The 106,373-nt window shown below is 42.4% G+C and overlaps 2 protein-coding genes across 2 annotated transcripts in view; both read right to left on the bottom strand.

The window, feature by feature from the left end:
* Window positions 1-7,462, bottom strand: part of LOC115376732 (bactericidal permeability-increasing protein-like) — a 9,951-nt gene extending 2,489 nt beyond the window's left edge. The window contains exons 1-11 of the mRNA XM_030076510.1: window positions 7,406-7,462; window positions 4,378-4,488; window positions 4,155-4,251; window positions 3,582-3,710; window positions 3,297-3,452; window positions 1,600-1,663; window positions 1,298-1,358; window positions 1,106-1,197; window positions 791-964; window positions 343-402; window positions 89-256 (exon numbers count right to left, since the gene is read on the bottom strand). Of these exons, the coding sequence (XP_029932370.1) occupies window positions 89-256; window positions 343-402; window positions 791-964; window positions 1,106-1,197; window positions 1,298-1,358; window positions 1,600-1,663; window positions 3,297-3,452; window positions 3,582-3,710; window positions 4,155-4,251; window positions 4,378-4,483 (1,107 nt within the window). The 5' untranslated portion in view covers window positions 4,484-4,488; window positions 7,406-7,462. The remainder of the gene's footprint in view (window positions 1-88; window positions 257-342; window positions 403-790; window positions 965-1,105; window positions 1,198-1,297; window positions 1,359-1,599; window positions 1,664-3,296; window positions 3,453-3,581; window positions 3,711-4,154; window positions 4,252-4,377; window positions 4,489-7,405) is intronic.
* A 12,383-nt stretch (window positions 7,463-19,845) lies between these two features.
* On the bottom strand, window positions 19,846-88,407 carry LOC115357255 (mucin-5AC-like). Its single transcript, XM_030048674.1, has 48 exons — window positions 88,266-88,407; window positions 87,126-87,251; window positions 86,340-86,457; window positions 85,978-86,116; window positions 84,911-85,021; window positions 84,088-84,157; window positions 82,913-83,050; window positions 82,085-82,249; window positions 80,921-81,015; window positions 79,455-79,581; window positions 78,802-79,057; window positions 75,880-75,929; window positions 74,536-74,645; window positions 73,176-73,327; window positions 71,940-72,078; window positions 71,727-71,837; window positions 69,354-69,530; window positions 66,966-67,205; window positions 65,443-65,599; window positions 65,152-65,280; window positions 64,466-64,613; window positions 62,040-62,083; window positions 61,740-61,937; window positions 58,088-60,114; window positions 52,466-52,510; window positions 51,506-51,574; window positions 45,677-45,868; window positions 39,488-39,529; window positions 39,299-39,308; window positions 38,989-39,201; window positions 37,491-37,774; window positions 36,989-37,160; window positions 35,555-35,802; window positions 33,791-33,974; window positions 32,382-32,592; window positions 30,731-30,894; window positions 30,169-30,238; window positions 29,175-29,296; window positions 29,043-29,074; window positions 28,275-28,443; window positions 25,248-25,349; window positions 25,048-25,088; window positions 24,199-24,327; window positions 23,250-23,348; window positions 22,948-23,076; window positions 22,101-22,140; window positions 21,876-21,996; window positions 19,846-20,217 (listed from the first exon to the last, which is right to left on the bottom strand). The coding sequence occupies exons 1-48, from the start codon at window positions 88,390-88,392 to the stop codon at window positions 20,010-20,012; spliced, it is 8,250 nt and encodes a 2,749-aa protein (XP_029904534.1). The 5' UTR covers window positions 88,393-88,407; the 3' UTR covers window positions 19,846-20,009.
* Between the last annotated feature and the right edge of the window lie 17,966 nt (window positions 88,408-106,373).

The raw sequence follows: 106,373 nt of genomic DNA on the forward strand, positions 1-106,373 counted from the left end.
ACGACCTTTTTACAGTTTTTCTGACCTTGGCTTCAGTAAGCCAATTTTTGATTCAGCACACTTTATTGCTCAAGTCGGTGTAACTTACCAATTTTAGGACAAAAAGAGGGGAAAGTGTAGAGTTGGGCTGGATGGCGAAGGCCGTCACCGTGGCTACAGCCACAATGGTCATGTTGTTGCGCTTAAAGATCACCATTGGGTCCCTCGCTGCGCTCAAGGTCAATATCATCTTCAGACCTGGGAAACGTCTGGAAATCTGAAAACACACACACCGAGATGAGTCTCAAAGAGCTGGTGAGGAGGTTTGAACCTGTGACTGAAGCAGGACGGGCGGTACGTCACCTCTGGGATGATGACTCCAAAAGAGCTGGTGCTCAGGCGGATGGGAGAAACCGATGGGATCTGTCGAGACAAAGCCGAGAAGTCTCTTTAACTGAGTGTGTCGCTGTGACATTACAGTTATTACAGATCAGCAGAATAAACTTTTACATGCACAGGATAAAATATGGCAACTTGTCAGAGTTGATGCCACCGGGCCATTTGTTTTTCCTAGGACAGTGATGGATTGTTTAACATTTTGGGCAGTCATGTCATTCTGTCACTATCCCAGGAAATGTAAAAAAAATATATAGGAGTTTTTTCTGGCAAAATTTATGACTTTAATCCTTCAATCGCAAAAACTCTGAGTTTTTTCCTTGGTATATTACCCCTCATCATATGCCGCTGAACATTCCTGGCTAAATAAAGGATAAATAAATAAATTATAAAAATTCTGAAAGATGTAGCTCACCATATCATCGGTAATGGACACGCTGAGAATTCCAGCTCTGTTGTAGACGAAGCCGGCAGAGTTGGCGGTGAAGGCAGACATGCCCATGTACACCATGTGCTGCTGGGTTGGCATGGAAAATGGTTGCGGGGAGAATGGAGGCTCCTGGTGGCGCCCAATGTTGTAAAATTGTCCCTGTGGAGCACAGAAAGTTTGATAAAGAGGAAAGAGAGACTGGGATACAAGTTTGATTTGTTGTAGTCCAATCACTGCTGCTTTGATTTGACCTATATATAAGTATAAATGCACAGAGCCTGACCAAGCCTGCCTCCTCACCTTCAAGTTCAAAGCAATGGAGGATTGTGTAACAACTGGCGACGACACCATGGAGTACTCGATCTCTGCGTGCTTGTCCACCCTGGCTAGAACTGCAGCACAATGGAAATTGATTAACATGTATTCAAGCATCAGTGAAACATCTTCAGCATATATCTTCAGACATGTCTGCAAGACACCGTTACGTTTTACCATTGAGAGTTTGCAGACGAGGGTTTAGATCGGACACAGTGTCAGACACCCGAGGGCAGATCTGGAACGCAAGAAGAACAGAGATGCACCATATGAGGGCTTTTTCTCTCAAATGGACCTTATCAGAGAACCCATTTTCATTCACACATCTGGAGGTCAGAGGTCAAGGGACCCTGCTGGAAATGGCCGTCCCAGATTTCCCTCAACAGATTTTAGCCCAAATCTGGAGCAATATTTAGTCTGCTTACCAACAACCTCAATTAACAAAGAGTGATCACCTAAAAAGTACTGTTCTCTCTCACCTGTTCCTCCATTTTTTTGCGCATGGGCCGTTCAATCAATTTTCTGAAGATGTTGTACAGCCAGCTGAAAAAAACACACACACACACACACACAGAGAGAGAGAGAGAGAGAGAGAGAGAGAGAGAGAAACCACAACCCATCACATTAAAGTGTGCCAGTGGCTTGGAAATATGGGAAATTCACATTGTATGCTGCCTGAGTCAATTTCCCAATACACTCCTGATCAAAATTTAAAGACCAGTTGAAAAATTGCAAGTATTTACATTTTGCACTGTTGGATCTTAAGAGGGTTCTAAGGAGAGCTTCAAAATGCAAAAAGAAGAAATGGGAGTGAGACAAAAAAAATTTTTTGAGTAAGCAATTTATTGCAAACAACCATTAAACTGAAATAGGCTGTTCATCAGCTGATCAAAAGTTTAAGACCACTGCCTTTAAAAGCCCAAATCTTCGCAAAAATGTGGATTCAGTGTCATTTTCTGTCAGGTATCCACACTGTCATGACCTCCTGATGGCAAGGGCAAAAAAGCTTTCTGTCTTTGAACGCGGTCGGATTGTTGAGCTGCATAAGGAAGGCCCAACAACAAGGCCCTCACAGCGTGACATTGCTGCTGAGGTTGGACGCAGTAAGACAGTCATTTTTAACTTCCTAAAAGATCCTGAGGGTTATGGAACAAAAAAGTCAAGTGGTAGACCCAAAAAATTTCACCGGGCCTGAGCCGGAGGATCCAATTGGCTGTCCATCAAGACACGGGACGATCCTCGGCCCAAATTAAGCTTGTTACTGGTGCCAACTGCAGTCCCATAACCATCAGACGGCATCTGCGAGAGAAGGGTTTTAAGAACAAAAGAAGTCTTCAAAGGCCTCATCTCCTTCAACGGCACAAAATTGCCCGTTTGGAGTTTGCACAAGAGCACCAAACATGGGACACTGAAAGGTGGAAGAAAGTTTTATTCTCTGATGAGAAAAAATTTAACCTTGACAATCCTGAAGGCTTCCAACATTACTGGCATGACAAGGTTGTGCAGAGGCGTCAAACGGCAGCTGGCTATGTGGAGATGTTGCAGGGGGGCATCCCTAATGACTGAAGGCCATCGTCTGTGTGATAATGACTGGGTTTTTCAACAGGACAACGCTGCAGTTCACAATGCCCGCCTGACAAAGGACTTCTTCCAGAGATCACTAAATCCAACTGAGAACATTTGGGATTGGATGGCAAGGCAAGTTTACAAAAATGGACACCAGTTCCAGACAGTGGATGCCCTCCGTGAAGCCATCTTCACCACTTGGAGCAACATTCCCACTAGCCTCCTGGAAACACTAGTATCAAGCATGCCGAAACGAATTTTTGAGGTGATTACCAAGAATGGCGCAGCTACTCATTACTGAGTCCTTTTTTGAAAATTTGATTTCTATTTTAGGGTGTTTTGGGTTTTTTTTTGAGATATGGTCTTAAACTTTTGATCAGCTGATGAACAGCCTATTTTAGTTTAATGGCTGTTTGCAATAAATTGCTTACTCAATTTTTTTTTTTTTTTTTTTGTCTCACTCCCATTTCTTCTTTTTGCATTTTGAAGCTCTCCTTAGAACCTTCTTAAGATCCAACAGTGCAAAATGTAAATTCTTGCAATTTTTCAGCTGGTCTTTAAATTTTGATCAGGAGTGTATGAATTCAGTGTCAACAGGGCTGATTTATACCTGGCTCTGCCATGGAATTTGATCCTTGTACGGCCAATACTAGCCCTGCAGTTGACACTGCTGACCACCGGCCGGCCTCCCGCACCACTCGTGACAGAAATGGTCGTACCGATCGTGAGCCCGCTCACATTCAAATCAAAAGAGCCGCTGGTCCGTCTGTTGAGAGACAGAGAAGTCAGTGCAGCTGCAGGTATATCCCACTGGTGCTCATTTCTTAATGAATGTGTAAAAGCAGAGACTGTCTTCAGTCTGTCCCTGCATGACACCGGCTCAAATCATACTCACATGAACTTGTATCTGACCCTCCAGTTTCCACGCACATTGATGAAGGCGTCTCTGATAGACATTCTGACTCCAGTTCCCGGTGCCAGGGTCAGTGCAGAGTTTGGTATTCCCATAGCCACGATTCGCACGCTGTAATTTACAAAATGAGATTAAAAAAACATGCTTGTGTAAAAGGAATACCCCATTTTTACCATCACAAATCTAACTTCATCTAAGACTCATTTAAAAAAAAAAAAAAAAAAAAAAAATCCCAAGACGCGCATTTCAAATCCACAGGATCCACTGTGTAAGTCAGACAGCTTCAGAGTTGCTGCCCGGATTATTTATTTATTTATTTATTTTTCACTTTGATGGAGCCAGGCTACCGACTCCCATAGACTTCAAGTCTTTATGCTAAGCTAACATGAAATGCTATCGAACCACTGGATGTACAGAGGTGAAAATGGTTTTGAACATCTTGTCTCCGAGAAGGGGGATTTTGCCCAAAACGTCATTTAACTTTGACAAGTCTTTACAGGTGACAAACAGATTTCCAAAGGATTCGTAACAGCAGTGAACAAGCGGTGGACTTACTTTGTCAAACTGTACTTGACCCTGCGTTTCCCAGAAAAATTTGGAATCTGGATGGTTTGGAGTTTCTGCTTGAGTTTCTCCATCCCCACCTGTCTGGCTGATAAAAGGCAAGCAACAAAATCTAGCGTAAATAATCCTGTGTCTAATATATTTTTGATCAGATTGGAGAGATTTGAGGTTTTTTTTTTTTTTTAACCCTTTTTTATCAGAATGGAAGCCTTACCATAATCAAGGCCTTTCTGGGTCAGCTTGACCTGCACACCGGGGTTCCTGCCGGAGGCCACAGAGATGAAGGCCACCAGAGCGAGCCAAACCCATGGGTGCATCATGGCTGCTGTGAGACAAAGAGGAGAAAATCATCACTGAGGCTCTGATCAGCGCTGCAAACATCACATCGTCATAAAGCAGACGCAGGGGCGGAGCTAGAGAAATATTCATGGGGGCTAGAGGGTGGCATGGACGTTTTACAGGGTGGCAGAAAGTAATATTGTTACCATATTGTTATCTAGATATAAGCATGCGCAATATTAATATCTCGAAATATGCACAATATCAAATTTAGGGATAGGGTTAATTTAACACAGTGATTGATCTGTTCTGATCAATAAATTATTTTGTGGTGAAACTGAATTTTCTCATCCATTTGGTATCATGATTGCTGTTTTTTCAAGAATGCATCATTTTTGGTTGCAGAGGTTGATTTTTGATTATTTTAATGCAGCCTAATACAGTGATTGGTCTGTTCTAATCAATAAAATACATTTTGGCGGGTCTTTTTAACCTTGTTACAAAGCGCAGAGGTTCAAAATCAATCAAACATTCCCACAACATTATGGAGACCAAGACAGTAAGATTTTTTTTCTTTTAAGCAAACTCAAGACCTACTTTGAATGGGTTAGATGAATCACCTCCTTCAGTGGCCTCTCCTCAGCACATTCTGCCTCTTATTTTTAATTAACGTCCTCCTTCAAGTATTCTCAATGATGGAGACGATGTAGAGAGGAGAGCTCTGCATGCAGTTTAGCAGTGTGTTTTTTTAAATTTTTGTTTCTATTTTTATAACAACTTATACAGTGGAAGTCCCAAGTGAAATCCTTGCGGTTTACTGTCCTGACTCACTTTCAGCCTGTGGAACAGCTGACTGACCGCACTGCAGATATAGTCACATGACCTATGATTAAGCCAGCAGAGTTTTATTCACTTAAAAATTTAATTCCAATCGGGAAATTATGTCTCCATGTTGAACAGGGAAATGTTTCTCAACTCTAAGACTGCTGTAGCACAGGCCAAAAGAGCAGGGTCAGGGTCAGAGCAGGGTCAGCGGAATATGACAATAAAAATAGCTGTTATAATATTTAGAAAATGGTAATAAAACATTAAAACGTTAAGTGTTTTTGCTGTTGCAGTTGGCTGTACTGAAACAAACAACTGCATGAGATTAGCAAGACAAGAAGAAGACCATAGCTGCTGCGCAGCAATGGTCGGGGCTGGGCAATTTTAGGCAATTCTGAGCAACAAGTGGAGAATAGGAAGATGGCATTCTAATGTGCATTTTGCATCAGTTGAGGATTGAGCTCACTGTTTCTGGCATGAAGGACAGTGCTCTATCTCACTGAGCCAATTGGCAAGTGTCATTTCATGTGAGGCTTCACAAATTGACTAAGCCAGTCACATGACAGCAGCTGCCTATGCACGGAAAGGCAGATTTCAAACCACTGTAAAAAAAAAAAAAAAAAAAAAAAAAAAGCAGTCATCAAGACAAAAATCTGAAAATACACATATTGCATCAAGACAGCATGGAGATGTTGGTAATTAGTTTTTAACAATGACTGATTTGCTCCATAAGTGGAAAAAACTGGTGTTTAAGTGTGAAGTGTACAAAGGTTTCTTCGGTATCAGGGCTACATTTTGAGGCTTGCTGTAGCGCCACCATCAGGGCTATTGGCTTGTGTTTGCAGCTGAGGAAATCTGGCATGGGACTGGAGCTTTGTGCAAAGTTTGGTGAGTTGGCAACGTTGCATAAGCTAAGGCTTGAACTCACAATCTTCAACACCAAGGAGTGGCCTCTATCTCGCTGAGCTAATTGACAAGAAGAAGCTTCACATGTAGCTTCACAAATGGATTGAGCCACTGATGTGTAGGACAGCAGCCATCCATGCATGGAAAGGCAGATTTTAAACAGCTGTCAAAAATTCAGTTATTAAGACAAAAATCTGAAAATACACATATTGCATTTAGACAGCATGGAGTTGTTGATCATTTGTTTTTAATAATGATTGATTTGCTCCATAAGTGAAAAACTGATGTTTAAAAATGCCATTTTTACATTGACTCCAATTGTTCACATGAGAGCAAAATTCAAAATGCTGTCAAAAATTGAGTTTATGAGATACAGTTCTGAAATTTACCACACATCATCTACCATGACTCCAAAATTTTGTCAATTTTTTTTCATGAACATTGAAGATTTATTTACCAAGAATTTGCAAGTGTATGTTTACAGTACCGTTTACAGTCAAACATTTTGATGCACTGTAGGCTCAATTTTTGATCAATCAGGAATCTGTGTGGATCATTTGTGTAGGACAGTCTGAAGATGCTCTGTAGCAAGTTTGGTGACATTTGAGCAAAAATTGTGGGAGGAGATAGGTTTAATAAGTTTTACAGTTTTTAAAAAGAAACAGTGATGGACTTCATAATTTGCAATAGGTTTAAGTGTACAAAAGTTTCTTCAGTATTGGGGCTACATTTTGGTGAAAGTTGCAGTTTTGAACTTTAAAGGCTTGCTATAGCGCCACCATCATGACTGTTGGCTTGTGTTTGCATCTGAGGTAGTCTGGCATGGGACTGGACCTTTGTGCAAAATTTGGTGATTTTTCGCGCATGGGAAGTAGGACTCGGAAGAAAGAAAGAAAGAAAGAAGAAGAAGAAGAAGAAGAAGAAGAAGAAGAACACAGGAATACAAGAGGGACCTGGCATCTTAAACTGCCCGGTTAATCCCAACATTAATCTCAGTCACACATTAGAATTCAGTATTTTCCTAATAGAGAATCACTCATATACATGCACTTTTTTTTATTTTTTTTTTTATTAACCATGTTGTCATTAATCCATGGCTGCACATAAATTGAAGTGTCTTTGAATATTTGTACCAGCATTAACAAGACAGATTGGCAGATTATAGTGAAACTTCTGAGAACAAATCGGATTAAAAAATGTTGAGGATGTTTTTTCAATCCGCTGACTCTTACCTTCCGCGGTGGTGACAACAAGTTCAGACGGTTTCTCCTCTCCTGCAGTGCCAGGCGTGTTGAGGCGAGGTGGAGTGACGGGGAGAGAAACGGGGCCTTTAAATACACCGTCAGACTGGGAACTAAGCATGCAACCGTTAAAAGTTGTGGTGCTAATCAGGGACGTTGGTGGGCTCTGAGGACACAACCCGCTGGATCTCTGGCTATTGCCAAAATCCCTGTGATGCAACAACCACCCAGAGGCAGTGATACGACACACCAGCCTCCTGTCAGCCAAAAATACAGCTTCTGCTTCTCTTTAGTGTCCTGATGAGTTCTAATTAACCCTCCTATTATGTTTGGGGTCAATTTGACCCCAGCCAATGTCTCTAAATAAATGATTAACATCATTCTTACATTAGGAGTTTTCCTATTGTAATGGGTACTACCGGGTAAACATGATGATATGTTTTCAGTGTTCTGTACACACTTTATACACATCGGTTATAAATAACAAAAATGTGTACTTAAAACACCAAAAATGTCTCAGTTGCTAAAATACTAAACTCCTTTCTCTGAACCAAATTCTCAGTGGCCTAAACTCATTTTTCTGATCAAACACTCTTTGGGCCAAACCTTAAACACTGTTCAGGTACTTGGACACAATTTGGAAAACTCATCCGCTCTTTTTTGCTAAACCTTAAACACATTCTCAGTCACTAAACACATTTCACACTGTCATACACTCGTGTTGCAAAACTATGAACACTGACAGCTAAATGTGAGCACAACTCCAACACAGCCGTCACCTTTTACACACAACAACTCAAAACTGAACACACATCATTCTAATGATGTGATCAGACCGACTGGGCAGGATAAAGGTCAGTTCAGAGTGCACAGGTGGCACATGTGCATCCATCTACAATGGACAGAAACACACAGAGAGGCAGAGGAGGAAGAGTACATATTATGAGTACGGATATGCTCAAAGCCGGGATAAGCCTCAAAACCGGGACACTAAAGACCTTGTAAACACAGTCACTGGGAAGCAGGGCAAAGAGTCCAACCCAGATGGAGTAAATATTGCCTGTGATGTGGATGAAGTCCTTTGGTTTGTTATGAAAGTGCTGAATGTAGTCTAGATACTGCTTTGAATATGATATTATTTTTGTTAAATGCATTTACAATAAACATTTTCTGTTAACTACATGCCCTGAATGCTGTGTCCTAAATTATTTGATGTAGTGTCTGACCAGTCATGTATAAAGTATTTGAAAAGCGATACTTGAGTAAAAGTACAAGTATCTCACCAGAAAAGGACTTTGGTAGAAGTTAAAGTCACCTTTTAGAATATTACTTGAGTAAAAGTCTTAAAGTACCTGACATTTATTGTACTTAAGTATCAAAAGTAATTTTCTGATATTTTCTGTACTTAAGTATTAGAAGTAAAAGTAAAAGTATTTAAACAAAGTGAGCGGTTAGAATTTTGATAATGAATTTATTGTGGCTTCCTTACAGTAAAAGCAACCCGGGTACAGGAGAAAAAAGCTTCAACTTTTTAACATTACTGTTAAATTCTGTCACCATCAGCAGCTCTCTGTCTCTCAGCCTCCCTGTTTGGACAAACTGAACTTGGCAACTGGCAACAACACAGCTGTCACGAGCGCGAGTTATTATTTGAAATTATTAAACGGCTGCTTCCCATCCTTAAATGTGATTGGCTGAGCCGCGTTCCATGCCGTTGTAAAATCAGGGTAACCCTCTGGCAGACCGCAGCACAAAATATCCCTGTGCCAGTGTAAACGGACAGAGCGTTGCCTAGCAACCAACTACTCTGCACTCCACTTATTAGGTCACATTTATTTCAAGACTTTTGTGAACAAAATGTCAGACTTTGTGGTGAATTTTGATTTGCTGGGTGGCCTGAGCCTGGATGAGTGGTTGGAGGAGCTGCTTGGTGTCTGTTAAAAGACGCTGAATTCACCACCAGCAACAATGTTTTCACCGGTGTGGTAAAGAAACTCCGCCGAGAAGGACGTGACAAATCTTCCCTCCACCAAGCCATAACCGAGGCAGACTGCCAGAAGATGAAGCACTTTCAGGCACCAAGTTCAAACACACCTTGGGGGCTTGACTGTAAAGTCTGGTTTGACGTGCAGCTACATATGGGACGCAGGGCGAACGAGGGCAACCGCAAATTAAAGACCGACTCCTTCAGCACTCACGAACGAATGCACAAAGATGCTGCCGAAAAAACATAGAAAGCCTGCGGCGATTCATATATGGGCAGCCGGTTACCCACTGTGTCCGGTGGCGGAGCTTCCTCTTCGCACTTGGCGGCCGCGGTTGAAACGATAACAAACAGGAATTACGTCACCAACTCAACTTTTATTTTGAATTAACGAGTAACGAAGGTGGTTAAGAGAAATGTATCGGAGTAAAAGTACACATTTTATTTCGGAAATGTAGTGGAGTAAAAGTAAAAGTTGTCAGAAATATAAATAACGAAGTAAAGTACAGATATGTGAAAGTTCTACTTAAGTACGGTAACGAAGTATTTGTACTTCGTTACATTACAACACTGTGTCTGACCAATGCTCTGAGGTGACTGTATTTGTACTTGCTGTGTGTATGATCTGAACACAGTGTTTTGTTTTGAACACAGGGTTACTGGTTTTGAGGTGAAAAGTTTGGGGTTTTGTGAATGTAGTTTGAGTTTTTGGATTTGTGTTTAAGGTTTTGAGAACATGGGTGGAGGTTTCAAGAAATGTGTTTTAGCAATTGGGAAAAACTGTAATATTTCTTTCCAGTTTTAGGTCAATCAGTGAGATTTTATTGTAATTTGCATATTTTTCTATAATGGCGTAATAGGAATACTGGATGTATAAGTGGGGGTTGGGAGGAGTTATGTTTTATTTAAAGGGCTATTTAGGTCGTCAACAAAGAAACATAAAGTACCTAACACATAAACTTTGGTAACAATTTTAATTATAATAATTTTGTGGAGGTTTAAACTGCTGGGGTCAAACTGATCCCAAACATAAAAGATGTTTGTACATTTGAACATGATAGCAGGGTTAAGACGCAGTGTGTACGATCACTCCTGTAACTTCCTGCCCTGACAAACATTTCCACACACACACACACACACACACACACACACACACACACACACACACACACACTTCATTTAGAGATGGATTGAGCTAAAAAAAAAAAAAAAAGAAAGAAAAAAGAAAAAGAGTCTGGAGTCTCTACACTTCAGACCAGACTGGCCCAGTGCAGTCGGCCAGATATTGCCTTGTTATGTGTATGAAAAATTATATTGGGCCTATATATTCATTCAACTCAATAATAACTGCTAGGCCTATGGATTTCCTTTTTTAAATTAAATCATTCCATCTTATTTACAATATTCTTCATCATGCAGAAATTTAATTTAATTTAATTTAATTTAATTAAACAAGATGTGTGGAAACTGATCAGAGATCAAAGGAGCTATTGCCAAATTGATGAGAGGAGGTGTGTATCTGTAAAGACAGCCATTTGTCGTCGTGTTTTAGGGAGCTTATGATACAAATATTGAATGTCGCAGCGGTTAATATATAAACACCACTTTATCAACTCCACCTGTACAGTCTAATCCAGGGGTCTTCAACATTTTTAAGCCAGGCACCCCCCTCAATATATATTGTATAAACTTGTGTTTTATATTAAGCTGGGCCTAGTGACATGTAGAAATGCACCTTGTTATTGTGCATTCAATACTAAGCTATTCAAATAATACACAGGTTTATTTATTCAAGTTTTTATTTTAAATGTGCAAGGTAAAGTGACAGCAAAAGGTAAAGTGGAAACAAAAATAAGTGATGGCCTATTAGTGCCACTGCCAGGAATAAACATATCTGTAGCATTGCAAACAATACTGAACTATTAAAACAATTAAGAGATTCAAGTTTTTAGTTTAAAACTACATGTAGTAGGGACATCCTCAAGCCATCTGTGGATGGCGCACACACTCCCACATCAGTGAGATGTCTGACCCTGATGAGTGGCTCACAACTTATATCACCTTGGAGGGATGGAGGCTGTCAGGCAGAGGCTCATATCAGCCTCAGGCTGCAGGCTTGACCTGTATTTGTTTTTCAGGTAGGTGAGTGAGGAAAATCCACTTTCACAACGATATGTTGTTGTAAAGGACAAAAGGCTCATCATAGCTGGGCACCCTGTAACAATCACGAGGCCGCCGCGTGTCAGCTTCCCCTTGACTGAACCTTTATTTATTCTCAGAAGACAGTTGAGGTTTCCCTCTTTTACAATGCCGCCAAGAGTACACTTTAAAATGCATCAACAACAAATATACCTCATACATTATAATGACAGGAAATACACATAATAAACAGAAAGTAAAGGAAATACACATAATACACCGTTAATAAAGTTATAAAACTGGCATATGCAGAATAAGGAATGCGCTTTGGAGAGCATTCCAGGATTTTGGGCCATCATGAGAAAAAGCAGTCTTCCCCAGTTCTGAGCTAGCCCCGGGGGACTCTAAGAAAAATTAAGTGATTGGAAAGGGTCAGGTGAGGACCTGTCTTCCATTCTAGTAAGGATGTGATGTAGAAAGGTTGCTTACCAATTAAGGCTTTAAAAATAAAGTGAAACCAATGTTTGTTGTGCCTTTCATCAAGCGACGGCCAACTGACTGCATCATAAAGAATGCAGTGGTGAGTATCATATTTTGCACCAGTGATAAATCTAAGAGCAGAGTGGTAGACTGCATTTAAAGGCTTAAGGGTGGAAGGAGAAGCACCTCTGTAGACCACATCTCCATAATTTAAAACGAACAGAAAGACTGCCTCCACCACCCTCTTTCTGCTAATCACTGGGAAGCTGGTTTTGTTCCTATATAAGAACCCAAGTTTTTGCCTCAGTTTACTCACTAGATTTTCTATATGAAATTTAAAAGTGAATTTGTCATTGAGCCAGATTCCAAGATATTTGTATTCTGTGACTCTTTCGATGCTAAATACATTTTAGTTGATAAACAAAGGTTGTTGTGAGCTATACCTCTGGCCCGAGAGAACAACATAAATTTTGTTTTGTTAGCATTTAGTACCAATTTAAGATCAATAAGTGCATTCTGTAGGATGTTAAATGAGAGCTGTAGGTTCTCAACAGCTAGCTGTGTGGAATCTGCAATGCTGTAGATAATAGTATCATCTGCATAGAGATGAGCTTGACAATCACTCAGAGATAAAACAATGTCATTAATAAAAATTGTAAATAAAATAGGGCCCAAGATAGATCCTTGTGGAACACCTTTAGTTAGATGTAGTAACTCTGAGCGAGCTCTCCCAACTTTCACACACTGCTGTCTTCCCGACAAGTAGCTCATGAACCATCTGCATGCATTTCCATCAAGACCAATGCTGTGTAATCTGTTCAATAGTAGGGAGTGGTCAACTGTATCAAATGCTTTGGAAAGATCAACAAAGAGAGCAGCACGGTGTTTTTTTCTATCCAGGGCAGATATGATGTTATTTACAACTAGAGTGGTGGCTGTGATTGTACTATGCTTTGATCTAAAACCAGATTGAAGTGGGCTCAGTATAGAGTATTCTGCTAGAAATGCTTTGAGTTGATTATTTACCAGTGTCTCCATAATTTTTGCTAGGCAGGATAGCTTGGAGATTGGGCGATAGTTATTAAGGTCACTTCTGTCCCCCCCTTTGAATAGAGGAGAGATATGGGCCGTTTTCCAGATGCTAGGGACTATGCATGTTGACCTGGAGAGATTAAGTATATAAGTCAACGGTTCTGTTATTAGTGGTGCTGCTAATTTAATAAATAATGGATCCAAGTTATCCTCTCCATTCGATTTCCTGGTATCAATGGATTGTAACAATTCATAAACAGCGTCACAGGAAAACACAGGGGGGTGCTCTCTACTATGTGCAACAAAGGAGGGTCTGTTTTCAGCAATATCATCATCACCATCATCATCAGCACCAGCGTCGGCACCATCATCAGTATCATCATCATCATCATAACCACCATCATCATCACCATCACCATCATCTTCACCATCATCATCATCATCATCATCATCATCACCATCATGGGCCTCACTGATACAGCAGCGGTGCCCAGCTTGAGATCACGAGGCCGCCGCATGTCACTGAATGTGTGCACTGCTGACTGTCTCCATTTATTCATTCGGGTCAAAAAAATCGGGTAAAAAAAAAAAAAAATTGTCTAATCAGCCAAAAAATTTAACAACCCCCATGCAGTACCTCTGCGGAGCCCCTAGGGGTCGCGGACCACCTGTTGAAGACCTCTGGTCTAATCTAATCCAGTCCAGCTGTCGTACCCTAAAGTTTCCTCTCCTGCTGCCTGTAATGCTCAGCTTGTCTTGTTGTCACGGTAACAGAGGTGTTCATTCACTTCTATGTTTGGCATTGAGCTCATAGTTAGTGCTGCTGTTGGACTGGACTGCACTTTACTGACAGCTGTTTCCACTATTCTGTCCCCCTCATGTATATAAATAGAGAGGACAAAAAATTAGAAACCCCTTTCAGTATAATGCAGTCCAATAGCAGACCTCTGCAAACTACAACCTCAGTAATAAACACAGAATTAAAGTGACACATTCTGCACAGTGTCTGTGTGTATGTACATACAGTATATGTATGTATAAATACAAAGCCTTGCTATAGAACAGTGGCTTAAATTGCTCACTGGAAGAATGTTACATGTTTTTATCAGACATGTTGTGTCAGATTCAAATAACAGAGGCCATGGTATGAATAACTTTATCGTCACAGATGCGCGGACACACTCGTGCAGACACTTTCTCAGTACGCAACTGGTCCATGCAGGTTCTGCAAACTGAACTTAGATGAAGCAAGAGTTGTATTTTGCATTTTTTTTCTCTTGAGGTTAAAAGGGTAAAATGTGAGGTTAAAAGGGTAAAATGTGAGGTTAAAAGAGTGAAACTTGAGGTTAAAAGGGTAAAACGTGAGGTTAAAAGGGTAAAACCTGAGGATAAAAGAGTAAAATGTGAGGTTAAAAGAGTGAAACTTGATGTTAAAAGGGTAAAACGTGAAGTTAAAAGGGTAAAATGTGAGGTTAAAAGGGTAAAACTTGAGGTTAAAAGGGTAAAACATGAGGTTGAAAGAGTAAAATGTGAGGTTAAAAGGGTAAAACGTGAGGTTAAAAGAGTGAAACTTGAGGTTAAAAGGGTAAATCGTGAGGTTAAAAGGGTAAAACATGAGTTTAGTTGAGTGTGAGTGTGTGAGCAGAGAGTCAGAGGAGTCAGATCGGAGTGTGTGTGACAGCCTAAATGAGGTCTGAGAGCCTTTACATGGAAGTGGACATGGGGACAAATAGGTAGAACTTTAATCATCCCATTGATTGATTATTCTGCTCTACCTTGTTTTGGTCCTTGATTTGATTCCTTATTACTGACTATATCAATAGTAATAACCCAAACTGCTTAAAATTTGAAGAACATCAAAAGAAAAAAGCAAGGACTTGAGGGCCTTCACAGCAAAATATTAGAAGTAACACTGCATATACATGAGCTTACGCTTATTATACTGCTGGTAAGGGTTAAGGTTAGGGTAAGTCTCCATAAAATGATTGGAGGTCAATGCAATAGTTCATTTTGTTTATCAGTATCTACCATTTCATGTAATGATGTAACTGATGAAATTTTCCCTTTGGCAACTTTCTGTTGTAACTTTCCCTTAGCCAACTAAACGCCCTGTGTGGAAATCTGGCCTGGTTGTAATAGGACAAGGGGGCGGTTGGGATTATATCTTGAATTATCAAGTGTGCATTTTACATCACAAATATTTGGAAAAATAAATCATAGAAATCAGACTCTGAGTACCTCAAACACCAGGCCTGAGGTTATTACCACAGATTAAAATCAAAACAACATTACATGTTAAAATACACAACTGTGCTTTTTTACAGTTTTTTTCGATTGCTAAAACACAAAAAGCAAAAATTAGGCACAATTTTCACAACCTTTACTTCTGTCCCCAGTCGCTTGACTCAATTTGTTACTACTTTAGATTTCCTTATCATATTACACTCTGATGTCAATTTCACATCACCTTGTTGTCAAAACACAACACACAATTTTTCAGGTTTGCACACACTTCTCACATAAAATCTCAAAGCGTCAATCAACAACACACAAATATTCAAATCTCTAAACTTTTGGGTCTGGCGAGCAATTTGCAATCAAGGACTGCAGCATAAAAGGAGGTTTGACCCTCTGTTTTGTTTGATGAGCAATGGAGAACAGAGACAACAGTCAGAGAAGGAGAGGGGTACGAATGAGAGGAGGAGGATGACGAGGAGGAAGAGGAAGAGGAGGAAGAGGTGGAAGAGGAGGAGGGGGGCGAGGAGGAATAGGAAGAGGAGGAAGAGGAGGAGGAGGAAGAGGTGGAAGAGGAGGAAGAGGAGGAGGAGGGGGAAGAGGAAGAGGAGGAAGAGGAGGAGCAGGACAACAAGGAGAAGCAAGAGAAAGAAGAAGGAGAATCCGAATCTCCAATGAGATTTGTGCTACTGTATTGGACCATGTGCTCAACCATGGGAAACGTTTAAAAATAAAATGTTTTGTCTGAAAATTTGTGTGATGTTTTATGTTTGTCTATGATATGATTTCTATAATTGTGTTTTCAATTTTGCACTTCAGTGTTCTGTACATGCCAAAAGCTTAGTTGTGTTCATTCAATGAATGGTATGTGTGTGTCATGTGAAAATATGGCTGTGTTTACCAAATGAAAACACGAGTTCCATTTTGTGAACATGTTAAGAGATTTGATGGCAAAGAGTTGTTTTGCAAAGGGATGCCAGGGTTTAGCAATTTGTGTGTGATGTTTGGAGTTTTGTGTGTGCAGTTTTGAAAAAAACGTACAGTTTTGAAAAACGGGTTTTAGCAATCGAAAAAAACTGTAACAGGCTAACATCATGTTTAACCAGCTCAGTTTTAAAGCCAGAGTAAAGTTCGGCTAAATTTTGGTGAGGGAAAATCTGGGACGGCCATTTCCAGCAGCGTCCCTTGACCTCTGACCTCCAGCTGTGTGAATGAAAATGGGTTCTCTCCCCTTTGCAGACACGCCCACCTTCTGCTAATCCCATGCAGTTTGGGCCCCAAAGCCTGCAGTCCACATGTGTTCTTGTGGCCTGTTGTAAAATGGTGTGTGTGTGCAGACTGGGGCCTAAACAGTCTTGGAGCTGCATCAGTTGCTTTGACTGGAAAGCTGAGACTCTTGTGGATTCAAGGAGCCACATTTGATTCCTGTGTGATGATGTTGGCCCCCATAGCAGCCATTTCACTGCAGGCACAGACTTTTGTCAAACTGGACGTCGCTGTAGAAAATGACCTGTAGTGACCTCTAGGAGAATCACAGCCTCATCAAACTTTACAGACACAAACTAGAGAGCGAGGCCGTTCAGAGGAACTCTGCTTCTCCAGCTGGACTGACAGTGAAGGAGAGTTTCTGACACATTTCCACAAGAGAACGCTCAACACGACCCCTCTGCAGTGCCTCTGCGGACTCCCTGACATCCATTCGCCTCAAGGTCTTGGTGTCCTAATGTGGTATTTTGGAGGGACTGACCATTTTTATTATTCTCAAATGGTCAAAAATTATTACATTTTGCACCAAAGCTGTGAAACAAATGATGTCAAGCCCAGAAAGTATATTTATTACATAAGTTGGGGAAGTTGGGCGAGGCCCGGTTCAAATGACTAATGAAACACGAGCCTCGTGCACTTCCCCTCGGCAATTTCCATGAGGGGATTGGCCAAATTATCAAACAATTCAGGAATTATGAAAATTATGAAAACCATCTGAAACCCCTCTGCTTATTCATATGAGGATGTTAAGTGATGCAATTATCTTAGTTCCTGCTCTGCGCAACTTTATCTGTTTGTGGTGAGGTTTAGGCAACCGAGCTCTACAGCAGCGCACTGACATGTTGCTGTTTATTCCAGGTCACATAACTGATTAAAGTGATGAAACCGACAAAGACAGGAAGAGGATGATTATTTGGTAATTATAGGCAAGGCAAGTTCATTTGTACAGCACATTTCATGCACAACAGCAATTCAATGTGCTTTACAAAAGGCATAAAAGGGCATTTAACAGCACAGAGACAAAGGAAAAGAAAGAAAAATTAAAAATGCAGCAATTAAAATGAACAAAATGGAAAAATAAGAAAAAGTACAAACTGCACAGGAGAAATATAAAGTGTCTAATTAAAAGTATTCAATAATCCACAACCTAACATTCAGCGATCCACAGGTCGCATCAGTTTAAGAGAAAGATTTAAGCCTGGATTTGAAAGTAGTTGAAGGTCGGCACATTTCTCAGATTCTCAGGAAGTTTGCTCCAACTGTGAGCAAGACAGTAAAAAAAAAGTTTTATTTGAAGTTTCTTATTATAATTTATTTCTTATTTCTTATTTATGATAAGAAACGTTAGTTGGTTCCTTACCCATGTGTCTTTCAAGCAAAAGATAATTAAAATTGTAGCGTCAGTACTGCCACTGCGGTAACTCCCACTAATATTAACACTACTACGACTGACTGACCTCATTTGTTTATAGAAAAAAACCTTGTGAATTAAATCTCCTGCAGTCTAAAACTAAAGTTCTCAGTCTGCAGGGCTCCTGTCTCTTCACCCGCATTCGTGTGACTGGTTCCACTGCAGTTTTGGCCAAGATACAAGCTGCTTCCCCACCAGACACAAGCTCTGTGCTCTGTGTGCCGTCGACCCTGCATCGTCTTCAACCGGAGAAACCTGCTCTCCCGTTCCTGCCTCGCTCTGCCTCGGCCTTTAATAAGTTATGTTTTATTTAAAGGGCTATTTAGGTCGTCAACAAAGAAACATAAAGTACCTGACACATAAACTTTGGTAACAATTTTAGTTCTAATAATTTTGTGGAGGTTTAAACTGCTGGGATCAAACTGATCCCAAACATAAAAGATGTTTGTAAATTTGAACATAACAGGAGGATTAAATGACGGGAAAAACCTCAAACTGAGCTCAAAGGCTGTCAGACACAAGTACCACAGACATGCCTTTATGTGATGTGATCTTTTCATGTATGTTATCTTTTATCTTTTTATTTTCCTTTGTTTTCTTATTTATTATTGCTTTTATTCTTGCAGTTGTGGTGTGTGTGTGTGTGTGTGTGTGTGTGTGTGTGTGTGTGTGGATATATATATTTATATACAATAGCACTAATACACGGTTGTAAGAAACACTGTAGGAAAAGACAAAACATAGGAAACGCAACTTATTTTGTATGTGCATGTACATATAAACATGTACACATGTATGTACATGTACACAAAGTCTCTTTACAATTTAAAAAATCTATTGCAAAAGCAATTGATGAGATATGTTAATCAGATTTGTTCTTTGTACTTAGTGGTTATCAAAGTCTTTAATCACATCGGACATCAGCGACCTGAAGCTAAAGATCACTGATGCCGTTGTCACCATCGATGAGGCTCTGCTGCAGCGAACACGGCAAGAAATCAAGTCCTGTCTTGATGTGGTTCATGCAGCTAATGGTGCCCATATAGAGGTGGATTAAATGAGGCAAAAAAAAACTTCAATATCTACTCTTCATTATGGAATAATTTCCACAGATTTGTCTATTCATTTGCTTTTGTAATAAATTTGTTAAATTGTAAAGAGACTTCATGGACACCCTGTATATTGGCACTAATACGCCTTCGGAGGAGGGACTTGGTCTTTGTCTGCTGCTGTTGTGAACAAAACCAAAAAACACCAAAAAACTCAGCTGTGGTGTCTGTCACCAGTTCCAGAATTTCCCTGGTTGGGATCAATAAAGTATATCTATCTATCTATCTATCTATCTATCTATCTATCTATCTATCTATCTATCTATCTATCTATCTATCTATCTATCTATCTATCTATCCATCCATCCATCTATCTATCTATCTATCTATCTATCTACCAGGCTGTCTGAGGCTGCAGCGGTGAGGCCATCAAAGTGTCACCGGCTGCAATTTGTTCTGTTCAAACTCAAGAGCAAACTAATTAAAATTACATGACGTGGCATTTATTTATTTTCTTTAGATATCCTGCAGAGCTGCTCCAAACTCATCAGTGTGTCATCAGAGAGCCTGTGTGTGTGTGTGTGTGTGTGTGTGTGAACGTGGCCTGCTCACATGTTGCAGTTTGACTTTCTGCTTCATCACGTTTAGTCTCTGCTCTTGTTGTCTTTGTTCATGCCAGCTTGCAGACGATAAGACATCCTGCTGCCTGCTGCTTCGTGCTGATGGACTCGTGTGTTTTGCAGTAAGAATGAAGACACAAGGATTAAGTGCGCAGAAATATATTTTAATAAAGACTACAAGACAGGTTAAACTACAGTGCAGAACATTATAATAATTAAGTGTGACGTTGACAAAGTGCTGTAAGGTCACAATTTAGAAGTACATATGTTATAAATAATTACACTGATACACATTACATTCTGTTGCATAGTGTTTGTAGAGCTTCAGTTAAGTGGGCGTCAGGGGTCAGTGTGTGTGTGTGTGTGTGTGTGTGTGTGTTCAGCGCCTCCTGCGGCGCTGCGGGGCCGGTGTTGGTGACGAGCCGGGCACACACTTGCTGGTGACGCAGCTGCAGGCCTCGATGATGATGTAGGTGTGTTTGCGGGTGGAGCCGTCGGCGCAGGTGAGCTCCACCTGCTCCTGCCGGCTGCTGGTCTCCTGGCAACACTCGCAGTCGTGCTGCAGCTTGTTCGCTTCCGCCGAGTATCTGCAGGACAACGACAAAACAGCCTGATTATCATCAGCTCGCCTGCTGCTGATGAAGAGCGTTATGACAAGCGAGGCAGCAGCTGAACATGAGGTCCTGGGCCGGGCAGTGTGTTCATATTAACCCTTGTACCCTGTTTAAAATTACATCCACTTATCCTGTGAAGGACTCACTGAGTCCTCATGACGGCTGAAGGTACAACTTCTAAATGAATTTATCTTTTCAGATTTCTTTTTTTTTTTTTTTTTGTATGTTATTGAAGTTCAGTCCAACCATTACTGTTATAATTCAATCAGTAAAATTAAATAATTAACCCTTTACAGACCAGTTTCTATGATGTACCACTCATTTTTAGACAAAAAAAACACTCAAAAATCCAAGTTAGAATGGGCTGGAGGGAATTTTCTTTAACTGACTATCACTGCCTGGGGTCCGGCAGTGTTTGTGGAGAATATTCGTTTTTATGCATTTTTACTTTTTACGTAGTTTAAGATTGAAGTAAAAAATAACTTTCACCCTGTTAAGGACTCACTGAGTCCTCATGATGGCTGACGGTATAACTTATAAAAGGATTATTCTTTTCAGATTTTTCTTTTTTGGGGGGGCATGTTATTGAGGTTCAGTCCAACCATTACTGTTAAAATTCAATCAATAAAATTGAATATTTAACCCTTTACAGACCAGTTTTTATGATGTACCACTCATTTTTATATCAAAAAAAAAAAAAAAAAAAAAAAAAAAAAAAACACCCCAAATTTTAAATATTCTCAATTTACATGAGGCTGCAGGGATTTTTTTTAATGACCATGTCTGTTCCTGGTGTTAAAGGCAGCGTTCCAGTGAAGGGACGCATTTTTCTGCTGCAGCTCCTCTGATATTTGCCTCGACTTGTTGGTTCATCCTGTCGACATGACTAATGACTGTCGATCAAAAATCTCTTGTGTGTAAATAATCTAATGAAAGCACCAACAGTCATCCATGCAATATCAATATCAGGTGATATTTCTGATATTTTGATTTTGTCCATATCACCCAGCCTGCATATGAAAAGGATTTGTAAATCTCACTATTGCACCCACATGGCTTAACATTCCACTTCTGTATAAACTGAAATACACAGTAATATAACCCTATAAACTATAATATAACTGCATACACTGTGATGTAACTGTATAAACTATAACTGCATACACTGTGATATAACTGTATAAACAGTAATATGACTATATAAACTATAACTGTATAAACTATAACTGCATACACTGTGATATAACTGTATAAACTATAACAGTTTACACTTTGATATAACTGTAATATAACTGTAAACTATAATATGACTGTATAAACAATAACAAACAGTGATATAACTCTATCAACAGTAATAAATCTGTATAAACTGTAATAAACTGTAATTTAAGGTCCCAATAATTTGGACAGCAGTTTGCCTGCTGTGTTTTTCGACAGATTCCGATAATAATAATAATAATAATAATAACAATAATAATGATAACCAGGCTGATTGTACATCTTCAACATATGTTCTTTTTTTCACTTCTGCTTTACAAGTTGAGCACACCCCAAATCAAATGTATGAATTTTGAGTATTGGGCAGTTTGGTCTGCAGGTGGCGCCGAGGAGGCGGCGGGCGCTGCACTCACATGGAGGAGCTCTCACACTGTCCCACGCAGGACGAGATGTTGACGGGGTTGGGGCTGACACATCCGTCCACCTCGATGACGGCGGGCTTGCTCTGGACGTCACACACATTCTTCGGCTTACCTGCAACACACACACTCAGAGTTAGTTACACTGCAGCTCAGGAAACACACACACAGCTGAGAGAGTGTGTGGCGTCACATCTCTAACAGGACTCATCCACTCACAGGTCATGCAGCAGCCGGCGGCGTCACTCGTCTCTGTGCCCTGGAAGAACAAAAGCACATTTCATCGTCGATCATCATTCCATCCATCATTTAGTCTATAAACCCAGTTAAAACCCCAAAGTGACGCTGCAGAGGGAAACGCGTCAAACTTGGTGAAGCTCCTCAAAGACATGAGGAGTTTGGAGCGGCTGGGGAAATCTCCCGCTTCAACCTCACTGAAGCATCAAACGTTTTCTAACAAATGTGTATTAAATTATTAAAACGCAAACAGTGACTTCAGATTCCTGAGATCAGGCAGTCTGGTGACATAACTTTCTGTTTAAGCCGACTGTAATGATTTTTATTGTGTTTGTGAAGCGCGTTGGTGCAAATGAGGTGATACATAAATATATGACGGCGTTCGAGGGTCACTGTGGAGAGAAAAAAAATACGCAGCGGGGGAAGGAGGTAATGTTCTGAGAAAAAACTCAGACTTTTCAAGATTAAAGTCATAAATTTACAAGAAAAAAAAAACTTGGATAATCTCTCAGTGTAAGAAAACCGAGTTTTCACAGTTTTTTCCTTGTAAATTTGTGACTTAATCTTAGAATTTTCAAGTTTTTTCTCATAAATTTGTGATTTTTTTTCTCAGATCTATGACTTTAATCTCGAAAACTCAGAGTTTTTATTATTTATTTTTTTTTTTTCTGCCAACAGCGACCCCAGTACACTGTCATATAAATGAAATAAACTAGAAACTTGAAACTTAACAGGAGGGGAAAAAATCTTGTGTCTGAAAGGTCCTAGTTCACCCCCTGGTGGCACTAAAAAGGTACAGCATGTGATGTGATTGTCTGAGCAGACTCACGGGCACACAGAGCTGCGGGTCGTAGGGCGGACACACGGTCTCTGACTTCTCCAGGATCGGCGGCCCGCTGCTGTTGGTGCAGGTGTACCTCACACACTTCTCACCTGGGGGCGACCAGGTCTGGTTCACCTGCAGAGGAACAACAAACGACTGAGCTTCCTGTTTCTGGGTCTTTACTGCGTGGCAGAGACATCAGAGTGTGTTTGAGATGTGCTGCTTGTCCGACACACACACGCACACACACACGCACACACACACACACACACACACACACAGACACACACACAGACACACACACTGACCTGGATGACGGCTGTGGTGTTGTCCGGCAGTGTGATGATGCAGGCGGTCTGAACACATTTCCCACAGCACTCACCCGCCACCGGCTGGTACTCAAAACCCTGCACAGGACACAGAGTGTGTTAAAGGTCAAGAGCAGTTCAAATTTCCTGTGCGCACACACACACACACACACACACACACTATTGGCACAGAATGTAATTCCTATGCTGAAATAGGACGTGTCTTACTGAGGTTTCGTCTTATATTTGTGTTTTATTGTAATTGTACAAAATATTTCCTCTGCTCTACTTTGTTTTGGTCTTTGATTTGATTCCTTATTACTGACTACAGTGGTCCCTCGTTTATCGTGGGAGTTACGTTCTAAAAATAACCCGCAATAGGCGAAATCCGCGAAGTAGTCAGCTTTATTTTTTTACAATTATTCTAGATGTTTTAAGGCTGTAAAACCCCTCACTACACACTTTATACACTTTTCTCAGACAGGCATTAACATTTTCTCACTTTTCTCTCTTGTTTATACACTCTCAAAGTTCAAACCTTCGTAGAAAAATAAGTCCAGTATTATAGAATGAACGCATTCTGTACTGTACAGGAGACACGGCACGGAGGAGATTGATTGACAATGGTCGACACAGTCCCTTAGCCAATCAGGACGCAGAACACAATGCCCTGTTTTTAAAAAAAAAAAAAAAAGCATGCAAAATTACACTAAAAAAAATCCGCGAAAGGTGAACCACGTTATAGCGAGGGACAGCTGTCTATCAATAATAATAACCCAAACTGCTTAAAATTTGAAGAACATCAAAAGAAAAAAGCAAGGACTTGAGGGCCTTCACAGCAAAATATTAGAAGTAACACTGTATATACATGAGCTTACGCTTATTATACTGCTGCACCTGGGTAAGTAAAATGTGATGTGTGTGTGTGCGTGTGTGTGTGTGAGCGTACTTTGGAGCAGGTCTTGTCACAGACGATGGGTTTGCAGGTGACGATGTGCAGCTGGGTGCTCGAGTTCTTGCTGCTGCTGCACTGACACTCCTTACAGGAGTCCGGATCTGTGGGCACCTTGGAGCCCGGCTGCATGAAACACACACACACACACACACACACACACACACACACACACACACTGATGAAATCTTCACACTCAAATTGCCTCCTCAGGGCTGATCTATTCACATTTCAGCAGCTCTCTGTCATGTTCTTTAGTTTTCCTGCAGTACAAACACACACAGGCTGGAAACTGTTTGCATGGCGTCGGTTTTGTCTCTTACATACAAAATAAAGATCCCTGTAAATAAAGAAGTAAATAAATAAAAATTATAAACTATAAATCACATGAACAGAAGACACTGCAAATAAGGGCATCAGCGATATGGTTAAAAAATCATATTGTGGTTAATTTTACAGATATTGTGATTGTCATTTGAGTCATGCTTTTAGCAGGAGTGATAATGGTTGCGTTGTAATTGTCATTATCACTGAAAAAGCTGTTAAAATGAAGATGATGATGATGATTGATGATGTCATTTTTGCTGGCATCTGTACCCAACAAATACGCTGTCCTAGATCCTGAAAATACAGTTTGCAGCACCACAAAACTTTATTAACAACAGTGTTTTGTCACACATTTTACTTTTATATAAAAACGGCTCCTGTGATTTGGATGCCGCGCTTGGCCACGCTGCAAATTTCAGATTACAATTTGACTAATTAATTGTTCAGCCCTACTGCAAATCATATTTCATGGGCGCAGAGTATGATGAACCTCTGATGGATCCTGAGTGTTTTTCTCACCTGGTACTCCGTGTTGTTGTGGACACACACGTCTTTAGGAACTGCAGACAAGCAGAGGAGAGGAGCAGGTTAACATTGATGCAGGTGAGGACAGTCGATGGACAGGGAAAGCACTTTAAAGACAGTCCCTAAGAGTTTTAGAGACAGACAGGGCTTTATGTTGCACGCTCTGTCCCCTGGGCGGGTGCAGGGCGACGTACCGCAGTGATACGCCCGGCAGCAGTCGCCGTCCGTCTTGCTGCTGTTGAGCTGGAAGCCCGGCTGGCAGGTGATGGGGTCAGGACACAGATCCACGTCACACTCTGTGGGAGGGGAGAACATCATGACATCATACTGAAGTCAGGCCTGGGCTCGCATTTTGATTGGCTCAGAGGCATCCTGATGAGCACCGGTACCTCTGACCGCACTTCTGTATCCCTCCGCCTTGCTCACCTACCATACCTGTAAGCAGGGTGGGAGCTACAGGGCAGCCTGGGGGGTGGGGGGTTAAATTCTGGAGGGTGTCTAAAATATTAATTGACAATATAAAAGGTTTTACAAGGTCCATACAGAACTCAGAGGTGGCCACCTTTCTCAGATTTTGTACCTGTAAGGTGCTCCAGTGGCTCACCTGGTGGAGCGCGTACTACTTGTTAAGGCTGAGTCCTGGGTTCAAATCTCCCCCCTCTCTCTCTCTCTCTCTCTCTCTCTCTCTCTCTCGCCTTTCCTGTCTCTCTTTATTGTGGCTATCAAATAAAAAACAAAAAATCCATAAGATAAGATAAGATAAGATAAGATAAGATAAGATATTCCTTTATTAGTCCCACGGTGGGGAAATTTCATGTATTACAGCAAAAACATTATAAACAAGGAATGTAGAAAAATACTATATGAACAAATTAAACAATAGAGGAAAATAACCTAAAACCTGGGGGACAACACACTCCGCCGGAGGTTCAAAAAAAATTGAACACATTCTTTTGGTGCTCAGTCATGACCATCGTTCTGCACAGTCGTGTTCTCTTTAGTTTACTGCCATCAGCACAATGCGCTCAGAAAGGTGCGACCACAGAAGAAGAGGAGCTCTGGGTTTGTGTTTACCTGCACCAGAGGCTGGAGGCCTGGCCAACCACACAGCTGACGGGTCTTTTGCACCAAAGCAACTTCATACATTTGTCTCCTCAGTTTTCTAACTCACAAAGAGGCTGCTTTAAACTTTGCAAATATGGAGGATAAAGACGAGAGGCGAAACCCCATGAAACAACCTTTCTTTAGATAACAAGCCAAGCGTCAGCTCCTAGTGTGTGTGTGCGTGTGTGTGTGTGTGTGTGTGTGTGTGTGTGTGTGTGTGTGAGGTAGCAAGCTTTACAGAAGAGGATATACAGGAGGGAGATATAGCTGTACCTTATTATAGTATTATTAATGTTACAATTGTTATTACTTTAATTTATGGGCCTGAATCGTCACAGTTAGGGCCTACAAATCCCCCCCACACTATTTTTTTTTTTTTTTTTTTTTTGCAGAAACTTTTTCACAGCAGCTAATCACAAAAAACAAAACAAAACAAAACAAATGAACAACAAAACCGGTATAACTGCAGTAACACAGTCATGGAGGTGTTATATTGTGAGATAAATTGTGGATTATTGCTTCTCTCAGTGTTGATTTTACCAACTTGTCAGTGAACTCATCAGCTTAAAGCTGCTGGTTCACTTTAACTGCTTTGCTCGAGGATTTTTCAACCTTTCCCAATAACGGGCGTGCGCCTCCAGGTTTATATCAGCCCGTGCACGGGGAGTTTCCAAATTTGTTGCTGCAGTCGTCCATGAACACGTTTAAACAGTGATGACCTGGGAGCAAAAGTTCAGGGTTGAGTAAGAAGTGATTTGCCAGAACAATTTGTCAACTAGTTGATGTTATGAAAGGCCTGAGTTTAAACACAGGCTGTGCTGGGGGAGGGATTAGGAACAACGAAATGAAAAAAAAAGACTGTCTTAACTTGTTATCTGATTTTCTATGCCAGAATACGGACCTATTTAAGAAGTTACGCTAAATAATTTACTAAATTTACTCTGTTGCTTTGTCTTGAATGTACAAAGTCAACCTGTTTTCTGCATCAACAGGCCTGAGACATAATCCACAGGAAAACACTGCGCTCCGATTAATCTCAGTGTTTAGGGAGAGAGAGAGAGAGAGAAATTAATGCATTAAATAATCTGTCGTTGACTGACTTGTCCAGTGGTTTTCAATGTGGGGTTTGGGGACTCCCAGAGGCCCTTGAAGGACTCCCAGGGGGTCCCTAACAAAATGAGTTTAATTTCCCTTTAACTGCATTTACACAGAAGATATCTCATCTAACATCACCAGTCTGACATTTAGATATAGCATTTACAATAACTATAAATTATAAATACAATTTTATTTTTTGGGTTTTATTTTGTTTTTTTTACAAATTGGCCTTTAAGTTTTTCTAATTTTCTGATCATTTTCTGGGAGCATATTTGCAAATTTTATGGTGTTTTTCCCTTCCTGATTTTTTTTTTTTTTTTACTATATTATGTTCTGGTAACTGTTTTGGAAATTTGCCTATCACCTCTTTCCCTGCCTGTTTTTAAAGAAATTTAGTGACTTTTACCCAGGTTTCGAATGATTAATTCAATGAACCCAAAAATATGTACGAGTGTACTTTAAAAATGTTCTTTTTTCTGCGTCTGCAATTTTGCAAAAGGCCGACGCCCAGAAGAGTCCCGAGCTCAGCAGAACAAGAAAAAGCAGGCAGAGGGCAGGGTCTCTGCAGACACACACACACACACACACACACACACACACACACACACACACACACACAGGGGTGCCGTATATGAGGGAAAAGTTAGGACAATTCCAAGGGCCCTTGCCTGACAGGGGCCCCAAAAAATAGGTAAAAACTAATATAAAATTATTAAACCATCATCGAGTAAATATATATATATATATATTTTTTTTTTTTTTTTTCATGGGGCCCAAAATTCCTGGTGGCGCCCCTGCACACACACACACACACACACACACACTCTATACGTTGTTTTGGAGGAAAATCCCACTCATTCTACCTTTAATCTCACCGCTTTGAACTAGTATGACTCCTAGAGAGCTAAACTACTAAATATCTTTTCATATCATTAATTGAGAGTCTCGAGGGTAAAGTCACTGGCAGCGGGGGTCGTCGGTGAGTGAGTGTGTTGGGGGGGCAGGGGTGTGTGGCGTACCGCAGGTCAGCTTGGGGCAGCAGCCGTCGGTGTTGTTGACGAGCCGCTGGCCGGGCTTGCTGCAGTTCAGGCTGGGCGTCGACGGGCACTGCACAGGCTCGCACTGGATGCTCATGGAGTCTCTGTCACACACACACTGATGGCAGCCGCTCGTCCACGTGTCACCAGGCTGGGAGGAGAGAGAGAGAGAGAGAGAGAGAGAGAGAGAGAGAGAGACAGCTCAGAAAACAAGGTTATCAGAGTTCACCAAAACCAAACTAAAAACTAAAACTGGGTGTGGGAAAAACATTTTTGCTGATGGAAATAAAAATCAAAAACTAGATTTTAGAAGATAAAAATGAAAATAAATTGAAATGATACTGTTGTTAGTAAAACTAAAATAAAATAAAGCTGTGTATAAAGTGTGTTCAGTGCTGCTGCTGCTCAGTGTGAGTGTGTGTGTGTGTGTGTGTGTGTGTGTGATGTTTATTGAGACTGGGACATGGACATGACTGGGAGTCTCTGCCTTCACAAAGTGAAGAGCTAATCTGACAAACAGCGGCCAGATTAGAATTAAACCACTGACTCCCACTGACACTGACAGCAACAACAACTCAACTCCAACTCAACATTTTCACACAACAACAACTGAACTGGGACCAGAGAACCCAGTCTGGAGACTCAACTGGAAATAAAAATGAAAAACTAAATTTAAAAAAACTTTAAGAAAATATGAACCTCAGTCAGAAACAAAGATTACACTCTGTTAGTGTCGGGCCGAGCTCTCACCTGTTTGGGTTTGCCGTCCGGGCCGACGCAGTCTGAAATCCAAACAGAGACAAAGAGTTTTAGGTTAGTAGCTGCGGTTTAAACGTCTCACATGGACTGAGTTCCTCTGCGCCTGCAGGGATCGCTCCTTACCGCAGGAGACGACACACACGCCGTAGACGGTGTTGAACAGCGTGGTGTCGTCGGGACAGAAGCAGCCCTCCCTGGTGATGTTGCCGGACGGCACCTTCTCTGCCCCGAACTTCTCGTTGTACCTGAAGTGGACATGACATCAGATCAGGAGACAAACCTCCAGCAGCACTGAGACATTCTCCAGCCTGATGAACCAAAACACACCTACCGCTTGGATTTCAAGTGAAACTGATTTCTTGACCCTGCAAACACACTTTAGGATGTCGACTCAAGTGTCTACTTCACACTGTTTCTCAGTTATGGATAAAAATGGTAATCATCTGATGGATTAAATCCCAGATTTAGATCATCACTAAAATCTAACTGTCCTCGCTCGGCACCTGAATCACTTCCATTATTGGTGCTTTCACCGAATAAAAACCTGGTTCTGAACAAACAGCCTTCCTGAACAGCCCTCTCTTTTAAATGAGCTGGATTTGGAGAACTTTGAACAGAGAAGACAAAAACAAAAATGTCAGCAGCTTCTGACTTGTCCTGCTGAGTGCAGTGTTACCCTGCACCTTCACTTCACTGGTAAAATATATTTTCATGACTTACTGTCAAATGGCTAGTGACTGTTAAGGGATTTTAAGAAAGGATTCCTCCGAGCAAAAAAAGGGCATCTAACCATCCTAAAGGCATTTCCAGAGGAGCCAGAACTTCCTGGTGTTTGTTCAAATGTTGATTATTACGACACCTCCCATGAACTAGAGATACTCGACATTTAATGGACATTAACTTTAATGTTGTTTAGTGTATCATTTTAACAACATCAGCGGCTGGAGTAGATTAAAGTTTGATCGAGACGAGTCCAAGGCCCGTGTCCGGGTCCTGACCACGATTTGGACCACATCCTCCGAACGTGCAAAACTGAAAATCTGGACTAAACATCCAAATCTGCACCTCCTGAAGCTGTTTGTCTGTGAACGTCACACTGCTGACATATTTTTTTTACCTCTCATTGCATGTGGGCTCCACAGTAGTGCCACAGGGCTTGTACACCTTGTCAACTGGACACTTGGGCTCTGTTAGAGGAAAATATGTTGGAATTTAAAAAAAAAAAAAAAAAAATCTACTGGAAACAACACAATACTCATTTGTCATGCATGTTGTAGTACGGAGTCTGGCTGACTTTATATGATTAAAACAAGAATGTAAAAAATCTCAATCTTAAGTCATTCTAATGTTAAGTGTTAAAATCTTCTTTTAATTCAAACAAGGTAAAAAAATAAATCTGCTGGTGGGATGAGATAATCCTTGTTTCCAATGCTAATCAATTTATTTCCAGAATTTTCTTGAATCGAGCGTGACTTTCTTGATCCTGGTGGCTCATCTGCCTCATCCTACCTTGTTTCAACACATTTCCACTGGAAACTAGTGGGATTATCTCAATCCCACTGGTAGATTTTGTTTTACCTCGTCTGAAGAAAAACAAGATTTGGACACTGAATATGAGACTGTATGATTTGTTGAGATGGAGATGGGTTTTTTTTGTTTTTTTTCACGGTGAGTCTCACCACAGTGTCCGCTGGTGGCGTTCCTCCAGTTGATGCAGACCCCCTTGTTGGAGCACTCGAGAGCGTAGGCCTCCAGGCTGACGCAGGTCTCATTGCACTTGTCTGACCTGCAGGCCTCCTCAAACGGAGCCACGGGCACGACGGAGTGGCACTGCTCAAACACGCTGGAGGAGGACACACGGAGCAGGACAAAACTTTACCAAACCGTCCAAAACACTTCACATCAGCAGCGTGGGACAGCGGGACAGCATCCAAATTCAGTTTTCAAACAGAATCTGACAGGTTTGGTTTCCCATTAACACGAGGAAAACAGGCCAAGACTCAACACATCTTCAACGATATCATTTGTGTGATGAGTTGACATTAGAAAAACTCTGTGTTTAGACTGGCATCACATGATAAGGTTTAATTGAACAGTGTGCGAACTCTCTGAAACCTGAAGATAATCCCTGTTTTCTTTAAACAGTATTTAAAAAAAATGCTACTTTGGCCCATGACAACAAAATTTGCTTTGTGTGGAAGAACATTTTACAGCATATTTACTGTGGAGTTAAGTGTTTAAAAGGAGTGTGTGGGGAGCTGTAGGCTGCTGGCTGTTGCATGAATTGTGTGTCTGTATCTTTGAGAACAAACAAATTAACCATCACTGGTTGTTGAGATCATCTTTGTGTATCTGTGAGGTGTGATGGTAATCCAATGACAATTTCACCATGATTTAGAATGACCTTTACTGATCCTCCAAAGGGGGAATTCAAAATGACTCAGCAGCAGTACCGAGTTAGCGTCAAAGCCACAAGTACAACGAAAGGTAATAATAGGGAATAAAATACGAAAGGAAACAACAGATCTATATACATGTGCAGTGTCAGTGTGTGTATCCACTCAGTGTTCACTTCATCAGCTCCACCTGTATAATCTAATCCAATCCAATCCAACAACTGTAGCATAAAGTTTCCTCTCCTGCTGCCTATAATGCTCAGCTTGTCTTGTTGTCACGGTAACAGAGGTGTTCATTCACTTCTGTGTTTGGCATTGAGCTCATAGTTAGTGCTGCACTTTACTGACAGCTGTTTCCACTATTCTGTCCCCCCTCATGTGTATAAATTGGCGAGGACAAAAAATTAGAAACACCTCTCAGTATAATGCAGTCCAGTAGCAGACCTCTGCAAACTACAACCTCAGTAATAAACACAGAATTAAAGTGACACATTCTGCACAACGTCAACACAAACTGAACATTATCACAGTTAACAGTCTCAAAGGGCTTGACATGCCCACATGCTTACAGCAAACAGGTCAACGCCCCCTGACTTCATCCTCCTAGCGGGCAAATAAAAACTCCTCCCCAAAAAACTCTGCGTCTCAGCCTAACAAGCTGTGACCCTGCCACTGCTGGTTATATGTCTACATTACACCAAACATGCCACCATATTAACCGCATGCATGATGTTAAGTTATCTTACAGGTTATGTGTTCAGTCAAGTACTTATGTCTCTGGCTCATTTCACTGACAACGATTTAATTTCAAATGGTGGTGGAAGTTTCAAGTGCTCATATCTGGGCAGAGACCAGCGTCCCTGCTGGCTGTTCTGGAGCGTTCTCCGTCAAAAAATGAAATTACATGTGGCCGTGTTGAGCTCGTTCTCCTCACCTGCTGGTCAGGAGGCCACAGACATCAGGACTGCAGGGTGCTTTGGTAGGGGTGGTTGGTTGGGGCGTCGTGGGTGCAAAGGTGATGAGGGGCGGCGGGGTGGTGCCGCAGGATGTGCCCGGGACGCGCCACTGGCCCGCCGACACCGAGCAGCTCTCCAGCTGGCCGTTGGGCGAGCGGCAGTCGTTCTGCTGCGAGTTGTCGCAGGTTCCTGGGAAGAGAGACGCAAGAGAGACGGGCGAGGTGACGTCAGGGTGTGTCTGGTCACACGGTGAGGAGGTTTGGGTTTGGATGTCAGGACAGTGTACTTGTATGTTGTTGTTTTTTTTTCTGTTTTGTGTGTGTGTATTCATCATCATGTCACTCATGTATCTTAACCCTCCTATCATCTTTGGGGTCAATTTGACCTCATTCAATGTTGAACGTCTCTAAATCTCTCATGATTAACATTGTGATTTTTTTGCTTCATATTTTATGACTTTTCCTAATTTAATGGGGACATTAAATAGGAAAACATGAAATTAAATGATGATTTTTTCAATGTCCTGGATACATTTGGCACGCATTGGTGTTTACAGTACAGTGCATTTACAGTACAGTAAGAGTAACATAACCATACTTCTGGTTCAAATTTCAGGGTCAAACTGACCCCAGTTGATGAAAAAAATATAGCAGGAGGGTTAAATTAATCTTATTTTTTCTACCTGGCAGTGTCTCTGAAATATTTCATAACCAGGCCTAATGCTGCCATTTGTGATGTTATAACAATGGCCATTTACAAAATCTTTTTTTTTTTTTTTTTTTTTTTTTTTGCAAATTTGAAGAAAACATTAAATAAACTTTAAACTTTCTGAATACACTGCGCCTGCGACATGCATCCTGGTACATGTCACTTTACATTTGTACATGTTGTGGTACATGTTGTGGTTTGTTATCAGAATCACAATCAGAAATATCATATTGATTACTCCTGAGGGGAAAGTTGGATCAGTTGCTCAAATTCTCCAGTGAGGAATTAAATGATAGGAAATAGAAAGAGAAATAAGAAATATAAAAATATGTGCCTTAGAAATTTCTCCAAATAAAGGATATGCATTATGTGCATTAAGTCTCAATATGTGCATTAATCCTACAAAATATTACAATAATAAATACAGAAATAAGAAACTCAGCATGTGTAAAAATAAAATATATCTATATACACCATATGTACGCACGGTGTTAGCTAATCCATTTTTGTCTTTGCTTCTTGCTGGTTTCTGTGGTTTGTTTGTTTTGAGCGAGCACGATGCAAATGAACAAAGAAACTGGACAGGGACTGTCGGCAGGTGTGGTGTGAATCTCCCCGTCTTGGGACTAATACAGGCTTTTCTTTTTTCATCTTAGGAGGAAAGGCAGGAGGTGCTCACCACACTGTCCCTCGGTGTTGCTGCTGAAGAGCGACTGGGGCAGGTCGATGCTGAAAGACGAGCCCCTGTAAACCACCATGGTCTCGATGTCTGGGATCTCCAGCGTGACCACCATGTCCGTGCTGGTGATGATGAAGGTACCATTGCTGTAGGCGGGATAGACCCGCCTTCCGTTCACGTACACCTGGAGGACAGGGAGCACATCAGACAAGACTTCAAACCTCTAAACTAACAAACACATTATTAAATCAACTTTTTCAATCTAAATATTTGCATCCAATTATTATCAACTCTGTGTAATAAGGAAAATAAGAGGTTTCGATGCTGAATTGACAAATTAATGATAAATTATGATAAATTAAGTCGAATCAGCCAGCAGTATAGAAGTAGTAAAGTGGGTTAGCTGCTGCCTTCTGTTCGTTTATTAAACCTGCATTCTACTTATGAGTTATTTTCATGAGACAACACACAGTTTCTCATTGATAATCCAGCCCCTGTGAAGGTCTCATTTGAACAAATGTGGCCTACTATACTAACTGATATGTATGGACGCCCATTTCCATCAGGGAAAATAAATAAAACATAATCATCATTATGAGATAAAAAGTAGAAATTATGAGGCAGTAGAGCTGAAATTATGAAATAAAAAGTCGAAATTATGAAATAAAAAGATAAAAAGTTTGTATTATGAGATTAAAATGACAAAATTATGATATAAAAAGTTGAAATTATGAGATACTTTCATGATATAAAAAGTTGAAATTATGAGATACTTTCACTCAGCTCTTTGGCCTGAGTTCTCTTGTGGTGCTTTTCCACTAGTACCTACTCGGCTTGTCTTGGTTTTGGTGGTTTTCCATTACAATTGAGTACCACCCCGCCGTCAGTGGAGTCGTCATAGCAACGCAGCCACACCACCAAGCACAGAAAAGTCTCCACCTCTTCATTTGACCACGGTACCGGTTTGCTTGCCATTTTCCAACTTTGTCAACTTCAGCGATGATCAATGCGCACGATCGCTGTTGCTGTTTTCTTTTAAAAATGCCGGGTTTGGTTTTCGTGAAGGAGTCGCTCTCATGTGTCGTCACTCCCTGTCCAATCAGTGGCCTGCACGGTGTTTACGTCACATTTCGGCTTGACTCAGCTCGACTGAGCTCGCTTGGAACACCGGCCGAGTAGGTACTAAAATATCTGGTACCACCTAATTGGAAAAGCTTACAAACCGAGTAGAGTCGAGCCGAGTAGGTACTAGTGGAAAAGCGCCATCGGTGTGAGTTGTGTGTGAGGACTATTTTAGACGAGGCTTTACACCACATGAAAAACTTCATTTGCTGCCGACTCACGTGATTTTACCGAGCAAACACACATTTGAAAGAATTTGAGGGGAGAAACAGAAAAAAATATGAAGAGAAAGAACCAAAGCGATGTGGCTGAGGTGGCAGCTGGAAACATCTGGGCAGTGTCACGGTACACATGGATGCACCACGCACACTTGTCATCTCATCATCTCCACTTTTTATCTCATAATTTTGACTTTTTTTTCATCATTTCAATTTTTTGTCTTGTAATTATGACTTACCATGGGGATTTTTTTACATTTTTTCCCCTGGCAGAAATGGGCTTCTATAGATATGAGTCTGATTTAAAGTCCAGCAGCATTTCTAACCTTCACTGCACAACATATTTAGACACACAAACCACCACAAAGACAAATATTTTCCTCAGTGCTCTTCAAACCATTAAGGAAGTGAAGAGATTTCTCACCACGTTGATTATCGTTTCTTGATCCTTCAGCTGAGTCAAGACGACCTCGTCGGACTCGTAGTTGACAATGAGCGCCTGGGGGCAGAAGGAGCTGCCTGACGGGTTACAGTAGTGGTTGTCAACAATAATAGTCAGGTTGTATTTAGGAACGATCTCTTTGACCAGGTAATAGGAGCAGTTCTCCTTGAAAGTGTAATTTTTTCCGTCAAATGTCAAATAGTGGGATTTGCTCCAGCCACTGCACACACCTGTAAGATGACAAGAAACAGGGAGCATGATTACCACTCAGCTCATAAATAGGCTTTATTAATCACCAAAGGGGCAATATGAAGCAAAACAACAAAACAGCACACATTCATCATACACATCCAAAACAGATAAATGAGTGACATTAACAGCCACACTAAAATCTAAAACATCCCGTTCTGAACCACTTGAAAGGGCCTGAAAGGGAATAGTGATGGTCTATGATTGAGTCACAATGTCATTCCTGGTTTTGTATGGGTTGATTTATTTCTATTGAATATTCATCTGAGCTATGCTTCTGGTCTTTTGCTTTTGTTCTTTTTTCTTTTTTTTTCCTCCCTAGCAAGAAAATTTTTTCTTTAACTGCATTATAATGTTTATTTCATATCGACCAGCTACTTATTTATTTGTTTTTGTTTTCTGAGTTGTGTATGTTTGTGTTTGTTTATCACATGCCGCTATAAAAATGTCACTACAAATGTAATAAAAATGCAACAAATGCAAATGCAAATGCAAATGCAAAAAAAAAAAAAAAATAAAACATGCAGGTAAAATCCCTAAGAATTACACACAGGTGTATGTTGCATAAATAGGCCTAAATACTGACTCAGGTAAACATTTCTTTAACAATACAAAGTGGTGAATGAGGAAACCATCTTTTTTAAATTCACTGTTTACCTATGTTATTTCTTAAGGGATAAAACCAAATTTTCTCCTGTTTGTACTGCAAGTGGGGCTGAAACATGTTCCCAACAGCATCAATACAAAGGATTCATGTAAGACACGTAACTGATCATTAATAAAAGCATATGCCTTCTTTGGCATCTACAGTTTAATTTCTGCAAGAGATCCCTGTGTGTCAATAATAATCTTTGATCTAATATTCAAAAATTCAGCTCATTTCAGCTGCTTTGTGTGTTTTCCATCTAAGGAATGAAAACCAACCAATAAAAAGAAAATGTTACAACACTTTGAATAATTGATGTATAATATGTTTTCAGTATTGGCAACCACCAAAGAGTTAAGTTTGCATCCATTTTTTAAATAATTGCATCTGTATTTTCATTAAATGTCAAACCGTTATCACCATAAGCATGTTCGGTGGAAATTTGATTCTGTGCATCGTTGTGGAAAGAGGAAATGGTTGGCACTTTACAGGGCACTCTGCGGTATAACTGAACAACTTACATTCGCATTCATAGTGGAAGCAGCATCCAGTAGAGTCAGGAACTTTGACGAGCTTGCGTCCGTTGGCGCAGATGGGCTGTGGAGCTGTGGGACAGGCAGCAGGGGTCTTGATAACCTTGCCATTGACGCATATGGCTGTGGTGCAGTTGTCCATCTGCCAGGACTCTCCATTCTAGGCGAGGAGGGAAGCAGTTACTCAAATACACAACCATTGGCGTGTGGGAAAGAAATGCAGTTTGACTTACTTAGTTGCAAACAAACTTGACTCTATTAGATCGTAACGGGCAGCCCTAAAGTATATTTGAACAGTAATGCAAATGGTGCTTTGAGGGATAATGAGCTTGCTTATCGTCAAGTCTAACAACAGGATTAACTGTAATGGCCAAGATAAACACAAATGTGTGAACAGGTACTTAGTGAAATATTTACAAATTTCACAAACGGGAAAAATAAGATGTTGAGAACGTTCTTGGAAAGTAACCTTGCTCTATGTCTATTGTACCTTTCTTGGTGGATCCTCGTCACTACAGTCTTGAGCAGTTGTAGATGGTGGTGTTGTTGGCGTTGGAGCAGCCGTCGTGGAGGACACTGTGGGACTAACTGAGGTTGACGAAACTGTACTCTTAGCTGACGTGGTGCTGAACTGTGTTGTAGTAGAGCCGACGGTCGTGCTGGGCGGTGATGTTGTTGGACATGGGACAGACTCTGTCTCGACTTTACAAGACGCTCCACAATATCCCACGTAACACCAGCCCAAACGATCAGTGACATTATACACCCTATCCCCTGTGTAAATGAAAGAAATGAGGACAATGTTCGGGCATATTGGAGAAAAATGAAAATCTGCATGACACATGAAGAAAACTGGTGGAAAAAAAACACTGCATTTAACCCTTGGGCCTTACCAGGGACATAAGAGAGCTTTTTGGTTTACTCTCTGTGTTCTTTGTGTTAAAAATGGATATTTGGATTTTTATATTCTGTTTCTTCTGTGTCATACATTAACACGGTTGACATTGACACAGATGTCTGGAATTTCCAATAAGAGAAGCAGTTTTTATATGAATTTGTATTTTTAATCCCGCATATACAGTTTACTTTGACATACAACCATTAAATGTGTGTATAACTTTCATACAATTGAAGCGTCACCCAAAATGCTGCCTTTCTGATTGCCTTAGAGGAACAGCATGTTGGTATTGCGGGGGATAGTCAATGTTTCTGTCAAAAGAAAAGATTTAATGTTTATATGGGCTAAAGGGGCATCCAGAGTGTATATCGGGCAAATCCCTCTCCTGCTGGAAAAAACTTTTTCCAGCTTTTTCAGCGTAGTTAGCCTGGGGTTAATCAGATTAACAGATCCTACTGATAATTTTGTTGTTATTGTTAATTGTGTGGCTTAGGTTATGTAGATTTGATTGATATGCAATAATATACCAAAAAAAAAAAAAAAAGTCAGGATGAGCAGCGTTACCAGTGCAGAAAATGTCAGAATATTGTGTAAATTCCTCATAAAACCAATCATCACATTAAAAACATGAGTTTAAGGCATTAGATTGACTGACTTTGCAATTCTGAAGACAACTCTATACATTTCAAGAGTTATATGTTTCAATGCCTAAATCATTGATAAACTTATGTCTTTCAATGGAAGATCTCTTTAATGCAAAAGAAAGGAAAAATGTATCAAAATAAATGTTGCTATTCAATGACATATCCCAGACTCTGATAATAAGGAAAGGAAAATTATTCATTTTTTGTGTTTTTCCTATTGAAAAAAGTGGAATTATTCAAATATACTAGCATTTAAAGGAAAAAATTCTGACAGTGGATAAATATATGATGGTGGTGATCAAAACTGAAGACTGCACTTGTTTATTATGTTTTTAACTTTTTTTTTTTTTAATTGTGTAATTTTCAATCCGTGAATTAATGAACTGAGAAATATAATGATTTCAGGAGAAAATATGTAACAAATATGAAATTACAGTAATTCTTACCAGGATGATACGTTGTCCCATTGACTACGCAGACACATGGCGTGGTTGAGTAGAGTGTTGAAGGGCTAACACTAACAGTGGTAAATGGTGATAGTGTTGTGTTTACGACAGGAGAAAGTGTTTCTTTTGTAGTTCCGGTAGTCGATCCAGAGATGACGACTTGTGAAGTGGTAGCAGCAGTTGTGACAATAATTGTAGTACCGGGAAGTGTTTCTGTAATTGGTTCAATTGAAGTAAATCCTGTTGTTGATGTTGGAATGAGGGTGGAGGAAGTTGCTGTTGATGATGGCACACGAATTGTAGTGGTAACCACAGTGGGTCTGGAAGATACAACTGTCGTTTCAGGACTGGCTGTTGAAGTCGGAGCAGCTGTTGTGGTAGTTTCAACAATAGTTGTGGTGGAAGCAGTTGTTGGGCCAGTGGATTCAACTGTGGTTGGCTGTGTTGTCCCTGTCTCAGCTGTTGTTGGCTTCGTTGTGCCTGTTTCTACAGTTGTGGCTGTAGTTGCTGTTGCAGTTGATGATGGCACACTAGTTGTTGTGGTAACCACTGTGGGTCTGGAAGATACAACTGTTGTTTCAGGACTGGCTGTTGATGTCGGAGCAGCTGTAGTGGTAGTTTCAACAATAGTTGTGGTGGAAGCAGTTGATGGGCCAGTGGTTCCAACTGTGGTTGGCTGTGTTGTCCTTGTCTCAGCTGTTGTTGGCTTCGTTGTGCCTGTTTCTACAGTTGTGGCTGTAGTTGCTGTTGCAGATGTTGATGGCACACTAGTTGTTGTGGTAACCACTGTGGGTCTGGAAGATACAACTGTTGTTTCAGGACTGGCTCTTGAAGTCGGAGCAGCTGTAGTGGTAGTTTCAACAATAGTTGTGGTGGAAGCAGTTGTTGGGCCAGTGGTTCCAACTGTGGTTGGCTGTGTTGTCCTTGTCTCAGCTGTTGTTGGCTTCGTTGTGCCTGTTTCTACAGTTGTGGCTGTAGTTGCTGTTGCAGTTGTTGATGGCACACTAGTTGTTGTGGTAACCACTGTGGGTCTGGAAGATACAACTGTCGTTTCAGGACTGGCTGTTGATGTCGGAGCAGCTGTAGTGGTAGTTTCAACAATAGTTGTGGTGGAAGCAGTTGTTGGGCCAGTGGTTTCAACTGTGGTTGGCTGTGTTGTCCCTGTCTCAGCTGTTGTTGGCTTCGTTGTGCCTGTTTCTACAGTTGTGGCTGTAGTTGCTGTTGCAGTTGATGATGGCACACTAGTTGTTGTGGTAACCACTGTGGGTCTGGAAGATACAACTGTTGTTTCAGGACTGGCTGTTGATGTCGGAGCAGCTGTAGTGGTAGTTTCAACAATAGTTGTGGTGGAAGCAGTTGATGGGCCAGTGGTTCCAACTGTGGTTGGCTGTGTTGTCCTTGTCTCAGCTGTTGTTGGCTTCGTTGTGCCTGTTTCTACAGTTGTGGCTGTAGTTGCTGTTGCAGATGTTGATGGCACACTAGTTGTTGTGGTAACCACTGTGGGTCTGGAAGATACAACTGTTGTTTCAGGACTGGCTCTTGAAGTCGGAGCAGCTGTAGTGGTAGTTTCAACAATAGTTGTGGTGGAAGCAGTTGTTGGGCCAGTGGTTCCAACTGTGGTTGGCTGTGTTGTCCTTGTCTCAGCTGTTGTTGGCTTCGTTGTGCCTGTTTCTACAGTTGTGGCTGTAGTTGCTGTTGCAGTTGTTGATGGCACACTAGTTGTTGTGGTAACCACTGTGGGTCTGGAAGATACAACTGTCGTTTCAGGACTGGCTGTTGATGTCGGAGCAGCTGTAGTGGTAGTTTCAACAATAGTTGTGGTGGAAGCAGTTGTTGGGCCAGTGGTTTCAACTGTGGTTGGCTGTGTTGTCCTTGTCTCAGCTGTTGTTGGCTTCGTTGTGCCTGTTTCTACAGTTGTGGCTGTAGTTGCTGTTGCAGTTGTTGATGGCACACTAGTTGTTGTGGTAACCACTGTGGGTCTGGAAGATACAACTGTTGTTTCAGGACTGGCTCTTGAAGTCGGAGCAGCTGTTGTGGTAGTTTTAACAATAGTTGTGGTGGAAGCAGTTGTTGGGCCAGTGGTTTCAACTGTGGTTGGCTGTGTTGTCCTTGTCTCAGCTGTTGTTGGCTTCGTTGTGCCTGTTTCTACAGTTGTGGCTGTAGTTGCTGTTGCAGTTGTTGATGGCACACTAGTTGTTGTGGTAACCACTGTGGGTCTGGAAGATACAACTGTTGTTTCAGGACTGGCTGTTGATGTCGGAGCAGCTGTAGTGGTAGTTTCAACAATAGTTGTGGTGGAAGCAGTTGTTGGGCCAGTGGTTTCAACTGTGGTTGGCTGTGTTGTCCTTGTCTCAGCTGTTGTTGGCTTCGTTGTGCCTGTTTCTACAGTTGTGGCTGTAGTTGCTGTTGCAGTTGTTGATGGCACACTAGTTGTTGTGGTAACCACTGTGGGTCTGGAAGATACAACTGTTGTTTCAGGACTGGCTGTTGAAGTCGGAGCAGCTGTAGTGGTAGTTTCAACAATAGTTGTGGTGGAAGCAGTTGTTGGGCCAGTGGTTTCAACTGTGGTTGGCTGTGTTGTCCTTGTCTCAGCTGTTGTTGGCTTCGTTGTGCCTGTTTCTACAGTTGTGGCTGTAGTTGCTGTTGCAGTTGTTGATGGCACACTAGTTGTTGTGGTAACCACTGTGGGTCTGGAAGATACAACTGTTGTTTCAGGACTGGCTGTTGAAGTCGGAGCAGCTGTAGTGGTAGTTTCAACAATAGTTGTGGTGGAAGCAGTTGTTGGGCCAGTGGTTTCAACTGTGGTTGGCTGTGTTGTCCCTGTCTCAGCTGTTGTTGGCTTCGTTGTGCCTGTTTCTACAGTTGTGGCTGTAGTTGCTGTTGCAGTTGATGATGGCACACTAGTTGTTGTGGTAACCACTGTGGGTCTGGAAGATACAACTGTTGTTTCAGGACTGGCTGTTGATGTCGGAGCAGCTGTAGTGGTAGTTTCAACAATAGTTGTAGTGGAAGCAGTTGATGGGCCAGTGGTTCCAACTGTGGTAGGCTGTGTTGTCCTTGTCTCAGCTGTTGTTGGCTTCGTTGTGCCTGTTTCTACAGTTGTGGCTGTAGTTGCTGTTGCAGTTGTTGATGGCACACTAGTTGTTGTGGTAACCACTGTGGGTCTGGAAGATACAACTGTCGTTTCAGGACTGGCTGTTGATGTCGGAGCAGCTGTAGTGGTAGTTTCAACAATAGTTGTGGTGGAAGCAGTTGTTGGGCCAGTGGTTCCAACTGTGGTTGGCTGTGTTGTCCTTCTCTCAGCTGTTGTTGGCTTCGTTGTGCCTGTTTCTACAGTTGTGGCTGTAGTTGCTGTTGCAGTTGTTGGTGGCACACTAGTTGTTGTGGTAACCACTGTGGGTCTGGAAGATACAACTGTTGTTTCAGGACTGGCTCTTGAAGTCGGAGCAGCTGTTGTGGTAGTTTTAACAATAGTTGTGGTGGAAGCAGTTGTTGGGCCAGTGGTTTCAACTGTGGTTGGCTGTGTTGTCCTTGTCTCAGCTGTTGTTGGCTTCGTTGTGCCTGTTTCTACAGTTGTGGCTGTAGTTGCTGTTGCAGTTGTTGATGGCACACTAGTTGTTGTGGTAACCACTGTGGGTCTGGAAGATACAACTGTTGTTTCAGGACTGGCTGTTGATGTCGGAGCAGCTGTAGTGGTAGTTTCAACAATAGTTGTGGTGGAAGCAGTTGTTGGGCCAGTGGTTCCAACTGTGGTTGGCTGTGTTGTCCTTGTCTCAGCTGTTGTTGGCTTCGTTGTGCCTGTTTCTACAGTTGTGGCTGTAGTTGCTGTTGCAGTTGTTGATGGCACACTAGTTGTTGTGGTAACCACTGTGGGTCTGGAAGATACAACTGTTGTTTCAGGACTGGCTGTTGAAGTCGGAGCAGCTGTAGTGGTAGTTTCAACAATAGTTGTGGTGGAAGCAGTTGTTGGGCCAGTGGTTTCAACTGTGGTTGGCTGTGTTGTCCTTGTCTCAGCTGTTGTTGGCTTCGTTGTGCCTGTTTCTACAGTTGTGGCTGTAGTTGCTGTTGCAGTTGTTGATGGCACACTAGTTGTTGTGGTAACCACTGTGGGTCTGGAAGATACAACTGTCGTTTCTGGACTGGCTGTTGAAGTCGGAGCAGCTGTAGTGGTAGTTTCAACAATAGTTGTGGTGGAAGCAGTTGTTGGGCCAGTGGTTTCAACTGTGGTTGGCTGTGTTGTCCTTGTCTCAGCTGTTGTTGGCTTCGTTGTGCCTGTTTCTACAGTTGTGGCTGTAGTTGCTGTTGCAGTTGTTGATGGCACACTAGTTGTTGTGGTAACCACTGTGGGTCTGGAAGATACAACTGTTGTTTCAGGACTGGCTCTTGAAGTCGGAGCAGCTGTTGTGGTAGTTTCAACAATAGTTGTGGTGGAAGCAGTTGTTGGGCCAGTGGTTTCAACTGTGGTTGGCTGTGTTGTCCTTGTTTCAGCTGTTGTTGGCTTCGTTGTGCCTGTTTCTACAGTTGTGGCTGTAGTTGCTGTTGCAGTTGTTGATGGCACACTAGTTGTTGTGGTAACCACTGTGGGTCTGGAAGATACAACTGTCGTTTCTGGACTGGCTGTTGATGTTGGAGCAGCTGTCGTGGTAGTTTCAACAATAGTTGTGGTGGAAGCAGTTGTTGGGCCAGTGGATTCAACTGTGGTTGGCTGTGTTGTCCTTGTCTCAGCTGTTGTTGGCTTCGTTGTGCCTGTTTCTACAGTTGTGGCTGTAGTTGCTGTTGCAGTTGTTGATGGCACACTAGTTGTTGTGGTAACCACTGTGGGTCTGGAAGATACAACTGTTGTTTCAGGACTGGCTCTTGAAGTCGGAGCAGCTGTTGTGGTAGTTTTAACAATAGTTGTGGTGGAAGCAGTTGTTGGGCCAGTGGTTTCAACTGTGGTTGGCTGTGTTGTCCTTGTCTCAGCTGTTGTTGGCTTCGTTGTGCCTGTTTCTACAGTTGTGGCTGTAGTTGCTGTTGCAGTTGTTGATGGCACACTAGTTGTTGTGGTAACCACTGTGGGTCTGGAAGATACAACTGTTGTTTCAGGACTGGCTGTTGATGTCGGAGCAGCTGTAGTGGTAGTTTCAACAATAGTTGTGGTGGAAGCAGTTGTTGGGCCAGTGGTTTCAACTGTGGTTGGCTGTGTTGTCCTTGTCTCAGCTGTTGTTGGCTTCGTTGTGCCTGTTTCTACAGTTGTGGCTGTAGTTGCTGTTGCAGTTGTTGATGGCACACTAGTTGTTGTGGTAACCACTGTGGGTCTGGAAGATACAACTGTTGTTTCAGGACTGGCTGTTGAAGTCGGAGCAGCTGTAGTGGTAGTTTCAACAATAGTTGTGGTGGAAGCAGTTGTTGGGCCAGTGGTTTCAACTGTGGTTGGCTGTGTTGTCCTTGTCTCAGCTGTTGTTGGCTTCGTTGTGCCTGTTTCTACAGTTGTGGCTGTAGTTGCTGTTGCAGTTGTTGATGGCACACTAGTTGTTGTGGTAACCACTGTGGGTCTGGAAGATACAACTGTTGTTTCAGGACTGGCTGTTGAAGTCGGAGCAGCTGTAGTGGTAGTTTCAACAATAGTTGTGGTGGAAGCAGTTGTTGGGCCAGTGGTTTCAACTGTGGTTGGCTGTGTTGTCCCTGTCTCAGCTGTTGTTGGCTTCGTTGTGCCTGTTTCTACAGTTGTGGCTGTAGTTGCTGTTGCAGTTGATGATGGCACACTAGTTGTTGTGGTAACCACTGTGGGTCTGGAAGATACAACTGTTGTTTCAGGACTGGCTGTTGATGTCGGAGCAGCTGTAGTGGTAGTTTCAACAATAGTTGTGGTGGAAGCAGTTGATGGGCCAGTGGTTCCAACTGTGGTTGGCTGTGTTGTCCTTGTCTCAGCTGTTGTTGGCTTCGTTGTGCCTGTTTCTACAGTTGTGGCTGTAGTTGCTGTTGCAGATGTTGATGGCACACTAGTTGTTGTGGTAACCACTGTGGGTCTGGAAGATACAACTGTTGTTTCAGGACTGGCTCTTGAAGTCGGAGCAGCTGTAGTGGTAGTTTCAACAATAGTTGTGGTGGAAGCAGTTGTTGGGCCAGTGGTTCCAACTGTGGTTGGCTGTGTTGTCCTTGTCTCAGCTGTTGTTGGCTTCGTTGTGCCTGTTTCTACAGTTGTGGCTGTAGTTGCTGTTGCAGTTGTTGATGGCACACTAGTTGTTGTGGTAACCACTGTGGGTCTGGAAGATACAACTGTTGTTTCAGGACTGGCTGTTGATGTCGGAGCAGCTGTAGTGGTAGTTTCAACAATAGTTGTGGTGGAAGCAGTTGTTGGGCCAGTGGTTTCAACTGTGGTTGGCTGTGTTGTCCTTGTCTCAGCTGTTGTTGGCTTCGTTGTGCCTGTTTCAACAGTTGTGGCTGTAGTTGCTGTTGCAGTTGTTGATGGCACACTAGTTGTTGTGGTAACCACTGTGGGTCTGGAAGATACAACTGTCGTTTCAGGACTGGCTGTTGATGTCGGAGCAGCTGTAGTGGTACTTTCAACAATAGTTGTGGTGGAAGCAGTTGTTGGGCCAGTGGTTTCAACTGTGGTTGGCTGTGTTGTCCTTGTCTCAGCTGTTGTTGGCTTCGTTGTGCCTGTTTCTACAGTTGTGGCTGTAGTTGCTGTTGCAGTTGTTGATGGCACACTAGTTGTTGTGGTAACCACTGTGGGTCTGGAAGATACAACTGTTGTTTCAGGACTGGCTCTTGAAGTCGGAGCAGCTGTTGTGGTAGTTTTAACAATAGTTGTGGTGGAAGCAGTTGTTGGGCCAGTGGTTTCAACTGTGGTTGGCTGTGTTGTCCTTGTCTCAGCTGTTGTTGGCTTCGTTGTGCCTGTTTCTACAGTTGTGGCTGTAGTTGCTGTTGCAGTTGTTGATGGCACACTAGTTGTTGTGGTAACCACTGTGGGTCTGGAAGATACAACTGTTGTTTCAGGACTGGCTGTTGATGTCGGAGCAGCTGTAGTGGTAGTTTCAACAATAGTTGTGGTGGAAGCAGTTGTTGGGCCAGTGGTTTCAACTGTGGTTGGCTGTGTTGTCCTTGTCTCAGCTGTTGTTGGCTTCGTTGTGCCTGTTTCTACAGTTGTGGCTGTAGTTGCTGTTGCAGTTGTTGATGGCACACTAGTTGTTGTGGTAACCACTGTGGGTCTGGAAGATACAACTGTTGTTTCAGGACTGGCTGTTGAAGTCGGAGCAGCTGTAGTGGTAGTTTCAACAATAGTTGTGGTGGAAGCAGTTGTTGGGCCAGTGGTTTCAACTGTGGTTGGCTGTGTTGTCCTTGTCTCAGCTGTTGTTGGCTTCGTTGTGCCTGTTTCTACAGTTGTGGCTGTAGTTGCTGTTGCAGTTGTTGATGGCACACTAGTTGTTGTGGTAACCACTGTGGGTCTGGAAGATACAACTGTTGTTTCAGGACTGGCTCTTGAAGTCGGAGCAGCTGTTGTGGTAGTTTCAACAATAGTTGTGGTGGAAGCAGTTGTTGGGCCAGTGGTTTCAACTGTGGTTGGCTGTGTTGTCCTTGTCTCAGCTGTTGTTGGCTTCGTTGTGCCTGTTTCTACAGATGTGGCTGTAGTTGCTGTTGCAGTTGTTGATGGCACACTAGTTGTTGTGGTAACCACTGTGGGTCTGGAAGATACAACTGTTGTTTCAGGACTGGCTCTTGAAGTCGGAGCAGCTGTAGTGGTAGTTTCAACAGTAGTTTTGGTGGAAGCAGTTGTTTGACCTGTGGTTTCTTTTATCTGTGGCTGTGTTGTCACCCCCTTAACTGTTGTTGACTTTATTGTGGCTGTTTCAACTATTAAGGGTGTAGTTTCCGTGGCAGTTGTTGATGGCACACTAGTTGTTGTGGTAACCACTGTGGGTCTGGAAGATACAACTGTTGTTTCAGGACTGGCTGTTGAAGTCGGAGCAGCTGTAGTGGTAGTTTCAACAATAGTTGTGGTGGAAGCAGTTGTTGGGCCAGTGGTTCCAACTGTGGTTGGCTGTGTTGTCCTTGTCTCAGCTGTTGTTGGCTTCGTTGTGCCTGTTTCTACAGTTGTGGCTGTAGTTGCTGTTGCAGTTGTTGATGGCACACTAGTTGTTGTGGTAACCACTGTGGGTCTGGAAGATACAACTGTCGTTTCAGGACTGGCTGTTGAAGTCGGAGCAGCTGTAGTGGTAGTTTCAACAATAGTTGTGGTGGAAGCAGTTGTTGGGCCAGTGGTTTCAACTGTGGTTGGCTGTGTTGTCCTTGTCTCAGCTGTTGTTGGCTTCGTTGTGCCTGTTTCTACAGTTGTGGCTGTAGTTGCTGTTGCAGTTGTTGATGGCACACTAGTTGTTGTGGTAACCACTGTGGGTCTGGAAGATACAACTGTTGTTTCAGGACTGGCTCTTGAAGTCGGAGCAGCTGTTGTGGTAGTTTCAACAATAGTTGTGGTGGAAGCAGTTGTTGGGCCAGTGGTTTCAACTGTGGTTGGCTGTGTTGTCCTTGTTTCAGCTGTTGTTGGCTTCGTTGTGCCTGTTTCTACAGTTGTGGCTGTAGTTGCTGTTGCAGTTGTTGATGGCACACTAGTTGTTGTGGTAACCACTGTGGGTCTGGAAGATACAACTGTCGTTTCTGGACTGGCTGTTGATGTTGGAGCAGCTGTCGTGGTAGTTTCAACAATAGTTGTGGTGGAAGCAGTTGTTGGGCCAGTGGATTCAACTGTGGTTGGCTGTGTTGTCCTTGTCTCAGCTGTTGTTGGCTTCGTTGTGCCTGTTTCTACAGTTGTGGCTGTAGTTGCTGTTGCAGTTGTTGATGGCACACTAGTTGTTGTGGTAACCACTGTGGGTCTGGAAGATACAACTGTTGTTTCAGGACTGGCTCTTGAAGTCGGAGCAGCTGTTGTGGTAGTTTCAACAATAGTTGTGGTGGAAGCAGTTGTTGGGCCAGTGGTTTCAACTGTGGTTGGCTGTGTTGTCCTTGTCTCAGCTGTTGTTGGCTTCGTTGTGCCTGTTTCTACAGTTGTGGCTGTAGTTGCTGTTGCAGTTGTTGATGGCACACTAGTTGTTGTGGTAACCACTGTGGGTCTGGAAGATACAACTGTCGTTTCTGGACTGGCTGTTGATGTTGGAGCAGCTGTCGTGGTAGTTTCAACAATAGTTGTGGTGGAAGCAGTTGTTGGGCCAGTGGTTTCAACTGTGGTTGGCTGTGTTGTCCTTGTCTCAGCTGTTGTTGGCTTCGTTGTGCCTGTTTCTACAGTTGTGGCTGTAGTTGCTGTTGCAGTTGTTGATGGCACACTAGTTGTTGTGGTAACCACTGTGGGTCTGGAAGATACAACTGTCGTTTCTGGACTGGCTGTTGATGTTGGAGCAGCTGTCGTGGTAGTTTCAACAATAGTTGTGGTGGAAGCAGTTGTTGGGCCAGTGGATTCAACTGTGGTTGGCTGTGTTGTCCTTGTCTCAGCTGTTGTTGGCTTCGTTGTGCCTGTTTCTACAGTTGTGGCTGTAGTTGCTGTTGCAGTTGTTGATGGCACACTAGTTGTTGTGGTAACCACTGTGGGTCTGGAAGATACAACTGTTGTTTCAGGACTGGCTCTTGAAGTCGGAGCAGCTGTTGTGGTAGTTTCAACAATAGTTGTGGTGGAAGCAGTTGTTGGGCCAGTGGTTTCAACTGTGGTTGGCTGTGTTGTCCTTGTCTCAGCTGTTGTTGGCTTCGTTGTGCCTGTTTCTACAGTTGTGGCTGTAGTTGCTGTTGCAGTGGTTGATGGCACACTAGTTGTTGTGGTAACCACTGTGGGTCTGGAAGATACAACTGTCGTTTCTGGACTGGCTGTTGATGTTGGAGCAGCTGTCGTGGTAGTTTCAACAATAGTTGTGGTGGAAGCAGTTGTTGGGCCAGTGGTTTCAACTGTGGTTGGCTGTGTTGTCCTTGTCTCAGCTGTTGTTGGCTTCGTTGTGCCTGTTTCTACAGTTGTGGCTGTAGTTGCTGTTGCAGTTGTTGATGGCACACTAGTTGTTGTGGTAACCACTGTGGGTCTGGAAGATACAACTGTCGTTTCTGGACTGGCTGTTGATGTTGGAGCAGCTGTCGTGGTAGTTTCAACAATAGTTGTGGTGGAAGCAGTTGTTGGGCCAGTGGTTTCAACTGTGGTTGGCTGTGTTGTCCTTGTCTCAGCTGTTGTTGGCTTCGTTGTGCCTGTTTCTACAGTTGTGGCTGTAGTTGCTGTTGCAGTTGTTGATGGCACACTAGTTGTTGTGGTACCCACTGTGGGCCTGGAAGATACAACTGTTGTTTCAGGACTGGCTCTTGAAGTCGGAGCAGCTGTAGTGGTAGTTTCAACAATAGTTGTGGTGGAAGCAGTTGTTGGGCCAGTGGTTTCAACTGTGGTTGGCTGTGTTGTCCTTGTCTCAGCTGTTGTTGGCTTCGTTGTGCCTGTTTCTACAGTTGTGGCTGTAGTTGCTGTTGCAGTTGTTGATGGCACACTAGTTGTTGTGGTAACCACTGTGGGCCTGGAAGATACAACTGTTGTTTCAGGACTGGCTCTTGAAGTCGGAGCAGCTGTAGTGGTAGTTTCAACAAATGAAGTGGTGGAAGCAGTTGTTGGGCCAGTGGTTTCAACTGTGGTTGGCTGTGTTGTCCTTGTCTCAGCTGTTGTTGGCTTCGTTGTGCCTGTTTCAACAGTTGTGGCTGTAGTTGCTGTTGCAGTTGTTGATGGCACACTAGTTGTTGTGGTAACCACTGTGGGTCTGGAAGATACAACTGTTGTTTCAGGACTGGCTGTTGATGTCGGAGCAGCTGTAGTGGTAGTTTCAACAATAGTTGTGGTGGAAGCAGTTGTTGGGCCAGTGGTTTCAACTGTGGTTGGCTGTGTTGTCCTTGTCTCAGCTGTTGTTGGCTTTGTTGTGCCTGTTTCTACAGTTGTGGCTGTAGTTGCTGTTGCAGTTGTTGATGGCACACTAGTTGTTGTGGTAACCACTGTGGGTCTGGAAGATACAACTGTTGTTTCAGGACTGGCTGTTGATATCGGAGCAGCTGTAGTGGTAGTTTCAACAATAGTTGTGGTGGAAGCAGTTGTTGGGCCAGTGGTTTCAACTGTGGTTGGCTGTGTTGTCCTTGTCTCAGCTGTTGTTGGCTTCGTTGTGCCTGTTTCTACAGTTGTGGCTGTAGTTGCTGTTGCAGTTGTTGATGGCACACTAGTTGTTGTGGTAACCACTGTGGGTCTGGAAGATACAACTGTTGTTTCAGGACTGGCTCTTGAAGTCGGAGCAGCTGTAGTGGTAGTTTCAACAATAGTTGTGGTGGAAGCAGTTGTTGGGCCAGTGGTTTCAACTGTGGTTGGCTGTGTTGTCCTTGTCTCAGCTGTTGTTGGCTTCGTTGTGCCTGTTTCTACAGTTGTGGCTGTAGTTGCTGTTGCAGTGGTTGATGGCACACTAGTTGTTGTGGTAACCACTGTGGGTCTGGAAGATACAACTGTCGTTTCTGGACTGGCTGTTGATGTTGGAGCAGCTGTCGTGGTAGTTTCAACAATAGTTGTGGTGGAAGCAGTTGTTGGGCCAGTGGTTTCAACTGTGGTTGGCTGTGTTGTCCTTGTCTCAGCTGTTGTTGGCTTCGTTGTGCCTGTTTCTACAGTTGTGGCTGTAGTTGCTGTTGCAGTTGTTGATGGCACACTAGTTGTTGTGGTAACCACTGTGGGTCTGGAAGAAACAACTGTCGTTTCAGGACTGGCTGTAGAAGTCGGAGCAGCTGTCGTGGTAGTTTCAACAATAGTTGTGGTGGAAGCAGTTGTTGGGCCAGTGGTTTCAACTGTGGTTGGCTGTGTTGTCCTTGTCTCAGCTGTTGTTGGCTTCGTTGTGCCTGTTTCTACAGTTGTGGCTGTAGTTGCTGTTGCAGTTGTTGATGGCACACTAGTTGTTGTGGTAACCACTGTGGGCCTGGAAGATACAACTGTTGTTTCAGGACTGGCTCTTGAAGTCGGAGCAGCTGTAGTGGTAGTTTCAACAATAGTTGTGGTGGAAGCAGTTGTTGGGCCAGTGGTTTCAACTGTGGTTGGCTGTGTTGTCCTTGTCTCAGCTGTTGTTGGCTTCGTTGTGCCTGTTTCTACAGTTGTGGCTGTAGTTGCTGTTGCAGTTGTTGATGGCACACTAGTTGTTGTGGTAACCACTGTGGGTCTGGAAGATACAACTGTTGTTTCAGGACTGGCTGTTGAAGTCGGAGCAGCTGTAGTGGTAGTTTCAACAATAGTTGTGGTGGAAGCAGTTGTTGGGCCAGTGGTTTCAACTGTGGTTGGCTGTGTTGTCCTTGTCTCAGCTGTTGTTGGCTTCGTTGTGCCTGTTTCTACAGTTGTGGCTGTAGTTGCTGTTGCAGTTGTTGATGGCACACTAGTTGTTGTGGTAACCACTGTGGGTCTGGAAGATACAACTGTTGTTTCAGGACTGGCTGTTGAAGTCGGAGCAGCTGTAGTGGTAGTTTCAACAATAGTTGTGGTGGAAGCAGTTGTTGGGCCAGTGGTTTCAACTGTGGTTGGCTGTGTTGTCCTTGTCTCAGCTGTTGTTGGCTTCGTTGTGCCTGTTTCTACAGTTGTGGCTGTAGTTGCTGTTGCAGTTGTTGATGGCACACTAGTTGTTGTGGTAACCACTGTGGGTCTGGAAGATACAACTGTCGTTTCAGGACTGGCTGTTGAAGTCGGAGCAGCTGTAGTGGTAGTTTCAACAATAGTTGTGGTGGAAGCAGTTGTTGGGCCAGTGGTTTCAACTGTGGTTGGCTGTGTTGTCCTTGTCTCAGCTGTTGTTGGCTTCGTTGTGCCTGTTTCTACAGTTGTGGCTGTAGTTGCTGTTGCAGTTGTTGATGGCACACTAGTTGTTGTGGTAACCACTGTGGGTCTGGAAGATACAACTGTCGTTTCTGGACTGGCTGTTGATGTTGGAGCAGCTGTCGTGGTAGTTTCAACAATAGTTGTGGTGGAAGCAGTTGTTGGGCCAGTGGTTTCAACTGTGGTTGGCTGTGTTGTCCTTGTCTCAGCTGTTGTTGGCTTCGTTGTGCCTGTTTCTACAGTTGTGGCTGTAGTTGCTGTTGCAGTTGTTGATGGCACACTAGTTGTTGTGGTAACCACTGTGGGTCTGGAAGAAACAACTGTCGTTTCAGGACTGGCTGTAGAAGTCGGAGCAGCTGTAGTGGTAGTTTCAACAATAGTTGTGGTGGAAGCAGTTGTTGGGCCAGTGGTTTCAACTGTGGTTGGCTGTGTTGTCCTTGTCTCAGCTGTTGTTGGCTTCGTTGTGCCTGTTTCTACAGTTGTGGCTGTAGTTGCTGTTGCAGTTGTTGATGGCACACTAGTTGTTGTGGTACCCACTGTGGGCCTGGAAGATACAACTGTTGTTTCAGGACTGGCTCTTGAAGTCGGAGCAGCTGTAGTGGTAGTTTCAACAATAGTTGTGGTGGAAGCAGTTGTTGGGCCAGTGGTTTCAACTGTGGTTGGCTGTGTTGTCCTTGTCTCAGCTGTTGTTGGCTTCGTTGTGCCTGTTTCTACAGTTGTGGCTGTAGTTGCTGTTGCAGTTGTTGATGGCACACTAGTTGTTGTGGTAACCACTGTGGGTCTGGAAGATACAACTGTCGTTTCAGGACTGGCTGTTGAAGTCGGAGCAGCTGTAGTGGTAGTTTCAACAATAGTTGTGGTGGAAGCAGTTGTTGGGCCAGTGGTTTCAACTGTGGTTGGCTGTGTTGTCCTTGTCTCAGCTGTTGTTGGCTTCGTTGTGCCTGTTTCTACAGTTGTGGCTGTAGTTGCTGTTGCAGTTGTTGATGGCACACTAGTTGTTGTGGTAACCACTGTGGGTCTGGAAGATACAACTGTCGTTTCTGGACTGGCTGTTGATGTTGGAGCAGCTGTCGTGGTAGTTTCAACAATAGTTGTGGTGGAAGCAGTTGTTGGGCCAGTGGTTTCAACTGTGGTTGGCTGTGTTGTCCTTGTCTCAGCTGTTGTTGGCTTCGTTGTGCCTGTTTCTACAGTTGTGGCTGTAGTTGCTGTTGCAGTTGTTGATGGCACACTAGTTGTTGTGGTAACCACTGTGGGTCTGGAAGAAACAACTGTCGTTTCAGGACTGGCTGTAGAAGTCGGAGCAGCTGTAGTGGTAGTTTCAACAATAGTTGTGGTGGAAGCAGTTGTTGGGCCAGTGGTTTCAACTGTGGTTGGCTGTGTTGTCCTTGTCTCAGCTGTTGTTGGCTTCGTTGTGCCTGTTTCTACAGTTGTGGCTGTAGTTGCTGTTGCAGTTGTTGATGGCACACTAGTTGTTGTGGTACCCACTGTGGGCCTGGAAGATACAACTGTTGTTTCAGGACTGGCTCTTGAAGTCGGAGCAGCTGTAGTGGTAGTTTCAACAATAGTTGTGGTGGAAGCAGTTGTTGGGCCAGTGGTTTCAACTGTGGTTGGCTGTGTTGTCCTTGTCTCAGCTGTTGTTGGCTTCGTTGTGCCTGTTTCTACAGTTGTGGCTGTAGTTGCTGTTGCAGTTGTTGATGGCACACTAGTTGTTGTGGTAACCACTGTGGGTCTGGAAGATACAACTGTTGTTTCAGGACTGGCTGTTGAAGTCGGAGCAGCTGTAGTGGTAGTTTCAACAATAGTTGTGGTGGAAGCAGTTGTTGGGCCAGTGGTTTCAACTGTGGTTGGCTGTGTTGTCCTTGTCTCAGCTGTTGTTGGCTTCGTTGTGCCTGTTTCTACAGTTGTGGCTGTAGTTGCTGTTGCAGTTGTTGATGGCACACTAGTTGTTGTGGTAACCACTGTGGGTCTGGAAGATACAACTGTCGTTTCAGGACTGGCTGTTGAAGTCGGAGCAGCTGTAGTGGTAGTTTCAACAATAGTTGTGGTGGAAGCAGTTGTTGGGCCAGTGGTTTCAACTGTGGTTGGCTGTGTTGTCCTTGTCTCAGCTGTTGTTGGCTTCGTTGTGCCTGTTTCTACAGTTGTGGCTGTAGTTGCTGTTGCAGTTGTTGATGGCACACTAGTTGTTGTGGTAACCACTGTGGGTCTGGAAGATACAACTGTTGTTTCAGGACTGGCTCTTGAAGTCGGAGCAGCTGTAGTGGTAGTTTCAACAATAGTTGTAGTGGAAGCAGTTGTTGGGCCAGTGGTTTCAACTGTGGTTGGCTGTGTTGTCCTTGTCTCAGCTGTTGTTGGCTTCGTTGTGCCTGTTTCTACAGTTGTGGCTGTAGTTGCTGTTGCAGTTGTTGATGGCACACTAGTTGTTGTGGTAACCACTGTGGGTCTGGAAGATACAACTGTTGTTTCAGGACTGGCTGTTGAAGTCGGAGCAGCTGTAGTGGTAGTTTCAACAATAGTTGTGGTGGAAGCAGTTGTTGGGCCAGTGGTTTCAACTGTGGTTGGCTGTGTTGTCCTTGTCTCAGCTGTTGTTGGCTTCGTTGTGCCTGTTTCTACAGTTGTGGCTGTAGTTGCTGTTGCAGTTGTTGATGGCACACTAGTTGTTGTGGTAACCACTGTGGGTCTGGAAGATACAACTGTCGTTTCAGGACTGGCTGTTGAAGTCGGAGCAGCTGTAGTGGTAGTTTCAACAATAGTTGTGGTGGAAGCAGTTGTTGGGCCAGTGGTTTCAACTGTGGTTGGCTGTGTTGTCCTTGTCTCAGCTGTTGTTGGCTTCGTTGTGCCTGTTTCTACAGTTGTGGCTGTAGTTGCTGTTGCAGTTGTTGATGGCACACTAGTTGTTGTGGTAACCACTGTGGGTCTGGAAGATACAACTGTTGTTTCAGGACTGGCTCTTGAAGTCGGAGCAGCTGTAGTGGTAGTTTCAACAATAGTTGTAGTGGAAGCAGTTGTTGGGCCAGTGGTTTCAACTGTGGTTGGCTGTGTTGTCCTTGTCTCAGCTGTTGTTGGCTTCGTTGTGCCTGTTTCTACAGTTGTGGCTGTAGTTGCTGTTGCAGTTGTTGATGGCACACTAGTTGTTGTGGTAACCACTGTGGGTCTGGAAGATACAACTGTCGTTTCTGGACTGGCTGTTGATGTTGGAGCAGCTGTCGTGGTAGTTTCAACAATAGTTGTGGTGGAAGCAGTTGTTGGGCCAGTGGTTTCAACTGTGGTTGGCTGTGTTGTCCTTGTCTCAGCTGTTGTTGGCTTCGTTGTGCCTGTTTCTACAGTTGTGGCTGTAGTTGCTGTTGCAGTTGTTGATGGCACACTAGTTGTTGTGGTAACCACTGTGGGTCTGGAAGAAACAACTGTCGTTTCAGGACTGGCTGTAGAAGTCGGAGCAGCTGTAGTGGTAGTTTCAACAATAGTTGTGGTGGAAGCAGTTGTTGGGCCAGTGGTTTCAACTGTGGTTGGCTGTGTTGTCCTTGTCTCAGCTGTTGTTGGCTTCGTTGTGCCTGTTTCTACAGTTGTGGCTGTAGTTGCTGTTGCAGTTGTTGATGGCACACTAGTTGTTGTGGTACCCACTGTGGGCCTGGAAGATACAACTGTTGTTTCAGGACTGGCTCTTGAAGTCGGAGCAGCTGTAGTGGTAGTTTCAACAATAGTTGTGGTGGAAGCAGTTGTTGGGCCAGTGGTTTCAACTGTGGTTGGCTGTGTTGTCCTTGTCTCAGCTGTTGTTGGCTTCGTTGTGCCTGTTTCTACAGTTGTGGCTGTAGTTGCTGTTGCAGTTGTTGATGGCACACTAGTTGTTGTGGTAACCACTGTGGGTCTGGAAGATACAACTGTTGTTTCAGGACTGGCTGTTGAAGTCGGAGCAGCTGTAGTGGTAGTTTCAACAATAGTTGTGGTGGAAGCAGTTGTTGGGCCAGTGGTTTCAACTGTGGTTGGCTGTGTTGTCCTTGTCTCAGCTGTTGTTGGCTTCGTTGTGCCTGTTTCTACAGTTGTGGCTGTAGTTGCTGTTGCAGTTGTTGATGGCACACTAGTTGTTGTGGTAACCACTGTGGGTCTGGAAGATACAACTGTCGTTTCAGGACTGGCTGTTGAAGTCGGAGCAGCTGTAGTGGTAGTTTCAACAATAGTTGTGGTGGAAGCAGTTGTTGGGCCAGTGGTTTCAACTGTGGTTGGCTGTGTTGTCCTTGTCTCAGCTGTTGTTGGCTTCGTTGTGCCTGTTTCTACAGTTGTGGCTGTAGTTGCTGTTGCAGTTGTTGATGGCACACTAGTTGTTGTGGTAACCACTGTGGGTCTGGAAGATACAACTGTTGTTTCAGGACTGGCTCTTGAAGTCGGAGCAGCTGTAGTGGTAGTTTCAACAATAGTTGTAGTGGAAGCAGTTGTTGGGCCAGTGGTTTCAACTGTGGTTGGCTGTGTTGTCCTTGTCTCAGCTGTTGTTGGCTTCGTTGTGCCTGTTTCTACAGTTGTGGCTGTAGTTGCTGTTGCAGTTGTTGATGGCACACTAGTTGTTGTGGTAACCACTGTGGGTCTGGAAGATACAACTGTTGTTTCAGGACTGGCTGTTGAAGTCGGAGCAGCTGTAGTGGTAGTTTCAACAATAGTTGTGGTGGAAGCAGTTGTTGGGCCAGTGGTTTCAACTGTGGTTGGCTGTGTTGTCCTTGTCTCAGCTGTTGTTGGCTTCGTTGTGCCTGTTTCTACAGTTGTGGCTGTAGTTGCTGTTGCAGTTGTTGATGGCACACTAGTTGTTGTGGTAACCACTGTGGGTCTGGAAGATACAACTGTCGTTTCAGGACTGGCTGTTGAAGTCGGAGCAGCTGTAGTGGTAGTTTCAACAATAGTTGTGGTGGAAGCAGTTGTTGGGCCAGTGGTTTCAACTGTGGTTGGCTGTGTTGTCCTTGTCTCAGCTGTTGTTGGCTTCGTTGTGCCTGTTTCTACAGTTGTGGCTGTAGTTGCTGTTGCAGTTGTTGATGGCACACTAGTTGTTGTGGTAACCACTGTGGGTCTGGAAGATACAACTGTTGTTTCAGGACTGGCTCTTGAAGTCGGAGCAGCTGTAGTGGTAGTTTCAACAATAGTTGTAGTGGAAGCAGTTGTTGGGCCAGTGGTTTCAACTGTGGTTGGCTGTGTTGTCCTTGTCTCAGCTGTTGTTGGCTTCGTTGTGCCTGTTTCTACAGTTGTGGCTGTAGTTGCTGTTGCAGTTGTTGATGGCACACTAGTTGTTGTGGTAACCACTGTGGGTCTGGAAGATACAACTGTTGTTTCAGGACTGGCTGTTGAAGTCGGAGCAGCTGTAGTGGTAGTTTCAACAATAGTTGTGGTGGAAGCAGTTGTTGGGCCAGTGGTTTCAACTGTGGTTGGCTGTGTTGTCCTTGTCTCAGCTGTTGTTGGCTTCGTTGTGCCTGTTTCTACAGTTGTGGCTGTAGTTGCTGTTGCAGTTGTTGATGGCACACTAGTTGTTGTGGTAACCACTGTGGGTCTGGAAGATACAACTGTCGTTTCAGGACTGGCTGTTGAAGTCGGAGCAGCTGTAGTGGTAGTTTCAACAATAGTTGTGGTGGAAGCAGTTGTTGGGCCAGTGGTTTCAACTGTGGTTGGCTGTGTTGTCCTTGTCTCAGCTGTTGTTGGCTTCGTTGTGCCTGTTTCTACAGTTGTGGCTGTAGTTGCTGTTGCAGTTGTTGATGGCACACTAGTTGTTGTGGTAACCACTGTGGGTCTGGAAGATACAACTGTTGTTTCAGGACTGGCTGTTGATGTCGGAGCAGCTGTAGTGGTAGTTTCAACAATAGTTGTGGTGGAAGCAGTTGTTGGGCCAGTGGTTTCAACTGTGGTTGGCTGTGTTGTCCTTGTCTCAGCTGTTGTTGGCTTTGTTGTGCCTGTTTCTACAGTTGTGGCTGTAGTTGCTGTTGCAGTTGTTGATGGCACACTAGTTGTTGTGGTAACCACTGTGGGTCTGGAAGATACAACTGTTGTTTCAGGACTTGCTGTTGATATCGGAGCAGCTGTAGTGGTAGTTTCAACAATAGTTGTGGTGGAAGCAGTTGTTGGGCCAGTGGTTTCAACTGTGGTTGGCTGTGTTGTCCTTGTCTCAGCTGTTGTTGGCTTCGTTGTGCCTGTTTCTACAGTTGTGGCTGTAGTTGCTGTTGCAGTTGTTGATGGCACACTAGTTGTTGTGGTAACCACTGTGGGTCTGGAAGATACAACTGTTGTTTCAGGACTGGCTCTTGAAGTCGGAGCAGCTGTAGTGGTAGTTTCAACAATAGTTGTGGTGGAAGCAGTTGTTGGGCCAGTGGTTTCAACTGTGGTTGGCTGTGTTGTCCTTGTCTCAGCTGTTGTTGGCTTCGTTGTGCCTGTTTCAACAGTTGTGGCTGTAGTTGCTGTTGCAGTTGTTGATGGCACACTAGTTGTTGTGGTAACCACTGTGGGTCTGGAAGATACAACTGTTGTTTCAGGACTAGCTGTTGAAGTCGGAGCAGCTGTAGTGGTAGTTTCAACAATAGTTGTGGTGGAAGCAGTTGTTGGGCCAGTGGTTTCAACTGTGGTTGGCTGTGTTGTCCTTGTCTCAGCTGTTGTTGGCTTCGTTGTGCCTGTTTCTACAGTTGTGGCTGTAGTTGCTGTTGCAGTTGTTGATGGCACACTAGTTGTTGTGGTAACCACTGTGGGTCTGGAAGATACAACTGTTGTTTCAGGACTGGCTCTTGAAGTCGGAGCAGCTGTAGTGGTAGTTTCAACAATAGTTGTGGTGGAAGCAGTTGTTGGGCCAGTGGTTTCAACTGTGGTTGGCTGTGTTGTCCTTGTCTCAGCTGTTGTTGGCTTCGTTGTGCCTGTTTCTACAGTTGTGGCTGTAGTTGCTGTTGCAGTTGTTGATGGCACACTAGTTGTTGTGGTAACCACTGTGGGTCTGGAAGATACAACTGTTGTTTCAGGACTGGCTCTTGAAGTCGGAGCAGCTGTAGTGGTAGTTTCAACAATAGTTGTGGTGGAAGCAGTTGTTGGGCCAGTGGTTTCAACTGTGGTTGGCTGTGTTGTCCTTGTCTCAGCTGTTGTTGGCTTCGTTGTGCCTGTTTCAACAGTTGTGGCTGTAGTTGCTGTTCCAGTTGTTGATGGCACACTAGTTGTTGTGGTAACCACTGTGGGTCTGGAAGATACAACTGTTGTTTCAGGACTAGCTGTTGAAGTCGGAGCAGCTGTAGTGGTAGTTTCAACAATAGTTGTGGTGGAAGCAGTTGTTGGGCCAGTGGTTTCAACTGTGGTTGGCTGTGTTGTCCTTGTCTCAGCTGTTGTTGGCTTCGTTGTGCCTGTTTCTACAGTTGTGGCTGTAGTTGCTGTTGCAGTTGTTGATGGCACACTAGTTGTTGTGGTAACCACTGTGGGTCTGGAAGATACAACTGTTGTTTCAGGACTGGCTGTTGAAGTCGGAGCAGCTGTAGTGGTAGTTTCAACAATAGTTGTGGTGGAAGCAGTTGTTGGGCCAGTGGTTTCAACTGTGGTTGGCTGTGTTGTCCTTGTCTCAGCTGTTGTTGGCTTCGTTGTGCCTGTTTCTACAGTTGTGGCTGTAGTTGCTGTTGCAGTTGTTGATGGCACACTAGTTGTTGTGGTAACCACTGTGGGTCTGGAAGATACAACTGTTGTTTCAGGACTGGCTGTTGAAGTCGGAGCAGCTGTAGTGGTAGTTTCAACAATAGTTGTGGTGGAAGCAGTTGTTGGGCCAGTGGTTTCAGCTGTGGTTGGCTGTGTTGTCCTTGTCTCAGCTGTTGTTGGCTTCGTTGTGCCTGTTTCTACAGTTGTGGCTGTAGTTGCTGTTGCAGTTGTTGATGGCACACTAGTTGTTGTGGTAACCACTGTGGGTCTGGAAGATACAACTGTTGTTTCAGGACTGGCTGTTGATGTCGGAGCAGCTGTAGTGGTAGTTTCAACAATAGTTGTGGTGGAAGCAGTTGTTGGGCCAGTGGTTTCAACTGTGGTTGGCTGTGTTGTCCTTGTCTCAGCTGTTGTTGGCTTCGTTGTGCCTGTTTCTACAGTTGTGGCTGTAGTTGCTGTTGCAGTTGTTGATGGCACACTAGTTGTTGTGGTAACCACTGTGGGTCTGGAAGATACAACTGTTGTTTCAGGACTGGCTGTTGATGTCGGAGCAGCTGTAGTGGTAGTTTCAACAATAGTTGTGGTGGAAGCAGTTGTTGGGCCAGTGGTTTCAACTGTGGTTGGCTGTGTTGTCCTTGTCTCAGCTGTTGTTGGCTTCGTTGTGCCTGTTTCTACAGTTGTGGCTGTAGTTGCTGTTGCAGTTGTTGATGGCACACTAGTTGTTGTGGTAACCACTGTGGGTCTGGAAGATACAACTGTTGTTTCAGGACTGGCTCTTGAAGTCGGAGCAGCTGTAGTGGTAGTTTCAACAATAGTTATGGTGGAAGCAGTTGTTGGGCCAGTGGTTTCAACTGTGGTTGGCTGTGTTGTCCTTGTCTCAGCTGTTGTTGGCTTCGTTGTGCCTGTTTCTACAGTTGTGGCTGTAGTTGCTGTTGCAGTTGTTGATGGCACACTAGTTGTTGGGGTAACCACTGTGGGTCTGGAAGATACAACTGTTGTTTCAGGACTGGCTGTTGATGTCGGAGCAGCTGTAGTGGTAGTTTCAACAATAGTTGTGGTGGAAGCAGTTGTTGGGCCAGTGGTTTCAACTGTGGTTGGCTGTGTTGTCCTTGTCTCAGCTGTTGTTGGCTTCGTTGTGCCTGTTTCTACAGTTGTGGCTGTAGTTGCTGTTGCAGTTGTTGATGGCACACTAGTTGTTGTGGTAACCACTGTGGGCCTGGAAGATACAACTGTTGTTTCAGGACTGGCTCTTGAAGTCGGAGCAGCTGTAGTGGTAGTTTCAACAATAGTTGTGGTGGAAGCAGTTGTTGGGCCAGTGGTTTCAACTGTGGTTGGCTGTGTTGTCCTTGTCTCAGCTGTTGTTGGCTTCGTTGTGCCTGTTTCTACAGTTGTGGCTGTAGTTGCTGTTGCAGTTGTTGATGGCACACTAGGTGTTGTGGTAACCACTGTGGGTCTGGAAGATACAACTGTTGTTTCAGGACTGGCTGTTGATGTCGGAGCAGCTGTAGTGGTAGTTTCAACAATAGTTGTGGTGGAAGCAGTTGTTGGGCCAGTGGTTTCAACTGTGGTTGGCTGTGTTGTCACTGTCTCAACTGTTGTTGGCTTTGTTGTGCCTGTTTCTACAGTTGTGGCTGTAGTTGCTGTTGCGGTTGTTGATGGCACACTAGTTGTTATAGTAACCACAGTGGGTCTGGAAGATACAACTGTTGTTTCAGGACTTGCTGTTGGAGTCGGAGCAGCTGTAGTAGTAGTTTCAACAATAGTTGTGGTGGAAGCAGTTGTTGGGCCAGTGGTTTCAACTGTGGTTGGCTGTGTTGTCCTTGTCTCAGCTGTTGTTGGCTTCGTAGTGCCTGTTTCTACAGTTGTGGCTGTAGTTGCTGTTGCAGTTGTTGATGGCACACTAATTGTTGTGGTAACCTCAGTTGGTCTGGTAGATAAAAGTGTTGTTTCAGGAGTTGATGTTTTAGGTGCTGTTGTTGTCTCAGGAACTGTGAATAAAGACAGGACAGAGGTCATGACTGAGCCATATTTTTCCAGTATCATCATGATTCCAAGATATTACATCACCCTTTTATTTGATGCTATAATTGCTGCCAGCTACAACTCCCCTGAAGTCCGTTGTGTCAAATACTTCGGGGACAGAACTCAAAACTCTGACAATCTGTGGTTTTGTTTCGTATTAGCTTCAAGAATTTTACCTCACTATTGGTTAATCTCCCATTAACTTTTGCCTTAAATAAAATTTGTTTATTACCCGGTGTGGAAAAGGTGAAGATAGTGGTCTGCCTTGATGTTGTGAAGATTTCTGTTACTGTACTGCTCTTGCCAACTGTAGTGACCTGGGAGGTAGTTGTTGTAGGACCAGGGGTGGTAGTGGTTTTGCATGGGTATATGTCCCTGGTTATGGTTCCATTGGGCCCACACTGAGCCGTGATGCAGTTTCCAAGCCCATCCGTAGTGTTGTAGATCGTCGCTCCATACGGATAGATTTTACCATTAATGTAGCATGTACAGCCTGGAGAGTAAGAGAATTATGTGTTTAATCTTTTGCAAATAACATATATAGATGTATGGAGATGACATATGGATATAGTTTTGAAATGAATGTTATTCTTACTGTTCACATTGTAGGTGCACCTCAATCCAGTCATTGTACAGGAGCTTTGAAATAAAAAAGAAAATGTTACTGTCATCTTGTTATGGGATTATACCTTATTTTCTTAGATAACAAGAAGAGGAATGAGATTTGTATATAATATTATATAATATAATATTATGATGAACATTTGTTTTCAAAATGTCTTCAGAATTGGATTCTTTGGATCTTAATGAATAGCAGCACATTCATATCAATTAGAATAAGCACAATTTTACCCATAACGGCAGGAAAATCTGCAACTGAATCCTTATTCCACCACAAAGTTTGATACCACAGGCAAGTTTTTAACCGCATCTACTAGCTGGGCAGAAATGTTGCTGAAAGCTGGCTTGCCAACTGATTTTGTAGTTCAGTGGTTTAATTTCAGATTGAAAAAAGCATTCAGAAACTTAGTGCTTTCATCAAGGTGATTTTTGCTTTTTAATGTTAGGCTTAGGGCTGGGAGATTGATCAAATTTAATTTTCAATAACATTTGGCTTCTAACCATTTTGAATCAAGATAAAAATGATTATTGTGCTACACTCTGTTTCAAAATGATGCTCTCCTTTGATCATGTGTTGTAAATCCAGTGCACCCCTTTCCTTCGCAGTGCTGTGCTTTTGCCCTTCATGGAAAGCCAAAGTCAGTCTCAGCCAGGCTGTGGCATGTTTATATTTAAGGTTCAGGAAAATCCACTGTTAAAAAATACTTTTTTTTTTTTTTAATTCAATAAATGCATGATGTTTCCAAAGTCAGTGAGGAAATGTATTGATCTCAATATTGACCAAAACAATCATGATTATGTTTTTTGCCATAATATTAGACTATAACCTTTTGGGTAATTTCCCTATGAGGACATTTTCAATCAAGGACAATTCACAATCAGTGAAGTGAATGAATTCATTTATGAGGCGAGCCTTAGTATAGTTGCTGTATGGATAAGCTAAAAGAGTAAAGGATGATAAACAACTCACAACTTATCCTTGAAATATCCTCTTTAACTCACACTGACAAAACCTTTCCTACACACAAACACATTATAACCAATGAAACATTACTTTGTTGACTAATGCCTGGATTCAGCCACTTCTTCCTGTGAACCGTTGGGAATGCACTGACTGCGACCATGAGCATGACTATGGTCACTACTATGAAACTGGTAAGACAATTACAAAATCAGCCTAATACCATCTTAAAAAATATGGTGAGGACTTATGTCTCAGCAGGACTTAGAAAAACTTGTCCATGTATTTATTTTTTATAGGCTTGACTACTGTAACTGTGTCAAACAATCAGTCAGACAGCTGCAGCTCATTCAGAATGTTGGAACGAGAGTGGAAAACATCACTCCAGTTCTCAGATCACCGCACTGGCCTCCTGTGAGGATCAGAGGACTGATTTTAAAATCCTGCTGCTGGTTTAAAAAGCACTGAACACACTTCCGATCTGCTGCTACGCTACGTCCCGTCCAGAGCCCTCAGGTGGTCTGGGACAGGTCTGCCAAAACAAAACATGGTGAAGCAGCTTTTAGCTTCTATGCACCGCACATCCAGAACAGCTACCTCTAGACCTGATTTTTGCTCCAACTCTCAGCTATTTTAAGTCGAAGCTCAAAGCTTTACTGTTTGCCACTGCCTTTTACTAAATTATGCACTGCAACTGTAATGCACTATTGCCCCCTCCCCTTATTGTATCTAATTCAATTCATTCTTGTTTCTGTTCAGTTGAATAGAAACAATCCTGTTTTTATCTTCTTAAATCTTATCTAAAGCACTATGACTTGCCTATACAAATAAACTTGCTTTGCCTCACCTTGCCTAAACTATTGCTATTTGTACATTAAATTATTGTCTTGATTAAATTAGTTCAGAGAGCATTCATGTAAGGTTATTGCCAAAATTCTGTGCACAGTAGTTCCACAACTATAGTGGAATGTAAGTGAGGAGGAGAGTGAAATTCTTTTGAAGGTATAATTTTGGGTTACTGGAATTTTAATTTGAGTTTTGTTGAAAACTTGTGGATCATGAACCACTGAGACGGTTGTTTCAAGTCAACCGGGTGAGCTGCTCCATTAACGTTTTGTTGCTGAAACTCTGTGTGAAGGTGACAGTTGAGTGAGATGAGGACTGCAACTTATTATTATTTCTGACCAACTATTATTCACCTTGTATTATATTGTAATATTACATTGTATTACATATGTTATACTCTCCCATCTCTCTGGGAATTGATTGCTGTTTTTGGATTGTGTTTATTAAATATTGGTCTAAATCATGTGCTTTCTAACTTTGCTAAAGAAAGGTGAGATATAAATAAACGTCATTATTATTGTTAGTAATATTATTATAATTATTATTATTAGTTGTAGTAGTAGTAGTAGTAGTAGCATTATTATGAGACTTACCAGATGTAACAGTTTTCTGATGGAGTCTTGGCGCCGACACTGTATTGGTTGCCTTGGTCATCGTAGCAGCCACACTGCTCCCTTGAGACACAGTTCATGTCGTCTTCATTGAAGTACGGCTGCTCGGGTGGGCACTGTGGGTAGCAGCCTGCAACACCACCAGCACATCATCAGCAACCTCACCAAGAGCACAGCCGCAGCTTCTTCCCAGTCAAAATTTAGCCTCAGCAGCCTCAAAAACAGAACTCTGATTCTGTAATGACCTCGTCAAATTCTTCTTTGCGATCAAATTTAGTAACAAGGGAATCCTGGTGATTTTAGCCCAGAATCACAAAAGTGACAGATCTTGATAGACATTGCCACGACTCAGGCCAATTCAGAAGAGAACAACACACTAATTTTTTAAAAGTTTTTTCGCATATATTTACAGTTGTAATCTCAGAGTTTGGTTGTATTTTTTTGTGACTTAACAATATCAGAATTATATCGTCGCATAAATAAAACATTAAAAAAAAAAAAAAAAAAATCAAAGCTCTCACTTCATTAACAATGTTTGTGCAAACACCATGATAAATCCAATTGAAGATCTGCCCGGTTTGAGCTCGCACAGCTATTTCTGAACAATTCTTACTTAACAACATAAGGCATTAGTCAGGGCAGCAGGTCAAAGTGTTTGGCTGTCGTACCTTCCAGTGCCGTGATGAGGCTGGAGCAGTTTCCTGTTGGGTTCCTGCATGTCTTCATACAGGGAGCTCCACAGGGCTTGTAGTGCCACTCACACTCATCGGGAGAGTTGTAGTAGTCACAGAAAATAGCTGCAAGACACAAAATTTAGTTCTTGTTAGTGACCCATTGCTGAAGTTATGGGACTCCTAATGATTCAAGGCCTCTGTTACTCTAATGTTAGTCTAATGTGTCTGTTCTGAACTCTCTCCTCTCCTTTTCATGCACGTGTGGCTCAGATTCGTTAAACTCACGGCAGATCTTGGGGGTTCTCCACTTGATGCAGGCTCCGGCTTCGTTGCAGGCTTTGGCGTAGGAAGCCACGGCGGTGCAGAAACACTCGCAGTCGCCCCCGCTGTCACACGCACAGGAGTCTCTCACACACGAGTCAAAGAACGGACCGGGGTCGATCTTCAACACACAACAACAATGTACTGGTTAGTTAACTAATTAAAGACCGGAGCAATTAAGATGCTGAGCCTAAAACTGCAACAGCGAGGCAAATCCAAGGCCCACCCACACTGTTTGAGTGACAGGTGAAGTGCTGTGTGTGTGTGTGTGTGTGTGTGTGTGTGTGTGTGTGTGTGTCATGCACACACACATGCAAAATGTGTGCATATGTAACAACGTGATACTTTGACACAAACCATTCATTTTAAAATGGTTTTCTTACTCTTCAAGTCTCTGCTTAAACAAGTAGTACATTGATTCTAGGTCGGGTGGGAGGGGAGAGAAAAAAGAAAAGAAAAAACAAATATAGGAAAGACAGTTTTGATCTATTTTACTCCATTTCTTTGGAATAATTTACACAGTAGACTTGACACGTTGCTCTCAGCAGGTCAATACAAAACTGTGATTTTACTGGGTTTTTATTGATTTTAGGTGTGACTGTTTTACTTGATACACTTGTATTTTTATTCCTTGTTTATATATTCCCTGGATATTTTAGACTGTATTTATTTTTATGCTGTTGCTTATATGAGTGTATCTGTAAATATTTGCTATTTTTCTTTTCTTTACATTTTGATCGACAGGTCTAACTTGCAAATGAAATCTCGATCTCAAAGTGACTTCCAAATTAAATAAAGGTGGAAAAAAAAAACACATTAGCCCACTACATTATATTCTACTCTGTGTTATTAAATCATCTTATTCTATTATTGTTAAATTTAATTAATTTGTTTTGTCCAATTATTTGACTTTCTTGGACAAAAGTTAGTACTTATTATTTAATTAGCAATAATAATTGTCTGTTTGGCCTGGAGGGGGCATCCCTCTCTCTGTGCACCTCCCCAAGAGCCCCTCCATTATTTCCCCCGCTCACTTCTGGGTTTTTATATGTGCAGGGTTGTTTTTTTGTCGACTTTGAGGGTTCAGATCTGAGGATGTTGTTTAGTTTTCTAAATCCCTGTGAGACTGAAACGGTGACTACAGGCTGAACTTCAGTCTGCTCCTCGTGTTACTTGTGATTTGTGATATCCATATTGTAATGACTTTCTGACTCCAGCAGGTGTCACTGTTACCAAGCTTGATTAGGAGTAGTTACATCAAACCACAGAAGTCGGTGTGGGCCTTCAGTTCACCACAAATCACTTTCACACAGTCGTCTGTAATGTCTCTGTAATATTTCTGTAATATTCCCATAGTTACTCAGTTGTGTCTGGGTCTAACATCAGTCACTACTGACCAATCAGATGTGGGTATTTTGTGCGTGCTGTCGTGTGTGTTTTAGTGTGGGCCCTCCTGCCCTCCAGAGGTGTGATGCTGCCGCCGGTACCTTTGAGTGACAGGCCTGGAAGGTGACGCTGTTGATGATGCTGCACTGTTTCTGGGACCAGGAGGCGCGGTAGGGGTTGGAGGCGCAGGGGTCGCTGGTGAGCTCGGCGTCGGGGCAGCTCGCCGAAACCTTCCAGCTGTTCCCGAAGGTCAGAACATCCACCACCTTCTCGTTGGAGCGTGTGGTGAAGTCGTTCTTACTGTCGCCGTCGTAGTTCCCACACAGACCACACACTTGACCCTGATGAGGAAGGCAAAATGAAATTGACCGCTCTCTGGATTTGGTGATGAACTTGTTTACTGTCATCAAAATGTATTTCATTCTTTTGTTTTTGTTTTTTTCATGTACTAATGCCTTTATTGTTAACTCTTTCCTTTACCATAAAGCCTTTTTTATAATACACCTTAGTCATCTTTGCTGTGCACTTCTTGCATTTTTAATTTTACATATTTCACTCTGATAGGCTCTAATACTCACACACCGCGCTCAGGCTGGGGAACTTAAATTCTCTAATCAAAATTCTCTAATTTTCTAATCACGAATCCTACCTCAGCACAATGCACTATATACTTACAAGAGTTCAGTTCTTACCATCAAGCTCTTGGTGCTATTTAATGTTGCTCTATTATGATTCATGTAACTTTTTTTAACGTGTCTTGTGATGTACTTAGTATGTTTATGTAAATGTGTTTTTAATGTGTGCAAGTCGAAGACAAATTTCTGCCTTCTGCACGCAAAAGGTAGACAATAAAGTATTTCTATTCTATTCTATGTTGTAGTGCTATGCTGCAAGTTGTGTTTTTGGAAATATGGTAATCTTTCCACTTCCCAATTGATTAGAAACTAAGAAAACAACAGACAGTAAAAATGCAGAGGCACTTCAGGCCATATTTCAGGGTAAAACAACAGATTTGATCAGCCGTTAGCTACTGTTAGACAACAGCTAACGTTAGAATTCAACGACTCCCTAGCTAACGTTACCGCTTGATAGCGTCACATGATGCGATAAAGAGTACATCATTATGAAGTATGAAATATTAATGTTTAATATTTAAGTCCACTTGTTAGAGCTTGAAATTAAACTCTGTGTTCCAGTGAACGTTCCTGAGTTCAGCAGAACATTTCTGAGGTGGAAACACAGCAGGACGGCTAACGTTACACAGCTAACATTACACTGCTAACGTTACACGTAGGGTGGCCATACGTCCGGATTTAGGCCGGACAGTCCGGAATTTGAATGCCTTGTCCGGCGTCCGGCGCAGTGTCAAGCCAGAAGCTTATTTGTCCTCCTTTTTGGAATTGCACATGAATGCAACGCTGCATATCGTCCAATGGATGATATGCAGACAGGCCCGGACTGTACGTCGGGAGAACCGGGAGATTTTTCTTTTTCGTCATAGACTTTTAAAATCCAAAAAGTGCATTCATTGGATGCACGAAGAGTTGCCACTCCGCTCTATTTTCACTGGCTAACAGCAGCACACTGGCTTAGCTTGTCTATTCATGAAAGAGGTATCACTTCGGCTTATTTTTCAATCTATGTTATCCCATGCATACTACTGCTCATTCATTGGTAGCTGAATTGTTAGGTCTGTTTGATAAGCAATTTACATTTTAAAATAATAATAATAATTTAACATATTGTTAAATTAAAAAAAAGCCAACATGATGCAGGTCAAAGACTAAAAAAGACTATTGACTAAAACTATTGACTAAAACTAGACTAAAATACTTTGGATTTTCTTTGACTAAAACTAGACTAAAATGCCAAGACTTTTCATCGACTAAAATGTGACTAAACAAAAAAGAATACAAGTTGACTAAATATGACTAAAACTAGTCATTTGACACAAGACTAAGACTAAAACTAAATTGAATTTAACACTGGTTACTCAGCCAGTGGGTTTAACCTCTATGCTTTAGCTGGTGGACTTAAAAAGAAATGAGTCCAAGGTGTTCACTGATATTTCATAATTAATTTACGTCTTTCCTATTGTATCATGTAACACAAATAAACAGTAACGTTAGCCAAATCGTAGCTGAATGCTAACGTTAGTGGTTGTCTAACAGTAGCTAACAGGTGATCAAACATGTTGTTGTTTTACCCTGAAATTTGGCCCAAAGTCCGTCTGGATTTTCACTGTTCAGTGTTTTCTCTGTTACTGATCATTTCCTTATGTTTATGAATACAGCCAATTTTCTTCACATCTCTTACTGTATTTTATGATGCTATTATCCAGTTTGAAAGTGCTGTTGTTGTTATTGTGTGTGTGTGTGTGTGTGTGTGTGTGTGTGTGTGTGTGTGTGTGTGAGAGAGAGAGAGAGAGAGAGAGAGAGAGAGAGAGAGAGAGAGAGAGAGAGACCCCTGCTGCTGTATTTGTTCTGTACCTGGTAGTCGGGGCTGAGTTTGATGAAGAGGCTGGTCTTCTGGTCCCATGTGAGCACGAGTCCCTGCTTCACCACCACCACCAGGTAGTTGCCCATCTTGCGCACCTGGCTGGGTAACACCGTGATGCTGCCCTTCACCACGTGGAAGTCATCATCTTTCAGCTGGAACTCGTTCGCCTGGGGAAACCAAACGTATGAGCACTTTAATCTTATATACGCTGCTTCATGAAAACATTAACCTCATAGGCGTGCGTTGTTTTTCCTCTTATCATCACCATGAATTTGCAGATATTTTATGGCATCATTTTCCCCCAGGTATCGCTAGTTAAATTCACCTCCAACTATAGTATTGTTGGTGGAATTTTTGAGCATATTTGAGTCTACATGAAAAAATATTGTCCTAATAGGTTTGCTTGTTCTTACAATGGGTTACCTGAATTTAGAGACATTTTATGGTGCCATTTTTTACACTTCAGCTAGTAGGGAGACTGGGGTAAGCTGAGCCATTTTTCATATTTAGGATCACTACATCAAGGCAATCATAGTTTTGTCGCTAACTAATATATCTGCATATATTTCAGGATGTTGTGCATCTCTTCAAACAAACAGAATGAGTGTAAACATAACTGTTTCCATAATATAGCATGTCCAAAAAAAGTGGTCTTGTGGCACAACTTACCCCGTTTATGGGGTAAGTTGAGCATAGGGGCGGGGTAAGTTGAGCCACCCCTCCCTCACCTTCTCCCTCCCTAAATAACAGTCACTTCTTCACATTCATGTGTATTTTTATGTATTAAGCACAGTTCAACAGGTACAATAAACAGCTGTTTTAACATGCCTTAAAGTGCGCTTGGGAAGAGAACATTAACAGCTGTGTTTTTGGAAAGAAAACACTAGAACACTAGTTTCTTGGTGTCCTTGCTGACAGTAAGGTCAGTTATGAACATATGAACGTAACACATTTGAACACTGAACCAAATTACCCCTACCCCATACACTTAATATGTAATTAATATTTATTTTATTTTTATTAATTAATTAATTACTTTATTTATTTATTTTTATTTTTTATTAATTCATTCATTCATTCAATATTTCATATTTATTTAATATTTAAGACATTTAGGCTACAGCCAAAATACACTAAGCCCCATAATGGGGCTCTGGCTCAACTTACCCCTGGCCAAATGGCTCAACTTACCCCAGAGCTACCATTTTGACTTTTTTAGTCCCCACAGCTAAAATGGTGCACTTTTATGCTAGGTTTATGACCTCATGTTGTATCTCATAGATACCACAACTGATGTATAAAACAAATTTAAAATGATCTATTTTGGTCATAACACAATTCTCATGAAACTTATGATAGACTGAATTCACTTTCAAGAGTAAAAAATGTTTTTTTGGAAATAAATGTCTAACCACTTTACCCATGTGGTTCTTACCTTCACAGACTCCATGAAATGATGCCTTCCTCCTAAATATTTGGTCAACTGATCAATGTTTTTTACCGTTTCCTAGCAACAGGGGGTGGCTCAACTTACCCATTGGCTCAACTTACCCCAGTCTCCCTACCGATGTAAACTTCTTAGAGAGCAAATGTGCATCTTACAGTGTATTTGCCTTGTTTGGGCTGACATGTGGAGTGTTGTATTTGTAGATGTAATTTTGCTGCTTTGATGCTGATTTTTTGTGTTCTTGAAATGTTTTTTCATAGTGCCGAAGTCGTCCAGAAATGTATGAATTAGCACTAAATGCAGTGATGCCTCCCTTCCCGATGCCCGAGATCAACTCAGCCGCCCAAATTCATTCTTATTCCATTATTATCACACAAATTGAGCCTGGTTTTGAAACCGTGTTGCTGGGTTCTGGTGGTTTTGGGTCTTTTTGGGCTTCTAAATGACAGTTAACCCTGAAACAACATTTGACCTTTTAAAACACAGACCGTAAGAGATGTAGGTCATGCAGACAGATTTTGACCACTAAGATCCATATAAAAAGTATGAAATCCAAGGAGTGGAATCCCAGGAACCCCCAAATCCAAGGATTTCACCGAGGTGTGTAGCGCAAGGCATGATGGGCATTTGAGCGTGTCCAATTCTGCAACCCTAAAACCCGGATGTACGAGTGTGGCCACTGTGTTTCTGACTGTTTATTGGTTGACCCTCTACCATCACCTGGGCCATTGTGCTACAACACGAAAGACGGTGTGAGCTGATTGGTCGGGGTCAAACGTGTTGGCGTGGCCTCTCTCTGGGCTGAGACTGAATGGCAAGAATTACTGCGAGTATGAGTGAAAATCTTCCACGTGGACCATCGAGACAGACACTAACATCACGTCGTCTGATCACAGCTTTAGTTTTCTTTTGTTACCCCGAGGAAGATCTTGATGGTCTTGGAGCAGGTGGTTCCTAAGCTGCCACAGGGAACGTTCTCCGTGATCACTCTGAAGGTGCCGTTGCCCTGGTCGTTGCCGCAGTAGTCCTGGAGAAGGACACACAAAATATTTATTGGACACCATCTCAACCCTGCCATCTACCTGTCCATATTTCACACAGAGATCCGTGGGCGGAGCGAGCAGTTTACCTGGAGGAGGGTGTATTCACACACGCCGCTGAAGTCGTACCTCTTGTCGTCAAATGTCATGTAGTGGCCGTCACCGTAGATGCCACAAACGCCATCACACACGTTGTCGGTACATATGAACTTCCTGCCTCTGCAAACGCTGGGTGGACACACAACACACACTAACTGTCACGCACTTTCAGCTGCTTTGGAAAGTCTTTCTAACACTTTAATGAGTTCAGAATGTTTTTATTAAAGATTATTTTTTTGTGTTACGCCCCTCTGCACCCCCACCGGCCCTCCAGTGGCAGAGCAAGAGTCTTTGGGAGTTATATGGCCTAATTTGGCTTAATTGTCCACACCTGAGAAGGCATGGCTTTTCTTTTTAAACTCCTCCCCGAGATTTTGACTAAAGTCATCTGTTAATTGAAATAAAATTGTTACTTACTATATCTTCTATATTATCTAATCTTCTGTATTATCTAATCTTACTATATGCACATTCTTCCTTCTTCTCAGCACCTTAACTACCGCCCCTCTGCTGTTTAAATTGTTCATATTTCTATTTTTTATATATTCCTTGTTTATAGTGTATATATTGCTTGCTGCTATTTATCATCTGTTTATACTGTAAATTTGCACATTACCCACATCTATGCACATTGTATACATCTATGCAAACGTTTTTTTTGCACATTGGGTACTTAGATCTCTAGTGTCATCTTTTATTCTTTATTTTTTATTTATTTAATCTTGCAATCTGTGGATACTGTTGAATTTCCTTCGGGATGAATAAAGTATCTATCTATCTATTTATTTATCTATGTCTGTCTCCACTTCATGTAGCAGCCCTCGAAAGCAAAGGCAGGAGAGAGAGATGAGATGCAGCAAGTTGTCCAGGCCGGATTCAAACCCAGGTCACTGCGGTGAGGACTCTTGACACGAGGTACGCACTCCACTAAATGGGCCCCCACGATTTCAGAATGTATTTCATAGATAATGGACGGATGGTTTTGGTGAGGTCTGGTTAAAGGACTCAGTTAGAGCCAGCCAAACATGTGACGTCTGCATATCTAAGTAGAGATAACTTGAATTCAGTCAGTTCGTTTTTTCCTCAAGCCAAACTGTGACCAAAAAAAAAACAAACAAACTGTGGCTTAACAACTGAGGAACAAGCCAAACCAGCCCCATGAGCAGAGTGAACTGTGACACCCCTGCTGTTTGTGTGTTCTGTGCTGTGTGAGGCGCTGCACAAACCAGGTGTTGCACTCCACAGTCAGCGTCTGTCCAGGCTGGTAGACCAATCCGTTGTGCGTGCAGGGACAGTCGGTCTCGTTGATGCAGCCTCCTCTGCCGTCTGACAGCAGGCCGTCAGGACACACGCAGCCCGACATGCAGCCCGTGCTGATCTGCATCACAACACACAGCGAGTGAATCTACAGCGTCTGTGCCTGTTTCTCTGTCTGGTGTGACTGTGGCCCTGTTTCAACCTCCATTTCTATTGCCTAGAAATATGGGGGAATGCATATCCTACCCATACTAGACCTATTTTCATCCTTCAAAAAAGAGCTGTAAGGATTATCACAAAATCAAACTACAGAGAACCATCAAATGGATTATTTATTAAATTAAGGGCTTTCAAATTCATGGACCTAGTGGACTATAAAATAGCATTGACAGTGTACAAGGCATATAACAATTTATTACCTTGTGAAATATTGAGCATGTTTAAAAAAAGGGAATGTAGATACGAGCTCCGAGGGAAACATATGATGGAGAAAATAAAATCCAGGACCAAAATAAAAGATCAATGTATTTCTGTGAGGGGTGTGGATGTATGCAATGGTCTAGACGATGAATTGAAGATGTGCCAGTCAGTCCTCAAATTTAAACGTTTGTTCAAAAGTAAGGTATTTGAAAAATATGAGAAAAGTATTTGATGATTCAGTTACCATTCTGAAGTTATATTTGGGATCTTTTGTGTAAAATGCTATAATATTTTGTTTAATGTTTTGAAAAATTTTGATCTGATCAAGCTGATCTGATAAGAAGGGTAGGCGAAAATAAGCGCTAGCTTCAGCCTATGCCATTTTCATTTATACTGACAGAATGAGTATTTATTTGTTTATTTATTTATTCATTTTTCCTGTTAAACAGTGTAAATTTAAATGACCTGACCGAAATAAATTTTTTTTCATTCATTCATGTTAACATCCATCCTGACTGATCCGACCGCCAGCTGACAGCTCTCAGTTCAGGTGTAAAGCTCAGGAAGCAGAGAGCCTCTCCTGTGTGACTCTGGCCAGCAGCTGGACTGTCAGCTGATGGATCAAATCAAAGTGAAGTGCAGCTCGGCTGTAATGCAGCTGCTTCATGAAGAAAAACACAAACTGTCTGCCTGCAGGGGGCGCTACAGGGGAGCAGGAGGAGCTCAGCTGCCCTTAATAAGACATGAGCGCTCCCCTAAAAACATGAGGCAAGACATTTTGGGGGGTCTCTAAGATATGTACTGACAACACAACAACATGAAGGGTTCTGCACCGTTCTTAAATTTGGTGCCCCGGAGTTACCGTGTGTGTGTGTGTGTGTGTGTGTGTGTGTGTCACGTTGTGCTTACACAGGCCATGTCCATTGTGTTGCAGCTCTTCAGGCACTCTGTCCCGGTGGCTCCAGGCTGAGCGGTGGAGCAGTCAAAGTAAATCATGGGAGGAGTGCAGGACGGCGAGGCTGCATGAGCAGGGAGCAGAGGGAGGGTGAGCAGCAGGACAGAGAAGCCTACACAGCAAGGTTATTATAGTAAACTAAAACTACACTAAAAATAAAACTAGGTAGGTATTTTAGCTAACTGAAATAAAAATAAAAACTAGATATTAGAGAAAAATATAACTGATATGATATTGTGTACTTACAAAACTCAAAAAAAAAAGAAAAGAAAAGAAAAGAAAAGAAATAAGAAAATGTCTTTAGTTTAAGTGTTTGTCAGTTTGGTCAAATTTATCAGCTCAGTCAGCTGGAGTTTGCGTTGGTGCTGATTTTTATTGAGACTGGGATGTCGTCAACTAGCTTCAGGATGCCTATTCTGAATTTCTTAAATTTAGACCCTTACAAACACCCCCTATATTACAATAAAAACCCAAACTAACACTGAAATAAATTTAAAAAAACAAAAAAACAACTAATTAAAACTAAACATTTTGAAATAATAAAAACTAAACTGAAACCAGCAGCAAACCCACTCTGGAGATAAACTTAAACTAAAAACAAAATAAACCCTAACCCTAACCTATCCCAGCTTCCTAGATATTCTTCACTTTGTTTAAATGAAAGGTAATTGATGATATCATACATAACCATATTACCTACATATCTATCATAGCCATACTAAGTAATTACTATTTTCTACATATAAATATGTGATGTCAAGTAGTATACAATATATATTTCTGCCTTATAAACACATCCACAAACCCATATCCAACTACAGTTATTTACACCAGAAATACAATAATCCCTGAGAACACCTGGTGACAGTCAAAGCCCTTCTTATTCCTCCTGTACCTGGTGGATATCATGTGTTTGTACGTCTTTTTACACCGGCCCTCAATCTATCGCTAATCTGTCCCATAATTTCACACCACACACTGACACACAAAACCCTCTCCTGTGAGTCTTTAAATTAAATTCACCCTTCAGATTATGACCCCCTTCTTCATCCCAGAAAAGTCTGTTAATATTTCCTGGCAGTGTGTTATCTCTGGCTTTGTGCTCTATTTGTGCTGTTTGAAATTCAACAATATCCATACAGTTTAATCATTTTGTTTTTTAGAAATAATGTGTTGGTGTGGTCCAGACTTTGTGATGATACAGTACTCCATGTGTACTCCATGTGTATACTGATGTATTGTACATGAGTGTATAAGTCTTGTTATGTGTGTGTGTGTGTGTGTGTGTGTAAACCCACCGTGCACTTTGTTTTTGCCCGAGCAGCTCAGCACTCCCTGCTTGCACATGCTGTGAGAAAACGAATGAAGCAGAGAAACATCATCAAGCTTCATGGACCGACCTGCAGCTCTCGTGCTCCGTCTGACTGTTCACACTCAGCATGAGCTTTTCCCACACAGGCAATAAGGGTGTTTTCACACATATTTGGGTCGACCCAATATACAATGTATCAGTTTTCAACTGGAGCGGCTCAGTTTCACATATGCTTTTTATCGCCGCACCAAGTCCACCGCTCTACAGAATGGAGCGTCATGTATCCATGGCAACCAGACAAAAATGACATGTGTAGCACCATCCCACCCGGAAAAGAAGGTTGGAATGAAGCCTCAAGATGTAAACAAAACACACGTGAACGATGGAGACTCAACAGCAACGCCGTCTGACGTGCCTAACGTCAGGGACGGTTTTTGCTATGGGCAGTGTGGGCAACCGCCCGGGGTGCTATCTACTTGGGGGCGCACGAGAGGAAAAAAAAATATCGCCAGTTTTCTAGAAAACCGTATTGACCCGCACATGCCGCGGCACCATCAGTCGGCATCAGGCGGGCCGGCCGCGGCCCACCCGGTCAGGCCGACCGGTGCCGCGGGGGCGGGGGGGTTGGAGTAGTAACATGAAAGGGCGCAAGCCAGTAATTTCGCCTAGGGCGGCAACATAGGCAGAAAGTACTGTAAGGTATAAGGTAAACATATATATACATACAAACAGTGCAAGCCGCTAGCGCTGCGAGTCGTTCCCTCCGACACTTCCGTTTTCTGTCAAAATAAGAGTTAATCGGTCATTTAAGATTACGGTACACCCTTTTTCTAACGTTAGCTAGCTCTTATTTTGACAGTAAACGGAAGTGCTGCACAGTTATTGTGCGGCTAACCGTTTACCTCTGAAAAAATAAGGTGAATCGCCTTATTTTGGGTTTACCTCAATATAATGCAAATAATCGCCCTGGCGGTTATTCGGGTTGGCGTTTAATACGCAAACTGGGTGCAGACCCCAGGCGTTTAAAAGAACCAGGCGGCTATTTGCGGCCGGGCAATTAATTGGGGAAATAGGGTAACAATGTTGTCCTCTACCCCGGCCCAGCCTACGTAGCCCAAACTTGTGGAGTACACCAGGCTTGGGCCGACCCCGGGTTCGCTGCGCGTTCACACCACTGGTTTGGTGCGCCGCACCGCACTAAAGGCCTTGGTGCGTCGCTCCGAGACCACCCCTTCCAGCCGCTCTCGGTATGGCTGTTTAGGTCGACCTCGGGTGCGGCTCCTTGCGTTCACACTACCCGCACCGCACCAATTAGCCTGGCCTAGACAGTTAGGTCGACCTAAACAAAGTATGTGTGAAAACACCCTAAATGTCCCTGTTGCACCATGACTTCCCATGACCTCCATTATAAATGTAACATCAATTAATCAAATTTTTACTGGAGTAAAATTTTAATCACACTTCAGATGTTAAGTTAATTATTCTATTTTATTATGTGGTGGAAGTGAACACAATGGAAAATAAATGTACTTGGGGAATAATTAATTAACTGATTTTTTTTTTAAAATTCAGGCTAGTATAGACTTTCCAAAATTTCATAAATTTCCAGAAGTGACCCATGACACTTAGCAACCCTGAAAGTATTGCCGAGTTTAATTTCTCTGTGTTTTTATCTCCATGTTTCTGTTTTTTTTTTTTTTCTTCACTGTTTGTGTGATTTTCGTGAAACAAAATGTGTTGCCATTCTTGGCCATGGCACGACGGCACTTTCAGGTCTACACACTTTGGAGACTTTTCTGAAAAGCTCCATTTTCATGGGTGGAAAACACTGGCTTGGTGTGGATGGAAGGCTAAAACAGAGGGGGAAAAATGCATTTTCAAATTTACCCAGCTTAGTGTGGACCCAGTTAGCCTTAGTTTGTCTTTAATAAATGAAAACCTGCAATTTGATCTCATCATTTTGATAATTCTTGAGGCTTTTTAGTCTGTTCATTTTTTTTATTTTGCAGGTTGTTTTCCATATCTTTAGATAATTGTCTTGCTCTCCAGCATTGCACCCACAGACACACTCAATTGATGAATTTTGTGAAGGGCAATTTTTGTTCAACGGTGAAAGGAATGTTTCTATTCATAATTTAATATTTTCCCAGTTTGGGATCAATAAAGTAAATCTAACTATTGTTACGCCCCTCTGCACAACCATTGGCTCTGCAGTGCAGTGCAAGAGTCTTGGGTGGTGCCTGGGCTAAATTGGCTTAATTGTCCACACCTGAGAAGGTGGAGTGGATAAAAGGAAGGGAAACTGCCTCCTGAGGGGAGCGGCACACTCACCACAAGCGGTTGTGTAATTTGAACTGCTCCCCAGATTTTAATTTATATTATTAATTGAAATAAAATTATGTATAATCTGACATCTGTCTCCACTTTATGTTGCGGCCCACGAGCCAGGGTCGTAACACTATCTATCTATGACTACGGCCAAGCCGGCATGCAGCATGGCGGGTTCAGACAGAGCAGCTGTGTGAAGCCTGTCCATATGAATATTTGAATGAGTTTTTATGAAGAAATCGGTACAAAAAAATCTCACATTACTGTACAAATTGTCAGTCAGGACGTCAGCCACATCAGCATCAAATTTGAAAAGACACATAGTGTTGAAGCACCGGTCTTGGGAAATATTTAGGAGTAAATGATGATCACAAAAAATCATTTACAAAGATTAAGACCATGAGCCAGCAGCCGAAAAGATCCTGCAGCCAGCGTACTCACGTTGTTTTTTCTTGGCTTTTAGAAAGTAATCTCTGCGTGTGATCTTATAGTAGTGTGCAGTAACTCATACAGTGATGTGTTCAGTTTGTCAGGTGTTCAGTGTCAGCGGTTTGGGGCTTCATGGTCTGTGGTGTTTTACCATGAGGAGCCGTCGTTGCTGACGGCCTGTCCCGCGGGGATGATGGTGTCCTTGTCGTAGCAGGGGCAGCTGCTGCTGTTGACGCAGTGGCCGTCCTCGTTCATGTAGGTTCCCTGTTGGCAGCCGCAGCCGTCCACGGCGGTGACGTTCACCTGGCACGAGTAGTCGGTCTGGCTGAGGGAGCGGCAGGTGCGCTCGCAGGTGGTCATGCTGTAGCCGTACACCGTCTCAGGTGGACAGTTGCTGGAGTATTTGCCTGGTGGAGGGGGGTGGGGGTGGGGGTGGGAGGGGTTGAGTGTGTCCGCCTGCTGAGTCGGCTCTTTCTTTTATGTATAAATAAATTGTTTGTTGGGGTGTGGGAGTGAAGGTGTGTGTCTGTGTGTGCTGATTTTTATGATGTTTATTTCAGTTCAGCAGTCACCCTAAGCTTCTCACTGCCTCACACACACACACACACACACACACACGCACACACACACACACACACACACACACACACACACACACACACTCCAGCTCACTAACCAGTTTACCTGCTACAATACGATGCCAAAAATTCCTGGTGTGTGGAGCTGTATGTCAGCGTGCTTACTGATCGGTGTGTGTGTGCAGCTGTATGTCAGTGTGCTTGCTGATCGTTGTGTGTTACTCACTGCAGATGGTGGTCCTCCAGCCGCTGAGCTGCACTCCTGCCGCTGAGCAGGCGTAGACATACGAGGAGACGGCAGCACACATGCAGGCCTCGCTGTTGTCACAGTTGCAGCTGTCGTACATGCAGTTCTGTCAGGGGACACGGCGAGCGGCGTGACATCAGCAGCGGGATTTTAGTTGAACAAGTCAGCTACTATCAGTGCTAGGACAACATGTTTTTCTCTGATTCAATACTATCACAATATATACAGGGTGACCCAAAAAAACGGGAATCTTTGAAGTGCGTATTGGCAGACATGAGCAAGTGGCAGCACAATTTTTAAAAAATGAATATTCCATCATTGTTTCTTAAATGGCATGTTTTCAGGTTTCAATTACTATGAATAAAATATTTTTCTTCCATCACTCTTGGTTTTATTGGATTGTTAAAAAGTTCCCGTTTTTTTGTGTCACCCTGTATATGTATTGCATTTTCCAATTCGATATTACGATTGATTGTAATTTTTTCTTTAATTTTTTCTTTAATTTTTTCTCCTCTAGTTTGTCGCTGTAAAGTTTCATGAGGCTGCGATTCCTGGAGGTCATTTTAGACAGTGATGTCAAGTTTCTAAAAATGCAGGCTTTGTGGCCCAAACTGCATGGGATTAGCAGAAGGTGGGCGTGTCTGCAAAGGGGAGAGCCGTGGCTGCCCAGAGAGAGCCCATTTTCATTCACACATCTGGAGGTCAGAGGTCAAGGGACCCCGCTGGAAATATTTAGTCCTCTTGTTGACAACCGAGCATGACACGCTCGGTACCAGTGGATTAGTAGGTTTTAGCTCATCTAGTTTCATATATCAGTACCTTTACTTTAAATCAACTCAGTGATAAAAAAAAACATTGATTAAGAAAATCATTTAAAAAAAAGAATCATGATACTTAAGTGAGATGATTTTACCCCACCTCTGGCTAGTATCTACCCGATCATAATATATTTCATCATAGTATATTTCATTTTTCATATTTATTATTTTCATCGGTATATCTTACATTTCTTACATTTCTACACTTAAACATCTCATATTCTTAGGCTACTTTATTGTATATACTTAGCCCTTATTGTCTTTAGTGTATATATTTCGCATATTTAGTCTCTATTGTACATACTTTTAATTTTAATTTTAATTTTATTTTATGTTTTTATTGATGATGCTGCTGTAACGTGTGAATTTCCCAGTCTGGGATCAATAAAGTATACCTATCTATTTATCTATCTATCAATCTATCTATCTATCTATCTAAAAACATCTGGAATTAACTCTAATTAACAACAAATTGTGACACTTTAATGATTGTTGGTGATGTGTAACTTCCTATGTTATGACTTAGTTATTCTTGTCTTTTTGTATGTGCAAATAAATAACTAAGAAACTAACTAACTAAGTTGCATAAGCTGAAGTGTGTGTGCTGATGAGTGTGTGTAGACATACGTCCTTGTAGGTCTCAGGGCTGATGATGCTGTGGCAGGAGGAGAACACCCCCATCGGGTCGGTCAGCATGGAGCACCAGTACTGGGCATAGCGCTCTGACGCACGCACGCACACACACACACACACACACACACACACACACACACACACACACACAGAAACAGCTGTTAGAAAACCTGTTATGATACGGTCTTTACAGGGAGATGTTCCACCTGTGTTTCCACCACCAGGGGGCGATGTAGAGCTCTAAAAGTGGTCAAATGAACTGCAGTCAATGGCACTTTTCCAGAAAATCTGCTCTCCAAATGATAATTTCATGGAAATCTGCTGAAACTGACATCATTTTACAGCCAGGGATTTCACCTCAGCGCAGAATTCTCTTGGCATTATAAATAACACTAACTCTGAGAGTAACAGACCAGTTACTGATCAATATCTGGAATCAGATGGACTGATCAGTTTATAGCATTTAGCCCCACTGACCGCCACATATTCTACTCTGGTTAGCTCAGCGCTGCCCCTGATGGAAACAAGACTGAACTACACTCAGTTTTTTCCATCTCTGGTATGGTACTGGATGATGTGGCGTTGTATTATGTGATGGTGTGGTGAGTGATGGCAATACCGTGATGGCAAAACACCATGAAAAGTAAAATTAATGCACTCAAAAGGAATAGTGTAGAAAAGTGTCATAGTTAAATGTATTAGAGTATGAAAGTAAAAGTCACTAAATGGAGTGTGGTGCTTGAGTAAAGGCACTTTGTTCCGTTACTCCCCTGGGCGTGGCCAGCTGTGGTGCGGTGTATTGCATGGTGCAGTGTGACAACAGGGTACTGTATCTGTCCTGTACACACACTGTAAAAATGAAAAAGTTGAGAAAAAACTCTGAGCTTTAAGTCTCAACTCAAACTAAGTTTTGAAGAAAATCACCAGCAGTTGTGCCAACTAATTATCTTTTGTTCAGATCATCTCTTAGCTCAGTGAGGTTGTCTTAGGTTATGTATTTAGGCCAACTTTAACATGAAACTTATGAAATTTAGCTGTAGCAATTACTTTGATGTAGTTACAGTACAATTAAATATTTTTTTGTTCATGTTATGGCCAGCAGTTTCATGTTTTTGTTTTGACAGTGTGTGTGTGTGAGAGCGGAGGGTGAGGTGTTACCGTTGCTGACCCCCTGGCTGCAGGGGTGGCCGAAGCGAGCCTTGATCTCGGGGCAGCTGGCTCGGGTTTTCCAGGTGTTGGCAAACGCCACAGCCGTGCCCTCCACCAGCCCGCTCATCACTCTGAAGTCGTCAGACATCTTGTTGTTGAAGTTTCCACACAGACCTGCGATGTAAAGACAAGTTCAGGTGTGAATTAAGACAGACGATCTTTTTGGTCCACAGATGCGGAGATTTGCCTTCAGCTTCACAAGTTAAAACGCATCTCAGTAAATCACAATAAAAACTCAACATGCAGATGACAGTTACTGCATTTGGTATGAAAGACTTTTTGTAAATGTTGCTGGTGGCTGCAGCAGCTCTATAGCGCCCTCCTGAGGGTAGTTTGATGAATTCTTTAAAGACAGGATGAACAGGATCAGACACAGTTTGTCCAGATTTTCTTTCACCTGCATTTTACACATAAATCCCACTTGTCTCTGCTCTTTTCATTTAGCCATGGTTATCGCTCTGTGTCATCTGTTTTTATTCTTAAACCCCAGGTGCCACATATTAAAAGTTAAAACGCTTTGAACAAGACTTCAATGAGAAGTTCCATGTTCAGTAATTGATTGCTCCGTCATTCTCGAGGGGTTAGACATATTGTCAGATTAGACAGGATTAAAATATACAAACAAACAAACCACCGACATGAAGCACAGGGTCAGCCGTGGCATCCCATGCAGAAAGTCGTGTTTTTGTACATAATGGTGGGAGCATATCTAAGCAGCTTGGAAAAATGCATCAGAAACATCCTCCAGACACAGAGGTGAAGGTGGTGGATGCGTACCACAGGTGGTCCCTTGAAGTGAGGTGGTGGCTGTGACGAAGACCTGCATGATGGGAGACAGCTGCACCATCAGCTGCAGGCCCACCTTGGTGTCGATGACGATGTAGAAGGAAGACGGGCGGAAGACGCTGATCTCGGCTGCACGGGTCAGAAAACACAGTCAGATTAACAGGCGTCCTCAGTGCAGCGGTGAAGTGAACAGACGTCACTGATGTAACGATGCAGAAAGCCAACAATCTGTCCCATTAACTGTGCACAGTTATCGGGATTTCCTAATGTATGCATTGTTTTGCATGTAACCAAATAAATGACTCATTCAACAAACTGACAAGTTGCAAGAAAGTTTCAGCTTTTTGCAACAGGGTTCATATAACAGCCAATCAGAGCATACATTTTATGTCATGTGACTCCAGAGGTCAGCCCTCTGAACTGTCTGGAAGTCTGTGAAAACTGGTGCTACTGAATACGTTGAAGGTTAGTCAGTTTCCTGTAATCAATCCTTCAGTTTTGGTAGAAGAATATGCCCGCTGTGTTTATTACTATGTCAGGTTAATAATGATAATTATGGACAGTTAAGCTAGTATCACATCAGTAACGGTATGTATACGGTTTATCTGAGACTCAGTTTAATCTCAAATAAATGAAAATGTAAAGACAGTGAACAAATAAGCAGCTGCAGCTTTTGCCTTCAAACCAGCATTTAAGCATCCAGCTCTATGCAGAAAACAGATTTTCTTTATAAATTATATGCCCATGGTATTAAAGATCATAAGGCCGACATTACACATGAAACAATGGATTGCCAGGATTTCAGTGGGAATGATCATTTTAGTGGGAATGATCATTTTTGCTGCATTTTTTCCACTGAAAACCAATTAAAATGAGTGTGATTAATTGTAGAGTACCCCATCTATAACTATATTTTCTTATACATTTTACCTTTATCAAAAAAAGAAAAAGCATCTCCAGTGATTAGGAAATTGCACCTGGTCATATTGCGATGCTGATCATACTTTGATTAGTTGTTCATCAATATGGCTCAGTGATTTATGTTAAAATCTGTGTCTTGTTCAGTTCAACAAAATGGACGGGGGGAAAAAAATCAGTGAATTTTGCAGGGGTCATTTCTCGAGTGTTCTCTGTGTGGAGTGTGATTCTGTGGCAGCGTCGCTCACGTGTGAAGAGTGGGAGCTGGGAGAGGATGTGGTTCACGTGGACTTGTCCTCCTGCCTGGACTTTGACAAGCTGTCGATGTGTGGAGAGAAAACTTTTAGATCACAGCAAATCTGGTCTCATACACTGAACTTCAATTTAAAACTGCCCAAATTATGAGTTATAGGTAATAAATAATGTAATGCAAGGCAACGTTCAGAGAGGGAGGGTTGTGACTGAAGAGGGAAATTTAATTTAAAACAACCTGCTGTCCATACAACTCATAAAAATGTAAAGTAACATTAAAAAACTCAAATGCAGCTACAAACAGTTATTAATAAACAAGTATAAAACAGAGGAGCTTTAAATGTAGGGGAAAAAAGTGTGAATATGTATTTTTTTCCCTTCTATTTTTGTTGTCCCTAGTATTTATGTTGTATATATTTGCTGAGAGATTTTATTTGATTTCATTATTTATTTTTGATCTAGAGTGATTCGATATTGTGAGGAAGAGACTTTGCTTCCTTCTCCAACGCATCGTGTGTGTTTTCTACATGTCGACTGTTTGATGAGACTTTTTGTATCTTACATTTGCTGAGCTGTTTGTTGAAAAATAAAGATCAATCAATCAATCAATCAATCAATCAATGGAGCGCCAGATATTTGTTTACATCAGGACTGGTGTGAGTCTGACATGAAGTAAATCATCATTCACAAAAATCTGATACCACAAACGGATTAAAATAAAACATAACAGGTGGTAAATGGCCCAGATCTGCACACAGTGGGTTGTATGTGAGTGTGTGTGTATGTGTGTGTGTGTGTGTGAGTGTGTGTGTAGCTTACCACAGACTGGCTGTACAAGGACAGGGTGACGGCTCGGAGGCAGCTCTCGCTGTCCGACAGGCCGCACTTCACCAGATCCACCAGCACGGTGAACAGGAAGCTGTCACATTGCTGCAGAACACAGCAGTGATGTGTAAGTCACGATAGAGTTAAATCAATTAGTCATTTGACAGAAAAGTATTCAGTTATCAGTTATTTTGATAATCAATGCAAACATGTTTTGCTGTAAAACTGCCAACCCCTGTCTGACTGGAGACTCACTAAGATCACTAAAATACTCAGATTGTCTTCCTTTTACGACGGCGTGTTTGGGCCACTGTGGGCATAAAAAAAAAAAAAAATACAGAGCCTAGGGAGGGGGTGATATTCCTAAAAAAAAAAAAAACTCAGAATTTTCAAGATTAAAGTTGTAAATTTACGAGGAAAAAACTTGAATATTAAAGTAAAGTGGCAAATTTACAAGAAGAAAACTTGCAAATTTATGAGAAAAAAACTTGGTCTGAGTCCAGAATCCCAGTCTCCTCCTCAGCATCTGGACTCTGAAGAGACGTTGCTGTGACTTGGGCCGATTCAGAAGAAAACAATCTGCTGATTCTGGGCTCAGATCAGCAGGATCTCCTTGTTCCTGAATCCCATGTCAGAGTAGAATCTGCTGAGGGGATCAGCTGCAGGCCTGAGACACGGCCAGCAGGGGGCAGCAGAGACAGCTCAGGTGAGTTTTTCTCTGGTAAATTTGTGACCATATAATCTCAGAATTCTCTTTTTTTTTTTTGTCTCACAAATCTGTGATTTTTTTCTCAGAAATTTACCACTTCAGTCTTGGAAAATTCTGGGTTTTTTTTCTCAGTCACTCTCCACCACTGTAATTTTTTCCCTCCCTACAGTGACCCCAACAGGCCGTCCTGTCCTTTTCTCTGCTCAGATCTTTATTAAATTAATATGTTGGGTTTTTTGGCTGCTGGTCAAACAAAGGAAGACATTTGAAGACGTCACTTTGGACAATGGACGATGACTTGGCGGTGAAAATAATAATTAGAAGCAGCTCTAGTGTGTGTGTGGTTCAGTACCGTGGTCAGTACGTAGGAGCAGTCTCCATGGAAGGTGTAGACTTTGCCGTCGAAGGTGTTGATGTGGGCTCCGCCCTCCACAGAGCAGGTAACTGGACAGTCCTTCTCTGTGCAGGTCCACTGGCCGCCATCACACACACTGTCAGGACACACACACACACACACACACACACGTCAGTAATGAAACTATTTAGATCAGGTTTTGGTTATATCCTATATAAAAAAAAAAAAAAGATGAAATGGAAACGGGACAACAAAGTTCTTCTCGACAGTGTAGATTTGTAGATTTCTAACACTGGATGTTTGAGCAGTTGTAATTAGTTGATCTATAGCTACAAGCCCACCACAACCTCCATCCTTACCAGGTCCTGCAGTTGGTGGAGTACGATTCCCCCGAGCTGTACACCCTGCCGTTGTGCGCACAGGGACACTCTTTGACTTTAACACAGCCGCTCTTGCTGATGTCATCATAGACGGTCCCTGAAGGCGAGAGGAAAGACCTGAGATCAGGATTACAGTAATGGACGACCTTTTCTGAGTCTGTGATGAATAAATCTATAATTTCTCAGCTGTGGGAAGCCAGGTCGCTGTCAAAAACCGAGCCTATCTCACCCTGAAATTTCCAGAAGTGTCTAAAAAAGCATATATGTACCTCTCAGCATGTATGCTCAACATTACTACTAACCATTGTCCCAAAAAACATCCCAGGCTACGTGATCATAATTTTCCTCCCAGAGGCCCTTTCATTTCCATTTATTTAGTTACAGAAATGCATAGACATGAAGTTTGCTTGAGAGATGTGATCCTGGAGGGCTCAAAGACATTATGCAGGAAGTACAAAGGCAAAAGCAGCAAGACGATGTGTGTGTATGTGTCGCCTAGAAACATACCGTGGGAATCATGGCAGACGCTTGAAAAACCTGCTAAATCTTTTTCCGCAGTGCTCTTGTGTAGCTGGCAGGCCCATCAAACATCTGCATATTCAGTGTTAGTGCCTTTGGGACCTTTTTATGGATGTGTACATGTCTTATTCTAACACAACTCATGCTTATGTATTTGTTATTTGCATGTCAGTGTGTGCTTGCTTACATGCAATAGTACTGTAAGTGGGATTTGAGTAATTTTGGCTTGTGTGTGTGTGTGTGTACCAGGGGGGCAGGTGCAGCTGTCGATGCAGTGGCTGTCGCAGGTTTGGCTGGCCTCAGGATTGGAGCAGGTGTCAGGACAGGCGCTGCTGCACTCCAAGAACTCCATGTTGTAGGGACAGCTTTGGGCTGTGGAGACAAACGTTTGGATCGGTCGGTGTGACCATGAGACAAACCGTCCTGCTTCACCAGGTGTTTCAGTTTCTCCACAAGAAGGAGTGGCACCTGAACAATCTGCTACCTCTGGTGTCCAAATCAGAGAAACGGGGCGTTCGTGCGGTGTCAGTTTATCGCATATTCCAGTTCCCAACGCCCTGCCAATTCGTACGATCACGACGAGGAAATCAAGATTGTAAATTAACTGGACACAGCCGCGTTAAAATGGGTTTTCTTTGAATGATAACAAATTTGATCTGGTAATACCTCAGTCAGCCACAGCCAAAAAGTCATGTTTGACATGCATGTAATTCCAAACACTTTCGGCTGTAGCTGTTTTTGTAAAACAGTGAAAAACTCGCACCTGCTGGCCAGCGTTAGCCTGGCTGTCACCGGCATTTCTGCCTCTGGGCTGTGAAGCACGTGAATGCGATCAAGTTTTTTTTTTTTTTTTTTTTTTTTTTTTTTTAATCTAACTTGCAAACCCAGACGTGGGAGCGTCTGTGGACGTTACACAAATTGCCAGTCATAGTCTCTCCAACATGGTCAAAGTCAAGTCAAGTCAAGTCAAGTTTATTTCATCCATAAAAATGGAAATTACATTAGTCTTGGCCTAAAATTATGATCACTGAATATGCAAAATAAAGTACTGTTCCTTTCCTCTTCATGACGTCAGAATCGTAAAGAGCTTCGCTGGTGAAGAAAGTAAAGAAATGAACAGCAGACAAACCCCAAAGCTAGCAGATTTTTTGTTACTTGGGAAATTGATCGACTTTTGTCCAGTTTTCTGGCTGTCATTAAATACTCCAAGGGCTGAGTTGTGACTTTGCAAACTTGAGAAATCCAACGCCTCCTCAATGCAGTGTAATAGTGCAGCAAAATCTACAGCAAAGTATCCAAAAACTGTGACACGTGTGCCACAGTCCGAGAAATGTTCAATAACTGTATCGAGATAAGACTCATTTTCGAAACTGTTAAAAGGCTTACGGCAGAAATTTTCGCTCCTCCACTGCTGGGGCATGCCGCCGGCGTGCACACACTGTCTGGAGAACTCAGAGATGGTTTTGCAGAGGCAGGAGGAATCGTTGTTTGCGCAGTAGCACATATCAGCCATGCAGGCCTCACTGAAGCCCACGACATCCAGACGGGGTGCACAGTCACTGAATGCTGAAAAGGCGAAGATGTCTTCAAATATTTGCTGTGGGAAAAAAATCAGTCAGTCAGTTAAAGAAGTATATTTGAGATTGTTGAGTCTCAATGTTTTGGGATATAATAATGTGAAGGAGTCACCTTGTCTGCACAGTCTTTGAGAGGCTGGATCTCCGGCTCCTCGCAGTACTCTGTCGGTCCATCCACCTTGTAGGTCTCAGCAAAGTTGTCCACAGTGATCTGCTCGTCTGCAACACAGGACACACCTCACTGCCACCTCAACACACTTGCTTTTTCCAGAGAGTAAAATTACAGAAGCTACAGAGTCTTTCTCAGCAGAGTTTGTAAAGTTCCTGCCTCACACTATGAAATACCATCAACAGTGAAAAAATCTACATCTTCACAGTCTCCTCCTCATTGTTCAGATCATATAATATAATATAATATAATAATAATAATAATAGTAGTAGTAGTAGTAGTAATAATACCTTTATTTATACAGCACTTTTCAAAACAACTTAAAAAGAGCTTTACAGACAATTAAAAGGTTATCTTGAATCAGCTAAAGTTTATTGAGGTTAATTGGGCCACAGAATTAATAAGCTGTTCGAAGATGAGTTGGCTATCCAAAATAAAAACAAGATTTCTGCAAGAATTATTCATGTTAGATGAGAGAACACCAAGGTGAGAGGAAATATAATAGATGTATGACTAACAACACTGAAGAGGAGTCTGAGGTTACATCTATGTTCCTTAATAAGAAGTCATTGTAATATTTTTTTTCTGGTCGTTTTCACCGCTGGAATAAAAGTCTTCCTTAGAACCCCTAAAGTCTGCCAGTCAACAGGCTGACTGGAACCCCTCCATTTTCATTCAAACCTGCAACAACAGCTGCTTTAGAGCTCTGATCTCGTTTGTTAGCCAGGGCTATGATGTGATGTTGTGTTGTAACTAGGGTTGGGTATCGGCTGGGCTTTATCCGATACTGGTGCCTACTCCAGTAGGCACCACCTCCAAACGGTTCCGGTGCTTAAACAGTTCTTGAACCGGCCCCGAACCGGTCTGCGGACCAGTGGTTGGGGACCGCTGAAGTAGATTATCAAACACAGTGCACTGTTCGGCTTTTAAATAAACTGCATGTGTACCATATGTTTAATTAAATTCGACGTGTTACCTCCCTTGCATGACATTGCTTTAAGCCATCTGTTACATGTCACAGAGTCTGCATCCTCCTTTGATGTGATATGTAACCAAACCTTGGAGTGTTTTGCCTCCGGCATCTTTATTGATCCTCTCACTATCATTTCTAATCAACAAGTGTGCTGAGTAGTGGCTCTGACGTCACGTTGAACAACCGCAAGTTGACGCTGGAACACCAGGGGGCGGCACCGAAATGAGGCACCAAAATTTTCGTTCTTATTCGGTCTCGTTACTACCGTTTATGTCGGAACCGGTGCCCTATTGGCACCGCGTTTCGGTACCCAACCCTAGTTGTAACTCTTGATGGAGCCACAGTGTCCAGAATAGTAGTAAAATTTGAACTCAAAATAGTAGCTGTGTCATTAATAATACTGAATGGTAAAAACGTATGTCAGAGAAAGCAAAAGCATCACAGAATTTAGCAGCTGAAGTGGATTAATAATGCGGGAATGGAACAGGTCTGGATTATTATTGACTGCATTATGGACGCTTAAAATTTCATCTAAATCACCAAGAAATTACTTAAAATTAGGATAGTTTTGTATTTTGGGTGATCATGGAGAATAGTTTGGAAAACTCATTTGTAAAACCAAATGATTTTGGTGATCTGTATACAATATACTAATATATACTATAAACAAACAGCTTCCTGGGAACCATTTAACAGAAACACTTTCACATCACTTTCACTTTTTCATTTTTACCATGAAACTGAAAATACTGCAGTAGCAGCTTTAGCAGAGTCATATGACTCTACAGAGTTCATCAGTGACACAAACCTGACGGCAGCGCCCGAGGTCAGACAGCTCCAGTGTCGTATGAAATGTAAAACTTTCAACTGCAAACAGTGTCGATCAGTTTTTTAATCCGCTCTGCCTATTTCCCACATGTGAATATTTACATGGGAACATTGCTGCAAGCGACACAGAGACTGATCTCACCATTTTCCATGAACTCGTCGTATAAAGGCGACCTGTTGAAGTCTCCGCAGAGTCCGCACGTCTGGTTCCTGTACTTGTCGTCTATTTCAATCTGTCAACGAGGCCCAAACGAGAAATTTCAATATTTCAAAAAAACTAAATCTTTCCTGTAGCAGCAGACGGTTCATCTCAAAACATGTACATCGCCTGTGAGATGTGTGATGTCATGATTCCTATGATGTGACCTGATATGTATTTTGTGATTTTATGAGCTGGCTTTGAGCTGGGATTTTTTTTTTTTTTTTGAATTGATGTTTTTAAATGAACCACAAGCTGCTGGACAATAAAGTCATTCACCTGGGAAACTCAGAGCTCCGTTCAGCTTCCTGTTTCTGAGCTTGAATTTGGTAAACACTGTTATGTTTACATTAAGTCTAATATCGAGATCATATCAATCTCTATTCACACAGTCCTTTAATCATGTCAATCTTAATGAAGCATTGTAGTCAGTACTATGTTAACTTAAAGCGGCTGAAGTTTGCTTTGTGGTTTTCAGGCTTGGTTTTGATATTTTGATTGTTTGCTTATCTCTCCCAGGCGTAGAAAACACACTCAGCCAGTGACTCACTCCCATGATGAAGTGGACCGTGTACCAATATACTCACAGAGGTATTTAAACCTCTCAAGACTCACTGATACCAGTGGGATCATAATGCACGTGTACACAGTAAACACACACATTTTTTACACAAAGTAAAGGTTCTAGATGGCTTTGTGTGTCCGCATGCAAGTGTATGCACGTGTTGGTGTGTGTGTTTGTGTGTGTGTGTGTGTGTGTGTGTTTCATACATCAAGGGAGTCATCTAGGTTCCAGATAGCTCTGAGTCCCAGGTTCGCCTCCACAGTGATACTGGATCTGGTTCCTTTGACAGTCACTGCAGCAGTGACTGATGGCAGAGAGACACTGTAACACACACACACACACACACACACACACACACACACACACAGAAAGAGAGAGGGGGGAGAGAGAGAGAGAGTCATGTTTAAAAAGGTTCAAAAGAAAAGACAAGGAGTGTTGTTTTAATTGAGAAATCTTCAACAGACACTGATGCCTGCTGAGGACTTCTAGACCTCATCCTCGTCTTTAGTCCTAAGACTAAAATCCCGAATTACAGTAAAATAGCAGTGTAGTGAAGTGTCACGCATTTCCACCCCTCTGTTTCTGCACAGTTGCACCTTTTCTTTTAGAGATGGTAACACCAAGACACTTTCCGTGTTGGTTTTGATTTTGGTTGCTTTGGCTGCTTGCAAAAAATGTCCATCTGAAAAAAAGTCTCATCTTCAGAGTGAAAATCTTGTTTATTGTTCAAACAAGTTAAACAAGTCTGCCAGTGAGAAGAGATAATCCCACTTGCCGGTGTTTATTTAGAGCCCGTATACACCGTCAAGCAACAGCCCTGGACCTCAACCTGAACCTGTTGGAAGTTCACTGAAGATGAGTCTAAATGTTAATGTGGAGATTGTGGATAAAAAGAAAAGGACTGTGTTACAAGGAATACAAGGAATACAAGGAATACAAGGAAGTTTATTCATGATTATACAACAGGTTGTATAACAAAATTAAAATGTGGTTCCCTCTTAATTGATTCATTAAACATGGCATTTCTCACATCATCAGCATATTTGTGTAGTCTACAAGGTCGATGTGGTTCTCCTTGGGGTTATGGGTCTGTGGTCAGTGTTTTGTGCTGTGCAGTGAACTCACTTCTTGCCGTTGAGGAGCACTAAACCCCGGAGGAGCTCCACCACGTTCCCCTCCAGCTTCATGACGATTTTGCTGATGGTGGGAACGTTGTTCACCAACTTCCGCCTCATCTGGATGTTGAAGTTCTCGTAACTGCCTTTGCAGTCTGAGGCCAGGACGTGGTTACAGATGGACGGCAGCTGGAAGAACTCGCCATCGAACGTCTTAAAGTGAAAGTTTCCCCAAGTCGTGCACACTCGGTCGATGTGAGACACGTTACCTGCGACGAGACAGTCAGGAATTTAGCCAAACCCTACCTGGACTGACCGGAAAAGCTGATGGGGGTCGTTTCAGGTTGGAGTTTGCTTACCTGAGTTCAGCTGCAGCGTGCTTGCAGAGGGAATGATATTTACCGCTGCAAAGAGAAGAGTCATTAGTCACATCGTTAAAAAAACTGGTAATGGTAATGAAGCTGAAAGAATTACCCAATTAGCCTATAAATGTCTTACAAGTGTGAACACACAATTGCTACGCAGTTATTTTATTTGCACTTTATTTTTATTGTTTTTTTTATTGTTACTCTGAACCCTTTCAGTGACTCGTTGATTGATTCAGTGGTTGATTGACAGCATACTTTAATTCATATCTTAATTTCTTTGATTCTTCCAAAACTTTGTCAGTCAGTTTGTCTCCATTAAGTTCTGCCTTCATCTGGAGTGATGGGATTTTTGTTTTGACATATCATCTGGCGTCATGCATGAGCCCTGTCAAAAAGCAACAAATTCTGCCGATGTTCCTTGATCAAATTAATCTTTAGAAGAGACCCTCGGGACAAGATATCAAGTGACACACACCCACAGAGGGGGGAGCGTCAGCAGACAGGTGTGTGTGAAGTTTTTTTTTTTTTCCCCATTCCATTTTTAATCATTACTTAATACACCATAATTGTAATAAAATAGATATCTATATATTTTTACATTTTTATACATCTATGTCCTATATCTATGCACGTTGTATACATCTATGCACACTGATTTTTGCACATTGTGTACTTAGATCTCTAGTGTCATCTTTTATTCTTTATTTTTTTATTTATTTAATCTTATCTTGTAATTTGTGAATACTGCTGAAAACTGTGAATTTCCTTCGGGATGAATAAAGTATCTATCTATCTATCTATCTATCTATTTCATTTTTTATAAAAATTAAATGTTTGTTACATGTCTAATGACATTAAAAAAGAGAGATGTCAGTTTTTTAAATCAAGTGGGGGCTCTCATTCATTTGTGGGGTCAAAATATAGTTAATCCGGAGGAAAAAAAAACAACAACTATTATTCATTCATGAAAATAGTGATTTATTGCAGCCCTGCATGGTAGAATGCCTTCATTCACTGATGACAGTACACACCATTTTTTGTGCACTTTTCTGTCCCATTTTGTGTCCAATAATCAAACATATAGTTAATGATTATTTTGTATTGCAGAATATAAACGTGGCCCACAGATTTGTTAAAGAACGGAATCTGACGTGTCTTTCATCACAGTCCACACATTTTCTTTAAAATTCAGACTTTTGTTAAACAAAGCCATCAGCATATTACAACATGACATAAATTATGCATTCCCATGATAACCATGTTATGTCATTTACAGAGCCTCCTCTAATTTGCAAAACTACCAAAGGATTTCCTCTAGGGAAAAAAAAAGTCTGCAGTATTTGCTTTTACAAACCAAATGAAATTTGCTTAGAAATGAGCAAACAAAATGACAAAATCCGCTCAGCAGCTCCTAAAGAATTTAAAAATCAGCAGCATCTTCTCTTCAGTGTCTTTAAAGTGCTCAGAGTTGTGAAGCGGCTCGGTCCTCGGTCCAGGTCCGAGTCCTGCCCCTGTCCTCCACTGTCTCCATCCTGTCACTCTGCTTCTCAGAGGAAACCTTCAACTCGTTCCTGCTCCACATTCATCTGATGGCTGAAGTTACTAGTTGCTCCCCCAAACTTTTTCTTTTAGTCTAATGAAGAGCATGAACTGATGACGCCACTTGGATGAGGGGCAAAATGTCCTCTAGACAGATAACTAAGTCCGGTTGACCTGATTCAATTTCTATGAGATTTCTATCTATCGGTCTATCTATCTGTCTTATAGAAGCATCTTTTCCCATGCAGCACATCAGGTGTGCTGCATGTTAGAGTGTAAGCTATTCAACAGGACTTGGAGCAGTCAGAGCTCCAGCATTAAAATATTTCCTACAGGTTAATGCAAGAATTTAACTCTGTGAAAGGAGCCGTTCTTCACAGTGACTTTCACTTTTAACACTGAACTACATTTTTCTGACAGTACTGCTGTACTTTCACTGAAGGAATGCAGGACTTTTCCAATGTGGTATTGATACCTCACTGCAAAAACACAAAATCTTACCAAGATTATATGTCTTATTTCAAGTCAAAAATGCCTTGTTTCTAGTCAAAATATCTCATTTCACTTAAAATAAAACATGATCACCTCAGAAGTAAATTGTTTTTAGACAATTTTCACTTGTTTCAAGTGAAAATTCACTTGAAACAAGTGAACATTTGCTTGTTTCATTGGAAAAAATTTGCCAGTGGAAAAAAAGTCACTTCTGAGGTGATCATGTCTTATTTTAAGTGTAATGAGATATTTTGACTAGGAATAAGACATTTTTGACTTGAAATAAGACAAATAATCTTGGTAAGATTTTGAGTTTTTGCAGTGCTCAGAAATCATACATTAAACCTATATAATATAGGTTGTATGGTTGATTCTTGCATAGGACTTGAGTAGTTTTCCACTTCTCAAAGTGTGAAAAATCAAGCCAAAGTGCCATGTGAAGCCATTAGAGTCCAAATATCTTCAGATGTCTTCCTCAGTCAGACCAGCAGCCAAAAACACCCCAAAGTATTAATTTGATAATGACATGCACAGAGAAAAGGAGGACAGTCTTAGCATCTAGGTGATCTCAGCAAAGCTGGAATTAGAATTTGTACTTAATACATAACTAAAGCATTTCAATGCATTCACCGCCATAACTGTGATCAGCTGACTACTAATCGATTAATCGACTACTCCTGTCAGAGGCTGTAATCGGTAGTTGTTAATGAATCCACTGACCGTTCTGGGCGTGAGCTGAGCCAAGCAGCAGCGTCAGGTAGATCAGCCTCAGTGTGGACTCGAGTCCTGACGTCCCCATGTTGCTGTGAGGAGACTGACCCAGGTGACACACACACCTGTCTCACAGCTGCCTTTATAACCTGTCAGTCAAGGAGGGGCCATGCTGCCTCTGTCAGGAGGTTTACCTGACAGCAAAGAAACACCTGTTGAACCACAAGACAGTCTCATCTTCAACATTCAAGTCTCTCTCTCTCTCTCTTTTCTCTTCAAAAAAAATGAAAATAAAATCCACCAGAGGGACGAGATAACAACAATAATCAACTATTTTCCAGAATTTTATTGACTCAAGTGTCATTTTCTTGATCATAGTGGCTTATCTGCCTTATTCTGCCTTGTTTCAACACATTTATACTTATATAAATTAAAAAAAATTAAAAATCAATAAAATTAAATAAAATTAAAAAAATAAAAAGTCATTCATTTTCATTTTTAGTGCTCAAATTGTGTTTTTCCTCAAAAAAGATAAAAAAAAAAAAAAAAAAAAGTCTGCCAGTGGGATGAGGTAACCTGACTAACCCAACACTAACCAAGTTGTTTGCAATGCGGTTTCACTGGCAGATTGTTTACTTTGTTTAAAAAAAAAAAAAAACAATAGGGTATGTGTGTGTGTGTGTGTGCGTGTGTATGTGCATCACGTCTCCTTCACTCTGCCTGCCACACATTATGGCCGGCCTGCGCTTGGCGAGCTGACAGCCTGACATTTACATGTTCAGATATGAGGTTACTGATCATTTGTTCAGCAAACACGCCTGTCATCACTTTCGTTACAGCTGACAAGACAGAAGAGAGAAAAGCCTTTTGATTCGCGTCAGCCGGGTTTCTCAGAAGGCATCGCTGAGGTCGATTCAACACGTGAAACTCCACATTTTGACTTCCAGAGCCTGGAGTTGTCAGTTTGGAGCTACAATCAATCAATCAATCAATCAATCAATCAATCAATCAGTGAAAGGCTTCACAGTGAGAAAAAAAAAAAAAAAACATATGCATATGCAACTGTATAACAATTGTGGGTTCACATGTAAACGACATTTATTATAAAATTATACTGTTATAATATGATTATATTATTATATAATTGTCTGTTTTTTTTTAAATTTTATTCTCTTTTCTTTTCACTTAATTGTAAAGCAGTTTGAACTGCACCCGCTATATGAAAGGTTATATATAAAGAAAGTATTATCATCATTACTATTGTTATCGTTAATTATATTCCATATTAAATTTAAACATGTTAAACCATGAAAATCACCAGAACTGGAGTTAGGAGGTTTTCACAGGACAGATCATTTTTGGTGGAGAAATGTCACTCTAGAGGCTGCTTTCGGCTTTCTCAGTCATTGTAGAAACAAGTGTGTGTGTGTGTGTGTGTGTGTGTGTGTGTGTGTGTGTGTGTGTGTGTGTGCTTGCGCTTGTTTTTCTGTACTTGTGAGGACCAACTGTTGAGAAACGTCTGTTCTTGTGAGGACATTTTGGTTAGGGTTAGGGTTAGGGTTAGGTTCGGCCCACGTCCGTGATTATGAAGACCCTGAAGAACAACACACCACGACACGTTAACGGTTCCCTCTGAAGGTGAACCCATGTGGCGCCCCCTGCTGGCCAGGACCAGGTGGCAGGAGCTGTCAGACTGCGTCCAGGTTCATGGAGTCACCTGGTCCCCTCAGTGTTTACCTGCTGCAGCAGATCAGGGTCTCAGTTCTCTCAGATAGCCCACCTGTATTGTTGGTATTTACTGTGGGGTTAGAGTTAGGGTTAGTAGTTAATTTAGGAAGTAATAAAGAGATGGATTAGTGGGAGGTGCTCTTCCAAATGCTAAATATGCAATGTTGGGAATCCGTTATTGCAGGTGTATTCTGCTCTGGGCTCAGGGGCGTTGTAGCATCTCTTTTTGGGAAGGCCCTGGGGCTAGGGTGTGGGTTTATTCTGTGGATGTAGGGGTTAGGGCAAGGGTCAGGTTAAGGGTCGGGGTTAGGGTTAGGGTTACATTCAGGGTTCGGTTAAGGTTAAGGTAAGGGTTAGGTTAAGGATAGGGTAAGGGTTAGGGTCAGGCATAAGTTGGTTATGGCTAAAATCAGCGAAAGGCTCAATGTAAGTCAATACAGAGCAAAACCAACAGAGCTGAGTGGCTGAGAGACACAACAGGAAGTGCTCTGTGCTCTGATTTACTGCCCAACCAGTTTGTCTCCAGGATAAATATCCTGATCAAGAATACACACACTTTAATTAACAGGCACTTTGGTCGTCAAACAAAAGCTATTAAAACCAGCCGCATATCACAGCCTCCATCAGCCAATAGGAAGGGGTGGACAGGCCAAAAGTTTGGACACACCTTCTCATTCAATGCGTTTTCTTTATTTTCATGACTATTTACATTGTACATTCTCACTGAAGGAATCAGAACTATGAATGAACACATGTGGAGTTATGTACTTAACAAAAAAAGGTGAAATAACTGAAAACATGTTTTATATTCTAGTTTCTTCAAAATAGCCACACTTTGCTCTGATTACTGCTTTGCACACTCTTGGCATTCTCTCCATGAGCTTCAAGAGGTAGTCACCTGAAATGGTTTTCACTTCACAGGTGTGCCTTATCAGGGTTAATTAGTGGAATTTCTTGCTTTATCAATGGGGTTGGGACCATCAGTTGTGTTGTGCAGAAGTCAGGTTACTACACAGCCGACAGCCCTATTGGACAACTGTTAAAATTCATATTATGGCAAGAACCAATCAGCTAACTAAAGAAAAACGAGTGGCCATCATTACTTTAAGAAATGAAGGTCAGTCAGTCCGGAAAATTGCAAAAACTTTAAATGTGTCCCCAAGTGGAGTCGCAAAAACCATCAAGCGCTACAACGAAACTGGCACACATGAGGACCGACCCAGGAAAGGAAGACCAAGAGTCACCTCTGCTTCTGAGGACAAGTTCATCCGAGTCACCAGCCTCAGAAATCGCAAGTTAACAGCAGCTCAGATCAGAGAGCAGATAAATGCCACACAGAGTTCTAGCAGCAGACCCATCTCTAGAACAACTGTTAAGAGGAGACTGAGCCAATCAGGCCTTCATGGTCAAATAGCTGCTAGGAAACCACTGCTAAGGAGAGGCAACAAGCAGAAGAGATTTGTTTGGGCCAAGAAACACAAGGAATGGACATTAGACCAGTGGAAATCTGTGCTTTGGTCTGATGAGTCCAAATTTGAGATCTTTGGTTCCAACCGCCGTGTCTTTGTGAGACGCAGAAAAGGTGAACGGATGGATTCCACATGCCTGGTTCCCACTGTGAAGCATGGAGGAGGAGGTGTGATGGTGTGGGGGTGTTTTGCTGGTGACACTGTTGGGGATTTATTCAAAATTGAAGGCACACTGAACCAGCATGGCTACCACAGCATCCTGCAGCGACATGCCATCCCATCCGGTTTGCGTTTAGTTGGACCATCATTTAATTTTCAACAGGACAATGAGCCCAAACACACCTCCAGGCTGTGTAAGGGCTATTTGACCAAGAAGGAGAGTGATGGAGTGCTGCGGCAGATGACCTGGCCTCCACAGTCACCGGACCTGAACCCAATCCAGATGGTTTGGGGTGAGCTGGACCGCAGAGTGAAGGCAAAGGGGCCAACAAGTGCTAAACACCTCTGGGAACTCCTTCAATGGTTGGAAAACCATTTCAGGTGACTACCTCTTGAAGCTCATCGAGAGAATGCCAAGAGTGTGCAAAGCAGTAATCAGAGCAAAGGGTGGCTATTTGAAGAAACTAGAATATAAAACATTATTTGCTGATGATATAATTCTGCTAGCTGAGTCTGAACCTGAGTTGCAGAAAATGTTGAATATAGTGAGCCAATGGTGCCATAAGTGGAGGATGGCTGTTAACCAGAAGAAAACTCTAATCATGCACTTCAGAACTAAAGGCATTGAAAGAAGTTCTACAATGTTTAATTTTGATTCAGCCACTCTGGATTATGTATCTGAATACAAATACTTGGGTTTTGTTTTTGACGAATTTTTGTCTTATGAAGCTGGCATTCAATCCCTTGCAAACTCAGCTGGGAGAGCACTTGGCTCGATCATCAATAAGTTGAAAGTATGCAGCCAGCTTGGTTACACAACCTATACTCAACTATACAATGCATGTGTTTTACCAATACTGAACTATGCTGCGGGGGTGTGGGGTGGTAAAGATGCTAAGGCTATTGATAATATAGAGAATAGAGCAATAAGGTGTTTTTTGGGAGTGCATCGTTTTGCACCTCTTCTGGCCATTCAGGGGGATATGGGATGGACTCCTGGTTCTGTCCATAGAAAATGTGAGATGATAAGGTTGTGGAACCGCTTCATCAGGATGGCAGATAACAGAGTTAATAAAAAAGTGTTTTTATGGAGCAAATCACACAATTCCCCTTGGACAGCTGAATTACATTCAATTTTTGAGGAGCTGGATCTGGTTTACATATACAGAAATAACCTCTACTGTAGTGTAAACCTTGTAAAGGTGAAACTCCAACAAATCTTTGAGGCTAAATGGTCTGAAAATGTTATCTCAAAACCTAAACTAAGAACTTACCTGCAAATCAAACATAACTTTGGTACTGAACCCTATGTCACCTGTCGATTATCCAGAAGCAAAAGATCATTGATGGCTCAGGTGAGAACTGGCATCCTCCCTCTGTCTATAGAGGTGGGACGCTTCCAGGGCATCCCCGAGGAAGGTCGACTGTGTGAAATGTGTGATCTTAATGAAATTGAGAATGAATCTCATTTTTTGCTATATTGCTCCTGTTATGATGATTTAAGAACACCATGGTTCCATCGTATTCTATTAAAAAACCCTGAAGTATTCTGGTATTCGGACTACATTAAACTAGAGTGGCTGTTCACCTATGATCCTTTTGGCTGTGCTACCTATGTGTCAAGGGCTTGGAGGAGAAGACAGGATGCTTTGTTTAATCGATAATCTGCTGTTTATCCTATGTATATTGTCTTGATGGTCTTGATTGTTTGACCTCCCTTTAGTTATTCTTTTCCTTTTTTTGTCTTTTTTGTTGTGTGTTCATCACCTGACCGGGAAAATTTAAGTAACACCAGTTATGGTGTCCTGTAAGCCCATGTGGGCTGGGCTATGTTTATTAGCACGACACCAAAATAAAAATAAATTCATTCATTCATTCATTCATGTTTTCAGTTATTTCACCTTTTTTTGTTAAGTACATAACTCCACGTGTTCATTCATAGTTTTGATGCCTTCAGTTAGAATCTACAATGTAAATAGTCATGAAAATAAAGAAAACGCATTGAATGAGAAGGTGTGTCCAAACTTTTGGCCTGTACTGTATGTCGTGTGTTAGCTGCAAGTGGGGTGCAGTCCAGAGTCCAGGTGTATCCCAAAGACTTACCTGTGTGCTTTAAGCAAAAAACATTCAGCATATAACTATAACTATACTATATATGAGTTATTACCATTATTACCAACTATACTATATGTGAATTATTACTTTTTGGCTCACCTGCCACTGGATCTGGTGGTTTTCCAGCTGCCCAGCCCCCCCACCCAACAAAGACTGTTCCTGCACACATCTGTTTGGAAATAACATTTTATCTGAATTATCATTATCATTATTATTATTATTATTATTGAACTAGAGATTATTATATCTATCCAACCTTGGTAAACTGATTGTGCCAGTCATCAAATAACATGTCAGTGCCATAGAGCCGACAATCACTGCAGCAGACTACACATAATTATTATTATTATGTATTAATTAATATGTTTGTTCTTCATCTTCATCTCTTCTAGGACTTTGGGTTTTTTTTCATAACTGGCTTATTTCTCTTTTTTTTTTTTTTTTTTTTTTTGCTGTCTGATTGCTAGTTTAGCCTTGTCAGTTGTCAAGAGTGGACCTGGAACCAGAACTTTACATCAATCAGTCAGTAAGAGTTTATTTGTATAGCACTTTCCACACACACCTGAACCTCCCTCCCCCCATCCAGCAGTCGTTAAAGTGGAACAGGAACAGGAACAGGAACTTACTAGAACCCGTGATGTTCAGGTTCTGCTTGTCGTTTCCTTTTTTCACTGCATGGAGACCCAACCGTGAAGGAGCTGACATTATTTTCCCTCGCTGTGCACTGGATACCCCGTTCTCCCAAATGCAGTGAATTTTATATATTTTACATCTTATTTTAGACCTAAAATATTTATTTATATTAGCGATCACTTTTTCTAACAGATCCTGCTGAATGCTGTAAAACCCCAACTAAACGCTGAGTCAGCTGTGAAGCTTCAGGCTGTTTACCTAACCTACACAGAGAGGAAGAACTCACCTAACCTATCCTAACTAACCCAACCCCTGCTTGCTGAAATAACCTTAATCCCCACCCCAGTGATGATGATGATGACCTTGGCAGAGACCTCCCCTTCAGTGGAAAGGTTCTGTGGCTTTGTGGAGCCTTTGACCTCCAGCCGTTCACTCCTGGACTCCGGTGACTGAGGGAGGAGCAGGGAGGAGCACCGACGAGCCGGTGGCTTCAGTGACCTGGAGAACGTCCCCGCACAGGTGACGTACCTGGAGAACGTCCCCGCACAGGTGACGTACCTGGAGAACGTCCCCGCACAGGTGACGTACCTGGAGAACGTCCCAACACGGGTGACGTACCTGGGACTCCCACCACTTGTCAGAACTGAAGAGGTGAAGCGTCTTCAGGAACCTACTAACAGTCCAGTTGACCTCGACTGAACCCTACGTGGAGGGTGTGCTCACACCTCAAGTGTCTTTTTGTCCCACACCTGATTAACTCGGTCGGGAGGTTGGACTCAGGGGTCCGCTCGTCACACAGCGGCGTAACTTCCAGACGGACGCTCAGTGGCGGTTCTGCCTATGTTGCCGCCCTAGGCGAAATTACTGGCTTTCGCCCTTCAATGTTACTACTCCTACCGCAGTGCCAGTCACCAGGTGGGCCAGCCGCTCACCTGTCAGATCCGGCCGCCTGATGCCGACCAGTGCCGTGGCCTACCCCCCTGATGCAGGCCGGTGGCTTTTTTATTCAAACAAGATTTTGTCCATATAAAAAGTATTTTTCCAAAAAAGGGTCTTGAAAAACAGGGTCGTCTTAAAATCAGGGTCGTCTTTTATGCGGGTCAACATGGTAGTCTAGAAAACTGGTGATTTTTTTTTTTTTTTTTTGAGGACACTCTTTTCTTTTCTTTTCTTCTTTTTTCTTTCTTTTTTTTTTTTTTTTTTTTTTTTGGAGGGCGCTCGTGCGCCCCCAAGTAGATTGCGCCCTGGGCCGTTGCCCACATTGCCCATAGAAATATTGCCCATAGAGGAAATCGCCAACTTTTCTCTTCCCTCAGCCAAAAGAGAGCGTGGCGGTGGGCGTGGCCTGTCAGACTCGCACGTCAAAACAAAAACTTCAGCAGGCCCGTCATGGGCCAGTGAAGACCTAATTCACTTTTCCAGCTGTTCACCACACCACAAAACACCAAAAACACAAAACACAAAATTTTCACGCAGGGTTTGTCCCGGGCCGAGGAACGACATATTATCCTCTCACACTTCCTCCCAGGCCACACCCACCTCTGTTTTTTTGCAGTTTGTCCTCAGGGGCTTTGTGTGGTCTCCTCTTACCAGCTGGTTGACACACACACACACACACACACACACACACACACAAAGAATACACAATACACAGCAAAGGAAGAATAAGAGAATGATTGACCAATAAACCATTTTTGTTAATTTTTGTGTTTCATTTTGAAATACTTGGCATTAATAATTAGAATTAATTAATTAATTCCCCCTTTTTTTTTTACTGACTTTTGTGTTTTGCTGTTCAGCTTCATGCAGCTCCGCGGAGAAAACCATTTTTCCCAGAATCCCATCATCAGTCCTCACATCTTCTCTCCCACTCAAAATATCATCACATCCTTCAGCACATTTTCCACTGTGTGTTCACGCAGTCACATGTTTGCTTTCTTGAAAGATTGTCACGTCATGTCAGAGTTTTTCATCCTGCTCCACCGGCCTCATCGCGTCAGTCAGCGTCAGCAGAGCACTCGGATCTGTGTCAGCCCTTTTCTCACGCACTGATTGTAAATTTCTTAAGTTCAGACAGTTTCAGTTTCAGAGTTTCATGGGTTTTGTCATGACTAAACAAAATGTGTGAAGTTGGTGTTTGGTATTCAAAACCAAGTCAAAGCACTTAAAGCTGAAGACAGACTCTTACCAGACTTAATGATGCTGTGTTTTTGTCAAATTTGCCTCAAGGCTTCTAAATGCACCTGTTGCATAAACAGTAAATGTAAAGTGAAGGCATTTTTAAGCTGAAACTAATAAACTGACATATCAAAGGTTTTATACTTTAACATTCTTTGTGTTGGATATGAGTGAAGGTTTTACCATTGGTTATCTGACTTGACTACAAACAGACTACTGACTCTTAAAAATCTTACATGTCAGGAGAGAGACCTGGCTGGCACCCCATAAATTATCAAAAATAAATCCCCACTCAAACCGTCACACCGTGGACATTTCTCATTATTTTGACATTTGATAGATAAAATGATTTCTTGATTAGGGAAAAAATAATTGAGTAAATCAACAATGAAAAAAATCATCAATAGTTGCAGCTGTAGTTGAGACTCGCTTTGCTTTTAGTTTTGCTCTTAGTTGGAGAATTAGTTGATAAAGAACATGTTCGGTAGCTTATGCCGAATGCAAACACAAAGATGATGTGCTTGGAGATTGAATATTTAATCAGCTTGTTTACTCGGCGAGTAAGAAGTCTCTGTGTGCAGCAGATCACACCCATCCCTCCCTGTGTCCTGATTTGATCCGGTACATTTCCACAGCTGTGGGGACTTAAAAGCGATAGCTCAACATCTAGGATATTGAACACAATATCCAATTGTGCCGGTGTCAACATGACGTGTGTTGCTCTAAGGAGCAGCGTGTTGGAGTTGCAGTCCTGCGTGAGCAAGCCGCCGTGACTCAGCTCCTCACGTCCAGGATGTGGATCCTGTTGCACATCTTCAGTGAAAACCACACAACCTTTTCCCATCTGCAGGTCACTGGTGAGCTGAAGATCTGGGTGATGTGCATTCATCATCCCACTGAAGTTAATTTTTGAGTTGGACTATACACTCCTGATCAAAATCTTAAGACCAGTTGAAAAATTGCAAGAATTTACATTTTGCTGTGTTGGATCTTAAGAAGGCTCTAAGTAGAGCTTCAAAATGCAAAAAGAAGAAATGGGAGTGAGACAAAAAAAAATCTGAGTAAGCAATTTATTGCAACAACCATTAAACTGAAATAGGCTGTTCATCAGCTGATCAAAAGTTTAAGACCACTGCCTTTAAAAGCCCAAATCTTCGCAAAAATGTGGATTCAGTGTCATTTTCTGTCAGGTATCCACACTGTCATCACCTCCTGATGGCAAATTTTTTTGAAGCGATTAACACCTTTATTGACTCAATTTTTTATTTATTTTTTTGTCTCACTCCCATTTCTTCTTTTTGCATTTTGAAGCTCTACTTAGAACCTTCTTAAGATCCAACAGTGCAAAATGTAAATTCTTGCAATTTTTCAACTGGTCTTAAGGTTTTGATCAGGAGTGTGGTTGGCAAGTTTGTTTGTATTCATTATTTCTCTGCACATATCTGCTGTTCAGGAGTTGAGTTCTACATAAAAAAAAAAAAGAAAATGTGTACATGTGAAGTTGTCAATATTAACTTGACTCCTTTCAGATGAGGGTCTCTTTTGGCCGCTCTCTCGCTATTTCTGCAATATTGAGAAATCTTACTCCAAAATATGTGCACATTTCCCCCATGATGCCAGTAAAATGCGCTCAGGGTTGCTTCCCTGCCCTGAAAGTTGCCTGCATTTCCTAACCACAGCCGTAAACACAGGCCGGCAGGCAGCGCTGCCTTATAGTCAACAGTGGAGGAAAAAAAAAAAAAATGCAAAGAGCTTTAAAATACATTCATACTAAAGAGGAAGCCCCTTTCAGAAGAAATTCTGGTTTAGCAAAATATGCATTTGCATTTCAAATAGTTTCAAACAGTCTTTACTCTCTGACATCCAGTCGGTCAAATTTCATTTAGTTTTGACCTTGTTTGAAGAAAAACAAGATTTGGACCATGAAGATGAGAGCGGATGACAAATGGTGAAGATGGAGATTATTTTTCACAGCGTAATTTAATCTGTCAGTGTGTTTTGTTAACGTCTGAATTTATTCCAAACAGGGTGGATATCGTGCGTGGGAAACTCGATTTGACTATCTGAAAATGAATTTCCAGATCAAACATATTAGCTTGCAGCCTTATCTTGTATGATCGTGTTTGACATGTTTGAAGGTGACAGATATTGATATGCATTTTTAAAAATGATTTTTGCAAAGTGTCACACACCGTTCTGCACGTCCTGCAGCGGGATTAGCAGGCGTGTTTCTCAGTGTGGCGTGGGAGAGGCTGTAATCCCAGTGTGATTTCTGTGCAGATTTTCCCCACAGTAGGAGAATGGCCGAGCTGAATCAAAGCCCCTCCTTCCACAAACTGCACCGAGCTACTGACGCACTCTTTCTTAATCACTTGTGTTATTGAAAGCTCTTCACAGCTAAGTCTGTATTGTCAATACAATTTGCTTTCATTGACATATCAGGCGTGATAAATGTCGAATTAATTAAACAGCGTTATTTACCGAGACCCACTCAGAGCGAGTGCCGTCCCCACCCATGTCTATAAAGGTTTGACTTGTGGCACCACCTTGCCCAAAGGCACTCTGTCACACTGAGGCTGTTTGTTTCCTCCTCTCTGGCTCCCTCGGCTTGGCCAGCTCTTTCGTCACAGCTTTGCCTGCAAGAGCTTTATCTTCCAAGTCCTGCGCAAACACACT

The sequence above is a fragment of the Myripristis murdjan genome, chromosome 3 (genome assembly GCF_902150065.1).
Source record: "Myripristis murdjan chromosome 3, fMyrMur1.1, whole genome shotgun sequence".
Taxonomy (NCBI): Eukaryota; Metazoa; Chordata; class Actinopteri; order Holocentriformes; family Holocentridae; genus Myripristis; species Myripristis murdjan.

Coding starts and splice junctions, on each gene's coding strand:
- LOC115357255 (XM_030048674.1), bottom strand. CDS start 88,392: ATGGCTGATATGTGCTACTGCGCAAACAACGATTCCTCCTGCCTCTGC. Junction 84,158..84,910: donor CCTTGTACAGCCAGTCTGTG/GTAAGCTACACA, acceptor ACACATCGACAG/CTTGTCAAAGTCCAGGCAGG. Junction 32,593..33,790: donor CAACACCGAGGGACAGTGTG/GTGAGCACCTCC, acceptor CTCTCTTCCCAG/GAACCTGCGACAACTCGCAG.